The 124,668-nt window shown below is 36.3% G+C and overlaps 13 protein-coding genes and 1 long non-coding RNA gene across 21 annotated transcripts; 8 read left to right on the plus strand and 6 right to left on the minus strand.

Moving 5' to 3' along the window:
- Window positions 1-3,311: 3,311 nt before the first annotated feature.
- Window positions 3,312-5,880, minus strand: LOC147539469 (uncharacterized). 4 transcript variants are annotated; one of them, XM_086641241.1, is made up of 3 exons: window positions 4,546-5,802; window positions 4,015-4,496; window positions 3,312-3,923 (listed from the first exon to the last, which is right to left on the minus strand). In XM_086641241.1, exons 1-3 carry the CDS (start codon window positions 5,746-5,748, stop codon window positions 3,872-3,874), a joined length of 1,737 nt encoding a protein of 578 aa, XP_086497367.1. In that variant the 5' UTR covers window positions 5,749-5,802; the 3' UTR covers window positions 3,312-3,871. The 4 variants fall into 4 exon arrangements, with proteins under 4 accessions (XP_086497367.1, XP_086497364.1, XP_086497366.1 ...); XM_086641238.1 differs by having other exon boundaries at window positions 3,312-4,496; window positions 4,546-5,880; XM_086641240.1 differs by having other exon boundaries at window positions 4,015-5,800.
- A 10,247-nt stretch (window positions 5,881-16,127) lies between these two features.
- LOC147539470 (uncharacterized) lies at window positions 16,128-21,476 on the minus strand. The gene is made up of 2 exons (XR_015226463.1): window positions 21,354-21,476; window positions 16,128-16,397 (listed from the first exon to the last, which is right to left on the minus strand). It is a non-coding gene; the product is annotated as an uncharacterized LOC147539470 (long non-coding RNA).
- Window positions 16,631-20,857, plus strand: LOC147539471 (uncharacterized). The gene is made up of 3 exons (XM_086644930.1): window positions 16,631-18,112; window positions 18,579-20,542; window positions 20,631-20,857. Exons 1-2 carry the CDS (start codon window positions 16,750-16,752, stop codon window positions 20,504-20,506), a joined length of 3,291 nt encoding a protein of 1,096 aa, XP_086501056.1. The 5' UTR covers window positions 16,631-16,749; the 3' UTR covers window positions 20,507-20,542; window positions 20,631-20,857.
- Window positions 21,477-21,620: 144 nt separating the features above from the next.
- LOC147539472 (Phosphoenolpyruvate carboxylase family protein) lies at window positions 21,621-25,706 on the plus strand. 2 transcript variants are annotated; one of them, XM_086644931.1, is made up of 8 exons: window positions 21,621-22,051; window positions 22,145-22,356; window positions 23,290-23,571; window positions 23,738-23,860; window positions 24,177-24,327; window positions 24,572-24,786; window positions 25,315-25,351; window positions 25,449-25,706. In XM_086644931.1, exons 1-8 carry the CDS (start codon window positions 21,682-21,684, stop codon window positions 25,565-25,567), a joined length of 1,509 nt encoding a protein of 502 aa, XP_086501057.1. In that variant the 5' UTR covers window positions 21,621-21,681; the 3' UTR covers window positions 25,568-25,706. The 2 variants fall into 2 exon arrangements, with proteins under 2 accessions (XP_086501057.1, XP_086501058.1); XM_086644932.1 differs by having other exon boundaries at window positions 21,682-22,051; window positions 24,689-24,786.
- A 434-nt stretch (window positions 25,707-26,140) lies between these two features.
- LOC147539473 (clathrin interactor EPSIN 2-like) lies at window positions 26,141-35,143 on the minus strand. The gene is made up of 14 exons (XM_086644929.1): window positions 34,825-35,143; window positions 33,836-33,953; window positions 33,342-33,393; window positions 33,067-33,146; window positions 32,923-33,001; window positions 31,915-31,998; window positions 31,647-31,792; window positions 30,936-31,253; window positions 30,740-30,781; window positions 30,533-30,625; window positions 30,306-30,463; window positions 29,449-29,636; window positions 27,510-28,983; window positions 26,141-27,262 (listed from the first exon to the last, which is right to left on the minus strand). Exons 2-14 carry the CDS (start codon window positions 33,868-33,870, stop codon window positions 26,598-26,600), a joined length of 3,414 nt encoding a protein of 1,137 aa, XP_086501055.1. The 5' UTR covers window positions 33,871-33,953; window positions 34,825-35,143; the 3' UTR covers window positions 26,141-26,597.
- Window positions 35,144-46,190: 11,047 nt separating this feature from the next.
- On the minus strand, window positions 46,191-57,851 carry LOC147539474 (uncharacterized). Its single transcript, XM_086643127.1, has 2 exons — window positions 57,026-57,851; window positions 46,191-46,753 (listed from the first exon to the last, which is right to left on the minus strand). Exons 1-2 carry the CDS (start codon window positions 57,849-57,851, stop codon window positions 46,191-46,193), a joined length of 1,389 nt encoding a protein of 462 aa, XP_086499253.1.
- Window positions 57,852-60,986: 3,135 nt separating this feature from the next.
- On the plus strand, window positions 60,987-68,006 carry LOC147539475 (2-isopropylmalate synthase A-like). The gene is made up of 12 exons (XM_086641004.1): window positions 60,987-61,858; window positions 62,275-62,488; window positions 62,577-62,657; window positions 63,059-63,151; window positions 63,628-63,714; window positions 64,936-65,036; window positions 66,294-66,327; window positions 66,542-66,616; window positions 66,955-67,038; window positions 67,117-67,254; window positions 67,442-67,587; window positions 67,693-68,006. The coding sequence occupies exons 1-12, from the start codon at window positions 61,152-61,154 to the stop codon at window positions 67,808-67,810; spliced, it is 1,878 nt and encodes a 625-aa protein (XP_086497130.1). The 5' UTR covers window positions 60,987-61,151; the 3' UTR covers window positions 67,811-68,006.
- A 7,469-nt stretch (window positions 68,007-75,475) lies between these two features.
- LOC147539476 (protein HEADING DATE 3A-like) lies at window positions 75,476-77,161 on the plus strand. Its single transcript, XM_086641005.1, has 4 exons — window positions 75,476-75,765; window positions 76,014-76,075; window positions 76,410-76,450; window positions 76,687-77,161. Exons 1-4 carry the CDS (start codon window positions 75,565-75,567, stop codon window positions 76,908-76,910), a joined length of 528 nt encoding a protein of 175 aa, XP_086497131.1. The 5' UTR covers window positions 75,476-75,564; the 3' UTR covers window positions 76,911-77,161.
- A 2,707-nt stretch (window positions 77,162-79,868) lies between these two features.
- On the minus strand, window positions 79,869-85,477 carry LOC147539477 (protein CYTOSOLIC ABA RECEPTOR KINASE 5-like). 3 transcript variants are annotated; one of them, XM_086639910.1, is made up of 8 exons: window positions 85,168-85,477; window positions 84,596-84,738; window positions 83,926-84,176; window positions 83,648-83,774; window positions 82,361-82,634; window positions 81,886-82,018; window positions 80,637-80,723; window positions 79,869-80,282 (listed from the first exon to the last, which is right to left on the minus strand). In XM_086639910.1, the coding sequence occupies exons 2-8, from the start codon at window positions 84,687-84,689 to the stop codon at window positions 80,157-80,159; spliced, it is 1,092 nt and encodes a 363-aa protein (XP_086496036.1). In that variant the 5' UTR covers window positions 84,690-84,738; window positions 85,168-85,477; the 3' UTR covers window positions 79,869-80,156. The 3 variants fall into 3 exon arrangements, 2 of the variants coding, with proteins under 2 accessions (XP_086496036.1, XP_086496037.1); XM_086639911.1 differs by having other exon boundaries at window positions 85,083-85,171; XR_015225099.1 differs by lacking the exon at window positions 79,869-80,282 and having other exon boundaries at window positions 80,637-81,176; window positions 81,770-82,018; window positions 85,168-85,456.
- Window positions 85,478-88,392: 2,915 nt separating this feature from the next.
- LOC147539478 (uncharacterized) lies at window positions 88,393-91,018 on the plus strand. Its single transcript, XM_086641144.1, has 2 exons — window positions 88,393-89,930; window positions 90,755-91,018. Exons 1-2 carry the CDS (start codon window positions 88,589-88,591, stop codon window positions 90,817-90,819), a joined length of 1,407 nt encoding a protein of 468 aa, XP_086497270.1. The 5' UTR covers window positions 88,393-88,588; the 3' UTR covers window positions 90,820-91,018.
- A 558-nt stretch (window positions 91,019-91,576) lies between these two features.
- Window positions 91,577-94,088, plus strand: LOC147539479 (uncharacterized). The gene has a single exon (XM_086641145.1). It carries the CDS (start codon window positions 91,935-91,937, stop codon window positions 93,024-93,026), a length of 1,092 nt encoding a protein of 363 aa, XP_086497271.1. The 5' UTR covers window positions 91,577-91,934; the 3' UTR covers window positions 93,027-94,088.
- Window positions 94,089-94,960: 872 nt separating this feature from the next.
- Window positions 94,961-99,134, plus strand: LOC147539480 (RNA-binding (RRM/RBD/RNP motifs) family protein). Of its 2 annotated transcripts, none has more exons than XM_086641147.1 (8): window positions 94,961-95,251; window positions 95,348-95,445; window positions 95,580-95,631; window positions 96,357-96,427; window positions 97,516-97,606; window positions 97,686-97,761; window positions 98,047-98,125; window positions 98,701-99,134. In XM_086641147.1, the coding sequence occupies exons 1-8, from the start codon at window positions 95,113-95,115 to the stop codon at window positions 98,830-98,832; spliced, it is 738 nt and encodes a 245-aa protein (XP_086497273.1). In that variant the 5' UTR covers window positions 94,961-95,112; the 3' UTR covers window positions 98,833-99,134. The 2 variants fall into 2 exon arrangements, 1 of the variants encoding a protein (XP_086497273.1); XR_015225409.1 differs by having other exon boundaries at window positions 94,985-95,251; window positions 98,047-98,226; window positions 98,347-99,134.
- A 146-nt stretch (window positions 99,135-99,280) lies between these two features.
- On the minus strand, window positions 99,281-102,104 carry LOC147539481 (uncharacterized). Its single transcript, XM_086641146.1, has 2 exons — window positions 101,315-102,104; window positions 99,281-100,286 (listed from the first exon to the last, which is right to left on the minus strand). The coding sequence occupies exons 1-2, from the start codon at window positions 101,971-101,973 to the stop codon at window positions 100,025-100,027; spliced, it is 921 nt and encodes a 306-aa protein (XP_086497272.1). The 5' UTR covers window positions 101,974-102,104; the 3' UTR covers window positions 99,281-100,024.
- A 15,187-nt stretch (window positions 102,105-117,291) lies between these two features.
- On the plus strand, window positions 117,292-117,765 carry LOC147539482 (uncharacterized). The gene has a single exon (XM_086643128.1). The coding sequence runs from the start codon at window positions 117,292-117,294 to the stop codon at window positions 117,763-117,765; it is 474 nt and encodes a 157-aa protein (XP_086499254.1).
- The last annotated feature ends 6,903 nt before the right edge of the window (window positions 117,766-124,668 follow it).

Here is a 124,668-nt window from a genome sequence, read left to right on the forward strand (position 1 = left end):
TATATGTGTTAAGTTATTGGGATACAGTTATGGTGTTTCTATACACACAAGTTGTAAGTTTATTATAATTTTTTTAATTATAAAGATTTACAATGTAATAATAAATAAAATTTGGTAATAAAAACTTTTTAATAATTACAAAAATAAATAAAAACATTAATACAAATAGGTAAGAAAAATATATAAAAAAACATAAAAAATGATTTACCTTTAAAAGTTTTTAGAATAAGTATAGAAAGTAAGAAAGTCTTTTAAATAAATAAAAAATAGGTAACAAAAACTCCTTTATTATTAACATTGAAATTTTTTTATAAATATAAAATATATTAATAGAAAACTTCATCTTTTATATTTAGGAATTAACTATTTTTAAATAAATTATTATTTTTTATTTGGTTCTAGATATAACAAGTCGACTAATAACTGATTTTAAGAGGATACATACGTCTCCCATCTCCCATTATGTACAATTGGAAATCAGGACAAAAATTCTTAGTTTGCTTACTTATATTTGATTAAACAACATAGCAAATGATAATTTCATGTTTATGAACATATTTTATGTAATTTGTCTGAATTTAAAAAACAACTCAATTTATACGAGTTTAAAGATTTATATGTTGATAGAGTATATCCTTTGCGTGTTATTTTGAAATTTTTTAAAATATCTTAGGTCACTTAAATTTCTTTTAAAAAAGATATGTATTAAAAAGTTTCTAATTTATAAAATATAGTTATTGTGAGATATAAAATGGTTCTGACCCCAACATATGTTAAATTTCCGGTGTATGTAACATATTTCTCGTTTCCAACTCTCAATGTATGCATATAACACTATGCATGTTACACTATACCAATCAAGTTGTTTGTTGACAAAAATGTAAATGGCATTTTTTAACTTATTTGTTAAAAAAAGTTAACAATAGCACATAAAGTCGTCGTATAAAAAATAACAATTACACTAAACAAAAATGTCGGCGTATCGAAGAAAAACATCGTTGCATATTACATCTTTCAAAATGTGTTAATTTATCTTATAATGTGCATTTGACTTCAACTGTGCGAGCTTAAAACTGACACATTGATGTCATTACGTATTTTACCTTTTGGTCGTTGAAATACAACAATTACACTTATTGAGCCAAATATTAGTCAGCTTTGACAAATCGAGAAATAAAAAAGTGGATCCAAAAGAGACTCCCACCTGATCCCCATTCTAATCGGAGAGATTGTTGGTGGGTCGGCACAAGTCCCCCAGACACCTTGAAGCTCAGCTTTGCCTAATGGGAATCAAATAGGTGGATCCGAGTTAGCCCTGCACCTAAGCCCTACTTTAACTATAAAGGCAAAACATGAAGGATTGCATAAATGACCTCAGGCACCTTGACCTCTAATCCATTTAGAGACAAGTAGAAAGGTGGGTCTAAGTTGACTCTACCCCTGAATCCTGCTCTAACCAAAGAGGCAGAGCAAAGATGTCTGCAGAAGTATCCTCAACACCTTGATCTTTACCTTGCCTAAGAGAATGGTGCTGGTTTGCGTGGAAGGTTCTAATGCCAAAGAACCGCTTCCCAAATTGGAGCCATTTCTAACAAAATACACCAATCACTTTTGTTGATTATTGCCTTATACGATGTCATGTGGCTATCATCAAGCTAATGTTCTTCTACTGCAAATTGGCATACGATGATCTACCACCACCTCACGAACATACAAGTATAACATAGGTTTACCATTTACACTTAAAGGGGGATCCTAGTATATATCTTCATAAGTTTGTTGATTTCTAACATGCACACTAAACTGAATTTGCATTATGCTAACTAGTTTTGCGAGTTCTGCAAACTGAGTTTGCATTATGCAAATAGATTTTGCAAGATCATCAAAAACTGAGTTTGCATTCTGCAAACAAATTTGCAAACTCAGACGGTCGGATTTGCATTTCACAAGACTTTTTTTTTTTTGTAGGATCATTTTCTACATGTATAAGTTTTATCAAAGTCTGACATCTAATGAAAATTTATATAATATTTAAATTTTGAAGAAATAAATTAAAGAATTAGCCCCACAAAAGTGTTGTTTAGTCTTAGTAAATATTTTGATCTCAATAATAATTCACGAAGTTTGAAAGGCACATCCTATAGGTGTTCTTGGGGCTTCCTGGTTATTGGTGCCCCTCATATTCCATAAAATGGGTAAAAGAGTCTCCATCGAGCCTTTATTTTGCTTATATGAATAGATTAATTCTTGACCAATAATGATGTTATTCAGTGATCTGTCTTCCTGGGACATGTGTTGCCTGGAAGGGGGAAATTATACCAGTAAGTACATAGTCCAACCTACTTTCCAAAAAAATTTCTATGATTTTACGGGTAGCTTTGAGCAGACTAATAGGTCTGAAGTCGATTTGAGGGGTAAGGGTTTTGCAAATGAGGCAGACATGGGTATGATTGGTGTTTTCTTGTAACTTTGGTGTGGAAAAGAAGCATTGGACCAGATCAAATATATCTTCTTGGACAATGTCCCAATTTTTCTGAAAGAAAAATGGAGGGTATCTATCTGATCCTGGAGCAACTTCTGCCTTGAGCCATTGGATGGCTAGATCTATTTCTTGCTTGTAAGGGCAAGACGTGAGGCGGATATTTTGGCTAGTAGATATGGAGGGAGACGTCAATAACACTTGGGATAAGAGCCTTTGACATTTCCCATTTCTGAAAGGTTTAGTGTTGAAAACTAGATTTGTTTTGACCCGAGTCGTCTCTAAAAATTAATTCAATTTCTTTTTTGTATAATCAAGCAATGGTCGTAACGTTTATCCTTCTCTGATTAATCACAAAGAAAGAAGTGGTTTATGAAATTTTAAGTAAATATTACTTTATTTTTGTAGTTCTTATTCTTAAGATAAATAATAAGAGACAACAATCCATATTAAATATATAAGAGTTACATAAAAACATTGTTAGATTTAGTGCACAAATTGGACTAATATGATCCATATGAACTTCATTTGAACTCAATACCAAATCATGAGTTCTACCCACCATAACTAGATGTAAATATGTAATCCATGCCTAGTTGTTGTATAACTAGATGGCAAAACATGGCATTTTATGAAAAATAACAAATATGGATGTCATCTAATTCTAAACTTTTATTTTCCATTCTATTTTTCTTATTGGGCTAGCTGTATTTCTCAAGCCTTGTGGTTTAGTCTTGTTACAAATAAAATCATTCAAAAGAAAACGTTTTCGAATAATTTTACATAAAAGCAAATTTGACCACAGAAGCAGAATCCTACTGAAGAACAAGTGTAGCCCATAAGAGAATTTACTCTTTTTATTGAGAATAAAATAAGGTCCAAATAGAATTACAAAGAAATTTACTTTAAAAAAAAAAAATAGGGAATTAAACTCATAATTAGTGGTAAAACTTCAACAAAAACAAAGAATGTGGGATTCATCAATCTTCTCTCCCCAGCCCAAGTTTCTTCACAAGTCACTCATTCTTCTAGATGAACAAACCAACAAAATGAATAATGTGGGTCTGAAGTAACTAGCTGGTAGAACCCACTAGGTTTAAATTAAGAAGATGTAGGACTGGAACTTCAAAATGATGAAAATAACGGGCTCCAAGGAGGAAGAGACCTTCCTTATTAAACTAGTGAATGCATGACAATTTACTGCAACATAGATAAAACCCATATCTCAAAGTTAGATACCCGGATGCGGTGAGTGCACCGACAGTGATAGAGAACTGTTGAAATACGGTGGTGGAGTACCTAGTAGTGGTAGAGATTTTTATAGGTATGGCGGTGGAGAGTGAACGGGTGGTGGTGGGCATTTGTAGAGGTAAGGTGGCAGTGGAGATCTAGTTAACAGGTGGTGGTGGAGACTTGTAAATGTATGATGGAGGAGGCGCATGAACTGGTGGTGGTGGAGAGTGAACTGGTGGTGGTGGAGACTTGTAAATAACTGGTGGTGGTGGAGAATGAACTGGTGGTGGTGGAGAGTGAACTGGTGGTGGTGGAGACTTGTAAATAACTGGTGGAGGAGGCGAATGAACAGGTGGTGGTGGAGACTGAACTGGTGGTGGTGGAGACTTGTAAATAACTGGTGGAGGAGGCGAATGAACTGGTGGTGGTGGAGAATGAACTGGTGGTGGCGGAGAGTGAACTGGTGGTGGTGGAGACTTGTAAATAACGGGTGGAGGAGGCGAATGAACTGGTGGTGGTGGAGAGTGAACTGGTGGTGGCGGAGAGTGAACTGGTGGTGGTGGAGACTTGTAAATAACTGGTGGTGGTGGAGAGTGAACTGGTGGTGGTGGAGACTTGTAAATAACTGGTGGAGGAGGAGAATGAACTGGTGGTGGTGGAGAGTGAACTGGTGGTGGTGGAGACTTGTAAATAACTGGTGGTGGTGGAGAGTGAACTGGTGGTGGTGGAGACTTGTATATAACTGGTGGTGGTGGAGAATTAACTGGTGGTGGTGGAGAGTGAACTGGTGGTGGTGGAGACTTGTAAATAACTGGTGGAGGAGGCGAATGAACTGGTGGTGGTGGAGACTTGTAAATAACTGGTGGAGGAGGCGAATGAACTGGTGGTGGTGGAGAGTGAACTGGTGGTGGTGGAGACTTGTAAATCACTGGTGGAGGGGGCGAATGAACTGGTGGTGGTGGAGAGTGAACTGGTGGTGGTGGAGACTTGTAAATAACTGGTGGAGGTGGAGGAGGCGAATGAACTGGTGGTGGTGGAGAATGAACTGGTGGTGGTGGAGACTTGTAAATAACTGGTGGAGGTGGAGAGTGAACTGGTGGTGGTGGAGAGTGAACTGGTGGTGGTGGAGAATGAACTGGTGGTGGTGGAGACTTGTAAATAACTGGTGGAGGTGGCGAATGAACTGGTGGTGGTGGAGACTTGTAAATAACTGGTGGAGGTGGAGAGTGAACTGGTGGTGGTGGAGAATGAACTGGTGGTGGTGGAGACTTGTAAATAACTGGTGGAGGTGGAGAGTGAACTGGTGGTGGTGGAGAATGAACTGGTGGTGGTGGAGACTTGTAAATAACTGGTGGAGGTGGCGAATGAACTGGTGGTGGTGGAGAGATAACTGGTGGTGGTGGAGAGTGAACTGGTGGTGGTGGAGACTTATAAATAACTGGTGGTGGTGAAGAGTGAATTGGTGGTGGTGGAGAGTGAATTGGTGGTGGTGGGGACTTGTCGTTGCATGGTGGTGGAGGAGAGTGAACCAGTGGCGGTGGAGTGTGATTTGGTGGTGGAGGTGGAGACTTGTAGATGTATGGTGGTGGTGGAGAGTGATTTGGTGGTGGTGGGGACTTGTAGTGGTATGGTGGTGGGGGCGAATGAACCGGTGGTGGTGGAGACTTATTCAAGTATGGAGGTGGAGGAAAGTGCACAAGCGGTGGTGGAGATTTCACAGGTGGTGGTGGCGACTTGTAATAGTAATGTGGTGGTGGTGGAGAGTTGGGGCCATGGGGATGAGGTTTAGGGTGAGGATGGGGCTTAGGGTGAGGATGGGGCTTAGGGTGAGGATGGGGAAGTGGATGAGGATGGGGAAGATCATGAGGAAGAGGATGAGGAAAGGGATGAGGATGCTTTTTAGGTGTGTGGTTATCACCATAACCTTCATCAGCATTAACAGATACTACATTGTATGATACAAATAGGATAGCAATGGCAAGTAAAACCTGAAGCCAGACACAACCCCTAGAGGGTCCTCCACCATGATTTCCCATCAAGTTGATGAAAAAGGAACAAGAAAAGGAAGAAGAGTTGAAGGGGAAGTTGATTGATTCTTGGTTGCAAGCTTAAGAGGAGTATTTATAGACGTATGTTGCTAAAGAGAATATCTTTCAAGATTGAAGGTTATTCATTGAACCTCTCAACCTTCATTAATATCTTCTCAGTTTTTTAACATTGATGGTATTTGCTGGCCATTTCTTTTTTATGATTAAAAATAATCAAAATTATGCAATTCTTAATTTTGAATTTGTTAGTACAGATCTCATATTTCTTCATGAATCTGCTCTTTCTGCCAAAATAACACAAGGGAGAAAATCTCATACATAATCTTCATTTTACTATCATCGGAGCTAGAAAGTAACTAGATCGACTAATTTTAGGCCCTTGAAGTTTAAATCGTCAGACGGACCTAACTTATATGCGTCAATGGACCTTGAGATGATTCAAACTATGAGCTACTACTCTATAGAGTAAATTTTTGGTTAAAATGAGTTGAACTATTTCTTATAGTCTGAGTAGTTTTTAAGCCTTGAGGTGATATGAAATACTAATTGATTCTTTGAGCAGCTTTGGGATCAATGCTAGAGGTAACTATTAGTTTGGATCAATGGCTCATTAGCGTTCATTGTAACTACAATAGCGAACATTTTCTGATACAGTAGTAAGTTATAATTTTCAGTAACTTAGCTTTTACGACTATAATAAACTTCTAGATTTTTGAAATATGTAATTATCAAACATCTGTTATTTAAACCGAGAGATTTAATTTTCATTTATTTTAGTTGGTTTTAGGTCGTAGTTAGTTGGACTTTAGGCCCCATCCTGTAAGGGTTTAGAATTTGGCAGTTATAGTTTTCATCACATCTTTGATGTATCAATGCTTTGTAATGACTTTCGTAGTCTTGACTCGTTTAGATTTAAATTAAGTCCATGAAATTGAGCTAGTCTCAAAAACCTGTTCTCAGTTCGGATTTACAAACTGCAACTCGCCTGCATGAAGCCAGAGGCAGTAGTAATTGTCAATCAGCCATACGGCGGTGAATTCTTTCCCAGGCCATGTGCGACTACTAACGTCTCACTACAACCATGATATAAACCTTACTAGTCTTTCATGTTTGTTGATGAGTTTCCTTATTTATTAGCAAATCAATCAAAGTTCAAAGTCTACTATGCACCTAGCCCAACTTGCCCTTAAAGATCCAAGTTAGCTGGATGATCTCAAATATTCTTATAAAATCGTGGTTCTCATGAGGTCCATTCCTTGTGACACTATTCATGCATCTAAGGAAGGTTCTATTGCTATTTTTAATTGCAATAGTCAACTCAAACATGGTAACCTAAAATATTATGGGGTACTTAAAGCCACATGATTTAGAATTGTTTTTGGAATATCAAATTTTCAAAACGGATCCTGTGTCTTCCATTAAATTTTGTGTTTGTCATTGTTTTCACTTAAAAAAAACGTCAATTTCAATATGTAAAAGTAATACTAATTCATTTTCAAAGGGGTGTTTGTTTTGAAAATTGACATGGCAAAAACCTACGATCCAATAGATTGAAAAAATTTAGATGAGCTGATGAAAAGGTTTGGAATTATTGATAAATCACATTCTCTTATTATGAATTGCATTTTTACGCCATTTCTAAATGGATCAAAGGAAAGCAATGCTCGACTCAGAATTGCAAGGAAACAGAAGTGAAGTGGAAGTGCATGCGAATCAAAGCATGCATAAAAGAGAAGTTGTGTGGTGTTAGAGGTCTTTAAATATTGATAAATGACAGACCAAGGGGATCTTTTTATAGCGAAACAGAGCTTAGATAGGGTCGTCATCTAAAGCCGTATCTATTCATAGCATGCGATGAAGTTCTCACAAAGTTAGTCGTACAGGGCGAGAGGAATGGGATTTATAGTGGCATGAAAATGAATAGAGGTGCACCTAGTGTGAGTCACCTTATATTCGCTGATGATTTGTTTTTCTTCAGTAATGCTTCTGAGTTTAATATTCTTCGATTGAAGGGACTTTTGGATGTGTATGCAGGTTGTTCAGGCCAACATATAAACTACAACATATCTTTTGTTCACTTCAATTCTAAGTGTAGAGATGATAAAAAAAGGTTGGTGATGATTATATTATGAGTTAAAGAAATGCAGATAGATGATGCGTATTTGGAAAATTATTTACTTGAAGCAAAACACAAGAAATCATCTTATCAGGATTTCATTATAGAGAAGATAGCAAAGAAACTAACGGGTTGGAAAAGAAACACCCTATCTCATGCAGGACGGGCGGTCTTATTACAAAGTGAGTTGGCTTTTATCCCTATACTTTATATCCACTAATATAGTTCCCAACAGTGTACCTAGGTGATGCTCAATAGCTGGTCCGAGAGGATGACTAGCTACACTAGGATTAAGACACAACCCAGACTCCTACGGAGGGCAACAGTGGGGAATTTTCTGTAATGGGCGAAAGCCTAACGGAACATTGTCGTTTGGAGGTAGAAGAGGCGGACATTGAACGACACCAAAAAAAATTTGGTGGGGACATGATACAAATACAACCGAAATGCATTATATTGATTGGAAAAGCTTCAAAAATTCATAAACAATGAGAGCTAAGGATTCGTAATATGTATTAGTGAATAAATCCTTGTTAGAAAAACTAGTAAGGAGATTTAAGACGGAACCAGATAATTTAGGGTAAAACTAGACCACCGCTTTGGGGAAATAAGAATATTTTCGGGGTGCAAGGACTTGGTCAAATTTTGGTCACTTTGAATTCACTCATTTATTTTGTAATTTTTATAAGGAAACAAATTTAGGGACCTCAAAAATAATTTCAAATTTTGTATGATCTATTAAATAATTTTGTAATAAATTACTAAAACTTCATAGGGATCAGAATTTTTAGGAACTCTTTTATTGTTTTTCATGTTCTTGATTTTTCTTTTTTCTTTATTCTTCAAAATTTCTTTTGGTTCGTAACTATTTCTCATCTTCATCTTTCTACAATTAAATATTTTTATTTTTTTTCAAAATGTTATTAGATTAGTGAGGCTCTTTTAAACAATAACATATGAACAAAGAACCTGACAATATAGTTCAAGGTAGCATCATTGATGGAATATGGATGGATATATAACATCTCGTGTCACGGAACATTTCGTACCTTAGATTCCCACGAAATATTTTGTGACAATAGGATCCACGAAATGCTTTAGAGACTTTTTTTTTCTAATTCAAATTTCATATGGACTTCTTTCCTCTTCATTCTTTTCTCGGGAATTTTCAACTTGATTCAAATGCTTCTATAATATTCGAAAATGCAACACCTATTCCTATGATTGTCGATGTATCACATTTGTTTTCAACAGACATGGTATATAATTTGTTTTCTTCTTGTTACGGTTATTACCGATATATAAATTGATTCATTATTGTAATATCATAATGTATTTTTTTTTACATATTGCAGTTATTTGATTCGAGGGATGCGTCGCTTAAATGATTTTGGTCGTTAGATCTTTGCGGGTTACTGTTCTTAATTTGTGCCACGTTGCATGGAGGCAACAAGTAGAATTATACGAGGGACCCCGCGTCCTCCCAACTGTCTAACACTCTTGATTCGTGTGGTCAGATCTGATTCACACCTGCTGTTAGATTTGTCCCACGTGTCCTCTAGCTGATTTGGTCAACTACCTTTGACTTCAACTTTGATTTGGACTAACTTTCTCACCCTGACTTCGTTTTGACTTGTATTTTTGCCTACAGGTTCGCCTTCGACTAAACTTTTCATCCGAGTATCAAAATTATCAGACTCTCTTTATCACCAAATGACCTAAATGCCCTTTGTGTGTCTTTCTCCTGTATTTTCCTGTTTTTCGCGCTCAATTTTGTAGAAGGTACCTGGACAAAAGACACAATCAATTTAGTAGAATGATGCTTCAAAATAAACTAATTTGCTAAAGTTAAACGACTCAGATGAGACATTTTCATGTCTCATCTGTATTTTCCTGTATTTTCCTGTATTTTCATGTCTCATCTGTTCGTTAAGAACAAAAAATTACTCGATGTTTAAATTCCAAAACCCGAGCTACTCCATGTACAACCTTTTCTTTTGAGTTTCTTAATTGTTAAGATATGATGTCCATCAATCCTCATTTCCAACCTTGCGGCTTCCTTAAGCGCGATGAAATTCGGGTTGAACCCCATAGTCGACCATGGCATGAGCCTCACCTTCTTCAACCTAAGTAGGAAGCCGACTTTCTGTCAGCGACCTTCATTTTTGTAACTCCTTCCACCTAAGATAAAACTGAGATTGAGAGAGAAAAAAGGTAGGGAAGGTGGTAGAAAAAGGAATGAAACATTTGAAGGTCGTCGGTAAAAAGTCGTCGACCAACAGTGGAAGAAAGAGAAAAATGAGGTTGAAGTAAGTTGACAAAAAATATAATTGTGAAATTCCATAAGGGTTGAATTAAAAGGATTGACAAAATTTGGGGGTAAGTCGAACTCATGGGCATCAATTGGGGCCAACTCGAACTCTCGAACACAATTAGGAGCCAAACTAAACTTCGGGACACAGTCAGGGCTAAATCGCGCAGTTATCAATAAATTTGGGACCAAAACAAAATTAACCCTTTCTTATATTTACCTTTTTAATATTTTTTATGTATAATACTTTTAATTGATATTTTATTTTAATGAGATCTCTCTCGTGGTATACACAATTCCATTTGAAATCATTCCATAAAAGAAACTCAAATAGTTTTAAGGTCTGAGGACGATAGGCCCAAAATAAAAAGAAAACATATATTCAAGATTCACTTTTAATGAACAAATGGGTAATAAGCACTAATTTTTCTTAGTACAAATACAAAAATGTGTCACTAATGTACTAAAGTCATGTTTGGCTTGCGGGAATGGAATATGATTCCCAAGCATCGCATTCCCATAACTGATTCATGGGAGTCATATTACTTTAGTTTGATGTTTGGCTTGACCAGGAATAGAAATGGAATTCCTGATAGATTCCTACCTCGGTGTTTGGTTCATATGGGAATAGGAATGTAAACTTTTATAAAAGTCTTGTTATATGATTTTTACTTAAACTACATCTTTATATGCCAATTTCGTTATGTATATAGTATTATTTATTGAAATTTGTAGATATAACGTGATACACTAATTTATTTTGTGTTTAAATATTTGTTTAAAATAAATAAAGGTATTGGCTTAAATTTTTTTTGTTTTTAAACGTTATGCAACCGATTTGAATGAACAAAAAACGAGAGAAAAAAAACTAGAGTGAGGGAGAGAGAGTTGTTGTAGTGGTGGTTGAAATCTTAATCCTATTTTGGCCCTCAATTTGTGACCAACTCACCGTTTTGGCCCCCATAAGTGTCCGGCAGTTCGTTTTGGCCCCAAATTTTATCCCACCTCCCAATTCTACCCCGATGGTATTTCTGTAATTTATATTTTTTCTTTTTCTTTGTCCACCTCATCTAATCTCTCCTCCATCACACCACCTCACCCTTCTTCTCCGGCGAAATGTTGCCGGCTAGAATAAAAATTTCTGGTCGGCCACCTTATTAAAAAAAGCCCAGATCCAGACGATTTTCGGCGAAGGATACCCTTATCCTTCGCCGGAACAAAGAAAATAGAGAGAGAGAGAGAGAGAGAGAGAGAGAGAGAAGAGAAGGGAGAGAGAGAGAGAGAAGGTGAGGGGGAAAGAGAGTAGAGGAGGGAGAAAGAGAAGATGAGAGAGAAAGGAGGAAGAATAGAGAGAAAGGAGAAGTTTTTTTTAATAAGGTTGCCGGCCAGAATATTTTATTCCGGCCGGCAACATTTCACCGGAGAAGAAGGGTGAGGTGGACAGAGGTGGTATGATGGAGGAGAGATAAGATGAAGTGGATGATAAAGAATGGTGTGATGTGGTTTTTTTGTTTTTAACCTTTTTCAGAAATAATTCTATTTTGGCCCCCGAGGATAATTTCGTCAAAAAATTTGGCCCTTAGGGCCAAATCTAACTACCGAACACTTATCGGGGTCAAAACAGTGAGTTGGTCACAAATTGGGGGTCAAAACAGAATTAACCCTTTTAATATTAGTCATTGTAATAATTTATTAAGGATAGTTTCGTCCATTCCTGGAGGAATAGGGTTCCCATGCATTCTCGCGAGCTAAACAGTAGTCGGGATTGTGATTCCCGAGAATCACATTCCATTCCCACCTGATTTTCGCGCGTCAAACATGACCTAATCGTTTTGTCAGGGTGTAGATATATGTAGAAACAGATTTGTTTTTTTATGCAACACAAACAAAGTTGCTATCTACATTCAAAAAATAGACTTAAAACTTATATTTTAATAAGTTTGGGTCTTTCTACTATTAAGGTCCAATTTTGGACCTTAGACCAAATTTTTTTAATTTTAAATCTTTCAAGGGTACGACTAAAGTCACCCGGTCAAATTGCTATTTCCCAGGAGAGGAGATTGACCTTAGTCAATTTCCTTTTACCAGAAACACATATGAGGAGGTAATTTAAAACCTCAAAATTTGGGTTTAAATAAGAGTCCATGGGTATATAGACCAAAATCATTTTCATAATAGGTATATAAACCAATCTTCCCAAAATATGGACATTTAGTCCTTTTACAATAAGGGCATAAATAACTCATACTTTATTGATAAATACCCTCCATGTCCCTCGTCTAAAAAATCCGGGGTTTTTAAATTTCGGAATGAATCCGGAAAATTTCCCAAACCAGGAGGCGTGATTTGGGGAAGATATTTAGGTTACAAACTGAAAAGATTTAATAGGAAGTAATGGATCAAGGATATTTTCCAAAAAAGATTTTTCGAAACAGATTTGGAAAACGGATATTTTCCAAAACAGATTTTCTCTCTCATCCTTTCAGATTTGGAAACCAAATCTATATATCACTTTCTCTCACTTAATTTTCATATTTGGAAAGAGTATATTTTCTGAGATCAATTAGCGTGATTTGGGGGTTAATATTCAAAACATATATATCAACTTTCTCTCACTTAACTTTCATTTTTTACTCATACATAAACACACATCGAATACAAATTATGAAACAAGTTCGTAAATTATGTGTTATTTATGACGAGAAAACCATCATTTGTCATGTATACAACGTAAATTATCATATGCGTGTGTGTCATCCATTATGTACCATTGAATACTTAGATTATTTTCTGACATAAATTACTTGTTTTTTATGTCATGTTAGGAAATGTACCATTAAATCCATTATGTACCATTGAATACTTAGATTATCCATTATGTACCATAAATTATAGTAACTTGTTAGGAAATGTAAATCTGAAATCATGTTTTTTGTTATAAAGCATGTGATTTATCATAAATTATGTATACTGTATAGTAAATAACACAACCTTTGTACGACTGAAAGGAAATTTTATTGAACAATAATCTGTGTTTTATTGTAAATGAAAAGAACATAGTAGACTAGGTAACTTAAAAACAAACTCCGTCAAAATGTTGCCCGAGCTCTCGATCCTTACTGTCTTTGGTCTTCCAGGTTTACGGCGAATCAAACATGGTAGTGTTTTTGACTCTTCATTAAATGTACATGGTTCATCGAAGTTAGGGGCAGGGTTTATATGTTCCTTGTAAGTCTTCACGTAAGACTCCGTTGTCCAAACAGGATCATAGAAACAATCTTCTTCAGCGTAATTTATACTTCTATAGTTTATGTGATGATTCTGTAAGAAATTCCATCAGTGCTGGTTTACTACAAGAAAAAAAACATATGTATTAGTTAAAAAAAATTATAATCAAATTTACATACATTAATAATGAAACATTTAATAAAAAACAAATGAGATGGATCATAAATAACAAGTACAGATCAATAAATTATGTATAATATATGGAAAAGTACAATTGTTTATTAGGTTAAGAGAAGTTTTATATGCTTGTCATGGCCACTGTTCTGGTAAAAAAAGGATGTGTAATGTTGGATAAATTTTTCATACTTTACGAACCTTTGATCATTAATACTATCATCTTACGTGAAATGTGTGCAAATTGTATCAGAAAGTATGGTAATTTATCGTAACGTAACTGTAATTTTTATTCTGTTACAAGAATCAAAAAGGATAAACATCAAGATATTATTAGCAAATTTTATCAGAAAACATGGAAAGTTATCGTAAAGTACCTGTACTTTATATTCTGTTATAGGAATAAGTGTGGATAATCACAAAGATCAAGAACTGTACGGACAGATGATTCTGATCTGCAAAAAAAACAAAAAAAGAAGAGGATTTAACGTAGATCTGAAGAAATATACAATGAACATTGGAAGGAGAAATAACATACTAACATTGAACAAATCATTAAATAAGAAATAAACATCAAAGATCTTAAAGAATTATCAAAGTTTTAGAGAGAGAAAATATAAATCTTCCATTCGAAGGTAGTTAAGATTACAGCAAAACAGATTCAAAGTTATTGAAATGAAAACAAGAAAAGAAAGACCTATTTCAAGATTTGATGTTTTCAACGATTCTATATGAATATTTAACCTATAAAGCAATAAAGATAAGATTTTAAACCTGAATAACAATGGCTAGAATAAAGAGATAAACAGTATAAAACCTAAATAACAATGGAGGTTTTGATGAAAGCTCTTGATTGAATATTAAACAATGAAATTTTTAACAGCTGGTGGTGAGTTTAATTTATGTTTAATGAAGATTTCGTTTTTAGAGAGAGAGATGGAAAGTTACCGGATTTCAGTTACGGAATATTATCAACATAGTAGTTAGTTACAATTCAAACGTGATTGGAGAGAGAAAGTTGAGATAAAAATGGAAAAAATATCTTTAACAGTTTAGAATGTAAATCACGTTTTGATATTAAAGAAGGTTAATATAGACATTAAATCTTTAATATGTATTATATGGATTTGTGTTTTCTCTCTAGATGAGACCAAAAGGACTAGATATCCAGTTAAATTATTATTTAGGTTTTGAAATCCTTTTTAGGATTATAGAGGACTATATCTCCCATTAGGACCCTATTTTTGGTCTATAAACTCAAAAAATATTTAAATAAGAAACCAGACCATTTTGAAATAATATTTACAAGAAAAATCACTTTGTAAAAGTACAACTTTATCTCGAAATCAACGTAAAAAAAAGCTTTGAAAATTCCTGAACAAATCTTATGCTCTCAATGATTTTGTACACTTCTAAACAAATTTGTTTTGCTCAAAAATTAGTTTGCAAAAATGTTTGCATTTTGTTTTTTGCATTTGGCAAATCCAGATTGGCACTAACATTTTGGCTAAAGAATTTTTCGATTTGTCTTGGAATAAAGAAATGGTTTCCGCATTTTTTGTTTTGCTTCCGTCATAAACATTTAGATTAATGCATTTTTTTTTTTTCTTTTGCAAAGATTAAAATGTTATGCATATTATCCTTTGTGTTTAACGAACTCAATAATGGACAAATAATATTTGGATAATGCTACTCAGACTCTCAAAGTACAGAAGAAGTCAAGAAAGTAGGCGCTTTGAGAGTCTAGGTTTTTTTCAACTTTACCAAAGTAAAAGTGATTTATAAGCCTTCAAATTGCCTACTTTCTTGACTTCTTCTGTACTTTCGGAGTCCGAGTAGCATTATCCACAATATTTATATATATGTTGTCATATAACAACATATTTATATATATTGTCAACATAAAAAGGTGAAAGTAGATTATCAGAAGAATAAGATTGACTTGTTAACAACATAATTATATATGTTGTCAACAGAAAAATAGATTTTTTTTACAATAATTTTTTACAATAATCTTTTAGGGTGACATTTTTTCTTATTTGGACCTTTTTTTTGAGTTTTAACTCACAAATTCAACTTGGCGCGCGGGTATAAAAAGACAGGGATCGACCCATCGGACTAATCCGAGAGATATCAAGTTAAGATCAATCTCTCTCTAACTCCTTGTTGTGGATCGATGGTGATAGGTTTGGATACAAGGTTGTATCCATAATGGCGTGACGATGATGGTACACAGGAAGAGAAGAAAAAAAAATGGGGCAAGTGAGGGCAGGAGGGGGCTCGGGTGCCTCCACAGTATGCAGGCAGTCTGTACTGGTTGCTAATAGGCACGTCATGTGCCTTTAGACCAACCCTTCTATCATTCTTTAGAGACAAGCTGGATTGCACAAAAAAAACAGAGGCAATGGATTAGGTAGAAATAGTAAAGATCAACAGTTCAAACCCTAATTATTATAGAGGACTACAACTTAAGCAGGAGTCTAGATAAGTATTATGTTATTCCTTACCATCAACTAGGAAAAACAAGAGAAGTGGTTCTTTTTCGTAAAGATCTTATTTAAAATTTCCTCATAAAATGATGTTGCATTGTTTTGACTATATATTATCATCGATAGTTTCTTGAAAATCTCAATGACTCAAAAATGACAAATTATGTTATTAACGTACAGAGTGAAATTCAGAATCAAACTAACACTCGTCAAAAATGTATAAGAACGGAGGAAACAAATTAATGTAACATAATCATCTCCACCTTGTCTAATCGTTGTTATCTTATCATGCTTTGAAGTAGACTGAGGCGCTCGAGATCTACATAAAAGAGATTATAAAGATTAAACCATTGGATTAAACACAGGATTAGTGGACTAAATAACACCATCAATAGGTTTATTAGAAAAAAACTAGGTATATGGAAAAGCCAAATAAAGCATTGAAATGATGAATAGAAACAACTAGGTGATAGAATATACAGCCTCCTATTATGATAGCTATTCTTTTAACAATAAATCCTTTATAAATACTACCTATTCTTTGCAAACAATATCATGTCTTTTCTCTTGTAATTTTCTATCTTCTTTCCCTCTTTAGATAGAAGAATGTGAGTTTGATCACCACATTTTTAGTGTAGCTATTGTAGTGAGAGAACCTCTGAAGTTATTAGATGAAAAATCAAGGGGCTGAACCTTTTGGGAGCCATCTATGGCTGCAACTATTACTTGCTGTTTTTGCTATTGTTATATCTAGCAATGTAGGACATGTTTCTGCTAATGAACCTTATCTATATGCTTCGCCGCCACCGCCTGAACCGTCTCCTCCACCACCGTACATCTACAAGTCACCAGCCCCACCTAAACCATCTCCACCATCACATGTTTATAAGTCTAAACCACCACCGGCTAAATCTCCACCACCACCACACTACTATGAAGCCCCACCACCACCAGTGAAGTCTCCACCACCACCTTATAAATATGTATCTCCACCACCACACGTTAAGTCTCATCCACCACCTTACCACTATGTATCTCCTCCACCACCCGTAAAATCCCCTCGGCCGCCATATAAATATACATCACCACCACCACCACTTGTTAAGTCTCTTCCACCACCTTACAACTATGCATCTCCTCCACCAGCCATAAAATCCCCTCCACCGCCATATAGATATACATCTCCACCACCACCAACATTAGTTAAGTCTCTTCCACCACCTTACCACTACGTATCTCCTCCACCACCTTACCACTATGTATCTCTTCCACCACCCATAAAATCCCCTCTACTGCCATATAAATATACATCTCCGCCACCACCACCTTACCACAATGTATCCCCTCCATCGACATATAAATATGCATCTCCACCACCACCACCATTACTTAAGTCTCCTCCACCACCTTACTACTACATATCTCCTCCACCACCATATAAATACGTATCTCCACCACCACCACTTCTTAAGTCTCTTCCACCACCTTACTACTACGTATCTCCTCCACCACCATATAAATACGTATCTCCACCACCGCATGTTAATTTCGCCCCACCACCATACAAGTATATATCTCAACCACCCCCTCTTAAGTCCCATTCAGCACCATACAAATACATGTCTCCACCACTACTGAAGAAATCTCCTCCACCACCATACAAATACTCATCTCCACCACCACCAGTGAAAGCTCTTGCGCCCCCATACAAATATGCATCTCCACCACCACCGCCACCGCCATACTACTATTTATCTCCCCCACCACCCATTAAGTCCGTTCCTCCACCTTACCATTATCAATCCCCACCACCGCCACCGGTGAAGTCTCAAGCTCCATGGCCTTACTACAAATCCCCACCTCATCTTTCACCTTATCCTCCTGCTCCATACTACTACACATCCCCACCACCACCACCAGTAGTTCATTACCATTCCCACCACTACATGGTTAAGGTAGTCGGAAAAGTTTACTGTTACAGATGCTACGACTGGGGATATCCTAAAAAGTCCCATGACAAGAAACATCTAAAAGGTAAACATACCCTAAATTAGTTATCAAATCAATATCCACTTCACTATCACTAAATTCTAACAAATTTATGTCTTATTTCTCATAATTTAGTCAATAACTTTTTTTTATTAAAAGGATCACACCGAATTTACTTTATGGGACAAATTTCTTAGATAAAACTAAATTAGAATGATTAGATATTATAAATCATTAATTAGTTGATATCATGAAAAATGATGATGCTGTTTGAAAAATCTAAGAGACAATGATTATCTTGACCAAATCCCATCTTAATTTCAAAGTGGGTTATCCCGAAAGTACTTTACCATAAAGCATTTTATCTAAGTAATTCCTTAAAGTTTAACTTTCATATAGTGAACACTAAATTTGAAATTATGATAGTATTTAATATTAAATAAAGAACAGAGCAATGCCAAGATGCTTAATGATTTATGTTAGTAAATTGTTTTGATAAATGTGGGTGTAGGTGCAACCGTTGAGGTGAAATGCAAAGCAGGTGAGAAAGAAATAGTTGGGTACGGCGAGACAAAAATCAACGGCAAATACAGCGTTACATTGGATGGATATGATTACTCGAAATATGGAGCAGAGGCTTGCACAGCTAAGCTCTACAAGGCACCAAAGGGCTCGCCATGCAACATTTCAACTGACCTACATGGTGGAAAAATAGGAGTTGTGGTTAAGGTCAAGTCGAAGGATAAACATGAAGTTGTCCTTCAGACTAAGCCATTTGCTTATGCATCAAAAACTCCATATGAGGAATGCTCAAAGCATTATCATAATCATCACCATCACGTCTCGTCTCCCTATATCTACAAATCCCCGCCTCCACCAGTGAAATATTCACCAGAGTCACCTCCTCCACCAGTGAAATATTCACCAGAGTCACCTCCTCCACCATCACCAAATACAGCTCCGTACTACTATAAGTCTCCTCCACCTTCATCTCCCCACTCAGTTCCGTACTATTACAAGTCTCCGCCACCACCATCTCCCCATCCAGCTCCTTACTACTACAAGTCACCTCCACCACCAACTCTGGTCCAAGCTCCTTACTACTACAAATCCCCACCTCCACCATCTCCACACCCAACTCTTTACTACTACAAATCCCCACCTCCACCATCTCAGCACCAAGCTCATTACCATAATAAGTCACCTCCACCACCGGTACCAGCCCAAACACCTTATTACTACAACTCACCTCCACCACCGTCTCCAATCCAAGCTCCTTACTTCTACAAATCTCCACCTCCACCATCTCCACATCCAACTTCATACTATTACAAGTCACCTCCACCACCATCTCCAATTCCAGCTCCTTATTTTCATAAATCCATACCTCCGCCATCTCCACACCCAATTCATTACCACTATAGTTCGCCTCCACCACCATCTCAACACCAAGCTCCTTACAACTACAAGTCACCTCCACCTCCATCTCCAATCCAAGCTCCTTACTACTACAAATCTCCACCACCAGCATCTCCAAATCCAACTCCTTACTACTACAAGTCACCTCCTCCACCATCTCCACACCCAATATCATACTATTACAAGTCCCCACCGCCACCACACCTCTACAAGTCAGTACCACCACATGCGCACTCACCACCACCACCATACCTGTACCAATACCCACCACCATCACCAGTGTACTCCCATCCACCGCCATACCTCTATAAGTACCCACCACCACCATCTCCAGTTACAGCTCCTTACCGTTACAGGTCTCCCCCACCACCATCTCTAGTCCCTGCTCCTTATCACTATATATCACCACCACCATCTTCACCCCCAGTTTCTTACTACTACAAATCGCCGCCACCAGCATATGTTCACAAGTCTCCACCGGCGTACCTTCACAAGACACCACCACCATATTTCTACAATTCTCCACCACCACTAGTGCACTCACCTCCACCCCCATATGCCTACATGACCCCACCACAACATGTGCACTCTCCTCCATACAAGTCCCCACCACCACTAGTAAACTTTCCATCTCCACCATACCTCTACACGTCACCGCCATCACCTACGCATTTTCCTCCTCCACCCCCCATTTACAAGTCCCCAACTACACCAGTGCACTCTCCTCCTTCACCGTACATCTACATGTCTCCACCCCCATCAGTAGTCTCACCTTCACCACCACATATTTATAAGCCCCCACCACCACTGGCGCACTCTCCTCCTCCACCACCATACCCCAACAAGCCCCCACCACAATCGATAAACTATCCTCCTTTGTCACCGCCACCGCCTAGGCACTATCCTTCACCATACCTCCATAAATCCCCAACAGCACTTGTAAGTTCGCCTCCTTCACCCTATTTATCACCACCTCCAGCATACGTGTACTCGTCCCCACCGCCTCCAGTTCACAGCTAAGCTTGAAATTTTGGGTTCCTTTCCTTCTTCAATCATGTAAGTGTTGGCCCTAACTTAATTTATCATGTAAGTGTGATCAACATCGTTAATAGTAAAAATGACGCTCAAATTTAATTTGATGCAGATTACCACAAATGTAATAGTTCAACAAGGAAGGTCATGAGTCTTGTGATTATCCTGCCACAATCTTCAGATGGAAGGGTTCAAGGAAGAACAGATACCTGTGAGGAAGCTTGTGTAGTTTCTGTTTATTAGTTATTAAAGAATTTTTATTTTGAATGTCTTTTTTTCTATGGTTTTCATCTTATGTCGTATAGTTAGTAGTATGACTATATATTTGTTGGAGCTCCACACTATCTTTCGACGCCTTCTCTCTCTCTCTCTCTCTCTCTCTCTCTCTCTCTCTCTCTCTCTCTCTCTCTCTCTCTCTCTCTTCTCACATAGATTATGCATAGCCCATTCATAAATTAGTAGAGAATATTTGTACTAATTTGTTTATGAAATTTGATTGCAGTTTTTACACTAGGGTAAATTGATCATAGAATCTTTACCACTCCTAAATAACTCCCTTTACATCAATCTACCCCAAAAATACATCCCTAAGATCCCCTTTCTTCAAAATTTAAGATCCTAATATATAAACTCAATTAATATTTGATTATGCTAAAAACTATTAGTGCTCTAAAATACTGTAACTAGCAAAAAGAAGGAAAATCTAACCTAAAACATTTTTCAACTAGAAATGTTTATGTTCTTGATTAAAATCAGCAAGATTTTATTGAAGCAATAATAGTAATAGACAAGAATCAAAGTAAAAGATTGTAGGTTGAGCCTTTGAGGAAGGTACCTGAAGAGAGTCTGAAAGCTAAACAACTTGAAATTAATCAAAACCCTAAATTTCTCAAACTTGTATCACCTTGAACACTTTGGAATGTCAACCTTTTCTCTCTACCTGCAATCTTGCTTTCCGCGATGGGGAAGGTTGAACAAAAAAGAAGGATGTGGGTTATTCTGTAATAAACTTAAAATAAGGGTTCTTTTATCAAATTAATTAATTGATTAAGGATTAAATATTAGTTTGTTAATACACTCTTAATCATCCCTTGTTAATACACTCTGAACTCTCAAGTCTCAACAGTCTTTTAGAGAGAGAAAGTAGAGAGAGAGAATTGATCATGAAGGTTTCAATACTCAGTCATGATTCAATAACTTCACTCCCCTCCATTAATTTCTCTAAATCTCACCAAACCCATCCTTCATCTTCATCAACAATTTCATCCTCAAATAGAATTTCAAATTTCACTTCTTCTCCATCTCTGAGACAGCTACTTTCTTTCTCCTCCACCAAAAACGATCGTTCTTCAAAGAAATGTTTCATCTTGAATCCAAAATCTTGTTTAGGAGAGAGAAAGAGTTCTGATTCTCCTTCACAGTCACTTAGACGCCTTCTTGAATCTCCAGGGATTCATCAAGGCCCTGCTTGTTATGATGCCCTCAGTGCAAAACTTGTTGAAAAATCAGGATTTGATTTCTGCTTCATGAGTGGTGAGATTGATGATTAAACAAACCCCTAACATTTTTACTCCAGTTCAGTTCTTCTTTGATAATGCCTTGCTCAATAACTTTATATGTTTTTAGGGTTTTCGGTTTCGGCGGCTAGATTAGGTTTACCTGATGTGGGATTAATTTCATATGGGGAAATGGTAGAACAAGGTCGTCAAATTACAGAAGCTGTGTCAATTCCTGTAATTGGAGATGGAGATAATGGATATGGAAATGCAATGAATGTTAAGAGAACTGTGAAAGGGTTTATTAAAGCTGGTTTTGCTGGCATTATTCTTGAAGATCAGGTTCATTTAATTTACTTGCATTATAACTTCAGTTTAGGTATCAAGATGCAACATTTATTCATGAAATTAGAATCACATATGATAGATTATTAGTATAATCTTATGTCACAATGTATAGTTAGACAAATGATTAATCCATATCACAATGTTATAGGATTGTGCGAGCCAGCTTCATGGACTGTCGGCGATATTATTTGCTTTGGTACTTTAGGGCCTCACAGCTTGAAAATGTGTAACTAGAAAAGGGTATTTCATCCCTTATGCGGGATCCAAACTTCAACTCCCACGATGTGGGATAGATTACTTACGACACCCTTTGAGGACCACATTATATAGCAGAGACTATCATGACGATAAAGTGTTATAGGATTATGATGACAGGCCTCCTGAGCTGCTACTAATAATGTCCGGTTCAAGGAATGAAATTACGTTTGCGGTGGAAATTTCAGTCGACATGGAAATATTTCGGTCATTTCGAATGAAATATTTCGAAACGATTTCCTTGACAAGGCATTGTCAAGAGAAACTTCGTTAAATTTCGGTGTCGATGGAAATTTCGGTAGGCATAGCAATATTTCGGTCATTTCGACCGAAATATTTCAAAATTTAATTCATTGGTATGCTTTTGGCACTTCAGGGGCACATGGTTACAAGAGTCACTAGGAAAGGGTGCTTCATTCCTTGTAGAGGGAACCACCCTTCAGTGTCACATTGATGAGGATCACTTAGTTACAATACGCCCTCCCAAAAGCTTATTAGGTTTATTGCCAAATCTATTTTCTAATATTAGGATGCTAAGGTAGAAATGTAGTTTACATCTATCCTCTCTCTTGTCGAACAAGTTGCGTATGCTATGTATTGGGACACTTGTCTCTCTTTACTATGAGAACTAACTTTTTGTCGTCGTGCTTATTATCTTGTTTTGTTGAAAAGGTATCTCCAAAAGCTTGTGGTCATACGCGTGGTAGAAAGGTGGTTTCCAGGGAGGAGGCAGTCATGCGGATAAAAGCAGCTATTGATGCAAGAAAGGAAAGTGGATCAGACATTGTTATTGTTGCACGAACAGATTCTCGTCAAGCTGTGTCATTTGAGGAATCTCTCTTGAGATCACGAGCTTTCGCTGATGCTGGAGCCGATGTTCTTTTCATTGATGCACTTGCTTCAAGGGAAGAGATGAAGGAGTTCTGTGAGGTTTATCCTCAACTGCCAAAGATGGTATGTTATTATTTTATGAATAGTGGAAACTCACAAAACAGACCAACTAGTACGATAGTCATGATGATAAACTATCACATGAGAAATAATGTTTCTATGATCTATTGGCGTAGAAAAATTTAACACTCTGCAATGAAGTAATTTACTCTTTCCTTATCTTGTGAAGGCTAATATGCTTGAAGGAGGCGGGAAGACTCCAATTTTAGATCCTGTTGAACTCGAACAGCTTGGATTCAAGATAGTTAGCTACCCGTTGTCTTTGATTGGGGTCTCTGTTCGAGCAATGCAGGTAAAATATCTTATTCTTTTCCTTATCCCACAATGGCCATTAGCAATTTGAAAATGGAGTAGTGTGGAATGAAGTACATAGGACATGCAGATGCAATACACTGAAATATCCCAATAGCTTTTCGTGATACTATAAAATTCGTAAAAATACAGCGTAGTAAAGGGGTCATAAGTTCTTGCGTTAATAGATCCATAACAATTTATCACTTTAAGTAATGATGTGAAGTTTCAAAATTTGGTTTCATGATAATATTGGTTGGTGAATCTTAATTCATAGGAAAAAAATTAAGCAACATTGGGTTTGAAAATGTTTTCAGGATGCTCTGACTGCCATCAAAGGTGGCCGCCTCCCTCCTCCTGGAAGCTTGCCATCATTTGATGAACTCAAAGAAACATTAGGTTTCAATGCCTATTATGAAGAAGAGAAGGTCTACACTACCAGCAACAGTCAGCCATTGTCCCAAAGAGGTTAGTAAATAGTATACCTCTTATTCTTATAGCATTTAGAACTCATAATTGAAACCCCTGTCATCTATCTGGACCCAGTAGTTCAGTTCAATCTTATATACAGGATCAGCTAGAAACGAATTAGGTAGTCGATTTAGTATCAGATTGCCCAATTCCTTTTTCAACTCATCCGAGTTTGGATTCTAAAGAACAGGTTCCTAGCTGAGCCTTAGTTTTTCTTCCTAATTCTTTATTTACTCGCCAGCAAGCAGCTCTGTATACGGTATCCAGCAGAGGAACCAAGTTGATACTGAACAGAGAGATCAGAGTAAACAGGATCCAGTCGTTGAAGTGGTAACACCTGAAGTGTACTATGGTGCAGATGGTGGGAAAGGTCCTTCGTCTGGAATCTGGTCTCGCACGCTAAGAGTCAAAGTCACCGGAAGGGATGGAACTGAAAAACTTGAAGTTCGGATTCCTGTAAGTTATCTTTTGCAATGTTACACTACACTAAATACCTGTTGAGATGATACGAGATTTTGATAAACAAATCTGTGATAGTTTGAGATAAACCCCTAATGTGTCATTTTAGTCATCCAATAGAAGCATACTTGTGTGGGCATCCAAAGGCCCAGTAGTTACTGATATTGTATCTGCTTTTGTCACCCAGTCTCAAGCTCGACAAGCACAGGATTTTGTTCTTGGTGAAAGCTCCTTGAGTGCAACCTGAATGCCTCGGCCCTTGCTAACATTGAGCTCAATATATACCCTAGGCTCCAAACTCTCCGGAAGTTTTTATCTAGACAATTGTAGATGAAAAGGAATAATGAGTTTCAGAAATACTAGTCATGCATCTTTACTTGCTCAATCTAGGTGTCCCGTTTTGCATTTTATGTCTTAGTATCTAACCAATTCAAACTCAAAATCATTCCTTACTTATGCGTAAGTAAACTGAATTGGCTCAAAAGTTGACGCTTATTAACACCGACAATGTTCATACTTTCACAGGCAGGTTTTCTGGAAGGAATAACAAATATAGTTCCAGGTATTACTTCTAGTTGACAAATTTATTAAGAAGGAAAATTTTCATTAGATAGAGAAATGCAAGCTCTAACAGATAATTCTGCTTCCCTATTGTGCAGCACTGGGTGGTGTAAATATCAAAGAATTGTTAGACGATGCAGCAGAAGAACGAGGAGGAAAGAAGTTGTTGGATTTTAACGATAGCTTGGGTGATCGAATCCAAGTCTTTTTAGAGTAAACTCGCTACCAAAAGTTGAAATATAATCATTGTAAAATCGTAAACAGGTATCTGTTCTCTGGTTGTAAAATCTGATTCTGATACTTGTTTATTTCATACAATGGAACTTAATTGAAAACAAAATTTTGGTACTGTGTTATTGGTTCGTCTTTCTAAAGGTGTAGTGTTTCTTGATGTTGTCGTCGTCTTGAATGGGCCAATATATTGGATATCAGCTACTACGGAATATGATACATCAAACGTATTACGTACCCGACGTCTATCTCATAGGTATGCAACAGCTGACGGGAAAAAATTTCCTATTTTTTCTTTGAAAAAATGAGAGTACTTTAACGTGTATGACTTTGTGCCGCGAACCTTTGACCTAGAGGGGAAAACCAACTTGGTAACAGCTCGAACCAAAGGTTGTTGATGGTTTTCTACTTTTCTTGCATCTTAATGTCGTTTATTTCAGTGATATAGTCGGTCTGAAAGTGGCGAAAAAAGAAGTGAAAAGGAAAGTAAGAAATGGTTCAAATATTTTAACTGATCAAAGAGCTACAGCACAAAAAAAGAACTATGGAAACAAAAAAATTCAAACAACCCTTCTTACTATTTAAACAAGTGAAATCATCAAAAAAATGATATCAGATTTATTGTTAATCAAAAGGTATAAACCATTCTTATGCCCATAAAAATGTAAGACAACCTGAGACGGGTCACCTTTCTTTTCTCATACAGATCAACAGCATCTGAAGTAGTAGACCTAGAAACACAATTCTGCAACCCAAAAACTGAATGAAGAAAGCTGAAACGTGGAGAACAAGTGTGAAACAGAATAACAAGACAGCTACACTCGTAGTTTTTGACAAACTAAAATACAATTCTGTATCAGAAGCACAATCTTTGAGAAATAGTTGACACAAAAAAGAAGTATGTGGGTGTATTTGTATAGTAATGACCTTCTGTTCTTAGTGTCTGCCGCTTCCTTCCCATTATGCTGACAAGTATAATAACATACATCTTTCCTGTTTACCGTATTAGATAGAGCTCATCTATAGCCACCGTATGGATTTTGAGAAGAATAACCACCTGGTCCCATCATTGGGTTGTAGCCTCCCTGCATGTTAGGGCCTTGCTGCGGCCGCATTTGTGCTCCCTGACCCATCCCCATGTTGTTCATCCCCATTTGCATACCCCCACCACTAGGTTGTTGATTCATGCCTCCACCATAACCTCCCATCCCCACTCCAGCCATTCCACCGCCCATACCCATTCCCCCCATTCCACCACCACCCATGCCCCCCATTCCACCACCACCACCCATGCCCCCCATTCCACCACCACCACCCATACCCATTCCCCCCATTCCACCACCCATACCCATGCCCCCCATTCCACCACCCATACCCATGCCCATGCCCCCCATTCCACCACCACCACCCATACCCATGCCCCCCATTCCACCACCACCCATACCCATGCCCCCCATTCCACCACCACCCATACCCATCCCCATGCCTGAACCCATCATCGGGTTATGTGGAGGAGCAAGAGCACCTGCACCAGCACGTCCAATTCCAGAACCAGAACCCATAGCTTTACCCATGTTGATTGTAGATGTTACAACCTGTTGTGGAGCAGGATTCTCTCTCTTCTCTTTACGATTGATGGCATCAAAATCAACCCCAATATCCGACAGTGGATTAGTCTTAGCTGCAGATAGTAATAAAGTAAGAAAGCAGTCACTAGACAATGATAAAATCTGAAACTAAGAATCTATAAGTGTATCTAGGTTAATTTTTTAAAACAAGGGATACAAAAAAAAAACTTGTAAGAAAAAGGTTTGTTATCACCATTGAAGAGGAAAAAACACGAGTGAAAACGATTTTGAGTCTTGATATCAAAAGCATCTTATTGAAAATGTATATAAATCAAACCGAGATTAGTCAGTAGCACTTACGTCCAGATATATTCAAGTTGACAAGTCCTCGGCTTAGTGTATCTGCCCAAACCGTCGATTTGGTCGCAAATTTGTCTTTGGATGGTTGAGGCTTAGAAACAACTGTTGTTTGTGGAGGAAGAGATGCCTGTGAACTTAAAGGAGCTGTTGAACCTGTCTGTGAGTGAAAATTTCCACTTGGTGCATTAAAACCTCCCTGTGTTGCTTGTGTGGATCCATATCCCGGCTGTGCATGGAAGTTACCAGGAACACTTGGTTGCAAAGGTTGTCCATGTGAAGCATTAATAGCTCCATGTGAAGCTACTGAGGAGGCTCCATATCCAGACTGTGCAGGGAAGTTACCAGGATAACTTGGCTGTGCAGATAAACCTTGAGCATTAGACGCTCCTTGTGCACCTACTAGTGCTCCATATCCGGAATGTGTAGAGAAGTTACCAGGATAACTTGTCTGTGATGAGCTTTGAGCACTAAACACTCCCTGTGCGCCTACTTGGGCCCCATATCCCGCCTGTGTAGAGAAATTCCCAGTAACACTTGGCTGTGAAGGTAGATTTTGAGCACTAAACTGTCCTTCTGAGGCTCCTGAAGCTCCATATCCAGATTGTGTAGAGAAGTTCCCAGTAACACTTGGCTGTGAAGGTAGACTTTGACCACTAAACTGTCCTTCTGAGGCTCCTGGAGCTCCATATCCTGGTTGTGTAGAGAAGTTCCCAGGAGCACTTGGCTGTGAAGGTGGATTTTGAGCGTTAAATGGTCCTTGTGAGGCTCCTGGAGCTCCATATCCTGACTGTGTAGAGAAGTTCTCAGGAACACTTGGCTGTGATGGCATACTTTGAGCATTAAATGGTCCTCGCGAGGCCCCTGGAGCTCCATATCCTGACTGTGTAGAGAAGTGCTCAGGAACACTAGGCTGTGATGGCATACTTTGAGCATTAAATGGTCCTTGCGAGGATCCTGGAGCTCCATATCCCGACTGTGCAGAAAAGCTACCAGGAAAACTTGGCTGTGAAGGTGGACTTTGAGCATTAAACTGTCCTTGCGGAGCTCCATATCCTGACTGCTCAGTGAAGTTCTCATGAAAACTTGACTGTGAAGGTGGTGGGGATCCAGTTGGAGCAGGTAAAGCTAAAAACTGCTGAGGTTGATCTGTTTGCCCTGGAGGTGGAAGAATGTCTGCTAGAACATCAATATCCTGGTTTGCGTGAGACATCTCTGAAGAGAAAAATTGTGAGCTTGTGAAAGGAACTTGAACATTGTTGACACTAGGAGGAGCATAAGTAAGGCTCTCGAACGTGTCCCCAAAATCAAATCCAGAGGTAGATTGCATTTGAGTTGGAGGTGGTTGGACAGGTTCAAAACTTTGGCTAACAGCAGCAGGCTGGAAGTTAGTTGTGGCAGGGAAGGCTTGTTGTTGAGACATATCTGCAGATGGAAGAGCCTTGAAAGGAGAATCCCCGAATGGATCTTCAATAGGCTGCAAAAGAGGATCATTATTAGAAGAGTTTAGTTCCAGGGTAGGTTATTTGCAATAGGAACATATTTAAAAGGAAAAGACTTGCACGTTGAGGATATAATATTATATGACATGTATGTGAATATATCCTTTAGGGCAAAAAAAATTACTATGATAAAAAAAGTGGTGTGCTAACTGGAATTCCAGAATGAAAGTTCAGTCTGACCATAGAAAACTGAAAGGCTATCTAGCTAGTACATCGAAGAATGTATCCATAACACAGCTTTGATTTTGAAAGCTTCTTTTTCAAGATTATAAATTCTTTTCTTCATGAATATATTGGAGTTCTTACATTGCTGCTTGCTCTGGGTTATATTCCACTAATCCATTTATTTATTCATTTTTGTTTCTTTTGAATGTGTTTTAGATTGGCGTCTGAGAAAAATAAATACAGTTTGTTTAAATATTAAAATACATCAAGTTTACCTGGCTCAGGACAGTGGATGCCGATGATAATGCTACAAATGTGGGTCCAAAAGCAGACTCGGAGAGAACCTCAGCTTCAGGAGTTGTGATTGCAGAAGTAGCCGGCATTATATCCAAAGCATTTGAAGAAAATGAATCTGAGACGGATCCAAGTAAATCCATTTCTCCACTACTAGCAGGAGGGTTGGCTGATAAGGAAAAAAAATGTGTAAGTCCCAAATTTCTTTAAGGGGGTTAGCTACATCAACACTTGACCCTACCATAAAACTAGAATTTCCTCAGAAAATCTGACCCATCAAAGGAGATCACAAATTGTGGGTAATAAAACATTAAAATGTGTTCACGTCTCTACCATAAAGCTCTAAAAAGACGTTCTTATTAAATTAAATATAAGGTGAATTTCGTAGGCCAAAACATTAAACAGCTAAAGTCCGGAAATTTCGGCCAAACTTCGGAGATTACTCTTTATACAGGTTTCCTCATAAGCAAATGGTATATCCAGTATGAGAAAAAAATATCTTATGGAAAGTATCTCAGACATTTAAAGAACATTAAAGAGTGTGACCTATTGTCAAATAAATAGCCAGATAAAATGTTTTCCTTTCCAAATGTCAGCATGGTTTATAAAGAGGACCAAGAACCTCAGCAGTCACCACCAAGATCCCAATCCCTCTGACCACAGTCAAAAGCAATACATGATACAAGATAACCAAGTTGGGTTGGGTTTCTTATAGCCAGATAAAATATTACAAATTACAGTGAACCCATCACTGAAAATAAAAGTAGCTGCACTCTTCTTGTCCATATTAACGTAGTTTACTTTTGGCATCAAATGGTTTTAGATAGATACTTCATACCTGCAAAGGAACCACGTGGATCAAATTCATCAAACCCATTACTTTCTTGGTTTACAGGAACTGCAGTGGTCTCAGAGCCACTGGCTCCTGGGCTCTGAGATGTGCTTCCAGTCGGTGAGGAGGCCTTAGGAGCAGGTGCTGCTGGAGTTTCCCCATCCCTATTAGTCAAGATAAAGTCAGAAACAACTAAAAATGATCTAGGACAACTCATTAGAATTCAGTCATACCGTTCATCATTAACAGGGCTCCTAGCATGGCTTACAGCTTCTTCATAACTAGGGGGGGCACCAACGTTTTCAGAAAACTTCTGTTCATGCCGCCTGTCATGAAAGAGAGTAATATAAGATAAGCTTAAAATCTTCCAATTGTCTGAAATTGAAACTACAGAAAGACACCTGAAAGGTGAAAACACATCTAGTTGGAAAGCTATCTACCGTTCATCCTGAGAATGGTCATCAGCTCTTGCATCACTGCTTCTGCAGTTCGAAAAAGTTTCTTAGCATTAAGATTTGCTGAATTTGAACTAAGTGAAATTTATTCCATCTTAACAACGTATGATGGCGTAAATGAACAAAGTTGTATAACAACTTTTCATGTAGGCCAAGTAATGATAATTGATAAGAAAGATACCTTGATGAATGGCGACCATCATCATCACGTTCCCGATATCCATCAGAACTCCTGCCTCTTGAGCCGGACTGAAAGTCATCATAGCTTCGACTTCTTCCCATGTTATCATTATCCCTGTACCCATCCTTTCCATAGCGTTCATCAGAATCTCTACCATAGCGGTCCCCATCATGACTGTATGAGTCACTGGCTCTACTGCTTCGATCATCATCCCTATAGCCATTTTGGTCATCATCTCTCCCATAACGATCATCTTCGTATCGGCCACCGTATGTACTGGGCTTATGCATTCCCCCGGTTGAGGTTGTATTACGAAACCTTGACAAATAGACAAATATTACAACATTAGTCTAGAGAAAGCTTTTGCAATATATATTGTCGCAAGACTTAATTACTTAAAATGATTGTATGTTTATGTTTGCTAGAGTTGAGCTTAAAAAAGAAAAGGTAAAATAAAGATCTTGATTTATCAGGTATATCAGATGATTTTAAGACTTTCCACAAGTTTTTGGGACTTCAAGAAGAAGGTTAATCCTTGAGCAACATAATCTCTCAGCACAGGTTAATTATGTTGATTCCTAAAAAAAATCTAGAAAATACTACTCGATCTACAATAGAAGCAAAAAAAGAAAAGGATATAAAAATGAGCACATAGGCATATTTTAAAAATGTTAGAAAATCTATTTTAACTGTTCAGCTGAGCAGACTCACTTCTCTCTGTTAACAAGAGCTTTCTCTCTGGCTTCTTGAATTCGTTCTTTATCATTCACTAGTACGACAAGAGACTGTGATTTCTTTCTGACATTGCTTCCCTGGTCCCTCCCACTGGAATCAATATATTGAAAATCTGATAACGTCTGCAGACATGTAACAGTATCCAAAGTTAACTTAGTTTGGACCCAGATTGGGTAATTGAAAGTTTTCAATCATATCAAACAAAAGAAGGTAAGTTGTGAACGTGCACGAAGTAAGAAATTACCGATATTTGGTATGCATGTTCCCTGATCTCCTCTATGACACGTTCGGACCCATTGGCCACCAGGTATTCCAGAACACTAAGTGCCTGCAGTTCCAAGCAAAAAGTTGTCAGTTAAGATAAAACAGCAGCGGTTTGTAAGTTGGAGACTCGGAGACCGGAGTTACACATCCGAATCACCTACAGGTGATTTGATGTATTCTCATTTTTAAATCATTTGTAAGATCCAAAACAAATCAATGTCTCAATCAGGTGACAGGGTAGTTCAATTGTGTTAAGCCCCAGCAGGGGTACCCGTTGGCTATTGATACATGGACACAATTTTGCCCAAAGGGTTGGTAGAATACTAAAATACATCCTGTAGCCACCACCAAACAGTTTCCTTTATTGGTAGCTTTATTTTCATCTCCAATTAAAGAATAAAGGGTATATATGTGCTAACCTATTTCAAAATATGTCCCTGTGACATTAATCTATGATCTACTGTCTCAAGCCGTTAGACTTAGATATTAGCTTTTGTTACTTCTCTTTTACTTTCAATAAATAAAAGGTAAACGGTCAAAACCCAATTAATGAATATATCATATCATGCACTTAAAAGTTAAAACAGACAATGTCTCATTTCAACAGTAAAGTAGGTGAACGATCATGAAAAGATCCAAAAATCTTTTATTAATTCTTAACCGACGTAGTAGCAAAATAATTATATCGAACTTCGGCAGTTAAAACAGACAATGTCTCATTTCAACAGTAAAGTAGGTGAACAAACATGAAAAGATAAAAAAATCTTATATTAATTCTTAATCTAAGTATGACATAGCAAAATAATTATATCGAACTTCGGCAATTACCACTAACCAACCCATGTTCCACTGCTAGCTCCAGACCAGGGCTTCAAACACATTAAAATTTGAACAGTCTGAGATATTTTACAGAAGGCACCACAGACAGACACGAGAAGTACTGAGGAAGTAACTAACTAAGGTAAGGTGTCAAGTAGGGTACAGAAACCTTGTAAACGTGCCGCCAATTTTTCCCTGTATCATTGATCCGCTTCCAAAGAACTGCCATAATCATCTGATATTCATGACTGCAAAAAATGGAAGGTAAGAACAAGGTATGAAGAGTGAAACATCATATAAGTTCAAAACATACTAGTTTTTGGTAGCCTGTGCTATTTCGGCAAGAAGAGAGCCATGAGGGCCCCATGGCTCATTGCTCGTAGCATCAAGAACCTGTAAAATAAGACAAGATCGATTATTTTCTCTCTGCAAGTGGTGGAGTAGAACTTACAGCAACTAACAAGTAAACTAATCAATCCAAATAGTATCCTGTTTAGTAATACACTAATACTCGGAAACAGAATCAGGTGTTGGATACAAATGACACACAAATAGATGATTTTTCTTCTACTTTTAGAAGACAAATACCTTTTGTTCTACTCCAGGAACTTTGAGAACTTTCTTGTTGACTCCCCTCTTACTGCAAAACAAGGAACAGTTTTCCTATATCAATTGTGGCTCCCCAAAAGGGCACAGTTTACATAAGCTCGAATGTTGATTTTTAGACTAAGATTTATACTGCCAAGCGAGCTAATGATAGTTGGTGTAAGACGTAATGTAGTCTTAGTAGGTAGTACAAAAATGGAACTTAGGAGCAACGATTAAGAAAACTAGTGCATACAGATAGACAATCAAGTCCTAAGTCCAGTCCCCTAATCCCTGTGGAAGTACAAGTACTACAATGTTTAGATTTTTTTTTCATATTCTTCCTCTTTTTTACTCCCACATTATGTGTCGTGGAGCCTTTTCCATTGATTGGTGGCTGGCGTGCAAATACTGTTGCTCATTGCAAGGTTACATTGAGAAACTGATTGAAGGGAAGTAGACATAAATTGGCAAACTTAATAAAGTAAGTTTCTTACAGGTCCCTGACAGTTTGACCGAAGACCTTCTTCATGTATGCAGTGGGAAATCAAGTCGCTTTCGAGTAAAATTTCAAAATTCTTTCTTCTGTACCAGGAAGAACTCTCCAATAAAGACCTGGATGGAACATAATATGACAAATCAATTGAGCATGCCCAACCCATACAACCAAAGATATTTTATGAATAACGAAAATAAATAAAATATGACGAGATCAATCAAACATGGAACAAGAAGATCGGAGAGATAACTAACACTAAATGATGTCAAAGTAAAAAAAAACAAATAGTCTACAAAATAAACTAGCATATGCACTACGCAACCTCTCCTACTAGTGAAAGTGCCCAAGGTGGAGAATGTGCCGATGGACGAAAAAAAAAACTAGCTTTAGGTTATAGAATTGCAATGTGGAACAATGAACATTAGTTATATTAGCGATACCCATAGATCCATATCTAAAGAAAAATAGCAAATGAAACCTTCCAAACTAAGGGTACTAATTAGCAGCACAAAAGAACTATAATGGGCAAAATGCTCCATATATATATACTAGATCTGAAAGAAATCTATTCTGACCCCAAATAAGAACAAAAAGATTAAGATTTTAAGAAAATGACATTTTGAACATCTTCAATCAATCAGAAGACAAATTTCAATATCAAACAAGATAGTATATATCCGGTTATGGATGCAAACAAATCTAAATCCAAAGTCTACTACACATTAAAAGAAGGGCACTTTTACCAAATGATATAAACAATAAGAACAGAAACGATCTAAAAATGCATAGAAAATCAATAAGGAAACGGCCAGAAACTGATTCAACGATAGAAAATCAAAGATATTCAATTTAAAATTCCAAATCAAGCTAAACCCATGAAATCAAATAGAATTTAAAAGCATAAATGAATCTAATTTGATCAAAAGACCTTATAATAAAGAAATTAAATGAAAATGATTGAAATCAAATAGAGAGAAAAAATGTAACCTGTGATAATCTGTTAGAAGACCAGATCTGGTAGTAGTGACGGCGAAAGAGAATGGAAATGAAGAGATGAATCTCCTTATGGTTAGAGAAAGAGGGAAGAAAATGAAATGACAGCTATTTTCTTATTCTCAGATTTCTCTCTCTACTTTTCTCTTGGAGAGAAGACACGGGAAATTTTTCTTCATACGACTACTTTTGGGTTTTTTAAGATTTTGTTTCGTGTCCAACTGTAATAATAATTCGGAGTAACACGCTTTATTTCATATTCACAAAAACAACTACACCTACCTATTTCAACAAAAAAAAAAAAAAAAACTACACCTACCTATAATTTTTTTTTTTTTTTTTTTTTGAAGAACATATAATATTCTTAAGAAGTCGAAACTCGATTTTAATTTTTCTTTTGATAAATATGATAAAGGATTTTTGAGTTTAAGGTCCAAAAATAGGGGGGTAATGAGTCATATATCCACTCCTAAATCAATAAATAAAATAAAACCAAAATAAACCTAAAATGTAAAATAAGTCCAAAAATTAACTATTTGGTGGGCCCCATGCATTAATCCTTTAATTATCTCTCATTTTTGCCCTTTTATAAATATTTTTTAACCATTGGTAAACCAAAGGTTTGTACTGGTTAAGTTAATAACTCTTTCCATAAATTTTATGAAAGAATATTTATGTTGGATATTTAATACCAATCTTTATTTCCATAAACTCCATAAATATTTAACCGAATCAGTGGATATTTAACAAAAACGAGTTGCCTTCTCAAAAAAACGAGTTTCTATCTATGTAATTATATATTCTTTGAATTCAAGAAAGTATATTATTTCTAAATTTGTTGTATTTGATTAATGTAACCGACCAAATCAATGGATATTTACCTAAAACGAGATGCTCAATCCCAAAAACGTATTTCTCTCTCTGTAACCCTTTGTTCTTTGAACTTCAAGAAAGTATGAAGTTATGATTTGCGTTTTATCTTTACCTCGATCTAATTAGACATCTACAAATTCGTTTGTGAGGTATGCCCAACTTAAATTGATCGTTAGAATCTATAAATCTCTATTACTACAATTTCTATTACTACAATCTTCTTAAAAAAGTTATTTATTCTAACAGAAAACTTATATGTAACATTTTTTTATCACTTTTTGGTAAAATGTGAATGTTGAAATCTCTATCAATTCAATATTTTTTTCATAAAAAAGTTTTATAAAGTGAAATTGTGTTTGTTACATTTTCTGTATTCTACTAGCATTTTCTACATTCTATTAGCATCTGTTATGAATTTGTTACAATAGGTTAAAAAGCAAATACTATTTTGTTAGCATCTTATTGATTCTAATAAAATTTTTTACATTCTATTAGCATCTGGTGAATGTATTTATTACAGTAGGTTAAAGTGCAAATACTATTTTTCTAGCATCCTATTGATTCTACTAGCATATTCTACATTCTATCAGTATCTGTTGAATGAATTTGTTACAGTTGGTTAACAAATACTTTTTAGTAATTAAAATGTATAAGGTGAAATTGTTTTTGTTACATTTCCCGTATTCTACTAGCATTTTATTGATTCTAGTGACATCTATTATGAATTTGTTACAGTAGCTTGTGTATGAGGTATGCTCATTTCCTACCCACCCTGTCAATCTCATTGATCTCACATGTAGTTGCGGTAGGTGGTCGATAGATGGTATCCCTTGTCAACGTGCCATGTTGTGCATCAAGAATTATGATGGTGATACGACAAATATTTTTGATCATTTTCACCAAACAAGCGTTCGTCAACACTTAGCAATATTATGTATACCCAATACCAAATTATGATGAGCCAATGGAGTACAGCGATGAAACAAGAACACTACCTCCGTTAACAAAGAGAAAACCGAGAAGACCAAAGACACTAAAAAGAGAGAGCTCAGGAAACATACCCAAAAAAATGAGGGTTTGCGGTCGGTGTGAAAAACCGGCTTATCACAATAGTGCCTCATGCACGGCAGCTATATAATAACTAACTTAAATTTTGATTATGTAGGTTTACTTATTCTGCTAGAAACATAAATATTCTACTTATGTCTTTTATATGTTTAGAGAATTTGATCAATGTTACCAGATTATCGTATTTAAACAAGAAGATTTTCCTATTTCCTATTAAATTTTATCAATGGTTACGATATTATTGTAGTTATACTCATATGTATTTGGATCAATGTTTCAGTTGGTATTATGATTTGGCTACAATAAGTTACAAAATGTCGAAAAACTGAAAAAATGCTGGTAGTGTTGGTGAAATTTTATCAACATCTTACTGGTATCTTTATACCCATTGGACCATGCTAGAAAAATTTGTTTGATGTTTCTAGCAATTTAACAATTTTCAATACAATCAAAGCAGGTTGGATTTAGCCTTTGTTATATTTTAATCAAAATGTCCAGATTTTTGATATATTTTTGTACGAACTGTTTGTTTCCTTAGTTATATATGTTATCGATGGATTCAGCATTAAGTGTTTTAGTTCATAATGTCTTTGCCCTACGACGTATTATAATTGTATAGTTTTAATAGTGTCCAAGAAATCTGAGTAACATCTTTATCGTATCTATAAACCTGTTGAATGACATCTAAAATATAATATAGTTGTGGTATTATAGAACATTGATAAATAATCTCATAACTACTTAAGATGTTATTCAAACTTAAAACATAAATATGTTTGCTACGTTTTATCACATAGCCTGTTACAAAATACAAGTTAAAGTACTTAAACATTTTTTGTCCATATATCCTTCGATTCATTCAGCAACAACCAAGTTAGTTCACCCCTCTTCCTTTGCGCTAGTTTTGTCCAATCATCTTATAGCATCTCGTTACGAAAATGTTTATAGTTCGATTCGATATAAAGTTCTTCCATGTGCAAAATCACATTCAACCGACAATCAGGCCTGTCAAAGTTCAAACAACAAACCAATTCAACATCTTTGGGTTGTAACCATTTATGCGTTTCTATAAGAAACTAAAAAATGCTAGTCAAACAAGTCATTTTTCTTATGAAACTAGTTTTGAACAGTAACCATTTCAAGGGTCTTGATAAACTTCAAAAATGCTAGGCAAAAAAATGACATTGTTTTTACAATCTAATTTATTTTCTCATTATTTTTTCCCCATATTACACCATTTAATGTTCTATGGTTGTCAAAAAATCAGGTTTGACAGGTAACTATTGATAAAGTTTTATAAGAAACTTAATAATGCTAGACAAAATATTAAGTTTTTATCGAAAGTAACTATATTCTGGATCTAACATTATGCTTGAAAGTCTACAATACAAAACCCTAAATTAGATAGAACCCTAAATTGTCAGTCTAAAATAAAAAATTTAAGCAGAAGATGTAGTAGTAACTACAATTTATAAAGAGATCAAGCTTCATATGTTATTTATTTAAAGAAATTGCACAACAACAGAGATAAGGTAAACATACAAATTTTTTGTTGCATGCAAAAAAGAAACATATTCTTCACTTTGAACTGATTTAGGGTTTTGAAAATAACTTCCATTAAACCACTTCTAAACAACTAAACCCTAGAAATTTCTTATTAGCTAATCAATTTCAGAAAAATAAATCATAGTTAAAGTTGTAAAAATCAAAACCTAATTCGTTTTGTGTTGTAGAAATCAAGGTAAATCATAAACAAAGTTGAAGGAACAACAAAAATGATGAAAACCTAAATAACTTACTCTTTACTGTTGATGATGATGAACGAAACCAACAATGGATTCTCCCTCTCTCCTACTCGATGCTCTCTCTCTCTCTCTCTGTTAGGTTTATTTTGGGCGTGTTTAAGATAAGAGTTTCCCTCTCTCTCTTCGATTTGATATTTGAGGAAAATACAACTTTTTTTTTTTTTTTTTGTTATTTTTTTGAAACAGAAAAGGCTACTTTTTTTTTATTATGCTAAACGAAAAAGGCAAATTTTTCCGGGGAAAGAAAGTTTGTTTTTGAAGAAATAATTTAATGAATCTTTATATATTATGGTATCTTTTAGTTTGGTTTTTTTTTTAACTTAGGATAGGTTAGGCAGTAAAAGAGAATAACAGGATAGACATGTAATTTCCTTTGAGTGGATTTATTTTCTATTTCATATTATCTTTGGTCTCTAGACTCGTTGATCATGCGATTTTGGACTTAAATTCCATCTCTCGTATGATAAACTTCATTAGATAGGTTCATTACAGAAAATTATTCCAATATGTATTTACCGCTCTCCAAAATAAAATAAAAAGTACAACAGAAGGCATTAGCCGTATATTTATAATGTTGATTATTACATTACTGATACAAAAGGTCAGATTAACTGATTGAGGGGCATGTAAACCTAGAATTCTTTGTGCAATATCCGGATAAAAAAAAAGCATGCGATGAGTGGTATATCTCAAACTTCTATACCTGATCACGCACACGATAGACATTTCCTCTACCCAGCCTTTCAGTCGACATAGCAGAAAAAATGGTAGGTTCAGGATCCAAATTTGGATAGAACAAGGTGGAGAGGGTGGAAAGAATTGCTAAAACAATTATACCCCTGCTTGCTTGAGAAATTCAAAGACGTGGCTGACAATTTCGGGGTCCCAGTGCCAAATTTCAATCATGCTCTTTTATACAATTCGAGATAAAAAAAAATTACAGGAGAATTGATAAACACAAATTTGAAATAATTACATGTAAAATGTTATAATAAGTCATTGGTAAACCCAAATGAATGGTGTTGCTCCATCATTGTCGTAACCAAATAAAAGTCTCCTAATTTATATAGGATTTTACGAAAATTAGGACTTCGCTTTTATTTCACATAATTTGAAAGTGAACTTTGTAAAGATAGATTGATAGAGAAAAACTTTTAAGAAAAAAAAGTTGTGTAGAGATTTGGAAGTAGGCAGGGCCGGCCCAAGTAGTTTGGGGGCCTAAAGCGAAGTAAAATTTGGGGCCCTTTATACACTAACTATAAAAAAATTAATTTTTTTAGCCGTAATTATTTTAATTAGTGTGAAAAGTATAACTAAGAAACATAAACGTGAACTATATCCAATTGACTTATAGAAATGAGCTAAATATGTTTCGAAATATTTTTCTCGCTTTTCGAGATGAAAAATTACTAATTATGTGTTCACAGTCCAATTCTTCCGTCATATATCTTGTTCAATTGATAACATAACTAATCCGTTCAATCTCTCATGTGACATGGTAGAGCGAAGGTAAGAATTGGTCAACTTTAATTTAAAAAAACTTCTTTTGGCAGAGGCTACTGTAGCCGCTATTGTTAATAGAATCTTACAAGAGATCTAAGCATTTGGAAAATTTAATTCTCTATAATCGCTTTTCTTATGTCACTTAGTAAAATCACTTGGTACACTGTAGAAACCTATTTTAACAATAAAATTCAGTTTTAACTTAACTCACAAAAAAGTCAGAACACAAAACTCGAAGTGAAAGAGATATGGACTGAGAGATAAAGAATAACATAAAAAACTGAACAAAACAGGGAGTGAAACAAACGTGTGAGACTGCGAGAGAGAAAGAAAACGTGAGAAATAGAGCGATTAGGGTGAAAGACTAAGAGAGAGAGAGAGAATAGTTAATCATTTTTGTTAAAGGGCCTCCCCACCATAAAGAGTCGAGTTCAGCATAAGGTAATTGTATTGAACACCAATAGCCTCTAGAGTAGAATTCGGTGGACCTACACCTTTTTGGCCCTTACACATACGACTGACACCCCAATGGGTCTAGCGAAACTACGGTATGACTTCATGGAGGGACCCTTTTAGCTGTATCGGAGGGCCAATAAAACTTCCCTAATTAATAATGATGAGGTTTTGCCCTTAGGTTTGAGGATGAATAAAATAAGAAATTATGTGCTTATGTACCTTTTTCAATTGGAATTAGGTTGTTAGGTATAGGCACTAGGTTTCCTTCTCATTTCCTTACATAATCACGCGGGAGCCCGACTCTTGTTTGAATTCCCGGGCCAATTCAAAGCAAAAATCCTATTTTTAATTTTCTTTCCAGTGGGTGCTTATAAATATATGTGAGAGAGTTAGGGGTAAAGAAAAAATCCTGGGAATTTTTTTTGTAAAAGTGCTCTTACTTGGAGTTGAACCCGTGACCTTCTATGCACAAGCCAACCACATTACCAACTGAGCTGGTATCCACTCCTTGTACCAAACTTATGCTTCTTTCCTAAAACTTCTAGACAGTAGCTAGACTAAATGGGCCCTTGTGATTGGGGGGCCAGTGCGAGCGGCCTGCCCGCACTGGCCCATCCACGGCCCTGAGAAATTAGCTTGTGTTTCCAACTTGTTAATTTAGTTTAAACTTTTCTACGAGGAAGTCATAAGAAATTGGTCTTCTCAGACGGTGGATTATGAAGTTACCTAGATACTTTTCATTTAGATTCATAAAATAAACACCAATAAAAGTTGCATTTTTTTTACAGTGATCTACTGGAACACCTTTATTAAAGAAGATAGATGATTTTAAGAAATTGATTTTTTTGTAAGAGAAGCACGAATATAAATCCAAATTTCAGAGAAAATATTGTCATCCGTTTAGGTTCCCAACATAAACGAGTTATCTACAAATAAAAAAGGTGAGTGATGCGGAGCACCTGTCTGGTCAAGCGTATACCTTTGTACAAACCTTGTGACTCCATTTGTTGAATTAAAATAGAAACCCATCGAGAGTGATGGACCTGAAAAGGACACAAATCGAAGCGAATGTATCAAGTAGTAAACCCTGTAAAAACCGAGGTTGATCCATAGGAATAGATCACACGTACTTGAACGATTAAGGATTAATTTTGTGCACTAAAATAAAAATAATAAAACAAATTATATCTAAACGCGTAACAAATTAAAAGAAGCAAAGACAGTGGGGTTTTCATGAAAAGGCACGACCCAAAAAGAAACAAAAGTGAGAAGTAACTAAACTTAAACTACTAATTAAGGGCTTATTAGGGGTTTATTGGTATGAAAGAGGTCGGGGATTTGGGAATCTATCGAGGCATACTCATGTACATGCTTGTTTGGGTTGATTTTGGAGTTTGACTCGAGGCATACTAATGTACATGCTTGTTTGGGTTGATTTTGGAGTTTGACTCTTCTCGACTCAAATGTAGATGCTATAAGTGCTAGATATACCTAATGGTCCTAACTAGTTAAAGGTTCATCATGTTCCATTAATAAAGAATCTTAAATTGGAAAGATTGGTCGCTAAGTAACTATGACATATGTTTGACATAAGACATGAAAAAACTTAAACGATAAACCAAACATGAGAGGGACATCAACACAACTAATCTAACCAATACACACACACACAAACATATCAAGATTTCATCCCATTCCCCAACAAGAGTTTTAGTCAGCAAAGGAGAGAATCTTGCATATTCAAGCACAAACGAGAATGTAACAAAGTAACAAACAATATAAAGCTAAATAGAGCAACAAGGGTGGGCTATCCAACATATAACAGAGAGCCACATTTGAGGATAATTTTGATAAGTTTTATGTCGGTAAGATTAAACCGATATGTTCAATTACATATCAGTAGTTTCTTGTCAGCATATAATGCAATATGTCGGAAGGATGAAATCGACGTGTAATAAGACATCGGTACAACCCTACTGACAGATAACAACGAACAACATCTGAGGGGAATTTTGAAAGTTTTCCATCGGTAAAATAAAACTGATATGTTTCATTACATATCGGTAACTTCTTGTCGACTTATAATGCGATATGTCGGATTGGTACCTATGATTAGTGATGTTCAAAAAGTCGGGTCGGGCCAGCCAGACCCGTCATTAAACAGGCCGAGTTGAGTTGCCGGTCGGGCCTAGCCAACCCGGGTTGGAAAGGTCCCGGGTCGGGCCTCAACCTGGGTTGGCTATACCCTGGGCCAGCCAGGGACCGGATATAGACCCACATCAGGGCGGCCCAGGTAAATCCATTAACTTTTTTTTTTTTTTTTTTTTTTAAAAAATTTTTCTTAACAATGATATATAAACCTATAGTTTTGGAAGGTATTAATCCATAGTTAAGAAATAATTTTCTTAAAAGATTTTTTGAGAATGATTTGATGATAATAATAAATAAGACATGATATGGAAATAATTTTAGGAATTAAATTTTTTGGAAAGAAATCTATTGAATGTTAGAAAAGACTTTCTCATAAACTTAAGATTTCCATGATTTACATAAATAACTTTAACAAATATTTTTTGGAAATTTTTAATGAAGATAAGTTTAGGAATGAAATCATTTTGAAAGAAATCTATGAAATTTTAGAAAATACTTTCTCATAAACTTAAATTTTTTTATGAAGAAGAGTTCGAGAGTATAGTGATGATGGTTCGATTTGACAGAAACTAGAAAAAGAAGAAGATTGAATTGATCGAATGTTGTTGTTGATGTCGAAGTAATTGGAAATGGAATTCTTTCTTAGAATTGCTTTAGAAGCCATTATGATAAAATTATTTTCTTTCTCTACATAGAGAAAAATGATCATAATACTTTGATATGAGAATTTAGTATAGAATCTTAGAGAGAGAAACCTTAATAAGACTAACAAGAAGAAGATGAAAAAATCATTTTCTCTCTTAGGTTTTCTATTTTTAACTTCGGGACTGCTAGTGTTACTGTCCGCTTTGGCACATTTGGACCTCACGGTTTTAAAAGGCCTCACTAGAGAAGGGTGCTTAACCTCTTAAGAGGAGTACCGCACTTCTGTCTCCCACCAATGTGGGATTGCTTTACAAAATTGTCCACGTATTGGCTACCTTTTTTTTCAGAAAGGTATTATTAGAAAGAGTTAATTCCTATATGGCCCCCTACTTTGTGACCAGCTTCCTTTATGGCCCCCTTTTTTTCGTAAATTCAAATATGACCCCCTTTTTCCTGACGCCGTGTAAATGCCGTTTGGGCCAAACATTTTATCCCTAACCTACCCTTACCTTGGTTAATCCGCGTGCGCAGGTGATTGTGACCTCAGCAGACGTGGGCGGCGATATCTTTTCAAAGTGTCTCTTCCCTATGCAATTCAAATCCCAAAAGTTACTTTTTGTTTCATCTTCTTTACCCAACTTTTTCTCTCTCCTTATTCACTGATGGGCCTAAAAGGTTACCCTAAATAGGTCTACACCCGCAAGTGCACGGGTGTCAAGTTGTAAAATTCCGGTAAGACCGGTTCGTTCCTCAGAGACTAAGTCGAATTTCCATTCTAATCTTAAAACTATTAGGTTTTCAAAAAATGGTTTGATTGATAATATTTTTTTTTTCAAATTATAAAAAAATAAACAATAGTTAAAATTGAAATAATACTAAAGTTGATATTCAGATAAAGGGAACCTAGGGTTTTTTGAATCCGTCTTCCTAACAATTCTAACGACAAATTAATTTTGGTCTGATTAGATAGTTCTTTATATAACTCAGGTTTTCAGTCCATGAACGGTCTAAAAACCCGGAAGATTTTATCGTTAAAATGGTAAAAACTTTAATAAATTGTCGAGAAAATGATTATTACGACTTCATCTAAACCCTAGATAGAAAATTAGTTCTTCATGATAAAGGATGGAAGCTTAACTATATAGAAAAAGAAAAGAAAAGTAGAAAAGTTGAATTTCTTACTAATTTTCCAGCCAAACAGAGCCTAAGGAAGTGATTTCCTTCTGATTTTCCGAGATTCTGCCAAACGCACCCTCCGGGAAAACGATTTTCTCGTCTTCTTTCTTTCTGTTTCTTTTTCAATCTTTCTGTAATCTCTCTCTCTCTCTTTCTCTGTAATCTTCCTCTCTCTCACTAAGAAGTATAAATTAACAAGAGAAATCAAAAGATCACGAAAAATCAAATTACTTTCTTAAAAACCGAGAATCTGTTTCTCTCTCTCTCTACAATATCCCTCTGTCTCTCTCTCTAACTTTCTCTGTCTCTCTGTAATTTCTTCTCTCACTAAAAAGTTACAATCAAAAGAAAAAGAAGAAAGATAGAAGATGATGATGATGATCGGTTTTCTCTCTCTAACCTCTCCTTCTCTGTTTTTCTCTGCTAAACCCGTGATCAGATGCCAAATAACTCACACTCAATTCATTAACCTCAATTGCTTTCTGTAAATTCCCTCTCTCTCACTAAGAAGTCAATTCCAAAAACCCGAGATGATGAAGATGATAAGAATGGGTCTCCTCTGTTTTTCCTTTTCTGCCGTGAGCCCCCCCTTTCTTAACAGTCGAGTATATACTATATAGGAGGAGAGAAGGATATTGAAATCCCAAATCTCTCTCTCTTTCCTTCTCGGCTTCTTCTTTCCATTTCTACATTATTCACTGTCCATCTCTTCTCTCTCGGTTCTCTCTCTCTTTCCTTTTTCCTCAAGAAAACCGAGAAGAGAAATATTTCTCTTCGATTTGGTAACAGCAGCTGTTGGCTCTACCATTAAGAGGGACACTAGGATGATGCACGGATCACCGAAGCAAATACCAAATAACCGTCTGATCTTCGCGCGAGTTACAATGCCCGTCGGATGTGAAATGGGAGTACTGATGCCGTTACATGTGAAGCACCAAATCATGTTTCCGGAAAAAACCAAAGTACCCTCTTCTTTACCCGACACTATACCGAATATTTCACGTACCGTCAGATTGAGCAATATCGCCAAACTGGATCATTGCCATGTGTCATCTAGAACATGGTCAATCGCCTTTGACTCCAATCTTTGACTTCGGCTAACTTTCTCATCTGAACTCCGATTCGACTTCCGTTTTCGCCCACAAGTTCGTCTTGAACTCTACTTTCACATGAGCACTACTATTGACCATAATACCCTTGTCATTAAAATGACCAAAATGCCCCTCAAGTATGTCTTTATCACGATGTTTTCGCATCGAACTCCGTAAATGAGACCTGAGAAAGAAAATCAAACAAATCATCAGAGTAACCGCTCGAACTGGACTAACTAACCCGAGTTAAGAGATTCAGATGGGACATTTTCATGTCTCATCATTCACCTTTCTTGATCTCCTTTTCTTTCTCAAAAGCCACAACGAAGCAATTCTTGGTTTCATCTTCCTAAATCTTCACAAACCTTTTACAGAATGTTCTACTCAGACTCGTCGGACGAGGAAGAGCGGCACAATTTCTACTCAGGCTCGTCGGACGAGGAAGAGAAACACAATTTCTACTCTGGGTCGTCAGAGCAGGAGGAGGAAGAGGATTTATCTTTTTCCGGTACAGTTGATGTTCAAGTACATCGGTGGGTTGTGGAAAGATGATCTCGAAATCTCTAATGCAAGCTATAAGGACTACATCGGTCTAGTGCTGCATATATTCCCTCAGTTTCATTATCTGATTGTTGAAACTCTCGCTAAAGTTATTTGTTATGTGCTCACACTTGGCATCAACATCAAAATGAGATCTGGCCCATGATGGGTCTTCCTTCATCAACCACTGCTTAGCACTAGACTTTGTTTTGTCCATCAAAGCCATCCATTTCTCAAAGTCTGGCTTGGTGAATGACTTAGCTGCATTCCATGCAATCTCTTCCAGATGTAGACCAGGATGTTTCTGTTTGAAGTTTTTATACATGTGTCTAAAACAAAACCTATGTCTTCCACTCCCAAACACAGTGTCAACAACATCCACTAAACCTTTCTGCCTGTCTGAGATAATTGTAAGTGGTTTACCGTGTTGCATCAGTCTAGGTCCAACTGTTTCAAGAAATCTTAACCATGTTTCCTTGCACTCATTCCTACAGATATAGATAGCTATCGGAAAAATTCCATTTGAAGCATCCAAAGAAAGTATGGACAAGCAGACTCCAACATATTTTCCTTTTAAAAAACATCCATCTATACCTAATATAGGGCGACACCCACCTAAAAAACCATCAATACTAGCCTTAAAGCAAACACACATACCAGTGAATTTACCTGGGGGCCAAAAGGGAAACAATTACAAAAGGGGGTGATGAGACATGGAAATGTCCCATCTGAGTCTCTTAATTTAGACGAGTTAGTCTCTCTAGAGCAGTTACTCTCACGAATTACTCTCTTTTATATTCAGGTACCTTTTTACAGAGTTACGCGTGCAAAACGGATAAAGTCGGAAAGAATACATACTTCAGGGCATTTTGGTCATTTGGAGGTTATGGTGTTCTGGAACTTTTAGTACTCAGTTGAAAAGAAGAGTCCGAAACGAACCAAACGGCGAAAACGGAAGTCAATTTGGGATTCGGATGAGCAAAATATGACTAGTCAAAGTTTAGGTCAAAAAGAAATTAATTGACCTTTTGCTATAGGACACGTGGCGCTGATTCAGTGGGTCCCGTGGTAATCTCTTATAATGTCCCACGTTACACCTTATAATTCTCTTCATAGCCAAAGAATCAAAACAGGAAGTGCCCATCCATCCTTATCACCCTTTTCTTTTAATATTTAGTGGCCCGTATTAATTATTTCCATCCTTATCTTTCCATCTTATAAACCACTAAAGAGAGATTAGGCGAGGTTTTCTTGTTCTTTTAAAAAGGGAGCTGGGGCTGGTTGGATTGAAAGCTAAAAACAGGGATTCGGCTGAAGCCAAGGATAGAATAGAATCAAGAGCTGGAGATATTTTCTAGAGAGAGAGAGAGATATTCTCTAGGCTGAAGAACAAATTCCGGGGGATATAAAAAACAGAGAGCAAGAACTGGTGGAGCATCTCGGCTGGGAGCTGAAGGAGTTGAAGGAGATGTCCTTCGACCAAGGTGACAATGCGAACAATTTGTCGGATAGGACAATTGATGTGGAAGATCATCAAGTCCGATTGATTTAGGGATCGTAGAGTTGTAGCTAGAGACCAACTACGATCGTCGAATTACGGAGTAATTCGCGGCTAACTTCGATCGGATCCTACAACGGGTTACACATAAGAGTGACAAATTGATCTAGAATATGACTAGTGGGAGTGAGATATAATCATGGGAGTGTCCCATAAACATATCTCATAGGCCTAAAAAGGAATTAGGCAAAGATAGTACAAAAGGGCCAAAAACAGAGTTTTTGGGCCTAGACCGGTTCGGGTACTTCTAGGACTCGGATTGGGCTGAATTTTGGAGGGTTAGTTGCTGATATAATAAACATTATATCTGCCAATTTTCGTGGTGTTTGGGCACCATCTCCTTAAGGAATTGAGAAAATACCAATAGTTGCTATTTTCGACTATTTCCCTAAATCTTATTCTAAAGGGTGTTTTAGGAAACCTAAAAGGAGGTGGATTCTTATTAGGGTTCTATATAAACACTCTTAGGGCAGAGAATAAGGTGTGGAATTTCTCTCTAAGCTTTCTTACTCTACCACATCAAGTAGAGAGGAGAAAGTGAGCTAATTCCCATTAACTATCTATCTAGTCAAGAAGAAAGGAGTTCTTCTTTTCCAACCACCATTGGTGTGCTAGCTATACAACAAGGTGGGAGATCAAATTGTTTGCTCGTGTCCCAAGTAGAGGAGCTACACTTGAAGCTCTTGATCTTCTCATAAGCAATTGGAAAGGTTCGAGGGAAAACTAGCGAACAAGGTATTTATCTTTCTAGTTTTAATTAATGATTATCATAGGTTTATGCATGTGATCCTGGGAATACTAGTGTAGACATTAGATGTCTTAATTCCGCTATAAACACTAGTAGAAGGGTGTAAAACCCAACAGTGGTATCAGAGCCTCTTGCAATTAGCCTATCTTATCTAAGTTTTGGACCAATTCCATGCTTTCCTAGATAGATTATTGTGTCAAAAGATTTCAAAATTTGTTCTTGAAAAGAGTTTCAAAACCTAAATTTTGATCCAAATTGGTTTGATTAAAAGAGTTGTTTTTTAAGTTTTTGGAAACTTGTGAAAAACAAAATTTGGAAACTTAGAATTGTTCTAAAAAGAATTTGAAATATTTAGAAGTGTTTCAAATTTTGGAAAAAGCAATTTAAAATTGCAACACAAAAAAAAAAAAAAAAAAAAAGGGGAGACTATTGAGTTTTTTAGAAACTCAATAGGTCCGGCCAAGAAGCTTCCTGGCCGGACCAGTAGCCTGGAGGACGCGTCTGGTAGACGCGTCCCAGATTACTGATGGACGCGTCCTCAGACGCGTCCAGCTGCTCCAGGTCGCGTCTTCCAGACGCGTCCAGTAGCTACTACCAGACTCGACTTGGAGACGCGTCTGGGGTCCTGGGTGTCTCGGACTAAGTCCGAGACACCTAGTGTTGGTCCGGTCCAGCACCAGATGCGTCTAGGACGCGTCTGGTGCTTGGACTAGCGTCCTGGCTCCGGCCAGGACGAGATCAGGCCTATTGGCCTCGGCTCGGACATGCCGGCCCTATGGGCCTTGCCATATCCGGACCTTGTCCAAGCCCTTTTGTGGGCTTGGGCCGGGACTTGTCTAGGACTTGTCTTGGACTTGTCCCGGGTCTTTTCAAGGCTTTTCGGACCACGAAAAGGGACCACTATTCGAGTGGGAGTTTTATCCAAATTTTCTCCCAAAATTCCAATCCAAATATTTCCGAAATTAACTCGGGCCATTCAAGGCCCAAACGGAATTTCTCTTTAAAATCAAATTTTAAAATCAAACCAAGACACACCATTAGTCTAATCTTTTGATGTAGACTTAAGGTGCGTACATGACATACGGATGTCGACAAAAGTATCTCCCGGATATACATGCATATATAATTGATAGCCTTGAAATATATTATATGATTGCATGTGATGTGAATGCGGAAACTAGTATGGCCATAGAATTTATTTCTTATTCTTGTTTTGAGCACGGATGGGTGCATGTTTTGTAATAATTTTAATTTCAAGTTTACACGATCTGCGAATCGTTTGAGTCTTGTAATTAGAGTTTAGGGTTTATGAGTCCATTGATGAAACTCAAGGAAGAAATCCAAGGGCGAGTGGGAGAAATCAATGGAGGTTCAAAGACGGAGATCTAGACGAACTAAAAGGCGAAACAAGAAGCAAACCAAAGGAGATTAGATCTTCTAGGTTAGGGGCCATACTAGGATCCATATGTGCTTGATTTACTTTCTCGCGCGCATTTACTTACTTATTTACGCTTTATGTCGTGGATGTTAGTTAGGCTAATTAGTTCACTAAAACGAACGCCAGACTAGCGTAAAAGTCCCTAAAAGTAATTTTGAGTACAGTGCCTATCCAAATTAAGACACTCCTTGCGCCCTTATTCGAGGAAGGTGGGTCGGCCTTCGCAGAGTACCTCCTCTACCTTGGGACATTGCGGGTAGGCCTATAGAAGAGGCCTACATGTCTAAATGGTTCTACTCAACGAGATCAGCAAGAGAGTCTTGGATACTCGAGGCAAAAGGATGGATTTTACACTAAACATGTAATCCATCAACCGAGAATCATATAGTATGATCAGTGAAAGTATTCACTCACCTAAATCAATGGGAATTAAGGGCAGGGCCCTAGTCCGCTTAATCCTTGAGAGATGGGATCTTGGAATCGCATTATTCATCTAGGGACACGTTTTATCTTGAATAATGTGGCAAAAACTTGGGACTTTTTGCAAAAATTATCGAATGTAATACTTAGCAAAATCCTTTTTCTGTTTCATGTAGTTTTACTATGGCAAAAATCAATCTTTTCAACCTATGTTCAATCCTTGATGAGGACAAATTGAACATGGATAACTTCCTTGATTGGGAAAAGAGATTGAGAAGTGTTCTCAAATCTACAAACAAAGAAAGCGTACTGGATACCCCTATTCCAAAAATAACTGCGAACTCAAAGGATGAGGAACAAAAGCAGGCCAAAAGTATCCGGATGAAATCAATTTCAGTAACTTGCCTTATGTTGGCAACCATGGAGCCTAATCTTCAAAAGAGATTCAGGAAAATGGATGCGCATACAATCATCCGTTGATTAAGGGACATGTCCCGAAACAAATCACGGTTGAGGAAGTACGGAACTTCTAAGGCAATCCGGAGAGGCATTGGAATGTCTGAATCAAAGAAAGAACTTCAACTGATTCAAAAGAACAAAAGGAAAAAGGAAGGAACTCACGATTCCGACCAAGGTATCTATGTTATCGAAGTTAACTTAGCAAATACATTTGATTCTCAATCCTGGGTATTCGATACCGGATGTGGTGCTCATATCATTTATGATGTGCAGGGCCTTAAGGGAATCAAGTATTTATCTGGAAGGGAGCTTGTCCTACGAGTAGCAAATAGAGCAACGGTTGCTGCGAAAGCTGTAGGAACTTTCAGTCTACCTCTAGAAACTGGTCTAGTTTTAGAACTTCATAATTGCTATTATGTACCCTCTATTTCTAGAAACATTATCTCTGTCTCAGAATTAGACAAAGAGGGATATCACCTATTAATAAAAAACCAGCGTTGTTCTTTATACAAAGGTGAAATGTTTTATACCAGTGCTAAGCTATACAACGGTCTCTATATTACGAATATTGAGAACGAAGTCTTCAACATAGAAACCAATAGGCTACGGTCAGATGATTCAAATCCAAGTTACCTTTGGCATTGTCGTTTGGGTCACATTAACATGACACGCATGAAGAAGCTCCATGAACATGGACTTCTAGGTTCGTATAATTTAGAATCATATGACACATGCGAATCATGTTTAATGGGTAAAATGACGAGGTTTTCTTTTAAAGGAAAAGGAGACCGAGCCAAAGAACCCTTGGAACTCATACATACGGATGTATGCGGACCAATGAGTACTCCGGCGAGAGGTAACTATGGCTACTTCATCACGTTCACGGATGACTTCACTCGTTATGGTTACATATACTTGATGAGGCATAAGTCCGAATCGTTTGACATGTTCAAACAATTTCAGAACGAAGTAGAGAATCAACTTGGCAAGAAAATAAAAGCCATTCGATCCGATCGAGGTGGTGAATATTTGAGTCAAGAATTTGACGATCATCTTAGGAGTTGTGGTATAATATCTCAACTCACTCCGCCAGGAACACCCCAGATGAATGGTGTTTCTGAAAGGAGAAATCGCACCTTGTTAGACATGGTTCGATCTATGATGAGCTTAGCAAATCTTCCAAACACGTTCTGGGGGTATGCTCTAGAAACGGCTGCTTTCACACTTAACCGAGCTCCGTCAAAAGCTGTAGAAAAGACGCCATATGAGTTATGGTTTGGAAAGATTCCAAAGCTGTCTTTTCTCAAAGTCTGGGGATGCGAAGTTTATGTAAAACGCTTACAAGGAGACAAACTCGCACCTAAATCAGACAAATGTCTCTTTGTGGGCTATCCAAAAGAGACAAGGGGTTACTACTTCTACCACGAATCTGAGAACAAAGTGTTTGTTGCTCGAGATGGTGTCTTCCTTGAAAAGGAATTCCTTTCCAAACAGACAAGTGGGAGAAATGTAGATATCGATGAAATTCGATATGAGCAACAAATAAACACAGATATAGAAATATCAAGAGGTTTAGCGGCTCCTATCTATACACAAAGTATGGAAGAGGAGAATGAGGTCGAGAGAGTACCTCCCGCTCAAGTCGAATCAAATTCGCAGGAGACATCTCAACTAGTTGAGAACACTCCAAAAGTTGCTCAGGCCCCTCGTAGATCTCAAAGGCTCCAGGAATTATCTCAGAAAACAGATATCCTACTGTTAGAAGATAATGAGCCGAGTACCTACAACCAAGCTATGACGAGCCCCGACTCCGAAAAATGGCTAAAAGCCATGAGATCGAAAATGGATTCCATGTCAGAAAATCAAGTATGGAACTTGATCGATTTGCCCGATGGAGCAAAACCAATCGGATGCAAATGGGTTTTCAAAGTAAAAACTGACAAGGATGGAAACGTTAGCGTTTTCAAAGCTAGACTCGTGGCAAAAGGATACAAACAGATTCATGGCATAGACTATGATGAAACCTTTTCACCTGTCGCAATGCTTAAATCCATTCGGATCATTCTAGCAATTGCAGCTCATTATGATTATGAGATTTGGCAAATGGATGTCAAAACCGCCTTCCTGAACGGACACTTGGAAGAGGATGTGTACATGACACAACCCGAAGGTTTTGTAGATTCCAAAAATGCTGGAAAAGTTTGCAAGCTTAAGAAATCCATTTATGGACTCAAGCAAGCAAGCCGGAGTTGGAATCTTCGATTCGACGAGAAAATCAAAGAATTTGGATTTCTCAAGAATGCAGAAGAATCTTGTGTTTACAAGAAGGTTAGTGGGAGCGACCTAATTTTCTTAGTCCTTTATGTCGATGACATATTAATCATAGGAAACAATATTCCGATGTTGGAATCAGTTAAAGACTGGCTTCGGAAATGCTTCTCTATGAAGGACTTAGGGGAAGCAGAATACATATTGGGAATCAAGATCTATAGAGATAGATCAAGGAGGATGATCGGACTTAGTCAAGAAACTTATATAGATAAGATTCTTCAACGGTTCGAGATGACAAACTCCAAAAGAGGATTCCTTCCCATGTCACATGGTATGGTGCTTAGCAAAGATCAGTGTCCTAAGAGTCCTGATGAGCTAGCACACATGATGAAAGTACCCTATGCTTCGGCAATAGGATCAATCATGTACGCCATGATCTGCACTCGCCCAGACGTCTCATATGCTTTGAGCATGTGTAGTCGTTACCAATCAAATCCAGGCCAAGCGCACTAGCACGCCGCCAAGAATATCCTAAAGTACCTGAAAAGGACTAAGGATCATTTCCTGGTATATGGCGGGGAAGATACACTAAAAGTTGTAGGCCATGTGGATGCAAGCTTTCAAACGGATAGAGACGACTTCAAATCACAATCTGGGTTCGTCTACTGTCTGAATGGAGGAGCGGTATGTTGGAAAAGTTCCAAGCAGAGCACAGTTGCAGACTCTACCACTGAAGCAGAATACCTAGCGGCCTCGGAAGCTGCAAAGGAAGGAGTTTGGATCAAGAAGTTCCTGATAGAACTTGGTGTCGTACCTGGCATGGAAGAGGGCGTGACTCTCTATTGTGACAACAACGGAGCTATAGCCCAAGCCAAGGAACCAATAGCGCACCAAAAATCCAAACATATCCAAAGGAAGTACCACTTGATTAGAGAAATCATAGAAAGAAAAGATGTGGTAATTTGCAAGGTTCATACGGATGATAACGTTGCAGATCCGTTAACCAAACCGTTACCTCAGCCCAAACATGATTCACACATGAGGGACATTGGTATAAAGCGCATTGGGGAATGGCAACAAATGTAATTTGGATTCATAATAGAGTTTATGTGCCTAATTACTTACATTCGATAAATAAAATAAAAGAAATTTTATTTTGTCCTTAAAATTTGGTTTGGTATTTTAAGAGACAGTCCACACGATAAAGAAAACGCTCCGAGTAGGCTTGTCAGATACGTGATCTGATGAATGAAACCCTACTAAGTGAACTTGGAGTGATTCATTATCAATTCCCTAGTCCAGGTCATTGCATGGACAACAATGACTCACGAAGACTAGTACGGGAGTCGATGGGATAGCGCAGTTTCATGGGCTACAGGAATATGACTACGTGAGTGCATAATAGGGATTATACGCTGGAATAACCCTCAACGTGAGAAGTTCATCCAAAGAATGATGAAATCGTCAAACTTCTCACAAAGACAAGATTGAAGAGATTCCTCAAAACATGAGTGCTCAGCTCATCTTATGTAAGGAATGTCTGACTTTGGTTCCGCTAAACGCCGCGCCGTAAAAGGAGGTTATAAAGGCGGATACTGGGAAGGACAGGATAGACATGAAGTTGAGTGGGAGCGCAAGAATGGATTATGTCCTCCTAACCATGTTAGGGTACAGTGTCCTCGGGCCACTTGACGAGCAACAACTGAAAATGCATGGCCGTGCTCAAATGGATTAAAAGTTAATCATTTGTTTTGACAGTTGTACTCGAGATCAAGAAAGTCTGAATGACGTGACGTATCAGATGGGATACTAAGTGACATGGGAATCGAGCATTGTACTTGTTCTAAGTCCAAGTGGGAGTCTGAAGGAGTTGAAGGAGATGTCCTTCGACCAAGGTGACAATGCGAACAATTTGTCGGATAGGACAATTGATGTGGAAGATCATCAAGTCCGATTGATTTAGGGATCGTAGAGTTGTAGCTAGAGACCAACTACGATCGTCGAATTACGGAGTAATTCGCGGCTAACTTCGATCGGATCCTACAACGGGTTACACATAAGAGTGACAAATTGATCTAGGATATGACTAGTGGGAGTGAGATATAATCATGGGAGTGTCCCATAAACATATCTCATAGGCCTAAAAAGGAATTAGGCAAAGATAGTACAAAAGGGCCAAAAACAGAGTTTTTGGGCCTAGACCGGTTCGGGTACTTCTAGGACTCGGATTGGGCTGAATTTTGGAGGGTTAGTTTCTGATATAATAAACATTATATCTGCCAATTTTTGTGGTGTTTGGGCACCATATCCTTAGGGAATTGAGAAAATACCAATAGTTGCTATTTTCGACTATTTCCCTAAATCTTATTCTAAAGGGTGTTTTAGGAAACCTAAAAGGAGGTGGATTCTTATTAGGGTTCTATATAAACACTCTTAGGGCAGAGAATAAGGTGTGGAATTTCTCTCTAAGCTTTCTTACTCTACCACATCAAGTAGAGAGGAGAAAGTGAGCTAATTCCCATTAACTATCTATCTAGTCAAGAAGAAAGAAGTTCTTCTTTTCCAACCACCATTGGTGTGCTAGCTATACAACAAGGTGGGAGATCAAATTGTTTGCTCGTGTCCCAAGTAGAGGAGCTACACTTGAAGCTCTTGATCTTCTCATAAGCAATTGGAAAGGTTCGAGGGAAAACTAGCGAACAAGGTATTTATCTTTCTAGTTTTAATTAATGATTATCATAGGTTTATGCATGTGATCCTGGGAATACTAGTGTAGACATTAGATGTCTTAATTCCGCTATAAACACTAGTAGAAGGGTGTAAAACCCAACAGGAGCATCATCCTCCTCTCAAGCTCAACTACAAACAGTAAATCAGAGAGAGAGTGAGAAGAAAAGAGGATCAGTTTTATAGAACAGAAAAACAGAGAAGGAAGGAGTTCTTAGAAGAGAACAAAAAGGAGAGAGATGACGGGTTTTAAAGAAGAAAACGGGGAAGAGAGAGAGAGAGAGAGAGAGAGAGAGAGAACCGAGAGCTTATTGATTTCGTTTTTCTTTTTGTAATCTTAGTTTCTTAGTGAGAGAGAGAGAGATTACAGAGGAAGAGAGAAAGTTAGAGAGAGAGACAAAGAGATATTGTAAAGAGAGAAACTCGGTTTTAATATTATCATTTTCTTGCTTTTTATTTTTCTTGTTGTTTTCGACTTCTTAGTGAGAGAGGGAGATTACAGAGAAAGATAGAGAGAGAGATTAAGAATAGAGAGAGAAAACAGAAAGTTTGGAGAGAGAAAGAGAGTTAAGGAAGGTGAGAAAATAATTTTCTCAGAGAGGAAAATATTTCCGGGAAGACGAGAAAATCGTTTTCCCTAGGGGTGCGTTTGGCAGAATTCTCTGAAAATCAGAAGGAAATCACTTCCTTGGCTCTGTTTGGTGGGAAAATCGTAGAAAAGTTAAGTTTCTTTCTTCTTTTTCTTATACTAATTCAAATATTTATCGTTTCTAGCATGAGTAGCTAAATCTTTTCTATCTAGGGTTTTAGATGAAGTCATAATAATTATTTTCTCGATAAATTTATTAAAGTTTTTACTATTTTAACGATAAAATCTTCCGGGTTCTTAGACCGTTCATGGACTAAAACCTGAGTTATACAAAGAACTCTCTAATTAGATCAAAATTAAATTGTCGTTAGAATTGTTAGGAAGACAGATTCGAAAACCCTAGGTTCCCTTTTTTCTGAATACCGACTTATTTCTTTATTTATTTTTGAGTCTTATATTTTATTTTTATTTTACCACCATCAAACTATTTTTTAATCTCAATAGTTTTAAGGTTAGAATTTAGTTTAACTTAGTCTCTGAGGAACGAACCGGTCTTACCGGAACTATTACTTGACGCCCGTATACTTGCGGGTGGAGACCTTTTAGGGTAACCTTTTAGGCCCATCAGGGGGCCAAAATGGAAAACAATACAAAGGGGGCCAAAAAGGAAGACATACCTGTGGTGTCGTCCCTCGAAACAGTGGCAATGCTTCCTGGGTTTGAAAGTAGTATCTGTCGAGCCATCTCTGGAGCCAGTCTATAACCTTCTTCAAAATTCCCATTAATCTTCTCCATCATTATGTTCTTAGCATTCCAAGCAGTCTTGTATCGGACATTTACACCATGTTTTTCCTTCACCCATGCAATAATAGTCCCTACTTTTATATCTGGGTCTCGTGTAAATTCCTCCAAGAACAGGCCTGCCAACCAATTAGCATTTGCTAGAACATTTTTGTCTTCAGGATCGGCAGCACAAGTATGGACGAAATTGCTCTCACCAAGACGATAAGTGTGTCCATCTTTCCTCTGACCAATGTAGATAGTCCAACTACAAGTCGGATCTCTGCATTTGAACTTCAACCTTCTTGTTTCATTCTTAACTTGCTTGAAGGAAAATTGATTGGCAATCGCATAATTCCTGACGTATAATCTTGCCTCTTCAATTGTTGCCCAGGTCATACCAATTCGTAGTCCACCTTCATCTTCTCTCTCAACTCCTGCTTCTTCATCTTCGTACACATTACTTGTCTGTTCAACAAAATCCTCAAACTGTTCAAACCTTGAGTCAAAATAATCGTCCTCAGATTGGTTGTCTCCCTGTGCTTCCTCTTCGGTTGAACTGCTACTGTGATAACATTCTTCAGGATCAACATCCCCACCAAAGTCGCATGTACCTGGATCATTTGTATCCAGAGCAACATCTTCTGTCACAACATCTTCTATCACAACATCTTCTGTAACAACTGAAGCCTGTGTACCAACAAGGTCAGAGGGTCCCACCATATCTCTCAAAGTACACCTCCATGTTTTATCGTTTCCACTGATGAAATTATCCCAATCAAAATTCGCCCAATCGAAGGATTCGTAGTTACTACTGGAGGCAATTCCACTTTGGCCCCCTACTGTTTCAGTTCCTTCTTGGCCCCTACTGTTTCAGTTCCTTCTTGGCCCCCTACTGTTTCAGTTCCTGATTGGCCACCTAGGTCTTCAGTTCTTTCTTGGCCCCCTTCAATTTCAGACCAAATCTGCTCCACTATTTCATCAATTTCAGTTCCAATTTGACCCCCACTGATCTTTCTGTTTCACCCTGATCTACATCACCCATTACAGTATCTTCTCCAATATTCATTACATTCTCGTTTCTGTCAACCATTACAGTATCTTCCCCCCCAATATTGCCTTCAGTATCTTGGATTTCATCCATAACCGTGTCTTCCACAAAATTTATTTGGGGACCTTCTGTTTCACCCATAGGCATAATTGTATCTTCCACAAAAGGGTTTTCTTCTATGCATGCATGATGAACTGGTATATCTCCTTTTGAAGCAAGCTTCTTTGGCCTTCTAGGGTTTAGAGGCCTACATTTATACCCTACACGCCCACGCGATTTCGTCCTGGGAGGTTTCTTCCATTCAAGTAACAAAATTTTAGGAGGGGGGGGGATCTGCAGTTCTTCCTCAAAAACAAAAAAATGTAGAAAGCCTCCACCCACATCATCGGGTCTAGCCTGTAAGAAAACTTGTTGTAAGTATTCATCTGTCGTGATGAACACTAACCATTTCTCAATTTGAATAATGCTCATCAGATTAATCAAAACGCCTCTCTTAGCCAAGTTCATCTCTGTAGAAATCATATTCAGAAAACCCTCGAATGTAAAATCATCATGCAGTGGAACAGGAACATCTTCAATCAAAAACACATCTCCACCGATGTAGTCCTTATAGCTTGCATTAGAGATTTCGAGATCATCTTTCCACAACCCACCGTACTGTACTTGAACATCAACTGTACCGGAAAAAGATAAATCCTCCTCCTCCTCCTGCTCTGACGACCCAGAGTAGAAATTGCGTCGCTATTCCTCGTCCGACGAGCCTGAGTAGAAATTGTGCCGCTCTTCCTCGTCCGACGAGTCTGAGTAGAACATTCTGTAAAAGGTTTGTGAAGATTTAGGAAGATGAAACCAAGAACTGCTTCGTTGTGGCTTCTGAGAAAGAAAAGGAGATCAGGAAAGGTGAATAAGGAGAGAGAAAAAGTTGGGTAGAGAAGATGAAACAAAAAGTAACTTTTGGGATTTGAATTGCATAGGGAAGAGACACCTTGAAAAGATATCGCTGCCCATGTCTGCTGAGGTCACAATCACCTGCGCACGCGGATTAACCAAGGTAAGGGTAGGTTAGGGATAAAATGTTTGGCCCAAACGACATTTACACGGCGTCAGGAAAAAGGGGGCCATATTTGAATTTACGAAAAAAAGGGAGCCATAAAGGAAGCTGGTCACAAAGTAGGGGGCCATATAGGAATTAACTCTATTAGAAAAGAAAAATTAATCTAAGAGGGTGTTTGATTTTTTTGCACTTATAAGTGATAGCACTTACAAGTGAATATCACTTATTAAGTGCTATCACTTAATAAGCGCAACGCCGTTTGTTTTTTATCACTTACAAGTGCAATGTCGTTTGTTTTTCATCACTTATAAGCGCTTTAAAAAATGCTAATTGTCTAGATTATCCTTGCATAAAATCTCTTAATTTTGTAACTTTTGTTAGTAAGAATTTATTCAAAAAATCAATCATAATTAATCAAACTTCACATCCTAAATTGATAAGGTAAATAAACTTCATATCCTATAGAGTTATGTAAGAAAATACGCATTAAGCAATAACATTTTCACTATTAACTAGTTCGTCTGCAATTTCATTTCGGAGTTGGATCATTGCAGTTTTCTCTTTCTCGGCAGATTCCTTACGCACAATATTTAGCTTCGACATTCTTCTCAGACAATAGAAGTAAACAGACAAATAGATTTAATAACTAATTCAAATTTCTCAAATATTATTCTACAAAACCTTTTATAATCATAAGATTTATAATTGAAGGTCGTTCATGAAGTGAGTATGTCTTTCTAAACAATGATATTTATTTTTGGAGTTATTTGTTGTGTTCCAAAGCATATACAATAATATTTATTGAACAAATGATTTTAAGTGTATGGAAAAAAAAATTGGGAGAAATTTTATCAAGTATGAATATTGTAAACAATACAATATCGTTTTTCTATAAACCGTATCACTATATCAGTTTGTATACCTTCTCATTCTTTCTCCAATAAACAAATATTCAACTATATTAAAAATAAAAAGAAAAGAAACAAACAAAAGTTTGGGAGAACTAAAAATAAAAATAAAGCTTGGGAGATTGTATTAAACAATGAATAGTGCAAAAAATAATGATGGATGAATAGCATAAACTAAAAACAATAGTATTGTAGACAATAAAAAAAATCAATATCAATAGAAAAATAGTCAATATCAATTTTATGGAATCAAAATCATGATGAAGACACCAAAATAAACATTCAAACAATAAATTAATTAAACTATGGAGAAAAGAAAAAACTAATGGATTACCTCAAAGTTCTCAAAGATGTTTTCTCTCTAGAAGTCTTCTTCTCTCTAGATTCCCTCTTCAAATTTTCTCCACAATTTAATTAGGAAGACTAGTATTGGTGGGCAGTGATTTTAGGTTAATATAGGTTTATAGGCTTGGTACTATCAAAAGGTTTGGGATTGTAATGGGCAGTAGCATTGATTTTAGGTTTTAATAGGGTGGCACAAGTTGCAACGGTTTCATTCTTTGATTTAGGGTTTAGTTGGTTTCTTTTTTTGACTATAAAGGGTGTAGTTGGTTAGTATTAGTAATTCTTATATTTTATGGAGGGGTGTTATGTCTTTTTTAGCACTTACAGAGTAAGTGCAAAAAAATAAGCTTCAAGTTGGAGCTTACTTTTTTGCACTTACTTTGACACCACTTACAAGTGATATTCACTTATTAAGTGAAAAAACAAACATCTAAAATTGCCGGCCCGCACTTATTAAGTGAAAATCACTTAATAAGTGCAAAAATCAAACACCCTCTAAGCCTTCTCATAACCCATGGGCACCCGGGCCGAACTGATTCCCAAATCCCACCCATTCCTTTTCACAATTCTTCAGTCAGAAACCTCTGCTATCCCCTTTCTGTTTCCCTCTCTACTCTCTCTCTCTCTCTCTCTCTCTCTCTCTCGCTCTCTCTAGATTTCCAGCCATGGCTGCTATGTTCATATACCCAAACATGACAACTCCCACTACCCAAAACCTAACTTCCTTCAAACTTCAAAATGTAACATCTTTATCTTCTTTTTACCCTTGTTCAACTAAACAATCAAGGCAATCTCATTTTCTCTCACTAACTTCACTTCACCAACAACAATCTCTCTCATGCAAATCCATCAAATGTTCTATCTCTTCTGGTCATCGTCGTCCTGAATACATCCCAAATCGAATCCCTGATGATCCTTCATATATTCGTATTTTTGATACAACTCTTCGTGATGGTGAACAATCACCAGGAGCTACCATGACTAGTAAAGAGAAAATTGATATTGCTCGTCAATTAGCTAAACTTGGTGTTGATATTATTGAAGCTGGTTTCCCTGCTTCTTCAAAAGATGATCTTGAAGCTGTTAAAATGATTGCTAAAGAAGTTGGTAATACAATTGATAATGATGGTCATGTACCTGTTATTTGTGGTCTTGCTAGATGTAATAAATCTGATATTGATGCTTCTTGGGAAGCTGTTAAATATGCTAAAAGACCTAGAATTCATACTTTTATTGCTACTAGTGACATTCATTTGAAGTATAAGTTGAGAAAATCAAGAGAAGAAGTTATTGCTATTGCTAAAGAAATGGTTAGTTATGCTAGGAGTTTGGGTTGTGAAGATGTTGAATTTAGTCCTGAAGATGCTGGAAGGTATTTCATTTATGTCTATCTTCTCTCTCTATACATGATTTATCACTCTTAGGTCATGTTTTGTGGGTGGGGAAAGGAACTAGGTTATCAGGAATAACAATCCCGTAATGTGGTTCCTAGTAATCACAATACTTTACTTTATTGTTTCGTTCGGTTAGAATAGAGTCAGAATAGATTAATTTTGGCTATACCCGTTTATTTATATTTAGATAAGCGGGTTCCCCTGATACGGGGAATCATATTCGGCTGGGAATGTGGTTCCTGATGCATTTCCGTATACCATACACCATAATAGAATGACATTCTGGTAATCACATTTCATTCCTGCTCTCGAAGGTGAGTATGAGCTTAAATGTTTAGGGTTTATGTAAAGAGAATTGAGGTTGGATTGTGTGTTTAACGTGTTGTGTTGTCAGGTCTGACAGGGAATTCCTTTACCAAATTCTTGGGGAGGTTATTAAAGCTGGTGCGACGACCCTTAATATCCCAGATACTGTTGGTTACACTTTGCCCAGTGAATTTGGAGAACTGATAAGAGATATCAAAGCTAACACCCCAGGAATTGAGAATGTGATTATTTCGACTCACTGCCAGAATGACTTGGGTCTTTCTACTGCCAACACTCTAGCTGTATGTTCATCGGGTTTTTCTCTTAAAGTTTTAATAGTGGGATTGATGACAGTAATGTGCACTCACGACTACGGTTATCTAAATCCAGGGGGCTTATGCAGGTGCTAGGCAACTAGAGGTAACCATAAATGGGATAGGGGAAAGAGCCGGAAATGCTTCATTGGAAGAGGTATCCCTTTGTTCTTACGTGAATAATTCTGATGAAATTTGTGTATAAGAAAGTTAATTGTAACGTATTACTAGAGGAACAAGTGCCTCTCTCTCTCTCTCTCTCTCTCTCTCTCTCTCTCTCTCTCTCTCTCTCTCTCTCTCTTTCTCTCCATATTAACAGTGCCATTATTAAAACCTTGCTTCCCAAGCAAATTTACCCTGCAATGCCAATATAATAGATATAGAAGCCTAAACTTTCACCGCAATACTGGGTTCCTTCCGTTTCAAGTTTGTTGTTTATTTTATTTATTTATTTATTGACATGCTGCATCCAATTTTCATTGCAAGTTCTGTATGATTCTTCTGTTATTCTCTTGTCCTTTTTCGGCTCATGGGAGTCTACACTTCTATTTTGTCCAGGTCGTGATGGCCATAAGATGCCGTGGGAAAGAACTACTGGGAGGCCTTCGTACAGGGATCAATACCCAACATATCGTCATGGCCAGCAAGATGGTAATCTTACATACTTCACTTTATAGCTTCTCATCTTTCCCTTTAGCATTTAAAGGCAGAAAACATAAACACGGTTAAGCTCCCTAGGGCCTTTTGGAAGGAAAAGGAGACTAAAAGAATTAGATCAGTTTTCGAATGTGGTTGTAAGGAGGTGTCGGGTTGATTAAAGAAAAGAACAGCAAATATTATTTCAAAAAATTATTTACACTCCTATTTCACAAGCAAAAGTAGGATCACTCTGGAGTCTAGACTTTTCAGTTCTCACTTGTGTGTTATTTCAATTATTTTCTTCCTAGTAGAGGTCCTAAATGCTTGATATAAATAACAAATACTCATTTTTTGCTTCTCCGTGCCCAGCCGTTAAAAAGTGGTCTGTGTGCCTCATACCTAGGTTCGACTTTTAGAGGACATTTATCCACTTGTACGTTCTCCTTATTAATACTAATTTCCTAATTTTAATGTTCTTTTTCTTCTAGGTTGCAGAGTATAGTGGATTGCACGTACAACCTCACAAGGCTATTGTTGGAGCTAATGCTTTTGCTCATGAAAGTGGTATCCATCAGGTTGGCATTAATGTTTTGTAACTTGTTACTGCTCGTACGTTACAATTTCAATCAACCTTAACCTAACCTATCTTGTTAGTTGCTTATCTGTTAAGACAAAGAGTCTTTTGTTTCTCATAGTAAAAGGGGATCCCAAGTAGTAGATTAAGCTATCGAAATATGAGAGTGAAGAAATAGAGCCTCCTCAGTCATCTCAGTTTTCAAGCACGTTACAACTTTCCAATTAATAATCTTTTTAAGTATCGAAATAGTATTTCTGGAACTACTGCTGGGCTATGTAGTTGGTCTCGGTCTCGGTCCGGCCGAAGGCCGAGACCGAGACGAGACCGAGACAGGCCGAGATTCTCGGTGAGACAGCAAATATAGAAATTAGCTAAATTCTAAAATAGTTCACTTCATTAGGTTAATAAAACGACGTTCATACTTCATAAGTGTCATTGGGTGCTTGAATGGAAGAAACTTCAACTTTCTCTCTCTAGAATCACCTTCTTCTTCTTTGAAGCTTCTTGACTTCTTGTATTCTTTGCTTCTTCTCAGTTCTTAATTCTAGTTGTTCTATGTATTATAACTTAATTTCTGTATACGGAAATCCCAATCTACTAAACTTTTGAAAGTTTCTAAAGAATTTATTAGTTTCTCTCTAAGGCATAAACCCTAAATATTCTATATAGTATTATTGCTGTTTATATTAGATACATTGGGAATATAATAAGTAGATAAGATTTGAGAATATAATAAATAGTAGTACTTAATTTAGGTCAAAGAGTTTTCCAAAATAAAAAATCTAAATATTTGGAAGTTGCTGTCTCGGTCTCGGGTTGTCTCGGCCGAGAAACTCGGCCAAGCCCTAACTCGGGGTCTCGGCCGAGTCTCGTCTCGGGAGAGGGCCGAGACCGAGACGAGACCCGAGATTCTCGGCCGTCTCGGCCGTGACCAACTACATAGCTGCTGGGTTTAGTTCAATGTCAGACGGGCTACTCTGCATGGTAAAGTTTGACTGAATTGCCCCTTGTCTTCACTTGCGATATTAGAGTTAACATTCTATATTTTGTATCTTTGAACTTATACATTGTTTAGCTCTAAGTTTGTATTATATACTCGTAATGTAGATAAAACTCTCAATCATATAATGGTCTTGGCCTATAGGACCTTACAATGAGGTTGATGTCCTTGACAAGAGATGGATTAAGATTGATCTCGCAATGTTTGCTCTTATTGCAGGATGGGATGCTTAAATTCAAAGGCACATATGAGATCATGTCTCCTGAGGATATTGGATTATCTCGGTCTAATGAATCTGGCATTGTCCTCGGCAAACTAAGGTATGTGTTTTTATTTTACCAATGGTGTCATGTTCACTCGCTTGGTCTCATATTAGCAAGGCACGGTAAATGGTCTTTGGCTTCTCTCTGCATGGTCTTGTCAAATATACTTGTTTGAATACATGTTTGGTGTTCTAGGGGTTTTCAATGTTTATTGTTGTAGCAAATCAAAAGTTAACAGAAGGAAAGTACTGGTCATAGACTCATGACTACAAACCTGTGAAGGATGTGGTGTACAATAAAATATGGAAACTTCAGGAATGTATGGTAATATGGTATTCAACTTAAATGTATAACAGGAATATGCTAGGAAGTCAAACTCTGAATAGTAAAATAAAGAAGCCCAACAGTTGACGATGCGGTAAAATGTTTGCCATTTGAAATATGAACTGATGCCCTTGAGAACAATGATATAGCTTAATAGGAAAAAAACAACAATATAGCAGAAAGTTTGATGTACTTCTCAAACATTAATGTCGGTTCTGTCTGTCATTTTCTCCTCAAGGTTTTTGTAATCTTGTTTCTTTCCATCAATAGAACATTAGAATCTTGGCTACAATACCATGTTGTTGTTCATACTACCAGTTACTGAAAGCTCGAGCTGTTGGAGAAATGTACAATACTAGATGTCTTGTAATCTGAGTGGATTACTTTCATCCGACAACAACGGGTCGTAGTAAATTCATACATCTTTTCTAGTTAAGAATTCAGTTAGTTGATTTCAAAATAGATAAAACTGTCAACCTGGTTTTCTGAAATTTCGAATGAGTATTATAAGAAAAGAATAATTAAAAGCCTCAACAAAAAAGAGTCTCTAGGAGGACAAATCCTCCTAGAGTCCATGCTCTCAAGAAAAAACCTCTAGGAGGTCAGGCAATCCTCCTAGAGTAACAAAAAGTAAAATGTGAAAGAAAGAAGACCTACTTACTCTGCCAAAGTGACTTGTATTGAGTTGCTTCTAGCCCTCAAAGTAAAATGTCTGAGCGCCCTTCCATTGGATTGTAGATTTCTAGATCAAGCAGCTCTGTTATAAATTACAAGAGTATTATAATATTAAATGGTAACTGAAGAACTCCGACTCCGATTTGTAAGAACGTTATGTTCAAGTGTCATCAATTCAAACTCACCTAGTGAGAAATCATACACTGCGCTAACCCGTACTTACAGATAACGGTGTTGGTTCCTGGATAGACCAACTTTCAGTTTGATCTCTTTTCGGCATAGTTACATTTTCTCACCTATTTTCTCTCAATGCAGTGGAAGACATGCTTTGAGGTCTCGACTTTTGGAGGTATAGTTGAGACTTTAAGAACTTATTGTATTTCTGAAGTTTATTGGTTGAACCCGTTGAAGGACCTATTGCACATAACAGATACCTTCACATTTTAGTCTTAAGTTTCTTGTAAGCCCTGAAGAGTGGAAAATCTGTGATACCCCACTCATAACATGCAATCATTGTAATACTGTATTTTTCAAAAACATTAATTAGTGTTTTGGCTTTTCAGCTTGGATATGACCTGGGCAGCAAAGAACTTGATGATGTTTTCCGGCGTTTCAAAGCAGTGGCTGAGAAGAAAAAGGTGACGCATCTAATACGTTCTCTTCACTTTTGTTTCCTTCAGAGCAGCTATTATACGTGAACTACGAAGACAGGCTTTTCTTGAAAATGCCCCTGAATCATCCACACTGAGAAATCACATTTTCTCAAAATTTCCTACCCCATGAAAAGTCGACTCGCGTAAATAAGTTGTAATGTTTAAAATTTGACGGTGTTTAAGTATTAGCCATAGAGTAAGGTGATTATGGTAATAATCTGCGTGAGGAGAAGACCCTCACATGTTTCCAATCATGTTCTAATGGACCCGTACGAAAATTGTGTTGCATAAGCGCCCTCTTAAACTAATTCTTTCTTTTGCAGCACTTATCTGATAGTGACATAGAGGCATTGGTCTCTGATGAAGTTTTTCAGCCACAAGTCGTCTGGTCTCTTGGTGATCTTCAGGTACTAGTGTAGTCTTATTATCTTCTAGTTTTTATCCTGTATAACTAGTAATCAGCATTGGTCGATCAAAACACACAGGTTACATGTGGAAGTCTAGGGCTTTCAACAGCAACCGTTAAGCTGATTGGGGCTGCTGATGGAGTTGAGCATGTTGCTTGTTCTGTTGGAACAGGACCAGTTGATGCTGCTTATAAGGCCATTGATCTCATTGTTAAGGTTTGGCGTACAACTTTTTTAACTGACATCTAGAAAGTCTATGCTTTACGTTCGTTCACGCTTAAGAGTTCATCGATGTTAGAAAACCTAGCTTTCAACTATCATATTTTCTGCTTGTTTCCTTTCATATCTTCATTGGAAGTGCAGAATTCTACCTCTTTCATGAACACTTTCTTTCTATGAGCAGGTACCAGTAACGCTTCTTGAGTATTCCATGAACTCAGTCACGGAGGGCATTGATGCAATAGCATCCACCCGTGTTGTCGTACGTGGAGAGAACAGTCAAACTTTCACTCATGCTGCTTCCGGAGAATCTGTCCATCGCACTTTCAGGTCTGGATCCTTTTCAGTATTTACACATATCGTTCGGTTTTCTTATTGGGTTTCTCTTTTAGGGTTGGGTACCTAAAAATCACAATTCACTTTTTATTTTGACAGTGGAACTGGGGCAGGAATGGATATTGTTGTCTCAAGTGTCCGTGCTTATGTAAACGCGCTTAACAAAATGTTGGGTTTCAAAACTGTCTCTCCACAAGTTTCCTCCCAGAACTCATAGTTTCCTGCTTGAAGAGGGAGTAAGTTTTGCGCAACTTGTTCCTGTCGGTTCAAATGTTTAGCTTTTAAATACTTATTTATGTTGATGAGATTAGAATTAGTCGAAAATTTACTCTTTTTTTAAAGTTCTTTACTCCTTTGTCTCGATTGGGATGTGGAATTTTGAGTAATGGCATAGAAAATTTATTCATGTGTTAGATATAGAGCTTTCCACAATTGCTATGAATCTTCATCTTTGTTATATTACAACTGATATATGAAGTAGAGTAGTAGACAGCCAACATATTTTTTCCGAACACGTGTTTACATCCATGTCAGTTATACTCTTTTTTCTCTGTTAGAATATCCGTCCCATCTACTAACTTGCCGAGTCAGTTGGGGCCAGACTCAGCTGATGTCAGTCGAGTCCACCGAGTGGTTCACCTAACCCTTGACTCAGGACTTCGGCCGAGGATCCACTCGGTCATCCCGAGTACGAGCTGATTTCTGAGTAACTGGGGGTGAATTTTTGTCCAAGCATAAATGCATAGTCAAAGGCGCTACACTTTTGTGTAACTTTTTACTATATTTGATTGTCTCACACTTGAACACCTAAAATAACCCTTCAGCGTTATGAGTTGAACGTCTGAGTGAGGTACGGGTGCACGTCGTCGCCTTTTGACTCGAGTTGGTAGGGTTGGGTTGATGGATTTTGAGCCCAATTTCCAGCCCTAGCTATGCCTCATTAGTAAACTGTCAGGTAGGATATAGTTACAAATCTTGATCTTTTTCAACAGAGCTACAAATAGCATCTCCCAGTTATTCCTGAATAGTAATGGGGCCTATAAAAGGGCCAAGGCACGTCTTTTTCAGTGATGAAAACCAGATGACTCATAGCAAAGAACGTTCTTTTCTAATCTACTAAGATAATAGAAACCCCTTTTTTGCCGACTACTTTTTTTCGTGTTGTTCGAAGATTCGGTTGAGGACACAGACAGTAAAAGATGTTGCTAGATTAAATATACCTGGCCTCTGATGGGTTGGTTTCGTCAGTGGTTTCGTCGCTCATTCACATGATAATAATGTAAATATATATATATATATACTAATAAAGGATGCTACAGTGTATGGCACCAGAATCTACTTCGACCAATATGTCTAGGGCATGGCCATACACACCATAGAAATCGCATTTGGAAAGGACGAACAAGTGGATTATATTGCTGTAAACCAGAAATGATCGCATTTGCGGAGGTCCTCTTAAGATTCTAAAATTGTTATAACTACAGTCGGACAAGTGGATTATATTGGTGTAAACCAGAAAAGTTTGGGTAGACCCGGATTAGAGTGTTGATTAAGAAAGCTTGTGTAGTTTGCTTGTCATATACTGTGACTACAATATCACACTTTGTGTGACAATAGTCCCATATAGAAGGGGTAACTAGCAACCAAGAATATAATGTATATGTCATCTTCACTCATTGGCAATTGGTTTTGAGTTGGATGCCCACAAACTTAACATGGTATTAGAGCTAGACCCGCACGTGATAGACCTAAAAAGCATACGGGCTCCACGTCACCCGAGACAAGAAAAACACGTGTTAGGCTAGCCACACCACACATGAGGCGACGTGTGAGTATAGTCACACATTGAAGAAGGGGTAACTGACAACCAAGAATATAATGTGTAGATGCTCTCCACTCAATGTCAACTGGTTTTGAGTTGGATGACCACAAACTTAACACTTTTGAATTTGAGCAGTTGAGATTCGGTAAAAATTTGAGCGTCTGCACAATGCCATTTTATTTCTAGTCTAAGAAAATAGGAAGTTGTTTCTTTTCAACTTTTGTTTTTCATGTCGTTCAAAGATTCAGTTGAGGACGAGACAGTTAACGACACTTCTCGATGATAATGAATTTGGCTTTAGTTCCTCACTTATATATATGTCTGCAATATAAGATTACATTGGTGATAGAGTAGTCACTTCTTGTTTGTAACAAGCTAGGAAAAGAAAGCACAAAGACAGTAGGAAGTTCATGTTAACCCTAATCAAGTGGTACAGTGGCGTGGCTGAGAATTTAGGGGCCCGGTGCGAAATTTTAATCGGGGCCCCTTACTTAAAAACCTCTCGTAGCGACCAACAAAAAAATAATATTAGACTACCAACCATTTATCCTAAATCAGGTCTGCCTACAAGAAAAAATAACATTGGGCCTTAAAGTGCCTATAAAGAAAATAACATCAGGTCCATGCTATAAAAAACGCAAAAAAAAAAAAAATTTGGAAGTCCCTCACTGGTTTTGAACCCGCGACCTCCGTAGCCTGAGGCTAGTTCCCAACAGCAGACCAGCTGAGCTAACTCGTTTATATGTCTTAGAGTGGCTTTCAAATGTCTATAAAGTTATCTCTCTATAAATTTTTCAGAAATGGGACCCTTAGGGAGAGGGGGGTCCGGTGCCGTCGCACCGCTGGCACCCCCTCACCCACGCCCCTGAAGTGGTAAAAGGTATGATTCTAAAAGGAAACATAAAGTAATATGCTAGGGGAGAGGATGGTATCAACTATCCTTCATTCTAGATTCCTTGGAGACAAGAGGAGACCTTTCATTCTCTCTTTTTAACCTTTCTCACAGAAAGAAAAAAGAAATGGACAAGAGAAAACAAGAATGTTTTTTTCTAGTACTCTCTTTTAATCCTGATAACACTATGATTTATCCCTCAATTATCTATGATATAGATGTAACTCATAGCTAATTGTCATGTTTTTCTCATTCTTTTGAAATGGTAAGATCCCACGTAATCTCTTATATAAGTTGGACCAGTCATACCTATAAAATCACTGAGCATATTTAAGTTTAATTCAACAAAAAGAAAAAAAACAAGTCGCAGCTTTGGGGGATAAAGAAAAATCAAAGGACAATAATTTTTTGAGTCCATGGGTATATAGACCAAAATTAATTTGATAATAGGTCTATAGACCATTCTTCTTAGATTATGGATTTTTGGTCCTTTTACAAGAAGGGTATAAAGTATGGCTAATTTATTGGGTAATACCAAATGTATCCCAAATCAAAAAACCCCGGGTTTTTTGAATTTACGAGGGTTTTAGGAAACTTTCCCAAAACCCGTGGGCGTGATTTGTGGGGGATCTTTATTCAGCCGAAACAGATTGGATACCAATCTTCATAAAGACACTTTCTCTCTCTAAACCTACTTCATTTGGGATTTCAATCGGTTTAATGTACCTTGATTTTAGGAAAAAACGGTTAGATTCTCACGAAAAATTCTCTCTCTTCTATAATCTGTTTAGAAACAAAATCTAAACTTTCCCAAATCAATTTTCTCTCTCTTCTTTACAGATTTAATATGGAGATTTATTAGCCAAATATATGGAGATTTATTAGAAAAAAAAAAAGATAGAAACAAATCATAATTTCTCTCTCCTCTAAACAGATTTGGAAATCAAATTTTCTCTTTCCTATTATCTGAATCAATCTAGGATCAATTTAGCGTGATTTGGGGGTTAATATACAAAACATATATATCACTTTCTCTCACTTAACTTTCAGTTTTGGAAATAGTATATTTTACTGGGAACATTAAAGCAGCATTTGTTTTCGTTTTTACTCATACATAAATACAAATCGAATACAAATTATGAAACAAATACGTAAATTATGTATTATTTATGACGAATAAACCATCATTAGTCAAGTATACAACGTAATTTATCAAATGTATTTGGGTCTTGTTCGGTAAATTACACATACTTTCTATTACATAACACATAATTTCTTTTACATTACACATCGTTTACATTCTGTTACCAAAAAATCGTTTACACTATATTGTCGAAGAGCATATGTAGTCTTGAGCAGGACAAACAACATTTACACTATATTGTCGAAGAGCATATCCAAATGATTTTGCACCACCAGGAAACAAATGACCAACTTCAGTAGCAAATTCCATAAGTAACAACAAAACTGCAAAAAGAAAACATATACATTTGTTAACAAAACAAACAATTTACTAGAAACGACATGTATAATGGAATAAATTATGCATACTGTTTGTTAAACTTCATAATGTGTTTTTTTGAAACCAAGGGAACAAATTCCATTAATAAGTGATTGAATCACAATGTTTACATGGATGAATTCTTATTTCTCTCCTCTGAAAACTTCATGAGAGTTACATACCTTTAAATGCAAAGTGCCTCATGAAGAGAAAGAAATTGGACTAGACACAGACACTATTGGGATCCTAAAGATCCGAGAAAAAAGACCCTAAAGGTCTGACAAAAGGATCCTAAAGATCCGTGAAAGGAGACCCTAAAGGTCTGACTAAAAGCAAATTACAACAATAATAATTGAAAATACAAATTAAGAAAATACTAAATTTACAACCCCTTCGTTTTCGCCGGAAAACTGCCATTGTCGTCGGAAAACCGCCGCCGGAAAATCACCGTCGGAAAACCGTCGTCATCACCGGAAGGAATAATCAACTCAGTAAGTCTCAACGAGTAAATTCCTTTTTATTTGTTATTGATGAAAGTGATTCCTTGTTCTTTCAACCCAGATCTTCAGTGTTAATCATAAACATAAAATACTCCACCACTACCAAATCTTGCATGATCTAATAGCCCACCGTGAATAGATTTACAGTAAAATCAAGAGACAGTGAGAGGGGGAAAGGGATTTAAATGGTTTACTAAATTGAAAATCAATTGGAGCAAAAAGAGACGGGGTTTGAAAACGAGAGAAGATGGAATAGGATCAAAGAGAGAGAGGAATAGAGGGAAAGAGAGGTGTAACCCTCGCCGGATCTGGCGAGGGTTACACTAAAACTACAACAAGAACGAAGAAGAAGAAAGTTGAAGAGAGAGAGACTAGAGAGAGAAGGAGCGAACTTCATAATGTGTTAGAAGACAAACATAACGTTAGTTCGAATCACATGTCGTTTTTATGTGAAAAAATATGTATAATGTGCAATAAATTACATATAATTTTTGGAACATTTATTGTACTATAAACGGCAACTGTTTTGTGAAAAAAGTACGCGTAAAGTACATGTACTTTATATCCAGAGAAAACAATGAATCTGAATATACCGCAAATCTGAGTCCGTCAGTGAAGATGAATCTGATCTGAAAAAAAGTTCAGTAATGATTAAACGAAAATCTTAAGATACATACCACAAAAATTGAAAGATATAGAACATACCTAGATTAAAACATTAAATATGATATAAAGATCAAAGATTTCATTATTGATATTAAAATTTTAGAGAGAGAGAGAGAAGTTTAGACTTCCATTTCAGATCTATCAAAGATGGAAATATATATTATGAGAAAGATCTACAATTGAATCGTTTTTTCAGAAATAATACATAACAATTTGATACAGTTTTAAAAATTAATTATTAGATCTTAAAAATGATTCTAAATACAAAACAGTAATATCAAATACATGAAAACAAAAACGAAATCTTACAAATGAATGTTCTCATTATGATTTTAGCAAAAATAATTACCTTCAAGAATTGATCTTCGATAAGTTTAATGGAGATGAATGTAGAGTTCTGATGTTAATAGTGGTTAAACAACTAGGTTAATGTTCTTGAAAATGAAATATACTATATTACGGTTACATATTAGATTTGTTAATATTTCTTTCATTATAATTGTGATTGGAGAGAGAAAGATGGAGACAATTAAGGAAATGATATATACATGATTATTTTGGCAAAAACGGTTACAAAATATATGGAAAGGTTATAATAGGTATTAATAAGGATTAAATATTATAGAGATTTGATATTTCTCTCGAGATGAATACAAATGGACTAGATCTCTTTTATGATGATTAATTTGGTTTTTAAATCCTTTTTAGGATTATAGAGGATTAAATCTCCTATTAGGACCCTATTTTTGGTCTATAGACTCAAAAATTATAATTTTTTTTCTATAAAATTAGTCAACTAAGATTTACCTTTTTATTTCTATTTGTTGCTACACGGCTTCCAATTTTGGAAGTTAAAAAATTAAAGTTTTAGAAGATCTAATAAGAGATTTTAGAAGGAACTTTTATAAACTTAAACAAAAAATTTCTAGGGATATAAACCTTAAACTCCTTCAAGTGTTTCTTCTTTTCTTCATCTTCTTCTCCAATGTTTTTTTTTATCTAATCACTAAATCTTAACATGGAGAGCAAACCTAATACGTTTAGAAGTGATGAAAAGTATGTTTTAGGGCTCAAAATTAACTGATTTCTAGGGTTTAGAATGTGTTTACCTCCCTTGGTGAGGATTAATGGATGAAGAAACTTGTTTTGGCCGTCCCATGGAAGATATATTAAGAATTTCAAGAGATTTTATTTGATGATTTTTAGAGTTTAGAATGTTTTTCCTTCTTTATTTCTGTAACTTTGTTTCTGATTTTAGAGAAGTAAGGGTAGTAGCGGGTTGAAAATTTGGGAAAGATAAGTAAGAGAAGTGATGGAGAAGGAATAACAAAAAAGTTTAGCTAGAAGTTGTGGAGGAGATGAGATGAATGAGTTTTCTCCCGAGAAGAAGAAAGAGGAGGGGGAAATAACTTAAAATAAAAAAGTTAATTATTTTTTTACTTAAAGTTAATTTTGTAAATTGTAAATTTTTTTTGTATTCCCCAAAAGAATATATGTCATAGAGATTTACAAAGAAACATGGACAACTCGGAAAACTTATTCCCTAGAAATTTTTCTTTATTCCCCAAAATCGCAGCCAAAATAAAAAGTTTAAACTCCATAGTTGCTGAAGCAACTTCAACAAACCTGCAACATACTAACGAGAACAAGCCAACATTACTCGTGGGCGAAGCCAGAACAAAAAATAGTTATTAAGAGGTCAACAAAAATCTATGTTATCTTTATAAGTTCCTATGTAATATTTATTGTATGGTTTTTGGTACACAAAAGCATAATTGTCAATCTTCTGAGGATACTTCCTCTTATTCTTTTGATGTAATAGTCTTATATCGCTTGGAAGAGCACCCAATGTGCGAATCGAATTCAAACTTAGTAACTCTGACGGCCTTTCTGGTGGGCTCGTGGAGCTTTTGTTAGAAACAAAACCTCTTAAGTGTTGGCTAATTGAGCGATTATTCTATCTTATCACATTTGTAAGATATCTATGGCATTGACACAATTTTCATGTTGCAATGTTATAATCTAGCTTGATGTGACAATCGTCATGTATCGTTGAGAAAAGAGCTTCACTACATTCAACGATATCATTTTTGCACCTTGTGGATAAAGGAAAAGGTAGATAAAAGGCGAAGGTGACGTGTCGAATCTAACTACTCCACCTAGGAACCAGTAGAATAAAGTGTAGGATATCAAATAGTGAAAGAATGAAGGTTTAATTGATCACAAACGAATCACAAGTGAGGAGAAGATATTGTCCACAAGACCACACTCCCATTTTGTAGATATTGATTTACTTCATATCAGAATCTATTTATACATGGAGTATAGAGTCTTAGGACCACTTGTCTTTAGAAGAAGATTGAGGAAGATACATTTTCACCATAAGTTTTTTCTAGGGTTTTATAGTATAAAGTAGATTCCAATCACCCTTTATTCATAAAGTTTATGCAACCTTGCTAGTATATGTATATAAGCTTGCTTCTTCTCAATCACCAAACCACCTCAAACCCTCCATTTCAAAACCTAGCTAACAACACCCATTCTCTTTATCTCTTCCTCTGTCTCTAGGTAGCTAGGTAAGTGTGTAATCATGCGTAGAGAAAGAGACCCATTGGTAGTTGGAAGAGTAATAGGGGATGTCTTAGACCCATTTAAGAAATCAGTATCACTAAAGGTGACATATGGTTCAAATGATATAACTAATGGTTGTGAGCTTAAACCTTCAGCTATTGTTAACAAACCTAGAGTTCAGATTGGAGGGCCTGAAGACTTGAGTGCATTCTATACTCTGGTGATCATAATTACTACGTTTTTTGTTTTGATCAACACATGCTTCTTAAGTCATTTGACCGAAATAGCATCGGGTTTTCGTACCTAATAGGTTAATTTGTCTCTCAAACGTATATAACAGTATACTTTAATTAGTTGTGTAGTAACATGTGCGTTTCTAACAAAGTTCAAATAGAAAAAGAGAGTGTTCGTTTCATGCATATATTTGAGGTCATTCGTATTATAATTTGAAAGCGATCTTTTTGACAGGTTATGGTCGATCCAGATGCTCCTAGCCCAAGTGACCCCGATTTAAGAGAATATTTGCACTGGTAATCTCTTCTTGAATCCAAAAAGAAGTTAAAAAATAAAGGCATATCCAAGTACTATAGGACTAAATGTCTTGCACACGAGCCTTCGGGCTCATATCACTATATAATATATTATATGGTATATTTAGTTTACGAGTATGGACGAAAATACCATTTCTCTCATAAACCTATCATCCTACACATGCATCCTAAAAGACGGTTTATTAACTTCATAGCTTTTCTGTACTACAGTACTATTGTCTATCAATCATTTCATGACTACACTCTCTCAATAAAGATTTTGGAGGATGACTTAGATCGACTTTTAACGATGGTTTCTTTAATTGTATTTTAGGTTGGTTACGGATATCCCTGCAACAACGGAAGCAGGACTTGGTAAGTAATTCGCTAAATACATTCTTTACATGCAATATGTACAACCAAAAGTGCAACAATGGATGTGGGCCATAACTAAACGGAAAACTCTTTATTTCAAAAGGACCAAACGGCTATAGATCTATCGTCGAAATTTTGTTTGTATAAATAGAATTTCAATTGGAATAACATTTGGGCCATAACTGAACGGATTTAAGCATGGGATGAACTAATTGAATGTGGTTGATGGTTTTCAGGACAAGAAATTGTGCCATACGAAAGTCCGCGACCCACAATCGGCATTCATCGTTTCGTTTTTGTGTTGTTCCGACAACAAAGCCGTCAAACTGTTTATGCACCCGGATGGCGCCAACACTTCAACACCAAAGATCTTTCGGAGCTTTACAATCTTGGACCGCCAGTTGCAGCTGTTTTCTTCAACTGTCAGAGAGAAAACGGTTCTGGTGGAAGAAGACGATAATCATGATTGAATGACGAGAAATATATAATAAAAGAAGATTATTGTAATTGAAACACAAAATATATTGGTAGAAGTATAATGGTAAAGTTTGATATTGCTATTTTCTTGTCGAAACGTTGGGATTAAACAAACGTTAGACTAGGATAGGGGGCAATTGGAACCTCATGGTTATAAAAATGGGGTGGGAAAGTATATAAATAAAATAAGTGTGCTTGTATGAAAAACTATCCTTTATAAATAAGAATATTATGGACATAAAGATTGACATATTTATTCTAAAGTTTGTTCTTCTATCCACAGGTGACAATTCATTGGCCAAAGGTCCAAAATGTTTAAAAGTCCACTTTTACCCCTTTCCTCAAACAAAATTACAACCTATTTTACTTAGCCTGAAATAGTGTCTGTCTGCCTTCCAAATTTAAACTCATTGAGAATAAATAAACCTAAAGCTAAAACAAGAATTTGTTGGGAATTTTGAATACTATAGTAAATATAAAGAGAAATGATACAGAACAAGAAAATTCAGACAAGAAAATTCAGACATACTCTAGACATACATCCTAAACAATTCTAGTTTCTCTCTTTAGGAAGTTTGATAACGTAGCCCGGCTATAGATTTTTTGAATCTAGTACTTTTTAAGCTAATTGGACGAGAAAAGCTACTAGATATATACACGCTTAAATAAACTACTTTTGGTATTTTCTTGCATTTTAAACCAAATCAAATTAAAAAACGGTCGCGGCTATGGGGAATAAAGAATAATCTCTGGAGAATAAATTCACTGGAGAATCCGTGTTTTTTTTACATTCTCGGGGCCATATTTTATTTTAGTTCAAAAACTGGCTTGATCAAACATTGCCCCCTAATCTTCATCTTCTTTATCACCTTCACCACCACAACATCACACCACCACCATTCCAGCCACCACCATTGCCACCTCTTCTCTTTCCTTTCTAACTCACTGTTACTTTATCTCTCTGTCTGTCTCTCTCTCTCTCTTGTTGCTTTCGTTTTTTCTCTCTCTCATTAACTATTTCTCGGTCGTTCTCAATCTAGATCTCTCTGTCGTCATTGTAGATCACTCTCATTGTAGACATTTCTCTTTCTTTCTCACAGTTTCCATCTCTCTCTCGGTTTGTATAGATCTATCTGTGGAAATCACATAGTTCGTGGCCAAGAAACGATTTGTAGCCACGAAATGGTCATGACCACGAAATGTTTTGTAGCCACAAAATGGTCATGGCCACAAAACGTTTTGTACCCACGAAATAGTCATGGTCACAAAACGTTTTGTGGACACGAAAGTTTTCGTGCCCACGAAATCCTCGAGGATGCAAAAAGAATTACATAGTAGAACACAATAAAAAAAAGAAGGAAAACCCTTATTATAAATGAATTAGCGAGCAAAACGCAACTTTACAGGAATAATGGAGATTTGGAACCCAAGAAAAAGATAGAGGAAATGAGCAGCAATCCGGCAAAAACGCTGAGAAGGCTGAAGTAAACTTCATCTTTGCACTGACACCGAAATGGACGAGGCCTCCGACCTAGATTGTATGAGTGAAGTGGTACTAGGGTTGGGGATGATAAGCTCAAACTACTCTAGAATGCAGGGTTTGGCTGTCAGAGCAGGAAGACATGCTTGTACATAAGAACTATAAAATATCACTGATCCACATACCACTGCGTGACATCCATGATGATAACAGGAGAAGGAATCTGAAATAATGGACTTAGAGTAAGACGAAGGATCATGGGAAGAGAAATAATTTAAGAGAGGAAAACTCGGGGGAAGGAAAACTCTAAGACAATGAGATGCAGTGCAACGATCGATCAAAGGACCACCACTGCTTACTTTGTATTAGAGTTGTCTAATTCGCCGAACAGATCATTGATGAAATCTTTTGCTGGGTGAAGAATGTATGGAAGACGATGAGGAACTGACGACGAGCCTCCTAACTAAGTAAGGAATCCTTCGGTTAGCAAAGAAGATTTAGGATCAAGAAAGAAATCTGAAATGCAAGATTGGAGAATGGAGATTCTGGTGTTCAGTTGGAAGCTTAACGAAAAAGCTCAAAGATTGACTAGAAAGGTTATATATAGGAGATACGAGATTCTTTGGAATGATGGTGACATATCCCCTCCATCAGGCAAAATGCCTGAGCTGTCGCCATGTGGCGAGAATGCAGCTCGTATCTGTAACATCGAAGGATTGTTCGAGTTATCAAGTAGATATTAAGAAAATTCGTCTGTGAACTTAATGCGCCCCAGTAGGTAATCGTCTAAGGAAGTGTTATTCAAAGCAACACTTTTTCCTCTGCCAAAGGTACGACTTACCACCTTTAAATAAATCTATGCCTAGCTGATAATATGGATTTTGCCTGTGACTAACCCTGACAGGTTGAGAAGTGTTGTTAGAGCTGATCTACCTTCTAAGCCAAACATTGGTCAGATTTAACTACTCAAAAAAAGTCTACATATTGACATGGGTGACACATGCCAAAGCCCTACATGCGCGCGAGCGAGCCTTTAATAGAGCCAACATAGAGGTAGACCCAAAAGAACTCTATCACATAAGCCCAACTCTAACCGAGAGATTGTTGAGAAGTCTGCACGAGTTCCTTAGGCACCTAGAACTGTCACAACATGGAGGCAAGCAGAGATGTAGACCCAAGTAAGCTCTGCCACCTGAACCCAGCTCTGATTAGAGAGGCGGAGTAGTGGGGTTTGCAATAACAAGCTCGACAACTTGAGCTATGCTCTAACTGAGAGAATGACGGTTACGTTGAAGCCCGGATTGTGCGGAACGTGAGGCCAAAATTTTAATTAGTCTTGACTGAGATACCCAGACTACAATTGACCACAAAATAAAAATGATTTCTGAGATGGGAAATCAAAATATGTATGAGTCAGAATTTTTCAACAATATTCAGCTGAGTAGGCGGTACTAAGATATATGACAACCTGAAAACCTCATTCTTTGCATATATGAATAACAAAATCCGAATAAACAAATACATCCATAAAAATAAGTTTCTGGTTTTCAGACCCAAGAGAAAAAGGGGAGACAGGCACTCCAAAGTTCAGTCACAATGGATGAGATAATACCCATCACCCATTCAATTCTTTCCTAAATTGTATCAATCTCACACACTGAAACAAATCTCAACCATCCACAAATATGCTGATTTATCGAACTCGAAGGAAAAAAAAGAGATCCTTGTTGGAGACTAACGACACGGTTGTTAAAGTTCGGGAGCTGCGACAGGGATCTTCTGCGTGAGAAGTGGTTGGAGTGCTTTGACAACAATACTCATGTTTGGTCGAAACTCTGACTCATACTGCACACATAATGCCGCCACGGCTGCCAACTGTATCGACATATACCACCAACACCACTATTTCATTAGCTTTTGCAATACATATTAGATTGTGTTAGCTTATCAGTAAAGGTAGACTGTGTCTCCACGAAATGATCGGTAATGGAATCCCGGAAGGCACTATAGTTATCTGTTATTATCTTACATTCTAGTGTCAGGACTTCAAAGCTTGGTTTCAGCCAATTTAGTAATCGAAGTAATCAAATTGTGTTTATGCATGTGCTTGTTTGTGTGACCCGGTCTACATATTTAAAGTAGCATTATCTTGAAAAGGAAGAAAGCTAACATGCTTCTGATTTAACAAACATATTCAGCTAGATGATAGGACAAGAGAAAGAGAGGTACCTTAGCAACTCCTTTTGGTGGATATTCTCCCTTCATCTTTGGATCCACACACTGTTTAACCTTATCCTCGCTCAATCTCGGAGTAGCCTATAACAGAAACAAGAAAAACAATCAGGATAATGGGAGAAATGGTAGCTGAATCATGTTTTAGCAAATTAAGATTCAGTTGAAATTTCTACCAGTTTAACTTGTGAACTTGATAAACAATAGTATGAAACAAGAGTTGGGGTTTACTTCTGAAATTGGGTGTGCAAGATATAGTAAAGCATTTAAATCTTGTGCTGGCTTAACTCCTTCAGCGAAATGTACAATAGTGCTCGAGACAATAAAGTCTATGAAAGCTTCTTAAATAAATATGTTTCAACTGAGCATCTGCTCTTCAATGGAGACACTCTACTATTACTCACATTCGTTACTGTTAAGAATAATAATCTTCTCACAGACTCAAACTCGCTAATCGAGTATCAAAATCCAGTTATAGGGTTCTGTAATTCCTTGTCCAAATTTTGTTCATCTTTTTTAACCCAAGAAACCACCCCACTTTTAGCAGGGCCGTGCCTGAGAGTTTAAGGGCCCCGTGCGAAATTTGAATCTGGGCCTTTTAGAACAAAAAAAATTACAAACAAAATTTGAACAAAGTATAATTTCTTTGTTAAAATGTATTCTTTCTTTGTACATGACATAGTTTAGAATCTAAAAGTGGTTTTTTGGATGTAGCATTTTTGTATCATGATTTTCACATACATACTTTCGAGTTTTTTTTACGAATTTAGATATCTATTTCTAAAAATACTTCAAAAAATGAACCCAAATACGTAACAAAATGGTAAAAAGAAGTGTAACAAAGTAAAAAAATAAAAAGTCAATTAGCAATGTACCATGAACATTAATTACAAAACCAGCTAAAGAGCAAAATTAATTTGCAAGCAGTGGGTTTCGAACCCTCGCCTATCAGATGGAATCAACCACTTCCAACCAGCCCGGCTAGAGATGTTTTATGTATGTGCTTGTATCTATATTTTATAAACAATAGCTATAAGGATACTATTGCAAATGGGCCCTTGTCGGTGGGGGGCCCTGTGCGGCCGCCCTGCCGGCACGGCCCCAAGCACGGCCCCAAGCACGGCCCTGACTTTTAGCATCTCAGAGGTAGCTCTTTTTCTCAAATGGAGAAGCATATCGGTACTTAATTACAACTGGTGTCCAATGACAAGAAAGTACTAACTCAAGATTAGAATATAACACTTACCCAAGTGACGAGACTCTGTTGCCCACGAGGCATAGTATGATCCACGGGTTTCCTGCCAGTCAGGAGCTCCAAGAGCACAACACCAAAGCTATACACGTCGCTCTTTTGCGTCAATTGACCAGTCATGGCATATCTGCATCCAATTTTATAAGTCAATGTTGTCACTGAAAAAACGAGAGCTGCTTCAACTTTGTGGAAGACATTAGACGGATATTCAATTAGATTTAACATTTCCTGGTGATCCAACCGTTAACTCTTAATTTCTTATTGCTCCCGTTACTTTTTCAGAATTTTGTAGTATATAAAAAAAACACTACGCCAGAACCTTGGTAAACGAAAGAGCCTAGTAGATTTAGATATAGCTTTATCTTCAGTCAGTCAGTTGAAAACATTTATGCACATTAAAAAGACACCTATACATATAATATAATATAAGAACTGACTAGTTGAACAATATAGATAAATGAAGCATTACTCTGGTGCATGATAACCAAATGTTCCCAATACTCGAGTAGAATGAAGACGTGCTGCCATGTCGGGAGCCTGATTTGAAAGGTTGAAGTCTGCAATTTTGGCTTTGAAATCCTCAAATAGAAGAACATTACTAGATCTGATGTCCCTGTGTATTATTGAAGGTTGAACCTTCTCATGCAAGAACTCCAATCCTCTCGCCGCATCAACCGCAATTCTCACTCGCTGCATCCAGTCAAGCACTGGACCTGGCTGTGCACCTTGAACTCCTTTTCTACCTGCAGTTCCAACAAAATCAAAAATTTTAAACAACGAGATTTGCTAGTGGAACAAGAGAAAGGGAAACTGAAGTGAAAGAAGCTCAACAATAAAAACCCAAAAAGATTAATAGTGAAAGAAGTTTCTGAAGAGATTTGCGAAAAGCAACTTCTAACAGATATTTTACGGAACAAGTATAAGCTTGTGCAAACAGAAGAAAAAATTGCACTATCGACTTCAAGGTACAAATTCTCACAAGCAACTCATTACAAGCTTTCGCAAGGTGATTTTCTTGTATGAATACACGAGGTTTAGATAATAGTATTTTATTCAAAATACACTTCCCGGAGGCCAGAACCCAGCAATACTTTTCGACTTTTCGTAGCATTTGTATAAGCAGTTTTTTGGTCTACGATCTATGCAAATTTGTTGCATATGAAACCACTTGAAATATATTACATAGCAGCTACAAGTTTGAGTTAGGTTAAATCAATACAAATACTCAGAATAAATACCAAAGGGGGCTTAATATTTAAAGCTTAAGCTTGTCTAAAATAAGTAATAGAAGAAAATAAACTCTTGGGACCCATATTTTAACTGGGAGTAACCAAATAAATGTCAACCCTGAAATCACCCAAAGAATAAGTTTCGACAGTTCTACCATGGTTTGGTCTGGCATCAGGGGAAGGAAGAACACGAAGCTGCTCATTAAACTAATCCCATAAGCCATCTTGTGGGCAATGTGGAGAGCGAGAAATGAGTCTATTTTTCTGGATAAGTTACACTCTCCAGAACAAATCATTTTCTCGGTTAAATGCAATATTTTCCACTGGAGCAGTAGTTATACGTGGGCTAGGCACTAATCTTTTACGGATATTGTGAAGTATTGGGAATCTTTCATTTTTTTTCTTGTGTTGATTTTTTCTTTTCTGAGCCCCTAGGGGTTGTACATTCTTTCCCCCCGTTTCAATTGAATCGAATTATTCAAAAAAAAAAACAGTTCTACCATGGGCGTTAGCAAATAAATTTATACCGTGCAAAATGTCATGTAGAGAACCCATGGTTGCAAACTCATAAGCTAAGACACGAAGGCTGCCTTCTACGCAGTAACCTTGCAACTCAACAAAATTTCCATGTTTCAGTTTTGATACCATAGACACCTGAAATTGAAAATGATCATACAGTACCATGGTTAGAGAAACTCTGAACTGTAACAGTGTAACTAGAAACACGAAAGCAGACCACTTTTCTGACACTGACACACTTGATTCTGTTCGTGAATTAGATTATTGGTGATATTTGCAGGTATACCTGGGTCAAAAATTCAACATTGGACTCAGGTTCAGATGCAACATCAAGCTTCTTTATAGCGACAGCAGTTCCACTGTCTAAAGTTGCATAATATACTCTTCCATATGACCCTTCGCCAATCAAAGACTTCGATCCAAAACTGTCAGTCTTCTCTTTCAGTTCATCCAATCCTAAAGCAGGCACTTCAATAGGTGGCGGAACTTTTTTCCCTTCAGTATTAACTGAGGGAGGCTGCTTCGAGCCTCCGTATCCTGAAATGTCAGAATATGTAAATCGGTGAACAGTTCTAAAAAAATACCATCAACTGAAGTCATATATACAACATATCCAAGTCATATGCAAAATGGACCAGAAGTACAAGATCAAGCTATTGGTCTTGGTGGCGGTGGTGGTATATCAAGATAAGCTTCTAAACGTTTTTGGCGTTTCCAAGCACCTTATGTGCTGTATTCTTCAACTAGCAGTCTAGCACAAGTATAGTTTCTTGTGTTAAAATAACATAGGCAGCTCAATCTTATCCATTTTTCAATAAAATGACACAGGTAGCTCAATCTTATCCATTTCTCAATAAAATGACACCAAACAAGTATTTCAAAGTTCACATTTGAATCAAAATAGATAATTATGCAAACAATAGTAGTATTAGATTTAGGTAAAATTAAAAGCATACCATCAGCAGTATCCACTGGGGTTTTCAAGGGTTCATCTTCATGAGGATAATCTGATTCTTCTAATACACGATTACAACAAAGCCAACGACGCATCTCGTATTTTCCTCTTCAATTCAAGAAAACAAGGTGATTGTGCATCTCCCTATAATACCCATAAAAGATAATCTCAGATAACATATAGTAGTAGTAGTAGTAACAATTTTATCATTATTAGGTCATAATTTCCATGTGCAATGAATGCATCTCACACACATTATCCCAAAACAAAACCTATGAGTATCATTTTCCCATTTCACACCAAAAGAAGAATAAAATCAAACAAATTTATCTGTTCTTCCTTGAAACAACAGAGATTTCAGTATCCATGTGAATCAACAAAGAAAACAAAGGGCAAGAATCAAATCATTTTCAACTATAAACCCTTTAATTCACAAGAAAAGGGATCATAAAATTTGATCTTAAAAGGGTAGACCAAATTAAAATTACCTAAATTCTCTCTCAAACAGTTAAAATTAGTAAAGATCAAATGAAAGAAGAAGCTTTTGTAAGAGAGAAATGAACATGTAATTACCTCCTGAGTTTCTGTTTCTAGGGTTTGTGTTGATCGAAATATGAGGGAAGACTGGGACTGGTATAGAAGAAAAAGGAAATTTGTTCTTTTGCTTTTAGGGGGAAGAATTTACAGGTAGATCTTTTTTTTTTTTTTTTTGTTACTTCACTACTGCGTCGTCGTCGTTGTTGTAGCTGTCCCAGTCTTGCTTTAATAATTGGTAAACTCGTGTGTGGGCCACAGTGGAATATTTGTTAGATATCTCACAAACTCACAGCCTGGTCAACACTATCATCCAACGGCCCAAGACAAGTCTTAATGTGGTACTGAGCCTTAAATTTATTCCTTGATCTATATGGATCGATATCAACATTTCTAATTCAAAACTCAATCTTAGAAAATCAGAGTGTCATGTAAGATTTTTCAATTTTGTTAAAGATTATCTCTAGTAAGATCTCAGATATGACGTGTCGAAGGTGGAATAGAGATATCTCAATAAGACATTTTGAATTTGAATTTAAGCCAATAGAATTCAAGTCTTCATATATTTCTAAAACAACTAACTTTTTGTTTACAAAAGTAACCATGTTAAACCAACCCAAACATACTCGCCCTCCTCATACTCCACGTGTTCCTCGGATGGTTTTAATGCTTAGTCAGTGAAAATAACAAGTTATCAACAAGGAAAATCGGACCACTAGAGATACTTGTAAAAATTAATCTGAATGCTTATTGTCTAAAATTGCTAAGTCATGTGCACTCCTCGGATGTTTTTAATGTCAAAGACTTATTACCATAATTTGGAGATGATTCGGACGAGGACGATTCAAATCCGAGGTCGAATTTTGTCCAACCCGGAGAGGATGATGCAGCTAGCAAAATAACATTAGAATTTTATGCTAAGTGGAGCTGTGACAAGTCAGGGATTGGATGACCTAGAGGAAGATTTTCTATTTTTAGTATTTTTCGAATTCTATATTTTCTTTGTTTTACTGTAGTAGTTTCAGAATATTAGTTGCTTTAGAGAAAATTTCGTAGTTTTAGCAGTTTCGCAGTTTTGGTTATTTTCTTAGGTTTTAGCAGTTTCTAGATTCTAGATATTTTAGCGTTTTAGTTATTTTAGATTTCTATTACTTTAGAGGGATTGAGCCATTGGTCCAAAAAGGGGACCAAAATGAAAATCCCACCCAAAGTTGCCTAAAAATGAAAGGGAGGTCCAATGTGTCAGTTTGGGGGTCAAAATTACGTAAAGGGCCCTTAGAAAATAAAGTATTTACCGTTCATGCCATCGAAAATTACAAAATTGCCATCAAAATTTCTCGGGAAACGATTTTTTTTCTGAAAAATAATCTGACAACCCGTCCATCAGAATGTGTACTGTTCATAAATTTGCGGAACTGCCACCGAAAAATTCCCAGGAAACGAAATTGTTTTCGGGAAATTATTTTATTTACTGGAAATTTTTTTCTGTACTTGACATTTTTGCTGGGCGGGAATTTGAAATTTCGCAAAAAAAATTGAAAATTTGGGCGGGAATTTGAAATTTCGTAAAAAAATTTGAAAATTTGGGCGGGAATTTGAAATTTTGTTTGAAAATTTCAAAACTTCGAAAAAAAGATTTTGTGACCAGGAAATTATTTTATTTACTGGAAATTTTTTTATGTACTAGACACTTTTGCTAGGCGGGAATTTAAAATTTTCAAAAAAATTTGAAAATTTGACGGGGAATTTGAAATTTCGTTTGAAAAATTCGAAAATTTCAAAATTTCGAAAAAAAGATTTCGTTTGAAAATTTCAAAAAAATTTGAAAATTGGAATTTTTTGTGTACGGGAAATTATTTTATTTACCGGGAAGAGATGGTTTGCTGGGCGGGAATTTGAAATTTCGTTTGAAAATTTCAAATTTTCAAAAAATTTTGAAACTTTGAATTTTTCGTGTACTGGTAAATTATTTTATTTACCAGACATTTTTTTTTTCAGGAAAACGTCAGCATGTCCCGTCCAAGGGCAAGACGGGAATAAAAAAAAAAAACTGACATTTGGACCTGCAACTAATTTTTGGGCAAGAGTGGATTTTTTTTGGGTTTACCCCCCAGATTTTGGACTGTTGACTCAAAAATCCATTACTTTAGGGTTTCAAGCCTATAAATAGGCCTTTAATGTTCATTATTAAGGGAGATTAGTTTATTGAATAAAGTTTTGTTTGATTTAATCAATCATAGAGTGGTGATCTCTATACTTTTTATCTCTTGCCTACTACGCGCTGCATCATCCTCTAACTCTTAGAGCCTCCCCTATAACTAATAAAGGCGCCTCACATAACTATTAAAGGCACCCTCAATATTTATTTGAGAAGTTTTAAATTTGTAATTAACTCCATGTTGTAACTAACTTCTGAATGAGCTGTTCAATTTCCCTATTGAACTAAGTGTGAGTTGCAGATTAACCCTTAAACTGATAGGTTATGTTATATTTTTGTTAAAAAAATTTATGTTTGCCCCGATGTCAACTATTTACAACTATTCACAATAACAATGTTATTTTGGTGTGTTATATACAATTCTGACATATTTAAATTATTTATGTGGTTTTGTAAAATTTTCACCCTGACCGAAATATTGTTACGAAACGTTTTCACTTTTCGACTGATCGAAATTCTCATGGAGGGTTTTAAGGGTTTCAACCAGAGCCCTCGTGGTGGATTTTAAGGATATAAAGTAAAATTCTTGCGCGATCTTTTCTTTTGCAGATTGAAACCTCTCCATTTGCTTGAGGTAAGGGAGTTTCATCGAAGGGGACTTTTTTCTTCGTCGAAAAATGAGAATAGAGAGCGAGTTTTCGAGTAGAGAGAGAAATTTGAAAAAAAATAAATTAAGGGTGCAAGCAATGGTAGTTTCTCATACTACTAACCATGTATCTTCCCTTCTTACTTTTCTCTCTCACGATTTACATCAGGTTTATGGGTCGGTTAATATTTCTTCCTTCTTTTTCTCTCTATTTCTTCTCCCTTATCTTCTTTATTAACTTTTTAAAACCGTCGTCTTTATTGTTCATTCAGTTGTCTGTTTTTTTCTATCTCCAAATGTTTTTTTTACGAGTTTTGATTTAAATGTGAATTAGATTAAATGTCGTTTACCGGCGGAAACCGATTATAATACTACTACGCATGATGATGGTAAAGGCACGAGGGAGAAAGGGGGTCTTTTGCAAATAGTAGAAAAAAAGGAGGGAGTGAAAAAAAAAGTCACCTTTCAAAAGAACTCCTTTTTTTTCCCTTTTGGCGGGGATAAATAGCTGGAGTAACTCTTCCGGTTTTCTATTCTCACACAAAATCTTTCAACCTCTCTAAAACCCCTCTCTCTCACTCTCTCTCTCGATACCGATTCAAGCTCCTTCTAAACGCAAAGATTCAATTTCTTGATTATCTTTCACTTCTATAATCATGGATATACTAACTTCCATTAAAGAAGATGAATTACAATCAGAAATCAAAGAAAATGTTAATGATTCTGTCTCTTATAGATTAGAAAATGCCGTCAAGATCAGTTCAAATACCTCATTTGAATGTGAACTAAGCGAGAAAATTACTCAATTTGATGATTCATCTATTCACCAAATGGTGGATTTCATCTGTTCTTCCACCGAAATCAAAGAAAATGGCGTCAAGATTAGTACAAATACCTCAATTGAATGTGAACAAGGTGGTAGAATCACTCTACTTGGTGATTCAATTGTTCAAGAAATGGTGGATTATGCTGGTTCTTCCATCAAAGAAGATGAATTGAAGCAAGAACTCACTGGAAAAGGTAAGATTCCTCCTTTCTCTTCTGATTCAGAAAATGGGTTCAAGACGAATTTCGATATCACTGGAACCCATGACTCAAATCTTCAAGAAAAGCAAGAAATTTTCCCCTTAAACATCACAGAGGCACAAAATGATGTGCAATCTGCAATTTCTCATGATAATTTTGTAATCTTGAAAGGTTTGAAAGGGAATTTTACTGATGATAATTTTGTTGTGGTAGAAATACAAGAAGATTTAGAAAAAGGTCATAAATTGATTTCTCAGTCTCATAATCTCATTGAGATGAGTAGTAATGGATTAAGAAGATCAGAAGATAATTGGGATCGTTTCGTTAATGTCAACAATGTTAATCAAAAGATAGGAGGGAAGAAAGATTGGGATAAGTGGGTAGTTCAAAATGGTGATAAAAAGTTAGAGATATTAGAAATTCAAGGAAAGGGCAATGGAAAGATGAAAGTTTCTTCAAGTAACAATCGAAAGCCGCCGGCAAATCATTCAGCTGGTGTTAGTACAAATGTGATGAACAATTTCAGAACTGTACCAAGAATTGGAAATGGGTATCAAAGGAAAGAAATTTATGAAAAGAGGGTTAGGAGTTATTACTCTGAGAACATAAAACAAGACTTTAACAGAAAGAAGGAGAACTTCTCGAAGAGGAATTGGAATGGAATTATAAAAGAGAAGCCGAGTTTGTTGATGGTTTTGGCTGAAGCTAGAAATGCCTGTCCAAAGAAGGTTGATGGATACAAGAGACGTTATTCGAGGAATGAGTTGGAAGCTTTGAGGTTTGTTAACTGTGATGAACAGCGACAGATATGGAAAGAGATATACACTGGGTTAGGTCCTGTTGTGGCAAGAGAGCTCTATTTTGCAGCAGAGTCTTCGAATCAGCTAAGGAATGGCAGGAACGGGTCGAATATCAGGAACAATGATCAAAACCAACAAGCCGGGAAGCAAAAAGTGAATGCTCCAATTCTGGGTACGTGTAATTTCTTGTTAATGTACTTCTTACATGTCTAATTTCCTTATCGGGCAAGTCTACTGATTGATTATTGCAAATGAATGTGACTTTTGCCATCTGATTTTAGTTGTATCTTTGTCTAACTTTCTTAATGCACGCTTCGGCAGGTTATATTGTCTGGTTTTATGAAACATTTTGCTTAATAGATGACCTTCTCATATTATTAGACACTTAGAATGTGTATGGCGTATCCTTTAAAGGTAGTTCTTTTTCTAGGTTGGCTACCAGATAGCAGAGAACAATCGACTGAGATACGATGTATCAATGCCTTGTAACGACTAACATAGATCGTAGTCGAACTCTCAAAGAAAAAGTAGTAAAGGAAACTCGTAGTCGTCTAGGACTATTGCCAATGTGTCCTCACATTGGCGGGTCCTATTCCTATCCGGGTTTCTCTTGTTAGGCACCTGAAAAGGGTCGGACTCTCAACTCCCAACACGTTGCTGCGTCTGATTGGTACACCCCAAAGACCTCATAAAATCTGCTAAGGAAATTGCTAGGCATACATATTAGCTGCTTTGGTTAATGGTGGAGAATATTATCCACTTTTTCTTGAAATATCCTCCCAACAAAAGTCTACACTAAGGTAGTCTGAATGGAAGATTTGGGCTGATTTTAGGTCCATTTAAGTCAGACAGCTCAGATTCAGACGATGAGAAATAGAAGAATTCCACCGAAGATCTATTTTTCCTAGCTTCTCGCACTTTAAATTTGTTTGTTCATATTTGATCTGTTAATCTAACTAATAGATGGGTGCTTTTATTTTTATTTTACTGTTACAGCTCTGCCTGGTGCACCAAAAGGAAGAGGAACTCACCTGCCAATTGTTGAAGTAAAGAGTTGCTGATACAACTTCATACAGTCCATGACATGATATATACTTGATTTCTACTTGGCTAGTTTGACCTTATTACTTCTTGTAAACAAAGTACCTACATGATAAGTGTACAATATAAACAAGCTAATTAGTTAGTACATGTTAATGAAGTCAATGTTCCTACAAATACTTCAATTTGAATGAAATAAGATTGCTTTTTAGTCTTTAAGATGTTGCTTTATTAAAGAGGAGTTTGAAATGGATCTCACAAGGTGTCCAAAATGTTTTGCCTTTATGATTTACAGATGAGTATTTCACATTTATATTGTACCTTTTAGGTTGAATATTTAAGAGAAGTGTGTTTGGGTGGGGGGAGAATAGAAGACGATCTAGATTTTGTGAAACTTAGTATTAGGAATGAACCTTTCTCTCTATATGTACCTCGACATGGAAGAAGGGGAGAGAAAGATGAGGAGGAAAGTGAGGAAGGGAGTAAGACAAGAGGGTCATGCTTGAAAGTTAAAATGTGTTTCTACGGAGAAAGAAATATTATCTTCGTAGTTTGTGGTGATCACCTTCTTTGGTATTTGACGGACTTAATCTGACTAAAAAGTTTCTTTTTCTTTACTCTTTTTCAAAGAAGAAAGTGAAAATAACAAAAAGAAAAACAATTGAAAGAAGTTGGACTACCGTTAAAGAAGATGAAAGAAATATGAGTGAGAACCTAAAGAGGAGGGATAGAAGTATAGAACAAATATAGAGAAGACCAAAACCGCATTTTGAGAAAATAGTGAATCAAAACGGAAGTTGGTCATAAAATATGGACTGAATAGGAATTAGCCCAAACATAATTCCCTGTCCGTTCTTTTCTGTTCAAAGAACAACACTGTCATGTCGAACAAAAACCCTAATAAGAAAAGCTTGAAACAGAAATAATCAGACTTCCAATTAGGGTTTCATCTTGATCGATCCACCGACAGTCTTGCAATCAGGTAACTGACTCCTTTCTCGCTAACTCTTGCTAATCGTCAAATTACCTGAAGATCAACCTTTTTCTTGGGTACGGGAAATCCGCAATTGAATATGTGATCAAATTGGTATTTTGATTTTGATAAACATATGAATTTCGTAATGTTCTTGAGATCATGAGTATTCTACTTATTTCGTTTCTACAAAATTTATGGCCTTTCTCTCGTCAACTTGATGATATAAAACTTTCTGATAGATTGGTTAGTAAGCTTTCAATTCCTGATCGAACTAAACAATTCGTTTTTGCTATTCAAAACCCTAAATCTCAATCTATTATTTACGTATTAGCAACTCAGAATTTATCAAAGCAATCGGCTTTAGATGCAGAATTACTGATTAAAGAAGTTCGACCTGAAGCTGTCATAGCTCAGGTTGCTTCTTCAGTTCTAATTGATGTTCAAGAAGAGGAAAAGAATAACCCTAGGAGTAATGATATTGCTAATAATCAGGATAATTGTGTACCCACATCAACATTTGGAGTGATTAAAGAGAGTTTCATCAATAAATTTGATAAAGATAAGTATGAGTATTTGGCTGGGAATGAGGTTTTGAAAGGGATTTTCGGGATCGGATTTTATGGACATTTCTTGGATGCAAGAAATGCGGCAAAAGATGTTGGTTCTTCCATTTTGTTGCTTAATGACAACGAGCAATCCGATTATGTTCCACCGTTATTATTTAGTTTGTTTACAGGTTTCATGGGTAAAGAAAAGAGCGAGAATTTGGGTTTTGGTTCAAGCAATTTGGTTCCTCAATCAAGTGGTTATCTTCCTTCACCGAGTTTGAAGCGATTATGCTTAACAAATGATCTTCATTTGCAGACGATTAGATCAGTTGTTTCTCAGTCAATTAGTAGATTAAGTTCTCTTTCTGGTTCAGATGCTGGTTTGGGAGTTCCTCAACTGGATTGTGATTATCAAGCACCGTCTTATGCTCAGATTGTTTATCCATTACTTTCTGATTTACATGATATGTTTGCAACTATTCCATCTATTGGGAATGCTATGGCTAATGCACAAACGATGCTTTATAAGGTGGATAAAGGAGAAACTGTAGAAACCCAACTTCTATCAGAAGTTCGTGCCTTTCGAGTTGCTTTAGAGGGGATGAGACTTGGATTAAACCAGGTTGCGAGATGCCCATCGAACAAATTGGATAAAGAAATCTCTTTGAAATCTGAGTTTTCTGAGCTCTCGACAGAGGATTAATCTCATGCTCTCTTTGCTAAAGCACTCCAAAGCCAGGCACACAAGTTCAAATCCATAGTTGCAGTAGTTGATGCTAGTAGCTTAGCAGGTCTGAGGAAACATTGGAACACCTCTTTACCTCCAGAGATTGAAGATTTAATTGACAAGTTCTTAATAGAATATGAAGAAAAATTGGTACCGGAAACTTCCGACAGAAAGGGTTTATTGTCCAACAAACCAGTAGTAGCAGTTGGTGCAGGAGCAACAGCCATTTTAGGAGCTTCATCTCTCTCTAAACTCGGACCTGCCTCAACATTTATGAAGTTGGCTTCTATCAAAGTTCCTGCTTCATTAAAGCTCGCCTTGATCCAAAATCAGAAAGCTATGGCAATGGCTATGGGTAAAACCTTTGGTCTCTCTGGAACCAAAACCACTACCATAATGAAGGCAACATCTTCTGCAGGTAAAATCCGTACTGTCGCACATACTGTTATAGCATCTGCTGAAAGAACCAGTTTTTCGACAATGAGAACAGCTTTTTACGAAATAATGAGAAAACGACACGTCAGGCCCGTTGGGTTTCTGCCGTGGGCCACATTCGGGTGTAGCGTGGCAACATGTACAGGCCTGCTAGTTTACGGCGATGGGATTGAGTGTGCTGCGGAATCTGTTCCTGTCGCACCCAGAATTGCGTGTTTAGGCCGTGGGCTTCAAAGTTTACGCCAGGCATCTCAGGCAGTTGCAGATAGCTCGAACATACAAGAAGCAATGGAGTCTCTGATGTATAGTTGGAAGAAAGCAAAAGGTCGATAGAGTAAGATTCCAACTTCTTCATGTATATAACTGAATTCATTTTACGGTCATGCTCGTTAAATAATGAAATGCTTGGTTTAGTAATTTTGTAATTGTACATTTGAATATTGGATATAGTGAAAGATTGGTAGCATAGTTAAAAAGTTGGTTGTATGTAAACTTGGTGATCTTGTTCAGAAGAGAAAAGAATAAGCATCATTGTGAAGAAGAAAATGGTATTGAATCTATTGAAAGGAAGCTTTTTAAGCTTTTTTAAGGTTGAATTGAAAATGAGTTTTTGTTTATCGAGGTGAACTTATTGAGCACGAAATGGTAGCGGGGTCTAAGCTATCAAGTTCTACAAACGCTTTTCCGATCCCTGTTATTTTCTTCTTTTTCATCTTAATCTTTCTTTTTTTATCTGTTGTTGTTATTGTTAGCCATTCCTTTAGGATGTTCTTTGAGTAATTAGACTTTCATAAAGGCTATCAAAACTGCTTTTAAGGCAATGATTCTAGTTTTGCCTTACTTGGTATTACCTCATATTATATGAATATAAGAGTGAAGTATTAATCATACTTCCAAGATGACAAGATCCAACACTTAGATCTTAGGCCTTCTAGTTAGATTTTGGAGGGTCCAAAACCCCTGATTTTAGGGGTATAAATTTGTAGGGCTGTTTATCTAGAGAAAGCATACCTATGGGGAAAGCTTGAGAGCTTTATGGGTTGACTCAAAAGATTAATTTTTACAAATGTTAGGAAAAAACAAGGATGCGTTTTTCTACACGATTTCATTTTTTTCTTGGTACACAGTTGGAGAATTTAAGATTGCTATGGAACACCAAACACAAAAAAGTTTCCAAAAAGTAACCCCCGAAAAAAAAAACTAAAAAAAAGGGGCAAACTGAGGGATTCATCCTTGATCAAAGTAATTCCAACTCTGACAGACATCTACAAGAATAGATCGGGTCGGGGTATCTGAGCCCTCTCAGTTGTTTATAGGGAAAAAATGTATGGAAAAAGGAGAAAAAGAAAGAGAGTATTTAGGGAAAAAATAAAGGGAAAATTAGGAAAAAAAATAAAGGTGAAATTTGTAGGCCAAATTAGTGAGTTGGTCAAATATGAGGGGCTATTTGAGAATTATTCCTAATCTTCTCATATGCCCCAAATTGTATCCGGTTAGCAGGAACCCCTCTCCACCAACATTGGTAGAAGCTCGGGGTGGAGGCTGACATTTTCGCTCTTCTGCTGCTGTTCTTGATTGAGAGAGAGAGAGAGTTTAGAGAGAGAGAGAGAGAGTTTAGAGAGAGGAGATGAGTAATAATAATATAAACTCAGTGTTCTATGCAGAAAGATATCATCCGATTCAAGCTGGAAGTATCGACGGCACTGATATTCTTCCTCACGATAACGCTGTTTACAGAGCTCTTCTTTGTTCTTCTGCTGGCCTCTGTACTCTCTCTCTCTCTCTCTCTCTCTAAATATCAATTTCTTCTTCTTCACGTCTTCTCTCTCTCTGTCTCTCTAAAGATTTCTTCTTTTTTGCAGATGACCCATTTGGAGATCCGAAGGTTTCCGGTGACCCATATTGTAGTTTGTTCGTTGGTCATCTTTCCCATCTCACCACTGAAGATTCTCTCCTAAAGGTTAGTTTCTTTTTCCCTTTCTTTTTTTTAGTGAAATTCACATTACTACTTGTTTTTCTAGCTCTGAATTTATTATAATGGAGTTCCTTTTCAAAATTCAATTAATCATTGGGGTTAATTTGATTAATTTTTAGGCTATGAGTAGGTATGGACGAGTTAAGAACTTGCGATTAGTTCGTCACATTGGTAAGTCATAACTAAGCTCCTCCTCCCTTTAACGCCCATTTGTTAATTCATCAATTTTGGATTATGTTAGGAAATATGATGTGTATGTTCTTCCAATTTATGTTAGTAATTGTATTTATTTTCATTCGGTGCATGATTCGAATTCAAATTTCGAACATTCTTAGCTGATGAATTCCACGAATGTGTTATAAGATTGGTTATGTTTCGATAAAAAAGGTGGGTGTGGGTGTGGGTGGGTGGGGAGGGGGGGCTGAGAACCGTAAAGAACTAAAAAATTTGATACTAGTTCATGTAAAAGAAACAACAAAAGTTCCTGATTCATCCTTTATGGTCCATGCATTATTCTATTGATGCCTTGTTGCAAATGGTGGCAACCACAATCTCCATCGAAATGTCATAACCTTTACGTTGGGGTTGGAAACGGGTATTTCAGGTCCCAAGTCAGGCGTTCTGGCTTCAAATTTTTTAGGAACCTAGGGTTCTCGGGTGGGCCGGGTGTTCTGGATTGGGTATCAGGCTAAATTTGTTTGCCTAGCTATACTTATGCCAATAAGTTGAAGTTGCATTTTATGTAGAACTGTTGTTGAAAAGAACATGTAAGAAGAATTTCATTGCCGGTGTTTTTTAGCTGTAACTATCAAATATTTCATCTTTGAGAGTTGTTTACTTGTTTATGAAGATTGGAAGTTCAAATTTCTAACTAAAATTCTGGTCTCAATTGACAGTCACTGGCGCATCCTGTGGTTATGCATTTGTTGAGTACGAAAATGAGAGAGATATGCGACGTGCATACGAGGTGCTTTCTTCAATACCCTAGTTGTGATTATTGAATATTTATAGAGCTTACTTTTCAAAACTAATATATCCAAAGAGCTAAAGATAGTAATACAGCTCTTGGCAGGAAATGGCTCAGTTCATAAGATATATGAGAAATGAGATACTTCGTACTAATTTGGCACTTTGACCTCTAACATTTGTTTCTAGGTGCATCTAAGATTAGGTTTGAATGAGTCATCCAAGATACAGAACGATATTATGTGAAATCAGGCCAAATTAGTGGATTTTTATTAGAATATGCACTTCTAAGCAAGGAATGAAACTTCCCGAAATTTCACCGAAATTTCGCGAAACGTTTCCTAAAATGAGATTAGGTGCACGAAATAACACTTACAACTATTTCCTGCATAGTTTCCACCGACATGATCGAAATTTCCACCGAAGTTGTGGGAAATATCGAAATTTCCACCGACATGATGGAAATTTCGACCGACATAGTAGAAGTCTAGCACAAAAACCGTAGAAACTTATACTAGAAACATATCCATTTCTTCGTCTTTTTCATCTTCATTTCTCTTAGATCTTTCTTGATTTTTATGTTTTGTTTTTCATGGTTTTTAAATCTATTTGAATGATTTACGCCTTGACTTAACTGCCTAAATTGATTTTATCTTAGTAACACCTCTAATATAACTGTGTAATTAACGATACCTTCTCAAACTAACATAGTTTGTTAATTATTATCAGTAAGAATGTTATCTTTTGGGTGTTATAGCCAAAAAATTATTCAATTTACCCCCGGAAGTAACTGTGTAATTGTTAATACTCCCTCAAACTAATAGATAATGTTAAACATCATTTTTATGCTTCATTATGGTTTAATAATCTTGTTATACATAACTGCATCATATTTCTATCATTTCTGTAGATTTGTAAGATTTCCACACTGACCGAAACATTTCTACGAAACGTTTCCACTTTTGGACCGACCGAAATTTCCACCGAAACCGAAATTTCATTCCTTGCTTCTAAGATTATGTAATATCGAGTTACCGTAAAAATGGGTGAAGACAATACTTGATATATATTGTATTCTTTTATATGCAGGAAGCTCATCATTCTAGGGTAGATGATTGTGAAATTATAGTGGATTACAATCGGCAGCAGTTGATGCCAGGGTGGATCCCACGAAGGTTAGGTGAGTTAGTAGATCTCCCTTGAGACATCGGTGAAGTTCTTTATATAGATACTTGTGATTTTCTTTTTCGGTTCCATAGGAGGAGGACTTGGTGGTAAGAAGGAATCTGGTCAGCTTCGTTTTGGAGGGAGAGAAAGACCTTTTCGAGCTCCATTGTATGAATCTTTCGTTCTTAGTTTTAATTACTTTATGCCTTTGTTAATTCAAGTCCAATTTGGTTCTGCAATCACTGCCACATTATACGCAAAAAAAGTTAACAAACAAAATCTCGCATACACTCATTATTGTGCTTTACCGAACAGCAAAAAATTCCAAAAAAGGAATACCATGTAATATGGTCATGAAAGCTCCTTGTAGTCAAGGAGACTATTCTTGAGTGAGAAAAAAGTTTTCTACTTTCTGTCGTATCATTTATTCCATAATCTCTTCTATGCAACCAGGCGACCAATTCCGTTCGATGACTTGAAAAGGCTTGGTATCCCGCCTCCTCCAGAAGGACGATACATGACCCGCTTCCAGGTATCATTCTTCTCTTAGCATTAGGAACCTACCAACTGTTAATATCTGCAAGTAGGAGCATCAACAACGTGCGGTTTATTGAGGAGGAACTGATTTTCCTGGTTCATGCTCCACATAATTCAGTAAATAGATATGAACTAGTGGTTTATAACTGGGTTCTTGTCTTCTTGATGATAGTTGCTCTCGGACGATGTCAAACAAAACTTCATATGACACCCCAGTTGCAAATTTTATTTTATGATGTTGTTATCAGTTATTAATTATTTCAATACTTGCATGATTTTGTTATAATAACTGAGCTAAAATAAAAACCTGAGAAAATCAACCATATAGATAATTGATTATTGAGTTTTCAATTGAATAACGGATCTGGATAGTAATGAACAATCGGCGCTAGGTTCTATTTGAGGTAGTTCAATAAGTGAACCAGAACTCGTCCATCGACACTTATTTCCGAATACATCTGCTAGATTGGGTGTTATGGACCTGGTGAACCGTGAACTATGTTGGCTCCATCGAAACTTCCATCTGATGCTAAACTTATCAGGTTGCTATCTAATTCTATTTATTTGTAGGTCCCATCACCACCTAGAAGACGAAGGAGCTCAGTGGACAGGGAGGAAGAAGACTCACACTCTCACAAGCGTCACAAACATAGTAAACATTCACATCGATCCAAAAGGAGGAGGTCTACCAGTAGAGACTGAACTGAGACCCATTCGTCTCTCTTATACTTAAACCAAGAAAATGAACGACATTTTAGCATCTAACTTAAAACCAAAGTAAGTCAGTTCTCTTGTATAAGTGTTGATTGGAAAATAGAAATTTGTTCATTTGGGAACTCTGGATGGTATTTCTTTTTGTATTGGATGAACAAATCTGTGGGGAATAGGGAGGATTTTTAGATGGTGTTTTTTGTCAAACTTGGATCCAAGATCTGGTTCAAGATGACTCAGATGAGAATGGAACCGCATTCAAATTTCAAGACATTTGTTTCTATTCTTCTCAATGACTAACTTGAGCTGATTTTCCATGTCAATTTGAATCAAACACTGAAATAAATGGAACTCTATAAAAGAATTCGGTGAGCTCTGAGCCCCAGCTATCTCCCAAGTAATGTCACCTATAAGACCTCTTTAGCCCGACTACATCGACTAGAGAAAAAAATCTTCAATCCATTGAAAGTAAAGCCATAATAGACATGCAAAAGTACCCAGCAAACATATCTACATATATATTTTCAAACAAAAATGAAACAAAGATTGAATATTATGGTCACAATCTTAGACCCACTGAAAGGAATTGGTAATTATATACAGAGTAGCTAAACAACCTCACTCCTTTCAGTTGGTTTTCCTGCACCTATCTCCATGAATATGAAGAGCATGACTAGAACCACTCTTCCCAAATGTTCAACCCGCGATAATTTTCTTCCTGGTTGACCACTCCACCAATACAACAAAGCAACTTCTTCTCTGAGGCATGAAAGATTGTCTCAGGGGCATGAGAAGCATATCAGTTCAAACTCTTCTTTAGCTTTTATTGGTTGGAAAGGTGTCTTACCAATGCACTTCTGCAAAGAATGACCTTTGTGACTTCTCAACCCATACACCAGGAATTAAAGATTTTTCTATGGCAAACGTCAATTCAATGCTTAATTCAGCTTCTTCGATAGATTTGAGCAGATGACACTTTGGGGTGACACAGAAATTACAAATCAAATTCCATACCAAGAAGTCAAGAATCTCAAGCAGCACCTTTCTTCGTTAAACAAACGGCTGTCAGCGGCAGCCCTTCTTTGCCTCTCCTCTTTTAGCATTTACTTGAACAACAATTACACGGGACTTGGGGCCAAGCAGCAGCTTGTACCTTTACCATACAAAAACTTTGTCAAGAAGCTCAAGCAGCATTTTCTTCGATAGTCGAAAGTTTGGCGATTTCAGCTCTTCTCTCTCTCCTTTTAGCATTTATCTGACGGACAGATTCTGCGACTATGAGATGGAACTTGGGGGCCAACTTAGCAGAGGATGTGATATTAAGACCTGCCCTCTTGAGAGCCTGTGTGACATGTTTCTCAGCTCTTGGAAGGTGTATGCTACAGAGGGAAGGAATATTAGATCTCAGAATTGGCTTCCCACAATGAACATTCCCTGTATTTATACTGCAAAAACACAACCAATTCAAATAATAAATATACACAACAATATATTAAGAACAATTTCGCTTGATCACATATAATAAAACAAAAGTAACAACACAGGAAATCGATAGCTGAGACCACCAGCATATTGAGCAATGAATGCTAAAAGGACTTCAATTTCGGAGCAGAAAGCAAGGTAAAGTGTCACTAGCTGACAACACTAGATTCCGAGGCAATGGGTCAAAAGAGGACATTCAGCTGAGAGATTTCAGCTACAATAGATGATATTCGGTGAAATGAGAGAGTTTGAAAGTAGACTATGAGTCTTTAACCACTGCCATGAACCAAAAACAAGTAGAAACTAGGGAATACAGGAAACCACTGTTGAGATGATTTTACACTCAAAGGTAGTCAATCTCAAAAGTCATCACTCAGAGAAGAACCTGCATCCTGAGAAAACTGTCGAATGGTTCCATGGCGGGAGTGTTCAAAAAATAGATGTACATATGGGGTTTGAGAGTGCTTTCAAGTAGACATAAATCATATGTAAAAAAAGATGTGTAGTCAGCTAATGCATTACCCAAAAGAGAGTTGCTTTCAATCTGTCATTTAATTGAATCCCAAGCTTGGGTCATAAGATCTTCAATTCTAAGCTTTTCAAAGGTTCACCCACGAGGCCACGAATCGTCTAGGTCCTAATAGATAATATTTTTTCGAAATACATAAGATTTTGTGATTTGACTAGATGGAGCCTCAGTTAACAAGATCTAAAACACTACAACTACTACAATAACAATGGGTTGCATATCAATAAAAAACCCACAGAGAACTGAAACATTGTTTGAACACGGCTTCCACGAGTTAGGTAATTCAAATTTCAATTGATGTAACATGATCAATAAACAACAATCCAATCAAAGGGTATCCTTATTGACCTAAATACTCAACAGTAAGAAAAACTAAGAAGACTAGAACCCTAATAGGAATAAACCCATCATCATCATAATAAAGAACAAACACTAAAAGATAGTAAAGAATCAAAATCAAACCTTTTAATGACATAGTTGCAAGGTCTGTAAAGAGTTTGCTTTGAATCCGAAAGAATATGTTGATGACAATAGGTAGTAAGCGCCATAGCCTTAGTTTTACAACCAGAAAAACCACACTTTTTGTACCTTCCATCAAAACCACCATTTTCCCCTAACCCTAATCGACTATTACTACCATTGTTGATACCATTATTATTATTATGATTTTCCCCAGTTCCTTCAACAACCCCTGTTCCATCTACTGCATTTTCTCTATCTTCATCTTCTTGGAACGGACTCTTACCATATTCCCAAACATATTTCCTATGACTAGCCCTAAGTTCTTCCATTAAAACCCAGTAATGATCTCTATAAAGCTTTTCCAACTGTCTAACTCGACGTAATCGACGTCGAATAACTTCTTCCCGAGTTAAAAAGTCGGATTTTTGAAGGATTGAGTCTTCTTCAGCGCCATTGATGACGAGTGGTCTATTTGAAGCAGATACAATGGATTCCATTTCTTGAACAAGAGGATTAGAGGTAGAAGTTTTAGGGTTAGGGTTAAGTTCATCTAGGTCAATGTTTTTGGTGGGGTTTTTGTGATTTTCGATTTTGGGGGGTTGATGGAGGTGATTATCCTTCTTGGTGAAGGAAGTATTATGCTTACTGGAAGAACTCATCAGAAAGTAGAGAGAGAGAGAGAGAGAGAGAAATTGGTTTGGGAGTAAATAAATAAATTCCTAATAATTTTAGATGTCGACCAAGAGATTTCTTTATTTTCGGAGCAAGAATCTTCGATTCCTCTAATTTTGTTTAGAAGGGAGTTATGATAACTTTAATTCTAGTTTGGCCCATAAAACATAATCAACTCCTTGAAATTGGCTTCCTCCATGTGATTAACTTCTATTTTGTCAACAGTTGGTAGCCCAAGTGGTTCCAAGGTGTTGACATAAACTCCAGAAATCCCTGGAGGTCCCATGTTCGAATCCCAGAGAAGTGGAATCTTTGGTTATTTGATTATTAGGGTATAAATAAGGTAGTGTAGTTGGGCTATAGGCGGGTAGCAAGCTTATCACATCTTTGATGTATTCAATGCCAATTGTACGACAATGTAATCGGTTTCCAAAAAAAAAAAAAAAAAACTTCTATTTTAGCATGGTAACTGCATTTTAGGAATAAGAATTATCTTTCTTACCATGTTCGGGATGACCCTGGGCCAAAGCGAACAAAACGTCGTTTCAGGCCATCGATTTTTACACATTGATTTCTTTAAGAAATATATAAGAAGCCCAACTCTCTGAGAAAATTATAAGGATCCCATTAATAAATATTAAGTAAAAAGGGTCACCTAATTTGATGACCTTTAAATGAATGATGGACCCAACAGTTTGTATGAATTATGAGAAAGTAGAGTTGAAAGTGTTAAGACATTAGGTTTCAAGCTCCACAACTACGAGAAGCTTTAGAAGAATTGGTGGAGACAAGTGATGATTCAAAAACATTTCATGATGCCGAAAATAAATGAAAACAAGACTTTGAAAATTTTAAATTCCTTTTGAACATTGTTATTTGACATAATATATTATTTGCAGTAAACTCTGTTAACAAGACACTTCAAACTGAAGACATAGATATTGATGTTGCATTAGAGAAATTGAATGGACTTATTCGTTATCTTGAAGATTATAGAGAAGTGGGATTTGAAGAAGGCATGGTTGAAGCTAAAGAGATTTCCATTAAAATGGGAGTTGAAGCAACATTTCGAGAAAAACGTATTATTCGAAGAAAGAAACAGTTTGACGAGAATGCGTGTGAAGATCCATCAATGTCACCTGAAGAAGCATTTAGAGTAAATTATTCATATACATATTAGATTAGACTTTTTTTTCATTTAAGAGCAGATTCGAGCAATTTCACAAGTACAAAGAAATATTTGATTTTCTGTGTGAGTTAAAAAAATTAAACTCCCAAGATGATGTTGATTTGAGAGATTCATGTGTTCGTCTTGAAACCTTTTTCAAGCATAATGAGTCATATGACATAGACAGACTAGACTTATTTTCTGAGCTGAAAGTGTTGAAGGGTCTTTTATGAAATGAGATCAAAAAACCAATTGAAGTGCTAGATTTTTTGAAAGATATGAAAGGTTGTTACCCGAACACATGAGTTTCTTATAGAATTATGTTAACAATACGAGTTACTGTTGCCTCTGCAGAAAGAAGTTTTTCTAACCTGAAGTTGATTAAGTCTTATATTCGATCTACTATGTCGCAAGAAAGGTTAAACGGGATAGATATATTATTTAGGGTTATTTCCCTAATGGCCCCCAACTTTGTGACCAGCTTCCCGCCTGGCCCCCTACTTTAGAAGAAATACCCATATGGCCCCCTTCCGTTATAACACCGTTACTCTCTCTCTCTTCCATTTCTTTTCTCTCTCCTCCAACATGTTTTCTCTTTGCCACCTCGTTAAAACCAACCGACTCATCATCTTCTCCGGTAAGGTCGCCGACCGACCAATTTTTCGGCCGGCGAACTTCAAACCTAATTTTTTTTTTTTTTCATCTCTCATCTCTCTCTAAACTCCGGCGAAGGGGGTTACCCTTCGCCGGAGGACCTTAAAGGTCTGCCCAAGCAGATCTGGAAAGTCTGCCGGAACAGACCTTCATGGTCCTCCGGCGAAGGGTAACCCCCTTCGCCGGAGTTTAGAGAGAGAGAGAGGGAGGTGAAATTTTTTTTTTTGAGAGAGAGAGAGAGAGGAGAGATGAAAAAAAAAAGATTTTTTTTTTTTTTGGTTTGAAGGTCGCCGACCGGCGACCTTCCCGGAGAAGATGATGAGTTGGTTGGTTTTAACGAGGTGGCAGAGAGAGAAAACATGTTGGAAGAGAGATAAAAAAATAGAAGAGAGAGAGTAACGGTGTTATAACGGAAGGGTTCATATGGGTATTTCTCCTAAAGTAGGGGGTCAGGCGGGAAGCTGGTCACAAAGTTGGGGGCCATTAGGGAAATAACCCTATTATTTATTGAGAAGGATATGGCTGACAGTCTTGATTATTCGACGATTATTAGTGACTTTGCATCGAAAAATTTAAGAAGAACAAAATTTCAGTGATTGTAATAATAAAAAAAAAATCTATTTTGTTATATAAATAAGATGAAAATATTTTGCGGTAGGGTGCTTCTAAAGGCACCGGGCCAAAAGGCTGTTAGCATCCAAAAATTTTATTGACTCGGGTCAATGGTCATTGACCCGATGTCTCTCTAAGCACTGATTTTTAATGTGGGTGACGTTAACTTTCGTTTGCTTCTTCCACCTTCTTCTTCCAAAACAAAAGGTATTCCAATTATGAAAGTGATTTACTGATCAATGAAAATTATTAATGGAATAGCAAAGTGTGGATTAGAAAGGTAAGCTTACTAATATAACCAAAGAAGATTTAATCTAGATCAGTTGCCGTGAAGAACAGAAGACGAATTTATTCTTACAAGTTGGTAATTGAAGGGTATTACTACTCTCAAGATGATGAGAGCCCTATTTGCATCATGAGTATGTCATGTCCCGTCATCATCCTTTCAACACGTCTCTTTTGGATCTAATCAAGGAACAAAAGATTAGAGATTATGTTGACCAAAGCTAAAAGTGGATCGACTAATGATGCTCCTGTTGGCAACAATGTAAAATCACATATCTCAATAAACATCTCTCTGGTCTCCCTCTTTCATCTCACTAAAATCAAAACTAAATAAAGAAAGTGACATCTAGAGTGAGAGAAGATGCATAGTGGTGCTCAAAAGGCCGAGCCGGGCCGGCCCGGCCTGGAATAGAACGGTCCAGGGCGGGTTGCGGGCCGGGCCCAAGCAACCCGGGCTGGAATAGCCCCGGGCCGGGCCGATCCCGGGTTGGCTAAACCTATGGCCCAGCCCGGGACCGTGAGTTGACCCAGGCCAGGCCTATCCGGGCCGGGCCGGGCCAAACCCGGGTTTGACCAGGCTAATTTTTTTTTTCCCTAGTTTTTAATATGAAACTCAATTAAAACTTAACTAATCCTAAAAGTAAATTAAAAAGAAATATTACAAATATAAAACTATTTGTAATAGAACTTACTTAAAAGAAAATAAAACTTATCACGTAGTATTAAAGTAATGACTATTTACCTAAAAAAAATCGAACTTACCTAAAGTAAATGAAAACAAAATGGAACTTACTTAAATAATTTATAGTATTTACTAAAAATTTCTTCTCTTACTCGAAAAGAAAAGATTTTCTAAAACTTACACAAAAATGGTTTCATGAAACTTACCTATATTCTTTTTATATTCTCTAACTTAAAAAGGAAAAGATTTTCTAAACTTACTTACAGGGACGGAACTAGGAGTAGTAGTCAAGGGGGGCCGAACAAAAAAAAAGTGAAAAATCTAAGTCTACCGGTGCTCGAACCCAGGTGTCTCACGTTTGAAACTCGAACCTCTACCATCTCACCCACGCTACATATATGTTATGAGTATGACTCGAACGTTATTTATGCGAAAAACCAGAGAGCAATCAACATTTCTAAAACAATTTACGGCAAGTCAAGGGGGGCCATGGCCCCATTTGGCCTGCATGTAGATCCGTCCCTGCTTACATAAGGATATGAATCCTTAACATAAATATAAATATTTCTTTCTAACTCAACAACTTACTTAAATTGATTTTTCGATAAGATTTTTTAAAGCTTACCAAAAATTTCTTCTCCAACTTAAGTTTGTTATATTTTCTAAATAGGATATAAATGAGTAGGAGGAATATAAATATTTAAAGAAAGAAAAATAGAAAAAGGAAAAAAAAAATAAGTTGTCGGGCTCAAACCGGGCTTTTCCGGGCCGGGCCGGGCCGCCCGGGCCCGGGACAGAACCCGGATCGACCTGGCCCGTTTTCCGTACGGGCCAGGCCGGTCCGGGCCTGTACGGAACGGGCCGGCCCGGCCTTTTGAGCACCTCTAAAGATGCATAAGGAAAATTGATTTTAGAGAGACAAAAGTTTCAGAGAGGGAGAAATGCATATAGAGATAGAGATAGAATCTACATGTTCTTCCAATTCCAAAACGTGGTGAAGAAGATCTTGTTATCTTAATCCTACGTTGGATTATTGAATATGGATCTTCTTGAATTTTGCAGTGATCGTCTACGACAAATAAATACTTAATAACAAGATGTATAATTGGCCATTCCCAATTTCTCTAACAAGACCAGTCCTCGCTTTCTTCCTTTCGAATCCATTAGTCGGTCTGACCATGCATATACAGATTTGGTGAATAGAGTTCGGTTTTCTTAGAGAGAGAAAGTTTGAAATTGAGATTTTTGGTTGGTTTTGTGAGAGATGGATGGAAGGGTTAGGGTTAACTGAGAAGGGACCGGTGCCTACATAATTAGTTGGTGCTAATAGAGAAAGGAGCGGTTAGGCCTGGTGCTAACAGAGATGGATGCTAACAGTCTTTTGGTCTGGTGCCTTTAGAAGCACCCTTTGCGGTACTTACGGTTTTCATGTAATACATTTATACGTTTTACAATTTAATAGAAAGTGTCACATTTTCAGATCGCGCTTCGGGCCACCGAAAAGTCAGGGTCGGCCCTGACCATGTAGTATTGTGATTGATTTCACTTATGAATGTAATTGTGGTTTTCCAAAAAAAAAAAACTTCTATTTTAGCACCCTTTTGATTTTGAGTTATTTTGTAAAAGGGACAAACAAGTAACGCATGATGAATTTGGGACACGATTTTAGTTTTTTTATTTCGGGCACGATTTAACTTTGACTAACTTTGTCATCTACAAATTCACGGTCGTTACCGTTAGTAAATTCTTTTGTTAGTCTTACACGTGAAATGCCTTAAACACTAGTTTTTTCGAACTTTCGATGTCCCAATTACTAATTTTTCAAAGGGTTCTAACCAAATAGGTCAAAACGATATTAAAAGCTAAGTAAAAAAAACACAAAACATTTCATAATTATTATTCAGGTCAAAAAAGATATACAGAGACTAAAATACCCTTCTTGTCATTTTGTGTAACTAATTTATTTTTATTTTTTGTAACCTTTAAATCTTTAAATTTTTTTTGAGATGTCGGATTTCTATTAAATATATATATTTAGAAAGTAATTCTCATTAGCTTTCTTACAAGATCCATTTTTAATACCTTTTTTTCAAAAAATAACTTAGACAAAAACAACGTTTTTTTGTTCGTTTTTTCTATAAACTTGGTTTGCAATTGCAAAATGTAAATTGTAAAATGAATTTACAAGCTTCGCAAAATGTAATCTTGGATTGCAGATGTTGCAAACTCGCTTTGCATATTTTACAAACTTGATTTCCAAATCGATAACAAAAAAACTGTAGTTTCTTCTTCCAATATGAAAAATTTCTTTTCATCATCATCAGATAATCTAAGATTTCAGATCTGGGTGCACATAATCATCAACATCAAATTCATTGTCAACGCCAGGTTCATCATCATCATCAAAATTAAAGTTTCGGGGGAGATAAGAAGAATAGAAATTTGTTCAGATTCATCGTCATCACAAAAAACAATAGTAGATGTGAACCGTCGATCTGAACCCAAAAAAAACATCTAGTTAAACTAAAAGTAAGCAAATTAACAAACTTAGTTGCCTAATCTCTTTGCAAACCTCTCCTTGGAATCTCATAATTAAACAGATCTCCATCAACATTTCAGATTCATAACAACAAATGAATAACCAAAATCAAAATTAAAAGGGTCATTTCCCAAATTACCCCCAACTTTGTGACCAGCTTCCTGTCTGGCCCCCTACTTTAGCAAAAATACCCATATGGCCCCCATTTCAGTTACCGTTAACTTTCCATTAACCAGTCATCATTTCTCTCTCTTCCATCTCATTACCTCTCTCTGCCACCTCACGTTATCGCCAACTCATCATCTTCTCCGGCGAAGGTTGCCGGCCGACCAATTTTCCGACCGGCGACCTTCAAACATTAAAAAAAAATTATTTTATTTTCTCTCTCCTCTCTCTCTCTCTAAATATTTTTTTCCTTACCTCTCTCTCTCTCTCTAGCTAGAACAGTGGTAGAGAGAGAGAGGTAAGAAAAAAAAATATTTAGAGAGAGAGAGATGAGAGAGAAAATTTTAAAAAAGTTTTTTTTTTAATGTTTGAAGGTCGTCGGCCGGAAAATTGGCCGACCGACGACCTTCGCCGGAGAAGATGATGAGGTGGCAGAGAGAGGTAATGAGATGGAAGAGAGAGAAATGATGACTGGTTAACGGAAAGTTAACGGTAACTGAAAAAGAGGGTCATATGGGTATTTTGGTTAAAGTAGGGGGTCAGGCAGAAAGCTGGTCACAAAGTTGGGGGCCATTTGGGAAATAACCCAAATTAAAATCAAAAGAAAATAAAACTTACGACTCCGATTATTGATGACTCGAACCGAATGTTGCTTAGAAATCGAATTTTTTCAGCCTTTCAGATTATATGCTTCGAATCTGAAAGCTCTGATTTCTTCGTAATCTTTGATAGATTCATTTCTCTTTGTAATTGAAACCGAAATTTCTAGGTTAATGGTCTGGAAAGGAACTTCTATGATGGTATGGAGCCTTGACAAGATTGGCAGATTCGACAGAGGAACAAAGCGAAGAAGACTTTAATGGAATCGATACCATGAATATGTTTCTTGGTGCAAGAAGACTTGAGAGGAGTCGAATGGAGATAAAAGAATTTGAAAAGAAGAAGAGTATTCGGGGTACTTTTGGAATAAAAGAGTTATAAAGTGACCTAAAAATAATTCCACATATAATTTCAAACATCTATATAACAAAGCAGATTGGTTGTGACTAGGACAAGCTGACTAAGACAAAAAAGAGGAAAAAGTTGCCAACTAGATTGTTTTGTGTTGACTAGGTCAAATCCAGAGATAAATAATCTTTAATCTAGACCTTTAGATTTCTTACCTTCTTAACAAAAATATTAATTTGTTCACCTTCTCTATAGATCAATAATAACCTCCCATTAAATCATTGATTTGTCTTAAATCAGTCAAGTCAAGAATTAATTAGCTTAAGACTTTGAGTTACAATTTCTTAAACTTTTGCTCTCCCTTTAGTAAAAAAAACTCTCCCTCTCTTCATCCAATGCTCTCTTCATCTATTCTCTCTCTTTTCCAACAATTTTTATTCAATCCATCTCGACAATTGCTGCTAATTTCCTTTTAAACCCCACCCATTTGTATCCTCATTTAGCTGAGCCTAAGATTACAATATTAACCACTCATCCATTCTCTTCTCAACACACGACCCAAACACCATAAAAATTTAATTAAAAAGTGAAATCGAGAAGTAAATAGATTCATTATTTTCCTTGAAGTTTGAAATTACTTATTAAATAATTCTAAAACTATAGCAAAGCTTGAAAATTCTGTGAGTTGTAGTTGTTTGATGAAAGTCCTCAACCAGTTCAGACATTGTATCTTCAAGGTTACGTCAAATTTGTGTTATTAAGGTATTTGGTTATCTAACTTTGATGTTCTTACGTCAATTTTGTGGATTCAATATATTGTTTTGACCTTCATTCACTTTTGTTTTCATTTGTTGATGAAAGAGGGGGAATATTTTCCTTTATTATTTATTTGTAACAGAAGCAATCCTCACCAAACTAAACATTTTGTTATGTATAGAAGAATAATTCTCTTATAGAAATTGAAGTATTGTTTCAATGCACCGGGAGGAAATGAGTATCCTCCATGCTTAGACCTTAGTAGGATAAAATTCATTTCATCTTCCTGTCTCATTACATATCTCTTCAATTCAGTAAATAAGAGTTTTTAATTAGTCTATTCATTGTAACCAGGTGCAACTAGAAAGACATAGAGAACACGTTCCATATTTCTGAGCTCTACAAAATCTCTAAAACGATCTACATTGTTAATAGTGAATTTTAATCGAAGACTCCTGATTTTTTTTTCGCCAATATTTTATTAGAAATTACATTTTTCTTTGTCAAAATTACTACATTTATTCATATATATGCAATTTTATACAATTTGATTTTGCGGAGATGCTCTTATTTTCACTATTGGTACGATGTTGTTTCCACTTAAATTTTCTAAATATTGTAAACTTAAATCGCAATAAATCAATATTTTATTTATATCAAAAATAAAATTTATTTTAGTTATATATGTTTATTTCATGAACCGTTATATTTTGTTATATTTTTATTGTTTATGTAAATTTATAAAGGTATGATTTCATCTTTATATTTATTATAGTCATATTTTTACCTCAGTTTCACTATGTAAGAATAATGAATTATAGCATACTATTATATATATTGCGTTTAAATGCGTAAAGTGTTCACCGAACACGCCGTGCCATAGGCACGGGTTATGGCTAGTAATAAACAATTACCCTTATTACTGTTACATTTTTTTAGTTATTTGAAAATTTCAAGTGTTTTTTTACTGATTATGTAAAATATTTTGACTCAAACAATTATTTTCTATTATTATTGTAGTCTAACGTTTCTAGAATTTTTATGTACATTATACATGTAGTGCCGAATCATTGAACAAATTAAAGAAAAAAAAGGATAGTCCCAAATCATATATTTTGGCTCATCTTTGACATATATATATATATATATATATATTTTGTTATGATGTTTTAGCTTGTCTCACCTGTCAGCCAAGGGTCACTGCTTTTTTCTCTATAGTATTATATATATAGCACAAACAACATATGCATTACCCATTGACAATGGAAACCTACCAACCAAAGAGTCAAATCAACTCTGATCCAACTACCTTATGGTTCATTTAGAAAGTCAGATGTGATTACTGCATCGTTTACCAACATTAACGAAATTATTGGCATCATTTGTATATTTCATGATCACAGGGCTCACTTTGTTAAAGCTAAAATCATCAAGTGCAGAGCCAGGAATGTCGAAGAAAGCGAAACGAAAGCAATTCTGACAAGCATACAATGGGCGATGAAACTTAATCTCAACTTCATCAATACATCGCTGATCAACCATCTGCAAGACGCTAGGAAGACAATATTGTGAATCAATAACACATCAAATGAATTAGGAAACTATGCACTCAATTCTACAACATCAAATTCTCATATTTCCCAAGGAAAATCAGCGCTCGATAACACGAACTGGCTACATGGGCTAAAAAATCATAATAGTAATAAGTTTTTACGTACTGCCATTCTGCATTTTCTTGCGCAATTATATTGTGTACTCTTGCTTATTAATTAATCGTTCTTGCAACAAAAAAAGAAAACTAAAGACTAAAGAATTAAATAGCTAGTGACGACTAATTTTTAGTATAATGAGAAGAGTAATAAGTGAAAATACTTCGTCCAACTCCTCAATCACTATCAGAAACATTTTGACGACTTTTGTTTTGAAGAGTTTGGTGGTTGAATGATGTTAACTAACTTATATAATAATTGATTTTCATTTAAACCAAGAAAATTTGATCAAAATTTCCTATAATTTTTTTTATTGTAGTGAAAAATGACCACTCAATTTGATCAAAATTTCCTATAACTTCTATCCTTCTTCGAGTCAGATGACTAACTATGCTAAGTCTAATATATATTTTTTTTTTTTGAGAATGTCTATCTAAAAATTCAAACGTATGATTATCTGTAATCTAAAAGTCAAACAAGCATCTCATAGTGAAAGGTAGCAAGGCAAGAAACGATTAAAATCCCAATGGGCACCCCTATCGAGTCAACATGGAGGTTGAATTCGAAATAGGTCTGTCACTGAAGCACGCCTAAGTCTCATCCTAGGATTTAATAGAAGACTATGGCTCCGCGTAAGTGGGGTGAATACCTCAATCCTGAAACGTGAGGGGGGGGGGGGGGGGGGGGAGGTAAAAGCGTGGCTAATGCTTACCGACTTAATCCCGAATTCAATCAAAAATCTCAGTCGGTAAGGATCTTAAGTATTTATCAAACTTGGACTCCAAGAGTTCCGCAAGGAGGAAACTTATCCTAAAAAATCTACAAGTTCGGAAACACAATGTATCAAGTATCCTTTAATAAGGTAACTTCTAAATATCAAGGATACAAAATAATCGAAAAGAGGAATTATGGTATCTTCTGACTACGAAACAATAGTTCCAATTCAACGTTAACCAGGTAGATCTCAGTCACCTCATCAACAACGCCTCCCTATAGTCGGTCAAAACAACCTATAAAAAGTAATCAACTTATCTTGAAGAAGGCACAAGCAAACCAACTATCTCAATCAAACGAGTAAGTCACAACTCCGTAAACTCAGCTCACTCGATACTCAAGTATTTAACTGCAAGAGTGATCTGACTGTCTTGAGTATCGGGAAGGTTTCAAAGTTCCTTGCAAGTTTCGTCCCCCAGATCGTGAGGAGTAAATGGGATTTAACGAAGCAGTCCCAACCCCCTGACTAATTCTATAAAGAAATTTTTTGGCATCAACAGCTGCGGCTAGGGGTGGGAAAACGGTCCGGGAACCCGGGATCCGGTCCTATCCGCCCGGACCGTTTAGACCCGCTGACCGCGTGCTACTCGAGCCGGGCTTACCCGGCCCGATGGCTCGGGCTTATAGGGCCGCGACTCTGACAGGGACTCAAATCCGAGTCCCGACCCGATAAACCCGCCCGAAACCTGAGCCCGATGACGCCCGTTACCCGAGCCCGCGTGCATTATTATACATCTAACCGCTGAGATAGGGTACCTCTCCAAATTATAACTCAGCCGTTGGATCTAGCCTACTTGACTTTTTACCTATTGTAAAAGCATCCACAAAGAGAAACCCTAAGACTAAAACCTAATGCCTCTCTTTCCTCTTTCTCTGCCTCTTTCTCTGCCTCTCTCTCCGCCTCTTTCTCTCTAACTCAAACACCAACCTAAAATCAACCATGACCTAACCCTAAATCCTTAAGATCTTAAAGACCAAAAATCAACCATGAAGCAACCAAAAATCAATCAAACTATGACAAAAGATTAATCTAATCTCTTCTTCTTCCAAGTCAAAGAGCTTCGTTTGTCTTCGACGCAGATCTTCTTTACAAAATCGATCGAGAATGACTCATATCCTTTTAGATTGAATTCGATTAGTTCTATTTCACTTCAATTTAGGGTTTGATTTATCCAACTTTGATTTGATATCTGATTTGGGGGTTTTGTTTTCTTATTAGGGTTTGATTTTGTTTTCTTATTAGGGTTTAATTTTGTTTGTGACGAATTTCAGAGATGCTAAGGCACTCCAGGAGTAAACAGCAAAGGAAGCTCAGAAGAAATCTGGATCTGGAGGAGCTGATTCAAGCAAAAAAGCTATTAGGGTTTAAATTTTTATTTTGTTTATTATTTGATATTAGTGTTGTAATTTTTAATGTAATATTTTTTATTTTATTTTTATGATTTGTTATTATGATGATTTAGGGTTTCATTTGTTATTATGATGGCTAAAAAAAGCTAGTATTAAAAAAAGATTATAAATGAAATGGTATGGTGTTAACTATATTTTAATAGAACAAAAAAATACTCAAAAAAATAAAAATAAATAACCCGAGCCCGTCTGGCCTGAGCCCGTCCGGCCCGAGCCCGTTGGAACCCGCTCGGGCAGCCGGGCTCGGACGGGCTACGGGCTCCTATATTGCATGTTTGGTCCGACCCGTTCCGCCCGATTCCCTACCGCGGGCTCGGCTTATCCAAGTCTGATCCCCCCGAGTCTGGCTCATTGTTGCCCGAGTCTGTCCGCCCGCCCGATTCCCACCCCTAACTGAGGCTGTGGTGCATGGTGCTGGGAGATGACATCGAAGAAGAAGAAAAAAATTATAAGGTCGTTGGCAATGAAAGTTTGTCGGCGACTTTGTCGAAGTTTAGAGAAGAAGAGGTGGTGAAGTTTTGCAAAGCTGTGAGCTATATAAATTGTCCCATTATACAATGGAGTGTACCAGGGAGTCCCCCTATGGACGTTGCTACATTTAAAGTGTTTCTTGTTTTTACCCATTTGCCATAATTTCTTGAGAGCTTATAAACAAATAAATTCAACCACTCTCATACCACCCCATGATTAAGATATATAGTGTTAAAGACAAACCGGGATATAACTAACACAATAACGTTTAGTCAGCAAATTTATTTTATAGTTATGACTAGCTTATAAGTTATAAGTAGGTACTCACTGAGATTAATATTTGATGTTTCATGACATTTATCCAATTATTTGAACATTTGTTGTGTTATATGATGCAATGAATCATAAAAAAATATTAACTCTCAGTGCAAACGGGTTTTAAATAGTATTGGCTCTTGGCATGGCGGAAAGAAAAGGAGAAGCGGTTAGTTCCCATTATTGAGTTTGGATTCGGGTAAACGAGTACCCATCCACAACCCTATTTAGAATGAGAGACTAGTTTGATCGATGGATGGACTAAATAATTAGTGTTAGATGATGAAGAGTAGTAGTAGTAGTATGAGTGGTAGTGGAGAAAGAGGTGAAGCAAAAGAGAGAGAAAAAATGGAATGGTTATGGTGGTGGTGGAGCAAGAAGATAAAAAGATTTGACAAAAACACAGCCGCAAAATTTTTGTCAAATCAATCTTTACTAATCATATTTCTGACCAAATCAAACAATAAAATGAGGTAGAATCCCTAATATGAATCATATTGAAGAATAGTTGTTCTTGGTAGTGGCAATTATTTCACGTACGCCAAACATAGCCTTTGTGTTTTTGTCACTAATAATAAGTCCAAGGGGTAAGCTCAATTACCCATTATTGAGGGGGGTAAACTCAATTACCAATTAATTTTGAAGGGGTCTTGTTTTTGTTCACAAAAAAAATTTGACAAAATTTTTGCTGAAACTATGTGGCTAGTCTGTTTTGAAATTTTGATCGAATCCTAACTGTTGAAGCATAAATCATTCATAAAAAGAACGGTTCAAATCCAGTCAAAGTTTGAAAAGAATCTCCACGTTATTTCGGCAAAAATTTTGTCAAATTTTTCTGTGAACCTAGCAGCTCCTTTAATTTTGAATGAGTTCATGATATTGGAAGATAATAAAAATAAATAAATTTTTGAAAATACGATCCACACAACAGAAGTATTGTCGATGAGCAAAAAAATGTACCCATCTTGCTAATACCTTTGAAATTTTAATTGAATTTATGATATTGAAAGATAATAAAAATAAAATAATTTTCGAAAATATGATCTACACAATTGAAATATTATCTATGAGCAAAAAATGCACCCATCCTGCTAATACTTTTTAAATTTTAATTAAGTTTATGATATTGAAAGATAACAAAAGTAAAATAATTTTTGGGAAGATGATCCACACAACAGAGATAGTGTCTATAAGCAAAAAATGCACCCACGTTGATAACTTTTAAATTTTAATTGAGTTTATTATATTGAACTAGACATGAATGTATCTTTATTATGAGAAAATTGAGGAAGGCACCATTGGATCACTATATTTATTATTTAAGTACAAGGATAAGATAAAATTATAGAAGAAGACCAGTTCAGTGGAGATGTCGGTCAGATGCCCCACTTTGTGTATAACTTTCGTCTGGATTGTCGGATTCAAAATTTATATGTTTGTTTCTTTGAGAGTTAACTTACGTTAAATATATATTATTTTCATCAAATTGTCATAATCGACAAAATTCGTATATTTAGAAAAGATTTCTCATGATCTTTCTAACAAGATCCACGCTCAATAATTTTTTTAAAACGATCCTCATCCCGGCACGAAACCAGGTCGAAACCCGGCGGGGTGACATGTCGGAATGTGTATCACGGTTGATATTTTTTGTAATAGGCCAGCCGTTAAATGGCTTGACGTTTGTTTACCTAAAGAAGAGGGAGGACTGGGGATTTGTGATATTGAAACTATGAACCAAGCTATGAACCTCCGACATGTGTGGGATCTCATTAGTGATAAGAAGACACTTTGGGTTCGTTGGGTACAGAGGAACTTGATCCGTAGCAAAAAAATTTGGACCATGAACGTCCCATCTAGTTGCTCTTGGTGTTGGAGGCGTATATTGGGCAGTTGGGATCAGGCCAGGGAGATGGTTAAATACTTAATTCATGATGGCAGCAACACTTATTTCTAGAGAGATGTATGGCACCCCTTGGGGTCACTAATTGAGTACTTTGCTGAACACCATCAGGTTGCTACTAACCTGAGAGAAGATGCTCTAGTATCTGACTTTCTTATACAAGGAGAATGGGTATACCCAGCCCATGTGGGTCAGCCCCTAAGTGAGATTTTCGGGGCTCTACCGAATGTGGAAGTGGGGGTGTGGGAAATGACAGTGTGGTTTGGAAAATTACTACCTCAGGGGAGTTTACGGTAAAAGATACATACAATTGCCTTCGCCGTAAAGTGAATAAGGTGTCATGGGCGAAATTAGTATGGTGCAAAGAGGGCATCCCGAAGTTCTCATTCATAGCCTGGATTGCTCTGAAACGCGGGCTCAAAACAAAGGTGAAACTGCGGTCTTGGGGTCTTCCAATTGATGAATTGTGTCCATTTTGTCAGGATTCGTCGGAGACGGACGAGCATATCTTTTTTCTATGCAGGTTCTCCCTTAGCATCTGGACTGAATTGTTACAAATGCTAGGCATTAGCCGTAATCATACTGGAAATTGGACAGAGGAAATAAATTGGTGCGTTGACTCATTTCAAGGGAGCCCGATGCTTGGACGATTGGGTTGTCTATTCTTCACAGCATACATTTATAATATTTGGATTGAGAGGAACAATCGGGTCTTCCGAAGAGAGCCACGACCAAGTCAGGTAGTTCTTAAAGAGATCATTAGTGGAGTCCGAATTAAGGTAATGTCATGGAAGGGTATGATAGCTGAGTCAGGAGAAGCAAGATAATTGTTAGTTCGATGGAATCTTGATCTACCACTAATCAGGAAGCAGCCGAAGACATCCAAATGGCAACCCCCGATTGTCGGATGTGTTATGATAAATACCGATGGATCGTTCGACGGGGAGTCAGGTGGGTATGGTGCCATAGTGCGAGATTCGAATGGGGACATCATAGTAGCAGCAGCTGCTAGAACAACAAGAGAGTCCGTTTTGTTACATGAACTGCAAGGTATTAAATTAGGACTTCAATTGGCACGAAAATTAGGCAGGAACCGAGTATGTATAGCTACTGATTCTGCATTAAGTGTTTCAATTCTAACAAATATAGCGACGCAACCACCGTGGCAGGTGAATAAACTATACCGTGAGATTAAAGCACTATGGAAAAATTTTGAGGATTGTCTGATCAAACATGTCTACCGAGAAACAAATCAGGCAGCTGATTTCCTCTCGAAATTGCGACCGTTGACGGGGATTATTGAGATGCCACCAATAGCACTCCAAAAAGAACTAAAAAAGATACTGGATCAGGATAAACGAGGTGTTATTAGAATTAGACATTCTTAATTGATTAATAAGTTCAAGCATTGTATTTAGCTCAATAAGCTTTGTTAGTTTCTTTTTAGTTTTCCTCCTTTCTTGTAAGGGTCGGGCCCATTAACCCGTTGACAATTTCAAATAAAAAAAACGGTTGATATTTTTTTCCTAAAATTTACGGTTGTTATGTTCTCACCAAATAGCCCACCAGATAGCAAATAGGAAAACGATGGCATTAAATCCTCTCAACAAGTCGTCCCCTAATGTCTCATGGACTAGCAAATTGAATGACATACGAAAAGAATTATGTTTAAATAGGTCATTACTATTAACACATTTTTAGCTACTTATTTTGTGTTAAATCCCACATAAAGATGATGATCGGATCATTCTAGCGTAATTGCTAGTAGAGTGGATAAGATATACTAAAAAAATCCTAATTCTTCATCAAGTTTGAAGGGAAAGTTTATTTGCTTTTTTGTTATTTAAGTGTAAAATGGGCGTTTATATTTATTTTATTTTTTTGTTGAGGATTTACATTAATAGAGAAAGAGAAGATAAAAAGTTATAAGAGAGAAGTATGAGGGACGAAAGCAGAAATATAAAAAGAAGAAAGATAAATGGGTAGGATCCAAAAGTTTAAATTTGACATTTTATTCAATGTATTGAAAACACAGAAAAAAAAACAATGATCTCGATATATATATATATATACTAGATATACCCCGTGCCTTCGGCACGAATAATGTTATTGGACTAATTCGATTTAATTTTTTCAGTGTCTCAATCTGATTTTTTTCTCCGAAATGAAATAGTCATTCCAAGATGTTTCCATGATTCTTGAACAAAAAAAGAAAAAAGATGTTTCCATGATTGTTCCATTATTACAATATTATAGATTACAAAATAGTTGTTGATGATTCTAAATATTATTTGTTCTAAGGTAATGTATATATTTTTTTTTTTGTTGAAGGAAGGTAATGTATATATAGTTATAGAAAACGGGGGATGAGATTTAAGTCCAAAATCGCATGATCAACGAGTCTAGAGACCAAAGATAATCTGAAATAGAAAATAAATCCACTCAAAGTAAATTACATGTTTATCCTCTTATTCTCTTTTACTGCCTAACCTATCCTAAGTTAAAAAAAAAACAACCCAAAATAAAAGATACCATAATATATAGAGATTCATTACATTTATTTCTTCAAAAACAAACTTTCTTTCCCTGGAAAAATTTACATTTTTCGTTTAGCATAACAAAAAAAAGTAGCCTTTTCTATTTCAAAAAAATAACCAAAAAAAAAAACGTTGCCTTTTCCTCAAATATCAAAGCAAAGAGAGAGAGAGAGAGGGGGAAACTCTTATCTTAAACACGCCCAAAATAAACCTAACAGAGAGAGAGAGAGAGAGCATCGAGTAGGAGAGAGGGAGAATCCATTGTTGGTTTCGTTCATCATCATCAACAGTAAAGAGTAAGTTATTTTAGTTTTCATCATTTTTGTTGTTCCTTCAACTTTGTATATGATTTAGATTGATTTCTACAACACAAAACGAATTAGGTTTTGATTTTTACAACTTTAACTATGATTTATTTTTCTGAAATTGATTAGTTAATAACAAATTTCTAGGGTTTAGTTGTTTCGAAGTGGTTTAATGGAAGTTATTTTCAAAACCCTAAATCAGTTCAAAGTGAAGAGTATGTTTCTTTTTTGCATGCAACAAAAAATTTGTATTGTTACCTTGTCTCTGTTGTTGTGTAATCTCTTTGAAGAAATGGTTTCTGCTTAAATTTTTTATTTTAGACCGACAATTTAGGGTTCTATCTAATTTAGGATTTTGTATTGTAGACTTTCAAGCATAGTGTTAGATCCAGAATATAGTTACTTTCAATAAAAACTTAATATTTTGTCTACCATTATTAAGTTTCTTATAAAACTTTATCAATGGTTACCTGTCAAACCTGATTTTTTGACAACCATAGAACATTACATGGTGTAATATGAGAAAAAAATGAGAGAATAAATTGGATTGTAAAAACAATGTCATTTTTTTGTCTAGCATTTTTGAAGTTTATCATAGAACCTTGAAATGGTTACTGTTCAAAACTGGTTTCATAAGAAAAATGACTTGTTTGACTAGCATTTTTTAGTTTCTTATAGAAACGCATAAATGGTTACAACCCAAAGATGTTGAATTGGTTTGTTGTTTGAACTTTGACATGCCTGATTGTAGGTTGTATGTGATTTTGCACATGGAAGAACTTTATATCGAATCGAACTATAAACATTTTCCTAACGAGATGCCAAAAGATGATTGGACAAAACTAGCGCAAAGGAAGAGGGGTGAACGAACTTGGTTGTTGCTGAATGAATCGAAGGATATATGGAGAAAAAAATGTTTAAGTACTTTAACTTGTATTTTGTAACGGACTATGTGATAAAACGTAGCAAAAATGTTTATGTTTTAAGTTTGAATAACATCTTGAGCAGTTATGGGATTATTTATCAATGTTCAATAATACCACAATTATATTATATTTTAGATGTTGTTTAACAGGTTTATAGATACGATAAAGATGTTACTCAAATTTCTTGGACACAACTGAAACTATACAATTATAATACGTGGTAGGGCAAAGGCGTGATGAACTCAAACACTTAATGCTAAATCCATTGATAACATATATAACTAAGGAAACAAATAGTTCGTACAAAAATATATCAAAAATCTGGACATTTTAATTAAAATATAACAAAGGCTAAAACCAACCTGCTTTGATTGTATTGAAAATTTCTAAATTGCTAGAAACATCAAACAAATTTTTCTAGCATGGTCCAATGGTATAAAGATACCAGTAAGATGTTGACAAAATTTCTCCAACACACCAACATTTTTCAGTTTTTCGACATTTTGTAACTTACTCTAGCCAAATACATATGAGTATAACTACGATAATATCGTAACCATTGATAAAATTTAATAGGAAACAGGAAAATCCTCTTGTTTAAATACGATAATGTGGTAACATTGATCAAATTCTCTAAACATGTAAAAGACATAAGTAAAATATTTATGTTTCTAGCAGAATAAGTAAACCTGCATAATCAAAATTTAAGTTAGTTATTATATAGCTGTCGTGCATGAGGCATTATTGTGATAAGCCGGTTTTTTACACCGACCGCAAACTCTCATTTTATTGGGTATGTTTTCTGAGCTCTCTCTTCTTACTGTCTTTGGTCTTCCCGGTTTTCTCTTTGTTAACAGAGGTAGTGTTCTTGTTTCATCGATGTACTCCATTGGCTCATCATAATTTGGTATTGGGTAGACATAACATTGATAAGTGTTGACGAACGCTTGTTTGGTGAAAATAATAAAAAAAAACTTGTCGTATCACCATCATAATTCTTGATGCACAACATGGCATGTTGACAAGGGATACCATCTATCGACCACCTACCGCAACTACATGTGAGATCAATGAGATTGACAGAGTAGAATACAAATGTAGAAAATGCTAGTAGATGTCACTAGAATCGATAAAATGCTAGTAGAATACGAAAAATGTAACAAAAACAATTTCACCTTATACATTTTAATTACTAAAAAATATTTGTTAACCTACTGTAACAAATTCATTCAACAGATACTGATAGAATGTAGAATATGCTAGTAGAATCAATAGGATGCTAGAAAAATAGTATTTGCATTTTAACCTACTGTAATAAATACATTCAACAGATGCTAATGGAATGTAAAAAATGTTATTAGAATCAATAAGATGCTAACAAAATAGTATTTGCTTTTTAACCTATTGTAACAAATTCATAACAGATGCTAATAGAATGTAGAAAATGCTAATAGAATACCGAAAATGTAGCAAACACAATTCCACTTTATAAAACTTTTTTATGAAAAAAAATATTGAATTAATAGAGATTTCAACATTCACTTTTTACCAAAAAGTGATAAAAAAATGTTAAATACAAGTTTTTTGTTAGAATAAATAATTTTTTTAAGAAGATTGTAGTAATAGAGATTTATAGATTCTGACGATCAATTTAAGTTGGACATACCTCACAAACGAATTTGTAGATGTCTAATTAGATCGAGGTAGAGATAAAACGCAAATCACAACTTCATACTTTCTTGAAGTTCAAAGAACAAAGAGTTACAGAGAGAGAAATTCGTTTTTGGGATTGAGCATCTCGTTTTAGGTAAATATCCATTGATTTGGTAGGTTACTTTAATCAAATACAACGGATTTAGAAATAATATACTTTCTTGAATTCAAAGAATATAGAGTTACATAGATGGAAACTCATTTTTTTTAGAGTGCAACTCATTTTTGTTTAATATCCACTGATTTGGTTACATATTTGTGGAGTTTATGGAAATAAAGATTGGTATTAAATATCCAACATAAATATTCTTTCATAAAATATATGGAAAGAGTTATTAACTTAACCAGTATAAACCTTTGGTTTACCAATGGTTAAAAAATATTTATGAAAGGGCAAAAATGAGAGATAATTAAAGGATTGATGCATGGGGCCCACCAAATTGTTAATTTTTGGACTTATTTTACATTTTCGGTTTATTTTGGTTTTATTTTATTTATTAATTTAGAAGTGGATATATGACTCATTACCCCCCTATTTTTGGACCTTAAACTCAAAAATCCTATAGAAAAATGATTGATTTAGGAAAGAAGATAAGAAGAGCATTTAAAACTTATGAAAGTTAGCTAGTAAAATGAGTGATTTAGGAAAAGAGATAAGAAGAGAATCGGAAACTAATAAAAGTTACCCACTGTAGGATTGAAAGTTAATAACAAACTTGAGTTTTAAGTAAATCCTATAACTACCTTTGGAAAAATACCCTTAAATATAATATCTTATTATAAATAATAAATGATATGTTTGTCCTTTATTATAAATATAATATCTTATTATAATATAATAACTTATGGAAGGAAACTTGTATATCCCGTGCCCTAGGGCACTGACACTTGTATAAATTACATGTTACAAAATTTATTGTTAAATTTCAAGTGTAATTTATTGTTAAATTACACTTGAAATTTATTTTGTTTCTTTTTTTTTTTTAAATTAGAATTTTTATTTCTAAGAAGGAAAAGATTATTGTTTTTTAAATAGGTTTTAACCCTTGAATTTTTTTTTCTTAAATTAGAGATTTTTTTCTAAGAAAGAAAAGATTATTGTTTTTTTAATAGGTAACTTTATTTCTAAGAAGGACTATATTTTAAACTTTAAGAAGACATTCTAGACAATATCCTTTTTTATTAAAAAAAAGGGTGTTTGTCCCAGTCATTCTGTTTTGTTATATAGATATTTTATTGAGAGAGAGAAGATTTTTATTAGTTATTATTTTTTTGTATGATTTTTCTTAAATTAGTTATTATTTTATTGAGTGAGAGAGATTTTTAATTTCTTTTTTAACCCTTGAAATTAATTTTGTTTCTTTTTGTCTTAAATTAGTTATTTTATTTCTAAGAAGGAAACGATTATTGTTTTTTTTTTAATAGGTAACTTTATTTCTACGAAGGACTATATTATAAATTTAGAGAAGGGCGACAATTTCCTTTATTAAAAAAGGATGTTTGTCCCAGTCATCGTTTTCCCTTCTGTTTTATATAATAGATATATATATATATATATACAAACATAGGGAGCCACGTGGGAGCTGGTAACACTTTAGGGGGCTAATCGGGAGATAACAGTAAATATTTTATAAATTTTGAATTATTTTTATTTTTATATTGGAATGCATGGTCAAAATGCAGAGTCACATTGTGCCAAAATCTCTTTGCTGCAAGCTTGACTTACATATCCAACAGATCACAGTCCGCCATTTTCAATCTATGTCCTGCTCTTACATACATTCTCTCAGTTATATCAAGACAAGAACAAGTTGAGCTTCATACTCTCAGGGGTCTTGGGAAATTATTTGGGACTTCAGTGTCACTTTTAGGTACATTTACTATGATATTTTGGCGAACTAATCTCGTCGGTCCAATCGATATGAGCTTTTCGAACTTGTCAATTGGATATGTTCTTGCTACCCTTGGAGTATTATCTTTAAGTTTGTGGCTCGTGTTGCTGGTAAGATTATTTGAATTCACGGGATTTCACAGGATTTCACAGGGATATGAGTATTTCGGCCCGGGGAAAAACTGGTTTAGACCTATGATTGATTTGTTTTTTCTTCCCTAGATAGTTTAGTCTAAAACCAAGATTAGTCTAAAAGACTTGGATTGACAGCCTATTTTTTGTCGAGCAAAGACTAGTTGCCCATTTTGTCAAATATAAAGGATTTTAGGAGCATTTAATTAATAATGATAATAATAACAATAATAACAATAATAATAATAATAATAATAATATATAATAATAATAATAATAATAATAATAATAATAATCTATTATATAAAACAGAAGGGAAAACGATGACTGGGACAAACATCCTTTTTTAATAAGGGATATTGTCTAGAGGCCCTTCTCAAAATTTAAAATATAGTCCTTCGTAGAGATAAAGTTACCTATTTAAAAAATAATAACCGTATCCTTCTTAGAAATAAAATAACTAATTTAAGAAAAAAATAAACAAAATAAACTTCAAGGATTAAAAAAAGAAATTAACATCTCTCTCTCTCTTTCAATAAAATAATAACAAAGGATATTGTCTAGAAGTCCTTCTCAAAATTTAAAATATAGTCCTTCGTAGAAATAAAGTTACCTATTTAAAAAACAATAATCTTTTCCTTCTTAGAAATAAAACAACTAATTTAAGAAAAAAAGAAACAAAATAAATTTCAAGAGTTAAAAAAAGAAATTGAAATCTCTCTCTCTCTCTCTCAATAAAATAATAACTAATTTAAGAGAAAATAAACACAAAAGTAATACAAAAAAA

Source organism: Eschscholzia californica, unplaced genomic scaffold (assembly GCF_041429995.1).
Source record: "Eschscholzia californica isolate CP2 unplaced genomic scaffold, dmEscCali1.0.p SCAF_5, whole genome shotgun sequence".
NCBI lineage: Eukaryota > Viridiplantae > Streptophyta > Magnoliopsida > Ranunculales > Papaveraceae > Eschscholzia > Eschscholzia californica.

Coding starts and splice junctions, on each gene's coding strand:
- LOC147539469 (XM_086641238.1), bottom strand. CDS start 5,748: ATGGGAAATCATGGTGGAGGACCCTCTAGGGGTTGTGTCTGGCTTCAG. Junction 4,497..4,545: donor ACAAGTCTCCACCACCACCA/GTTCATTCGCCT, acceptor CACCACCACCAG/TTCACTCTCCACCACCACCA.
- LOC147539471 (XM_086644930.1), top strand. CDS start 16,750: ATGAAAAATCAAGGGGCTGAACCTTTTGGGAGCCATCTATGGCTGCAA. Junction 18,113..18,578: donor TGACAAGAAACATCTAAAAG/GTAAACATACCC, acceptor ATGTGGGTGTAG/GTGCAACCGTTGAGGTGAAA.
- LOC147539472 (XM_086644931.1), top strand. CDS start 21,682: ATGAAGGTTTCAATACTCAGTCATGATTCAATAACTTCACTCCCCTCC. Junction 22,052..22,144: donor TGATTTCTGCTTCATGAGTG/GTGAGATTGATG, acceptor ATATGTTTTTAG/GGTTTTCGGTTTCGGCGGCT. Junction 23,861..24,176: donor TCTCTGTTCGAGCAATGCAG/GTAAAATATCTT, acceptor AAATGTTTTCAG/GATGCTCTGACTGCCATCAA.
- LOC147539473 (XM_086644929.1), bottom strand. CDS start 33,870: ATGAAGAAGGTCTTCGGTCAAACTGTCAGGGACCT. Junction 28,984..29,448: donor CATCCACTGTCCTGAGCCAG/GTAAACTTGATG, acceptor CCTCTTTTGCAG/CCTATTGAAGATCCATTCGG. Junction 27,263..27,509: donor CAACTTGAATATATCTGGAC/GTAAGTGCTACT, acceptor TACTATCTGCAG/CTAAGACTAATCCACTGTCG.
- LOC147539474 (XM_086643127.1), bottom strand. CDS start 57,851: ATGGTGGGACCCTCTGACCTTGTTGGTACACAGGCTTCAGTTGTTACA. Junction 46,754..57,025: donor TTCGAGGGACGACACCACAG/GTATGTCTTCCT, acceptor ATGGTTTTTTAG/GTGGGTGTCGCCCTATATTA.
- LOC147539475 (XM_086641004.1), top strand. CDS start 61,152: ATGGCTGCTATGTTCATATACCCAAACATGACAACTCCCACTACCCAA. Junction 62,658..63,058: donor GAAATGCTTCATTGGAAGAG/GTATCCCTTTGT, acceptor TATTTTGTCCAG/GTCGTGATGGCCATAAGATG. Junction 66,328..66,541: donor TGAGGTCTCGACTTTTGGAG/GTATAGTTGAGA, acceptor TTGGCTTTTCAG/CTTGGATATGACCTGGGCAG.
- LOC147539476 (XM_086641005.1), top strand. CDS start 75,565: ATGCGTAGAGAAAGAGACCCATTGGTAGTTGGAAGAGTAATAGGGGAT. Junction 75,766..76,013: donor TGAGTGCATTCTATACTCTG/GTGATCATAATT, acceptor TCTTTTTGACAG/GTTATGGTCGATCCAGATGC. Junction 76,076..76,409: donor TTAAGAGAATATTTGCACTG/GTAATCTCTTCT, acceptor ATTGTATTTTAG/GTTGGTTACGGATATCCCTG.
- LOC147539477 (XM_086639910.1), bottom strand. CDS start 84,689: ATGCGTCGTTGGCTTTGTTGTAATCGTGTATTAGAAGAATCAGATTAT. Junction 82,635..83,647: donor TCTACATGACATTTTGCACG/GTATAAATTTAT, acceptor TTGGAACTGCAG/GTAGAAAAGGAGTTCAAGGT. Junction 80,283..80,636: donor CACCAAAAGGAGTTGCTAAG/GTACCTCTCTTT, acceptor ATGTCGATACAG/TTGGCAGCCGTGGCGGCATT.
- LOC147539478 (XM_086641144.1), top strand. CDS start 88,589: ATGGATATACTAACTTCCATTAAAGAAGATGAATTACAATCAGAAATC. Junction 89,931..90,754: donor AGTGAATGCTCCAATTCTGG/GTACGTGTAATT, acceptor TTACTGTTACAG/CTCTGCCTGGTGCACCAAAA.
- LOC147539479 (XM_086641145.1), top strand. CDS start 91,935: ATGAGTATTCTACTTATTTCGTTTCTACAAAATTTATGGCCTTTCTCT.
- LOC147539480 (XM_086641147.1), top strand. CDS start 95,113: ATGAGTAATAATAATATAAACTCAGTGTTCTATGCAGAAAGATATCAT. Junction 95,632..96,356: donor GCGATTAGTTCGTCACATTG/GTAAGTCATAAC, acceptor CTCAATTGACAG/TCACTGGCGCATCCTGTGGT. Junction 98,126..98,700: donor GATACATGACCCGCTTCCAG/GTATCATTCTTC, acceptor ATTTATTTGTAG/GTCCCATCACCACCTAGAAG.
- LOC147539481 (XM_086641146.1), bottom strand. CDS start 101,973: ATGAGTTCTTCCAGTAAGCATAATACTTCCTTCACCAAGAAGGATAAT. Junction 100,287..101,314: donor TGCAACTATGTCATTAAAAG/GTTTGATTTTGA, acceptor GTGTTTTTGCAG/TATAAATACAGGGAATGTTC.
- LOC147539482 (XM_086643128.1), top strand. CDS start 117,292: ATGATAAATACCGATGGATCGTTCGACGGGGAGTCAGGTGGGTATGGT.